This window comes from Xenopus tropicalis, chromosome 4 (assembly GCF_000004195.4).
Source record: "Xenopus tropicalis strain Nigerian chromosome 4, UCB_Xtro_10.0, whole genome shotgun sequence".
Taxonomy (NCBI): Eukaryota; Metazoa; Chordata; class Amphibia; order Anura; family Pipidae; genus Xenopus; species Xenopus tropicalis.
The window spans coordinates 67,409,539-67,545,759 of NC_030680.2; the positions used below are offsets into that span (position 1 = coordinate 67,409,539).

Here is a 136,221-nt window from a genome sequence, read left to right on the forward strand (position 1 = left end):
CAGTACCTCCAGCTCTCCCATTTTACCAGTCAGACTCCTTGCATTGGTAAACATACATTTAACCCTTTAAGTGCCAGCCGAATTCGTCATTTCGGTTCCCCCCAGTGCCAGACGTTTTTTAAGCATTTTGTACTCATTCACTTTAACAATGTTTTTTGGTAGGAAAACCTCCACGAAACTAGGGAAATTATATATCGTTTTTTTCGTCACTAATTGGGCTTCGACATACATACCAAATTTTATAACTTTTCTGGAGATATGATGTGTATTTTGGGTGAAATATGTAAAAAAAAAATAAAATTATGAAAAATTTCTGTATATTTTGAGGTTTTTTTCCATAGAAAAGTTAATTTTACTCACTTTTTTTTATTGTTTGTAAAAGCCCTGATACTCCCAATTCCAACGATACCAAATATGTGGTGGTACCCCACAGTTCCTGTCCAGAAGTAACCCCCAAACTAAAGCAATACTTAGTACAATATCACACCAGAACAAAGCAGAAAAGCGCTTGTAACAGTTAATGCAGCATAACTTATATGTAAATCTAAAATATCCCCTCATGTTTGGTATCTTTAGAAACTACAGACCTTCAGGTTTCTAGGTGCAATGTAGTTTTCACTCAAAAGCCAAATACCTTTTGTCAGTGCATTGTGAAATTTGGAACTTTTTATGACATTTTTTTTTTTTTCTAAAACGTAAACTTGGACGCATGATCAAATGTGGATTTGACAAAAAAAAATCTCATAAAAATTTTCTAACAAAGGCATATTTGAAAGACAAACTTCTCCTGAATAAAATGATGCCCCATATGTATGGGTGCACATAAAGACATGGGCACCAAACACTCCAAAGCAGGGGCAATGCACAAGGGCAATTACAGCTAAAAATGTGGGGGCTGCGCTCTATGTGCACTTCCTGCAGTTTTTCAGTGTTAACCCCCCCTACCTGTGAAATAACCCCCACAAACTATATATTTCTGAAAAGTGCACACCTTCAGCTATTCAGAGACACCACTCTTCTCTTTCTACATGGAAAATTGTGGCCGCAGTCCCTTGCAGAAGTAAGCGCTTTGGTCAGAAATCAAGGAAAAACCAGATAAAAAACCTAGATTTCTCCCCAAAATCTCCATGGCAACTACCAAAAACTTACTAAACATCGATCTGCAAGTTCCCCTGAATAAAACGATACCCCATATGTATGGGTGCACATAAAGACGTGGCCACCAAATGCCCCAAAACAGGGGCAATGCATAAGGGCAATTTCTGTTGAAATTTTGGGGGCTGCGCTCTATGTGCACTACCTGCAGTTTTTCAGTGTTAACCCCCCCTACCTGTGAGATAACCCCCACAATCTATATATTTCCGAAAAGTGCACACCTTCAGCTATTCAGAGACACCACTCTTCTCTTTCTACATGGAAAATTGTGGCCGCAGTCCCTTGCAGAAGTTAGCGCTTTGGTCAGAAATCAAGGAAAAACTAGATACAAACCTAGATTTCTCCCCAAAATCTCCATGGCAACTACCAAAAACTTACTAACCATCAATCTGCAAGTTCCCCTGAATAAAACGATACCCCATATGTATGGGTGCACATAAAGACGTGGCCACCAAATGCCCCAAAACAGGGGCAATGCATAAGGGCAATTTCAGTTGAAATTTTGGAGGCTGCGCTCTATGTGCACTACCTGCAGTTTTTCAGTGATAACCCCCCCTACCTGTGAGATAACCCCCACAATCTATATATTTACGAAAAGTGCACACCTTCAGCTATTCAGAGACACCATTCTTCTCTTTCTACATGGAAAATTGTGGCCGCAGTCCCTTGCAGAAGTCAGCGCTTTGGTCAGAAATCAAGGAAAAACCAGATACAACCCTAGATTTTGGTCAGAAATCAAGGAAAAACCAGATAAAAACCTAGGATTTCTCCCCAAAATCTCCATGGCAACTACCAAAAACTTACTAAACCTCAATCTGCAAGTTCCCCTGAATAAAACGATACCCCATATGTATGGGTGCACATAAAGACGTGGCCACCAAATGCCCCAAAACAGGGGCAATGCATAAGGGCAATTTCAGTTGAAATTTTGGGGGCTGCGCTCTATGTGCACTACCTGCAGTTTTTCAGTGTTAACCCCCCCTACCTGTGAGATAACCCCCACAATCTATATATTTCCGAAAAGTGCACACCTTCAGCTATTCAGAGACACCACTCTTCTCTTTCTACATGGACAATTGTGGCCGCAGTCCCTTGCAGAAGTTAGCGCTTTGGTCAGAAATCAAGGAAAAACCAGATAAAAACCTAGATTTCTCCCCAAAATCTCCATGGCAACTACCAAAAACTTACTAAACATCAATCTGCAAGTTCTCCTGAATAAAACGATACCCCATATGTATGGGTGCACATAAAGACGTGGCCACCAAATGCCCCAAAACAGGGGCAATGCATAAGGGCAATTTCAGTTGAAATTTTGGGGGCTGCGCTCTATGTGCACTACCTGCAGTTTTTCAGTGTTAACCCCCCCTACCTGTGAGATAACCCCCACAATCTATATATTTACGAAAAGTGCACACCTTCAGCTATTCAGAGACACCACTCTTCTCTTTCTACATGGAAAATTGTGGCCGCAGTCCCTTGCAGAAGTTAGCGCTTTGGTCAGAAATCAAGGAAAAACTAGATACAAACCTAGATTTCTCCCCAAAATCTCCATGGCAACTACCAAAAACTTACTAACCATCAATCTGCAAGTTCCCCTGAATAAAACGATACCCCATATGTATGGGTGCACATAAAGACGTGGCCACCAAATGCCCCAAAACAGGGGCAATGCATAAGGGCAATTTCAGTTGAAATTTTGGAGGCTGCGCTCTATGTGCACTACCTGCAGTTTTTCAGTGATAACCCCCCCTACCTGTGAGATAACCCCCACAATCTATATATTTACGAAAAGTGCACACCTTCAGCTATTCAGAGACACCATTCTTCTCTTTCTACATGGAAAATTGTGGCCGCAGTCCCTTGCAGAAGTCAGCGCTTTGGTCAGAAATCAAGGAAAAACCAGATACAACCCTAGATTTTGGTCAGAAATCAAGGAAAAACCAGATAAAAATCTAGATTTCTCCCCAAAATCTCCATGGCAACTACCAAAAACTTACTAAACCTCAATCTGTAAGTTCCCCTGAATAAAACGATACCCCATATGTATGGGTGCACATAAAGACGTGGCCACCAAATGCCCCAAAACAGGGGCAATGCATAAGGGCAATTTCAGTTGAAATTTTGGGGGCTGCGCTCTATGTGCACTACCTGCAGTTTTTCATTGATAACCCCCCCTACCTGTGAGATAACCCCCACAATCTATATATTTCCGAAAAGTGCACACCTTCAGCTATTCAGAGACACCACTCTTCTCTTTCTACATGGACAATTGTGGCCGCAGTCCCTTGCAGAAGTCAGCGCTTTGGTCAGAAATCAAGGAAAAACCAGATACAAACCTAGATTTCTCCCCAAAATCTCCATGGCAACTACCAAAAACTTACTAAACCTCAATCTGCAAGTTCCCCTGAATAAAACGATACCCCATATGTATGGGTACACATAAAGACGTGGCCACCAAATGCCCCCAAACAGGGGCAATGCATAAGGGGGGGCTGTGCTCTACCTGCAGTTATTTAGTCTAAACACCCCCATACCTGTGAAATAACCCCCACAAACTATATATTTCTGAAAAGTGCACACCTTCAGCTATTCAGAGACGCCACTCTCCTCTTTCTACATGGAAAATTGTGGCCGCAGTGCCTTGCAGAAGGCAGCGCTTTGGTCAGAAATCAAGGAAAAACCAGATACAACCCTAGATTTTGGTCAGAAATCAAGGAAAAACCAGATAAAAACCTAGATTTCTCCCCAAAATCTCCATGGCAACTACCAAAAACTTACTAAACCTCAATCTGCAAGTTCCCCTGAATAAAACGATACCCCATATGTATGGGTACACATAAAGACGTGGCCACCAAATGCCCCCAAACAGGGGCAATGCATAAGGGGGGGCTGTGCTCTATGTGCTCTACCTGCAGTTATTTAGTCTAAACACCCCCATACCTGTGAAATAACCCCCGCAAACTATATATTTCTGAAAAGTGCACACCTTCAGCTATTCAGAGACGCCACTCTCCTCTTTCTACATGGAAAATTGTGGCCGCAGTGCCTTGCAGAAGTCAGCGCTTTAGTCAGAAATCAAGGAAAAACCAGATACAAACCTAGATTTCTCCCCAAAATCTCCATGGCAACTACCAAAAACTTACTAAACCTCAATCTGCAAGTTCCCCTGAATAAAACGATACCCCATATGCATGGGTACACATAAAGACGTGGCCACCAAATGCCCCCAAACCGGGGCAATGCATAAGGGGGGGCTGTGCTCTATGTGCTCTACCTGCAGTTATTTAGTCTAAACACCCCCATACCTGTGAAATAACCCCCGCAAACTATATATTTCTGAAAAGTGCACACCTTCAGCTATTCAGAGACACCACTCTCCTCTTTCTACATGAAAAATTGTGGCCGCAGTCCCTTGCAGAAGTCAGCGCTTTGGTCAGAAATCAAGGAAAAACCAGATAAAAAAACCTAGATTTCTCCCCAAAATCTCCATGGCAACTACCAAAAACTTACTAAACCTCAATTTGCAAGTTCCCCTGAATAAAACGATACCCCATATGTATGGGTGCACGTAAAGACGTGGCCACCAAATGCCCCAAAACAGGGGCAATGCATAAGGGCAATTTCAGTTGAAATTTTGGGGGCTGCGCTCTATGTGCACTACCTGCAGTTTTTCAGTGTTAACCACCCCTACCTGTGAGATAACCCCCACAATCTATATATTTACGAAAAGTGCACACCTTCAGCTATTCAGAGACACCACTCTTCTCTTTCTACATGGAAAATTGTGGCCGCAGTCCCTTGCAGAAGTCAGCGCTTTGGTCAGAAATCAAGGAAAAACCAGATACAACCCTAGATTTTGGTCAGAAATCAAGGAAAAACCAGATAAAAACCTAGATTTCTCCCCAAAATCTCCATGGCAACTACCAAAAACTTACTAAACCTCAATCTGCAAGTTCCCCTGAATAAAACGATACCCCATATGTATGGGTACACATAAAGACGTGGCCACCAAATGCCCCCAAACAGGGGCAATGCATAAGGGGGGGCTGTGCTCTATGTGCTCTACCTGCAGTTATTTAGTCTAAACACCCCCATACCTGTGAAATAACCCCCGCAAACTATATATTTCTGAAAAGTGCACACCTTCAGCTATTCAGAGACGCCACTCTCCTCTTTCTACATGGAAAATTGTGGCCGCAGTCCCTTGCAGAAGTCAGCGCTTTGGTCAGAAATCAAGGAAAAACCAGATACAACCCTAGATTTTGGTCAGAAATCAAGGAAAAACCAGATACAAACCTAGATTTCTCCCCAAAATCTCCATGGCAACTACCAAAAACTTACTAAACCTCAATCTGCAAGTTCCCCTGAATAAAACGATACCCCATATGTATGGGTACACACAAAGACGTGGCCACCAAATGCCCCCAAACCGGGGCAATGCATAAGGGGGGGCTGTGCTCTATCTGCAGTTATTTAGTCTAAACACCCCCATACCTGTGAAATAACCCCCGCAAACTATATATTTCTGAAAAGTGCACACCTTCAGCTATTCAGAGACGCCACTCTCCTCTTTCTACATGAAAAATTGTGGCCCCAGTCCCTTGCAGAAGTCAGCGCTTTGGTCAGAAATCAAGGAAAAACCAGATAAAAAACCTAGATTTCTCCCCAAAATCTCCATGGCAACTACCAAAAACTTACTAAACCTCAATTTGCAAGTTCCCCTGAATAAAACGATACCCCATATGTATGGGTGCACATAAAGACGTGGCCACCAAATGCCCCAAAACAGGGGCAATGCATAAGGGCAATTTCAGTTGAAATTTTGGGGGCTGCGCTCTATGTGCACTACCTGCAGTTTTTCAGTGTTAACCCCCCCTACCTGTGAGATAACCCCCACAATCTATATATTTACGAAAAGTGCACACCTTCAGCTATTCAGAGACACCATTCTTCTCTTTCTACATGGAAAATTGTGGCCGCAGTCCCTTGCAGAAGTCAGCGCTTTGGTCAGAAATCAAGGAAAAACCAGATAAAAAACCTAGATTTCTCCCCAAAATCTCCATGGCAACTACCAAAAACTTACTAACCATCAATCTGCAAGTTCCCCTGAATAAAACGATACCTATGTCTGGTTGCGCATAAGTACATGGCCACCAAACCTGAAAATGCATAATATTGGGGCTGCACTCTATGCACCCCTTTTTTTTTGCCTGCACCCGAATGAATGGAATACGCTCGGGTGCAGGCACATGTAGCCGATATACGCATGAAAACGCGTGAGAATGCAAAGTCTCGCGTTTTCATGCGTATATCGGCTACATGTGCCTGCACCCGAGCGTATCCCATTCATTCGGGTGCAGGCACAAGTAGCAAGCGTAGGGCTGAATTTTCGGCAATCGTTTTTCCACTTGCTGAAAAAATCAGCCCTACGCCATGTGTGGCATCAGCCTAACCCTTGGCAATAGAAACTACCAGAACAATCTTAGCACCTCTGGACCTTTCTAGAACAACTGAAATCAAATGAAGTTAAAATGGAATAAAACCACTAAAAGCAATCAAAGAACAATAGTTGCAATGAAATCGGTGGTCAGAGCCCTGGATCCACCAATGTCACTGCAAAAGCAACCTTTTAGGGGCACTAAACACACAAAGAACAATGCAAAGATAAAACACCATAAAATCAGTAAAATCCAATAAAACCACCTAAACCAACAGAAGAACAATAATTGCAATGAAATCGGTGGTCAGAGCCCTGGATCCACCAACGTCACTGCAAATTCAGCACCCAATAGCAATAAAAAAGTTACAGTGCAATAGAATAATTCAAAAACAGAAATCAATTATGAAAATGCCAAAAAAACACTAAAATGCAACCAAATAAATCAGATAATTATAGAGCAAGATCAGAAATAAAGTTTTAGTAAAAAAAAAGACTGCCAAAGAAAGCAAAGAAAGAAAGAAAAGAAAAGAAAGAAAGAAAAAAAAAAAAAAAAAAAAAAAAAAAGTGTAAGTGTAAGTGTGTGTGTAAGTGTCTGTGTGTGCTTGGGAAAGTTGTAAATAAGTGTGTATGTGTACAAAAGTGTAATAATGACAAAGATAGAAGAAAAAATTGAAAAAAAAAAAAAAAAAATTTTTAGACAGTTGAGATAGAAATAAGCAAAATAAACAGTGGTAGAGAGTTGTAGTTCAGCTTACCCAAGGCAGGCAGGCGATCAGAGGCGATCAGGGTCGATAAATCCAGCAGGCAGGCAGCAGGGGAGCTCCATCCGGTCCAACGTGCGCAGCAGGAGTGAGGGAGCCGACAGTAGGCGGCGCTATTTAAAGGGACAGCAGTGGACACGTCATCAATGCGTGTCCACTGCTGTCATTGGCTGGAGCGACGATCGGTGCGGCTGGGCGACCGGATCGGTGAGTATGTCCTTATTCGCTCGTTGCCTAGGGGGTTGTGAAGGCTTTACAAGCGCTGCGCTGCTTTAAAAGCGAGCGCAGCGCTTGTAAACCCGACAGTGCCATTGGACGTAGATTCTACGTCCCATGGCACTTTGGTCCCTTGGTACCTGGGACGTAGAATCTACGTCCCTTGGCACTTAAAGGGTTAATACTGGTACCAGCGTGAGAATGACGTGTAAACAACTTATGGGCCTCCCTGCCATTATCAGTATACCGAAGCAAGTCTCCTCCCCCATTTTCCCTTACTATGCCCACAACCTCATCTATCCTGTCTACCACAGAATTTCCTGCTGCTCCCCCCCCCCCCCCCCCCACTCCTAGTTTAAAATCTCCTCCAACCCTCTAGCCATCTTTCCCCCCAAAGCAGCTGCCCCATCATCATTGAGGTGCAGCCCATCCCTGGCAAAGAGCCTGTAGCCAATTGAGAAATCAGCCCAGTTCTCGAGAAACCCAAAGCCCTCCTCCCTGCACCAATCTCTCAGCCATGCATTAATCTCCCTAAGCTCCCGCTGCCTTCTTAACGTTGCTTGTGGCACTATTTAAATTAGCACCCACTGTCCAATAAAGTTATCAATTTGGTTTCCAAGAAAATTGGACTATAACACTAAAGCAAGAGCCCACCAGGTTAAAAGAGTTGCATTTAATGTGTGCTCTACTGGGTTGCAGGGAGTTGCAGCTTGCCCATCCAAGTTCCAGGTAATCCATCTGGGTTAACTCAGGTTTTAAGGTACCCCATTTCCTAAATAGTGTTACATGTATGTATGTATATCTTTATTTATAAAGCGCTACTTATGTACACAGCAATGTACAGTAGATATACTGTACAATGAAAATAAAGTGCAGATTTAACATTTATTTTTACATCAGTGGTACATCAATACACACACTATTGTGGCAATTCCCAGAGTACAATATTTACATGCTTATCACATAACTTTAGATGTATTTGCCTGAAATTCACTAGGCGGGCTGATGCTTTGCTGTTGTGCATTGCCCGTCATTATCCTTTTGTAAGGAACCATGTCTCTCGTTTTAATGATGTTTTAGCTCGTTTGCCAGCAGGTGGCAGCCACAAACTTTAAAAAAAAAATCATTTATAGCCATAACAACAAAGCTACAGTCTTCCTGTAAACACAGCATTAGTAATCCTGTAACTTTAGAGAAATTGGTTTGTGGGAAAAACAAGGATTTAAAAATAGGCAAAGTCAAATATGTTATTTCCCTGTAGAGCAAGTTGGAGAATGAAAGTGACCTTTTGCTTTGAGAAATATACTGTGTGCATGGGTATGCTTGTAATGCATAAAAATAAATGTTCATTACCAAGTTTATGAGAAACCTAGAAGAAAATACATATTTTACATTTTTTCTCATTTTTAAATGGATGTGGCCAATTAAAAAGGACTGAGATTAAAGCCAAAAGTTTGAATTTTTTAAGAGATCATTATAGATCATATGTTTTTTTTAAGTGTCAACCATATTGCATTAGCTGATTCAGTGGGTTTGTTCATGCGTACACAACAAAAAGCTATTAGTCAGAGGGGGCTTCAGTGCTGGTGTAGCCCTGCTTGACATATGGTATATACCAATCATGTTTTATTTAATGTACTTTATATATGTAACCATGTATAATATATTCCAGTAAGTGACCATATGCCCAATATGAACATATATATTTAATCGGAAAATTGCAGACAAACTGTCATGCAAAATATTAGGACACCTACATTTAATACATTTGTGTTTCTGCCAAAAATGTATTATTGCCACATGTGCCTTGCATAAGGTGCATTACTGCAGGCACAATGCAGCTGTGTCCATAACTACTGCCTTAGGATATGTGGTTAATACAGAGCCCCACTGCATTTTGTGCCCCCTCAGTGCAAGTTTGGAGGTCAAATAGTGGACATCTACATGCCACCACTGTAATACATGTTGCAGGTAGCTCTGTATTTATTGGAGAGGCCAGTGTCGGACTGGGATGCCAGGGGCCAACCAAAAAACCTTAGACCATAGGCCCACTGTCCAAACTTTTCATCCGCTTCTTACTCAGCCTCTGTTTTTCCTAGTTTTTTTATCTTTACATACTATAATCTATTCTTCTATATAGCTAGTTGCTTTGTTCCCATAGAAAAATAAGTAATGACCATGAATTAGGCCAAATGGATAGAAGCAGGAGGCCCCACTGACACCTGGGTCCACAGGGAATTTTCCTGGTATCCCTGTGGGCCAGTCCAACACTAGGAGAGGCTCAGGTTTTTTTGCTCAAGGTGCCAAAAATATAGTGGGTTGCACCTGTTTTTTGCACTTTGCACCGTTTGCTGTGCTTTGTTAATGAGACCTAATTTTTTAGAAAATGTATTTTAATTTTGACATTTCATAAAAGGAAGCACATATTTATCATATTCATGATATACTGTACACAGTAGCTAGAACCAGCCTCCCGCACTGGCTCTTCAGAAGTGGTTTCAAAGGACCGCACACAACCCTCACTCTTCACTTACCTGGAGTACTAACCTAAATAGCATGAATAAATATAAATAGTGATGGGCGAAATGTTTCGCCATTGGCGGATTGATTCGCTAAACGGATGGAAACATTTGCCGCGGAAAAATTAAAAGAATAGCCGCGCGACGAAATGATAGCCACAGGCGACAAAAGAATAGCTGCGGGCGACAATTTTTTTTGCCGCAGAACATTTTCGCCATTTCACAAATTTTTTGCCATTTCGCGGATCTTTTGAAAGATTCGCGAATTTTTCGGCGAAGCGAAACGTAACAGATTCGCTCATCACTAAATATAAATAAATAAGGACAGCAAAGAGTACTCTCTTTATGTCTTTCCCTGAGCAATCCATGCAATTCATTTTTTTTCTGTCAAAGAAAAACACTCCATAATATGATCAACATTAAGGGGGTGATTTATCAACGGTTAAGTTTGATTTTTTTTTTCGCGATATTAAAGATATTTTTTATTCAAATGAGTTTTCCTTATTAATAAATAAGCGACCATTCAGTATGTGAGCTTATTGGATTTAGAATAACAAATTCGAAAACTGATAAATAAGTCTATAGTTATAAACTGTTTGTTTTAACAGATGAAAACTTTTACAGTTTTTGCAGCTGTGTTTGACTTTTACTTTATACATCCTGGTTATTTGAATACTGGTTTTTATGTATGAATATATGCATGATACACATTTGCCCAGAGGCTAATAACTCAAAAGAATCACTTGCTATCATTCTATACTTAATCTTGATAATTTAGTATGAATGATTCAGTTTTTATCATATCCATCACTCATGTGACTCCTTGCATTAATATTAGGGGTTCATGTTTGACTTCATTTTGACTAGTGGTTGTTGCGCCCCACTTAAGGGCCCAACTTTTGGCCAGGGGCCCCCTTAAAGCTCCAGTCTTTGGTCAGGGCCCACCTTAGCTCCTACATTATACTGTATACATATATAGGGAAATATCAGTGTATCAGTCATAGTTTCAAGAATATCTAGTACAGCATATACATATTCACTCAAATAGCACCCTAACCTTCACGTTGCGTTTTCAGGTGTATCTAGGAGAGGAAATAGCCATTCTTTCCATTTTTCACCCTAATTGGCCTTCAGGATGATATGCCTCCCACTACTACATTGTCATATTCTAGAGTAAACTCTGCAGTTTTCCTCTTTTTGAGGTTAAATGCTTATTGTTTCTTACCCTAGCCATATATTGTTAGCATGCTTGGCTTGATAGCTATTACACAGGGGAATATATATTATGTTACTCTGCATCAAGTGGGGCTTTACTGGCTCTTCTTCTATTTCTATGTAAAATCTGTGATTATCTGATTGTGTCGATTGGATTGTGCTGATTTTCAGGCCTAAAAATATCAGGTCTCACTTAAATATTTTCCTGGTCTTGCACTGAAAAGATTTGCCGTGGATCCCAGTAGCTTTAAATGGCAGAGATGTTTTGGGCAGTAGAAAGAGGTATCAGGCAAAAGAGAGACAAATTTTACAAATTACAGTGGAACCCCACTTTTACATACCCACTTAGTATGTTTTCTTGGACATGATGTCTTTGAGGTCCATACTTCCTTTATTTTACATTTCCTGGGTTTCCCAGGAAAATGTCAATGCGGGGTTCCACTGTATCTTATCTTATTAATAGAGCTAAGAGAATTAAAAAAATACTAATGAGAGATCAATAAGGCACATGCATAGGCAAAGTCAGCCTGTTTATATTATTCATTCATTTTGTGAGGACTATTTGATTTTCATATGAGATGTGACCATTTGTCAAGTTTTTCAATTATATTTCATCATGTCAGTTTCCCTGAGGGAGATTGTAGTGTGCTACAGTGTTGAGTAGTTATTTTCCCAAAGAAGAATTTGAAATGCCTACCAAGTATAGGATCTATTCTCCATAGGGTTGCCACCTTTTTCTTTCAATAATACTGGCCTTTAGGTTGTGGGCAGGATGCGATGTTATTTTGGGGCAGGGCTACGGTATAAAGGGTGGGGAAATGGGCAGGCTGGGTGGGATGAGGGAATCTCATATACATTAATATTTATAAAGCTACTTATTAATGAAACTGCATGTGTTTAAACCAAGTCAACTTGCTGCCCTGACTCACAGAGGTATAAAAGACATTGAACCCATCCCAAGCTTCTGTTCCACCCCAGGCAGATGATGTTTAAGAAAGCATATGGCCTGATGTCTAATGCTCCGCAATCTGATATTCGATAAATCCACCTGGCTTATTTTCCCTTCAAAAAAGCTCAGACAAAGGACTGCATTTTGTACTACCATCTGGCTAATTCCCCCACACCTCATTTAACTGGGATTCACTAAATCCCATGATTACCTTATATCCCCTGTAGTTTCTTGATAGATTCTCTTTTCTGTTTAACAGGGGCAGTGACCATAAAAATACAGCATGGGCTTTATGAAGGGATGAAGCTTCTTCCAAAGTCAGAAAGGTTTGAGTCATGAGGGCTTCATGTAAAAACAATGCACTGAACTTTCAGGAGGTTCTGAATAAACACTGTATGTATAAAAATTATACTTATGATGAAGCAGTCATGGCCACCTGTCCTATTCACTGAACTACAACTCTCACCATCGCCGGTAGTCTTTCCATACTGGCAGAAGATGAAATTGTATTTAAACAACAGCTGGAGGTTTGCAGGTGTCCCTTGGCAAGTACAATATATAGAACACATGGTATATTTTATATTACAGTTGTCTTTTATCAGGCACTAAAAAAAATCAACTTAATGAACAGTGCAAGTGATCTAAGTGGCTGCAGATCGGTCACATTCCAAATGCCCAGCTATATTAGGAAAGAGAAACCAGCCCTGTGGCTTGGCACAGACCCTCTAAGTAGATGCTGCAAATTCTTGTTCTGTGCATACATTTCTAAATAATGAATTTTCCCTCAAAAACAGAGTGCAATGAGGTATAGGCATTATGCAATACATATATTTTTCTTCATTTGCATCAATCTCTGTTGTAATTTGGATAATAATCTAATTTCTTATGATGCACATACACATAAAGACCAGTTTAATAAGGAGGCAACTAACCTGCTTATACTGTACATGCTTGGGGTATGTTAGTTAAACCAATTAACCACAAAAAAAAGTTACTCTACATGAATACCTCCTTGGTAGAAACTGAACACAGGTCCCCAGAACAGCAAGGCACCTTGCTTATCTGACATTTTTATTTATGGTGTAACAAAACTCAATTATACAGTTTCTGGTGTTTTGATTTCAGTGGAGCTATTGATCATGACAAATGAAAGACCTACATTTGTGATTTGTCTTTAGATATATGCCACCTGCAGAGATGTATTTATATATAGGTACTTGAGGGCCTGTGCGTAGGGTGGCAGCTTTAAAGGGGTGGTCCTTTGAGAAACTCCAAAAATAAAATTCCCTCATGCACTGCAAAGATTTCTCTACTGTGCAAGCTTTGATTGCCAAACAGGGATGCCCTTCTGGGTCAGGTGACTAAAGCCGCATGGACTGAAGATATAGCCCTGGCTGCTTACCGTCAGCATTTTCATTTATACATGTTATTATATGTTAATATGACATATGAGTGATGGATGATATTCCTGCAGTGAGCACCAATTATTTGTTTTTTTGCTGCACTACCACAATTAATGTGGGTATGGTCTTATAAGTTCTTTTGATAACTGTTTAGTTTGAAGTAGGTGTGGTTTAAAAAGGGGAGTGGTCAAAACTTCCCAAAACTTTCCATTATCGGCCCTCCATCACATAGGTCAGAAAAATATATGCCCTCTGTACCACAGAAGTTGCACAGCACTGCCTTAACAGAAGTGCGGTGCCATGGTTAGCACTGCTAGGAGAGTTATGCATATTATAAGATGTATCAGAAGTGACATGTACCAATACTATTATATCATGCTTATTTCCATATTGTATAAACAGACTGCAGACTGTCTACAGACAACAGACTGCAAAACCGTACTTTCTCTATGCATATAAATAGTTCCTTTTTATAATGTCTTTAAATCCTTTTAAAGTCACCTTATTAAAGGAGAAGGAAAGGCTAAATCACTGAGGGGTACCAAAATGTTAGGCTTCCCCCAGTGATTGTAAACGCCTACCTGTTAGGAAAAAACGGCACCGCCTAGGGTGTATGCGAGCTAGAGATCCTTCTTCCAGCTTCGCTTTTCTCACACCTGCAGAAGAGTGAAAAGCTGGCTTTTCGGTCAACTGCGTATTTGTTGGCCCGGGATTCCGAAGAAAGAAGATATAAGGAAGAGGAATGTTTGCATATACCCCAGGCCAGTGCAGTTTTCTCCTTACAGGAGCACTGGTTAGGGGTATTAGGTAAGTGATTACAATCACTGGGGGGGTGCCTAAGATTTGGCACCCCCCAGTGATTTAGCCTTTCCTTCTCCTTTAAAAACAGCTTATGAAACATACCCTGTTCTACCGAATACACCACATCAATAATATTCAATCACAAACTATGAAATAGCCATTGATATCTCAACAGAGCTAATGTATTACAAGTCTTTCAAAAATATGAAGAATAAAAAGAAAAATATTAGTCCTTATTGCAACAATATACATTCTCTGAATAAGTATGCATGTAAATACAGATGCATAAACCAATATTTGTTCTTCATTTAACCAGTGTTTAAAGAATGGCATTTATGGGTTAATGATCATTACATTAGCACAAGCTTGCTAACCGAGTTTTACACTAGATCTTACATTGCTCCCTTTAATTGAATCTACTATCCTGAGCTGTCTTGCTGTTGTAAGACTGTCTGCACGGATACACACTGCTAGCCACAAGAAGGCCTGTACTGTTTATGTGTGTTTGTGTCTGTTTATGGACCCAAAACAAGATTGAATACAATTAGATTTGTGTGCAATGGATAACAAGGGGCCAATTGATTATTGCTTGAGCAATGTTAAAGGATACCCCTCATGACTTAAGGAACTCATGTAGATTTTTGATGGAAAAAAACCTGTCAGGATCAGACAGAACTCAAACACTGGCTCATGTGCATCTACCTCCTGAGCCACTGGAGGTTTTTTTGGGCTAGCCCTGACCAGTTCTCCTGTCACTCTCCTTGTATTCTCTCTGTTCCCTTTCCTCCGCCCACCTCGTTATCCTCATGTGTTTCCCATCTCGTAATCATGACCCTTTATAAGTCAGTCCCTGATCATTGCACCTTGCTCAGTCATTAGGTTTATTCCTGTGATCTTGCCTCTGTATCCTGTCCCGGTCCTGGTCCCTGCCTTCCAAGGTTCTGTTCCGTGACCCCAGCCTTGTTCCTTTGCTCCTGGTCCCTCCTTGTCCTGTTCTTTGGATTCCCCGGTACTGACCCATGGCCTGTCCACGACTTCTTTTATTGCTTCCAGCCCCGACTTTTGGCCTGATTCTGGATTGTGTCTCTGCCTGCCGATTTCTACTATTCTAAGTTGTATTTCAGTTATGTGCACCAATCACTTTGTTAAATTAAATTAAAGTTCTCTTTCATTGATTATCATGGCCTCTGACATCAGTTCCGTGGTATATGGTTACACTCCGGGTTACCCAGTTTACCACTTTACCAAAGGCAGGAAAAGGCTGCCCCTTGTAACTTTTCGTGTATAGAGTGCAATTGGGCTGGCAAATGTCAGGTGGCAGCAGATCTAAATGTGCCCTTGTAAAATGCATGAAAGTGATCCTGTAGTGATGTAAGAAAAATGTTTTGCAGTCAGATGAGACCAAGACTGAGCTTTTTGGCCAAAGTTCAAACTCATAAGGATGGCATTCACCTACATTATAAAAACATGATTCAGCACCTACAGTGATGTAAAGCAGTTGTAGCATCATGTTGTAGGGCTTTGTTTCAGCAGCAGGGGTAGGCCATTTTGTTGAAACAGAAGGAGGAATTGATGATATAAAATTCAGGGAAATACAGGTAGGGGATCCATTATCCAGAAACCTCTGAATTACGGAAAAGCAGTCTCTCATAGACCCGTTTAAATCAAATAATTGTGATTTTTTTTTTTTAATGATTTCTTTCTCTATAATACTTTTATTTAATGTAACAGAGCCTATATCTGTACTGCAAAATAACCTGTTTAGTGTGCCACAAACTGAAGCTTTATCATTTTAAGTTATGTTATTCGACTAGAACAGGGGTGTCAAACTCAATTGCACAGGGGGCCGAAATTCAAAACACACTTTAGGTCGCGGGCCGAACATGTACCTGTGCCAGAAGCCATATTATTGCCCCATGTACCTGTGCCAGCAGCCATATTATTGCCCCATGTACCTGTGCCAGCAGCCATATTATTGCCCCATGTACCTGTGCCAGCGGCCATATTATTGCCCCATGTACCTGTGCCAGCAGCCATATTATTGCCCCATGTACCTGTGCCAGCAGCCATATTGCCCCATGTACCTGTGCCAGCAGCCATATTATTGCCCCATGTACCTGTGCCAGCAGCCATATTGCCCCGTGTACCTGTGCCAGCAGCCATATTATTGCCCTGTGTACCTGTGCCAGCAGCCATATTATTACCCCGTGTACCTGTGCCAGTAGCCATATTATTGCCCCATGTACCTGTGCCTGCAGCCATATTATTGCCCCGTGTACCTGTGCCAGCAGCCATATTGCCCCGTGTACCTGTGCCAGCAGCCATATTGCCCCGTGTACCTGTGCCAGCAGCCATATTGCCCCGTGTACCTGTGCCAGCAGCCATCATATTGCCCCCATGTACCTGTGCCAGCAGCCATCATATTGCCCCATGTACCTGTGCCAGCAGCCATCATATTGCCCCATGTACCTGTGCCAGCAGCCATATTGCCCCGTGTACCTGTGCCAGCAGCCATCATATTGCCCCATGTACCTGTGCCAGCAGCCATCATATTGCCCCTATGTACCTGTGCCAGCAGCCATATTGCCCCGTGTACCTGTGTCAGCCAAAATATCAAGCAAGCGCCAGAACTCCGTGCCGCGCCAGTTTCTCCCGCCAGCTCTCTCTGTCCGTGAAGGCGAATGCGTGTGCCAACCCTACGCGCATGTGTCACAGCGGGCCGGATACAATTACATGTACGTTACGGATGTGGCCCGCGGGCCACCAGCTTGACACATATGGACTAGAAAATTAATGTACGCAATAGTCTGCCAAGTAAATCTGCCTGGAATTACAGGCCAAAATAACTCACAGACAGTAAGCAAAGCTATTAAATACGTATCCAAAAGATATAAAGCTTTTATTGCTGCCAAGGGGAACTCTACAAAATATTAAAGTTAGGGAATTCATTAATTATGCAAACATTTATAATTTTTTTCCTAACATAAAAACATATCACATTAACAAAAGGCAATGTAGGAAAAGTTACAGGGCACTATTATTTAGGCAAAATAACATGTTCCTGTTAACACCTTGAATGTTCCACTATGCCTTTAATCGAGTCTCTGAATAATTTTGCAAGGCGCTCTATAATTTTGCACTAATGGCCACAGCAAAGAGTATTCCACCCCAGTATGTAATATTTACCTTTAGCCAGCCTGTTTTCTCCACAGCACTTCAGTTTAGTTTGCCAATCACATGATCAGGACTTACTTATTCACAGATCTATCAGCCAGTGAAATAAAACTAGATATTAGACATTATACTTTGCAGAATGTGACTATAGAGCAGTGACCCCCCCAACATGTTGTCACCAACCCCTTGGATGTTGCTCCCAGTGGCCTCAAAACGGGTGCTTATTTTTGAATTCCGGGCTTCGTGGAAAGTTTTGGTTGCATAAAAACCAGGTATGCTGACATACAGAGCCTTCTGTAGGCCTACCAATTATCCAATTACAGCTTTTATTATGCAACCCCCAGGAACTTTTTTCGAGCTTGCTTTGCTCTCCTATTTTTTTCACAGTGCTTGTGACTCATAGGTAAAAGGTTTGGGGATCCCTCTCTATATAGGAAGCAGACCTTGCTACCTTGGGGGGCAGAAATTATAATGTGTCCAGTGTGGTACTGACTGGCAGTTTCAGTATCTATTTATAAAAAATGTATTTACAAAGTTTAGAGAGGCTCTAAAATTAAAAAACAAAATGCTATGGGATCTAGAAAGATTTTGCTATATCTCCATCATTATCATAGGCATCATAGCTACTCACACACAAGGCCAAATTTCATCCACTTGAAGGGTTATGTGCAGGAAAGTTCACACTAAAAGACAAATGTAATATTCTTGCTTTCAATGTAAACCAATGAGCCACTGGATCACCATTTTTTCAACTGACCTATGTGGTCATATTTGAGTTTCATTGGATAAAAATTACTTGTAAGGCGCCCAAAAATGGGGTACTGATATTTGGCCAGTTCAATAAAAAATGACTGAATTTGGCTAATCTGTTGCTCCGCATGTGTGACACAAACCATGTTTGTCTTAAAATTGCAACATGAGTCAAAGGTTTGTTTGCTTACACAGTTTGCCTTTACAATGACGAGAAACAAAGATTCTAACTTCAAATTTCTCTTATAAATTTACATCTCAATGGCTGAAATCACTGAGCTGTAATTGGACAAACTACTACCTTTAGGTTTTCTCATAACCCTGTTGCGCATATCCATAAAACCAACCATGATAGCATAATTCCTGGCAACAAGCATGAAGGATGGTAAATACAACTTTTGTCAAATAGTATAACATGTAAGAACTGCTGGACTTGTCCATTTGTGTGTGACGTGTATGTTTAGAGAGCCTCATTCAGCCCCCGTGCCCTGCATGCCGTCTGTTTAATGTTTAACCAGGCAGGTGAAATGGCTGAATGTTCTGCCCAGAACAAACTCAAATGTGTCCTCTGTGAGCAGCTGTTAACTCTTTGAATTCCTATACAGCAAAGTCTACAGGACTGTTAAAAGCAGCATTCTCCTAGTACAACCCATTCTTTTCTTTTTTTCCCCCACTTCTGCACAATAAACTCACTATTTAAAGTATTTGTTCTTAGCCTGACACTTTCCAGGTTCCGTTACTACTGTACTTTGTTCAATCCTTTATCTAAGACTTATAATGGAGATCCTTATCCAACAGAAATTATGCAATTCACCTTCACATTTTTTTCTGTATGCATAACTGCAATTTACACAAGACACTAGAACTAGCTGGTTTGTTTGGCGGAAGATAAATATTTAGAAAGAAGATAAGAAACATATACACATAATTATTTTTATTAAAGCACTGTTGTTTTAACCAAAGTGGTAGCAATGAATAATGCAAAATCAAGAAAAAGACTAGAAATATGTAGTTGGTACAATTCACCGTATGTAAGTACACTATACCAAAGCTATGTGCTTGAAAAACAATGTAATCCTGTAAATTCTTCTTTGCAGTTAAAATAAAATAAAAATATGCCACTTAAGAGCTCTCTTGATACAATCTCTTCTGCCAGGGCCAATAAGTATCAATATTGAATAAAAGGAAAATATGGTTAAAATAAGCAGACAGAGTAGAATCAATTGTACAGGTTGTGCAAGCAAAGCAATGAGTAATTTATAAGTCTGCGAGTGTCTGGCAAGACCCCAAACCAGACTAAACACAGACAATTTTGAAAAGATGGTGTTGGATAATGAAAGACTGCAGACAGAGGAGGCAGACCCCACCAGCAACTATCGAGTTAATCAAGATGTTTTAGCCATGTAGCTGGCTGCTACATTCTTTCTTTTTTTTTTGCTTTTAAGACCAGACAAAACATTTAAGGTGATGAGTAATAGGCACTGGTTAATGGTATAGATACCACAACAGCAGGCTGGTTATCCTTCTAACCTGTTCTTTTTATACCAGATGTCTTCTGAGGAAAGGCGAGAGTTAATGCTCAAATGTAAACGTGCTGGGATACCAGGCCAGAGACATTAACTTCAGATGTACAGAATACACGTTCAAGATTTGCTTGAACCTTAACAGTATGAATATTAAACTTTTATATTTTTGCCACAAACTAGAGAGATAACGCAGGATCATCTTATATAAAAGAAAAAAAAGCCAGTGACTGATGGAAAATTAATGGAGAAATGTACACTTAGATATGAGTTATTATTCTGCTATAGAAATTACATGATGTGCTACTAGTCTGCTCTAAAAGCAACAAGCACTTATGTCATGAAAACAATTCCTACATTATTATACTGTTCTTTTTAGCTTTTATATTTAAAAAGGAAAATATAATGAAGGCCAAAGTGAATATTCTATGAGGTCTAGAAGAAAATTAGTGGTTGATTATCAACTACACACAAGGGTGGGCCAGGTTGGGCAGACCTGATGATTTGGCCCTTTGGATATCCCCAGTCAGAGAGGAGGTTAGCTGAGCACCAGATACACACAGATATGATAATTAACAAGATTTTCTGCCAGACCTGATTGATTTCTGATCAGCTTTGTACAGGTATCTAAAGAGAAACTGCCATGGTAAGCCAGTTTGCTTGCAAGGGAAATTAGCTGGCCGCATCTCACTGTGCACGAGCGTATTCAGCATGAAGCTTCTGACATGGGTAATTACAAAGATAAACTAGTTGAAGAAGTTCAAAGTTTTAGGCAATATAGCTGAATGTTTGCGGTGGGAGCGGTCCGGCAAAAAGAGCAGGGAGAACAATAAGCCTCCAGCTACAAAACTTTGTAGTGCACAGTAACGGATTTAGTCTACTTTTATCATTGGTGGTGTGCTGCTTATTGCTTGAAATCAGCAGTGATTTTTGCCACATTTCCTCTTTTGGTGTGTTAGCCATTGTTGTGCTGTAAGGTGACGCCATTTAGCTTTTTGCCTCAGGAAGTAGAAGCAGTTAGTGCTGATCCCTGGAAAACAGGAGAACGTGTATGACTGAGCATTACAGCCTGCACTTTCATCAGTTCTTCTACTGCCAGTTAAATTATAGACATACATTTATATGAGTGTTATAAACAGCTCCCTTTAACACATACGGAATTAACTACACTACAAGCAGGCCTAAAGTTATTTGCCCTGTTACTGGTATAGATTTAAAGGAACAGTAACACCAAAGAATGAAAGTTTTTTAAAAGTGTTTTAAAGTAATTTAAATATAATGTATTGTTGCCTTGCACTGGTAAAAGTTGTATGTTTACTATCGAAACACTACTATAGTTTACATAACAAAGCTGCTGTGTAGCCAGAGGGGTAGCCATTCAAAGTGTAATAAGGCTAACTGGCACAGGTTACATAGCAGATACTAGATAAGCTCTGTAGAATACCATTGTATTTTACAGGTTATCGGTTTTCTATGTAACTTGTCTGATTTCTATAGTAGTGTTTCTGAAGGAAACACACCACCTTTACCAGTGCAGGGCAACAGTACATTATATTTTAATTACTTTAAAATACTTAATTTTGTTGGGAGCCTTTTGTAAAATCCATATGATAGTAAGATTCTTTTGAACACAACCTAATACAGAATGACTACGGAACTGTGACTTAAAGTCAAAATGTATTTAACCATTTGACCCATTGGACTACCACTGCCCTGACCTATCATAGTCTTGTGTTATCACCACTCCCCCCCAACACACAAATGTTTATGCTATTTGTAATAATGCATAGGGTCCACTCTTCTCCACAAAGAAAGAAATAACCGTATTCTTTTGGGGCAAACCTCTGAATTATTGCTGTGAAACCGAAATGGTTCATATGCCTCTGGCTAAATTGAATCCAAACCCTTAAAATCATGTGACTTTTTGTCACATAAACACAGAAGTTGAAAACTTTTCGGCCAGATCCTAAAATAGTGGATCCATCGCATCCCCATAATCAACTATTTTTTTTGTCTGCAAACCCACGCACACAGATTTTGTAAGAATATCCATATTTTCTGCTATATCCATGTCATTTGTTACATTTTAAAGAATGTATATATAGCTATTACAACAGAATACGCCCTGTTTAGTGTGCACTGTTTTCAGATAGCAAGTTTGCATAAATCAACAGTCTGGTGCAATAGTTGCCTTTGCTACTCCTGAGTGCAACTGCAAGAGCAGTCCTAGGTAAAGGCACAGAGGACATATGCCCTGGGCACCCATCCTAAATGGGGTCCAACAAGACAAAAAAAATAACACATTGTTTTTATGCCAGGGGTGTGTAGTGCTGCACAATCTCTTGGTATGTTCCTACATGTGCCTGTGCTGTACACATTCTCATGGCATAGCTGCACTGGGCAGTGTTCCTACATACTCTTGTGGTGCACACTCTCACGGCATGGCAGTCCTGGGTAATGTTCCTGCATGCCACACATCTAGCTGTTCTGGGTCCCTGGGAGTGCACTTTGCATAATGGCAATGCTTTGCCTTCCTGTCTGTATGCAATTAATTTACATGTGGTCATTAGGCAGTTTTTGTCCTAGTTGCCACTGTACATTGCCATCCCCAGAATGATCCCCAGCACAGATCTTCACTGATAAAGGGCTGTGTTGGCCTTGTGTTTGTACAGAAGCCCAAAACATAATGTTTAGAATTTCTAGCCTAATCCTTGTTGACCTTAAGGTCACACTGTGCATTTTCTCCACTGGCATAAATACATCAGTAGAGCAAATGTGATCTGCTGCCTTCTGCTGTCTTTACCAATGCACAGCATCTACCTCTCAGTGCACACACACAGGCAGTGGCATAACTACTATGCAGCAGATCGCTCTATCTGTTTCCAGTGCTTAATGATAATGTCTAAAAAGTTGTTTTTAGGCCTTACAATAGTCCTGCCAGGTTTTCTTTCTAACTGTACAGTAAAGCTGGGCATGCTCACTCCTCTGTAATCTCAAAGTGTTTGGCTTCCTCTTCTCTGTGTGTTCTTTTACAGAGGTTTTAGTTCTTCCTGTATGCTTTACGTGCCATTCATCTGTGCTCTCCCTGAACACTCATGAGTACAAATCCGTCTGTGCCAATGTTCTTTTTTTCATTTTGCCCATTTACATTCCTACATGCCCTGTGATTTGTGTCCACTTTAGTCACACACATGGTGGGTCTAATTTGATTGTTTGATTTCTACGCAGTCTTGTTGTGAGAGAACAGCACCAATGGGAACAATAGTTCCTCTTCATTTTCTGACAGATTTTCTGCTTTGGGCCCTCAGGTTACATGCTTTATAGGCCTGTATGCCATATGCTCAGTTTTCTCTGAGTGCCTGTTTGTCATGTGGGCCCATTCTGTACACTCTCATAGGTGTACTCCCCTCTCACTTCCTGCTTGCCTCACATAGCTGCTTACCTACCCAGGGTACTCTTCTGCACACTACTACTTACTGTAGCGCCTTAGGGTTTTACTGCTTACGGCCTGCCCTGTTCTGCACTCTGTATCTCCACCTCAGATCCTGTCTGTGTTTTCATTCTGTCCATCCTCAATGCCTATATCGATCCTGTGTTCTCACTCTGTTCTTAAGGTCCCCATACACGGTCCGATAGTAGCTGCCGATATCAGTCCCTTGGACCGATTCGGCAGTTTATCGGCCTGTGTAAAGGCAGAAACGAGGGGCCTGCCCGACCGATATCTGGCCTAAAATTGGGCAGATATCAATCGACCAGGTTAGAAAATTCAGTCAGATCGGGGACCGCATCGGCTCGTTGATGCGGTCCCCAAACTGACTGCCCCATTGCTGCCAATATAATTCAGTCATTTGGCCCCAGGGCCTACACGCTCCCCGATTGGGTGAATATCTGCTTGCTTGGCGATCTCGCCAAGGGAGCGAATCTCAACGTGTATGCACCTCATGCTCAGAGCTCAGTCTGCACACCAAACAATGCCTGACCAGCTTCTAAGCTCTGTACTATAATTTTCTGGCGTCATAAGAGCTCAATCTAAGAGACTGACTGTTCCCCACTGTTTCTGCCTACTCGTCTACCTTGTCTGCTCCTTGTACAACCTTATTGCCTGTTTGCTGTATTTTCCTACTCTGCACTCTCTTAAGGACCTGCCTCTCTTCCCCCTCAGTTCCTGCCTGTATTATTGCTCTGAGCACTCTCACTGCCTGGCTGCCCCTGCGGACTGTCCCTTTCTCAGTGCCTAGCTGCCCCTGTACAGGACTCAGTCTGACTTGGTTACAATCATTGTTTGGCTGCAGCATTAACCACATTCCTCACTGCCCTAGCACGCTTGTCTCCTTCCGCACATTCCTTGCCCGTGCAGCGAGAAAAAAAAAAACGCAAAAAAAAAAAAGCACAGAAAAGAGTCCCTCCCTCCTTGCTTTCTTCTTCCCTCCCCGTTCCCATCTGGTCTGTCTCTCCGCCTGTTCTCTCGTCAGACCCACCTACCCCCTCTGCTTGGCGGGTCCTCTTTATGTCTCCTCAGTCCTGTTTCAGGAACCCTCATGCATTTTGTTTCATAAAACAAGAAAGAAAAGAGACAGAGAGGGGGACGAGAGACCGGGAAATTCCTCCGCGCAGCATGCCATTGACTCAAGCACATCAACTTAGTTAAGGCTCAACTGACATAAGGGATTTTTTTTTTTATTTCCCGGGCTCATTTCCCTGACTTCCCCTTCTGCTGGAAGCACAAGAAGAAGAAGAAGCCGTGTGCTAGGTATGTAAAGCTTCCAAACGTTTTCCTTCCACAATAACTTGCACTAAATTCTAATCCTGTTCCAGCTGCTGGTAAACTATTACTATCATAATAAATGCTGGAAATTGTAGTTCAGCAATAGCTTGATTGGGGCAGGTTGCCTGTACTAGTGTGTAAGCTGAATTAAGTCTTTGAAGGATTAGATTGTTTTCCTCAATAGTGTGTTTATGTGTGTTTGCATCCTATTTGTGTTTACCTTTTTGTAATTGTTTGTTCCAGTGGAGGAAGAGGAGGCAGGACATGGAGAAGTACGATGAGGACATTGCACTGCAGGCTAGCAAGTTCCTGGAGGATCTGTCTCTGTATGATGGGCACAGGCTGTATGGGCAGGTTGGCGACATGCTGCTCTCCAATGATCACATTCTGGTGGCAGATCACAGAGGAAGAAGGCTAAATGGCAGCCTGACACAGTATCTGCCTCACTCCTCCTCAGACAAAGTTTACCCACCGGGTTCTTCCCAGTTGAGATCTATGAACGGCACCAGAGGAGATGGATACATGGATGAGGGCATTTACAAGTCTGATGTGGCCTTGCCATGCTACAGTGGCATCTCCGAGAAGAACAAGAGATACTCTGCAGAGCTGTATAGACACAGCTGTGGAAACTCATTTGAGGGTGTTCCCATCAGTGCCAAACAGGGTGGCATTACTGCATTATACTCAGGGGGCAAGATGAGTAACTCATGCATGTCAGGACAAGACTTGAAGCTCAGTGCAACCAGCCCAAGGTCTAGTATGGCATCCACAGCCTCCTCCTCTCAGGAGCACAGCAAGTATTCCAGTCCCAGATCCAGCATCAGTTCCAATGCCCTTTCACTAGACAAATTCTCCAGTCCCAGGTGCAGCTTGGTTGTGCCAGGGCAGCAGGAGAAATACACAAGTCCCAGATCTAGTTTGGGGCAATATGAGGGTGGGGTGTTAAGTCCAAGGTCTAGCTATGCTAGCACCACTAGTGATACTAGCAAACACTCAAGTCCCAGAGCAAGTTTGACTAGTTATGACTGTGGAAGTAAGCCCAGCAGCAACCGCACTAGCGGTATCAGTATGGGCTACGATCAAAGGCACATCAGTCCTAGGTCCAGCACGGCAAGTCAGTATTCATGCACCACTAGTCCGAGGTCTAGCTACTCGGACTCACGGTATATGCCATCTGGCAACCCTGATTTAGATGGTGTAGGAGGTCATGGGAGTCTGGTAAGCCCCAGGTCTAGTTTGTGCCTACAGGAAGGTAGATCTGCCACCTTGGGCAGCTGCAACCCTTCTGTGGTTAGCCCTAGGTCCAGTATTTCAAGCCATAGCTCTCGCAGCTCCAGAAGCTCCAGGGGATCTATGGGGGCATATGCTGATCTTACAGTACCCTCCCCCAGGTCCTCAATGCTAGGAACAAGTCTACAAGAGGAGACCCTTGTACAGGATGTTGGTGAGGCATGTCACTACAAAGTTCTAACTCAGTCACCTCCAAGACAGGAGCAACAGCAACATCAAACCATCACCTCTAGTCATGATCCCAATTCTGGAGCTGTTGCATCTTACAACTTCAGCTCTGCCAAAGGATCTGCTACAGTGCATCGGTTCAAACTACCTTATCAAGTTACCCCATCCAGGGAGAGTGGACCTAGCCAGGCTGAGAGAAGGCTGGAAGCTCTGACCTTGGAACTAGAGAAAGAGCTCGAATTGCACATGAAAAAAGAATATTTTGGTGAGTAAAAAAAATTTTTAAGTATTGATTTCCCTTGTTTGACTTTGAATTGAATGAATATCTATATCCTCAGAAAATTAGTGCTTACGTTGATCTTTGTACTTTACTTGTACTATTTACATTAGTTTTAGGCGTAGTGGTATTTTGGCATATATTATCATACATGTTAATGTGGTAAATTAAATTTGTGACTGTAAACATAATTTTTTTGCCGCTCTTCAGAAAGAAATTGTAATTTATTATTATTTTTCCCCCAAATGTTTCTTTCTGATTAGTACCTCAAGTTGCGGAGCGTTGACCAGTGACCTGGAATGTGGCCTGAATGTTAGGAATCCTACTGTATGCTAAACAAAATTAGTGTAATTAATCTTTCCCAGCAGTAGGAGGCAAACCATCTAATAATTTTCTTTCACTGTTGGTTCATTTCCTGTAGAATGTTCCATTAACAAGTGACGACTTTCCCTGGAATGTGCTTGACCATAGCGATAAGAGTATATGCTACCGACTTGATAAGGCCCCTGCATGTTTTACTAAATTACAAGCGTAAACGTTTAGCTCAGTGTTTGCTGATGTTAGAACTCTGTTGGGTAGACCTTGCATACACAGTGTTCACTGCCATGAGGCTTGAAATGCCAAGTAAAGTACAGCAGGCCCTTTAGCAACAAAAAGGTTAAATATAAGTCGATAAGTAATGAAGCCACATTGCATATTGTAGCCTTGATTAGGACAATGCTTTCATTCATTTGTTAACCCTTTGACTTGCAGAAGTGCTCAGGGTAAAGTTTTATGATAGTAAAACTCACTGAAAGGAATTATTTCAGTGTGGTTCAGGTTGTGTTTAATATACATGTCAGGTAAATGATGAAGGTTGCGTGCTTAATATTGTTTATAATTTATCGCATCAAGGGCTCTGCGATCCTTGTAACATGTTGAGATGAGAATTCATGGTACCTTACCTAATGGTCACATTTTAAATATAAGTCATGGATAAAACAAAACAAAAGAAATCAATGGTTCCAAATATTATAATATAATACCAAGTTGTAGAAAAATAGTAAAAATGGGGAAAGTGTATTGTAAGCTCTATTGAAGAGGGCCCTCTTTATCTTTTATGTTGCCCAATATTGTATGTTATGTTCATGTGCAGTGGATAAACCCATCTATTGCACAGCACTGTGGAATATATTGATGCTTTATAGATATGTTTAATTGGTGGTGGAACGCAACTGAGGGTGAGTGAGCTTGTAATCAACGTCATTAAATTTTGTCACAAGAAGCACAAGTTGTACTCTGCAATCTTAAGCAGTAAAGCAAAGCACCTTACTGACAACTGTACATTACAGGAGGCAGAATTGACTTTTGTGCATTGGCTAACTCTAGTAGCTCAGTAGCACCAATGTCAGGTATATCTTGACTAAATGTGCCAATGAGTGAACATGACAAGATTATGTTTCAGTATGCATTGTATTTGAAAATTGGATCTTTCCTTTTATTTGTTATGTAGTTTTAGCTCAAAGTAGCCCTGGTTTGGATGGGTGTAATAGGACTAAATTTTTAAATTAAATTCCAACATTAACATCTTGTGACCGGCCTGTACCGGCCTAGAAAGTAATATGGCAAGGTAAAACACTGGCATGATTGTTTTTTATTTAATGTTTTCCGAATGTGATTTTGTACAGGTATAGGACCCATTATCCAGAATGCTTTGGACCAAGGGTATTCCGGATAAAGGGTCTTTCCATAATTTGGATCTCCATACGTTAAGTCTACTAAAAAGTCAATCAAACATTAATTAAACCCAATAGGATTGTTTTGCATCCATTAAGGATTATTTATATCTTAGTTAGGATCAAGTACAAGTTACTGTTTTATTACTATAGAGAAAAAGGAAATCAGTTTTTAAATTCTGAATTATTTGATTAAAATGGGGTCTATGGGAGACAGGCTTTTCGTAATTCGAAGCTTTCTGGATAATGGGTTTTCCGGATAAAGGATACCATACCTGTATTTATGCTTCATGGATATGCTGGTAGAAATGTATATGATTATCTTTATACTATAGACCTTGTTACAGGGCCAGCAGTTGTTTCCTTGTAGAAGACATGTTTTATCAAGGGATCAGAAGGGGAGGAGTTTGCATGCTAATTGCTATAAAGTTAAAAAGTGGGCTGAAGTAGGAAGTGGTGTTGAGATAGTGTTGAAAGTTTACATAACTCTTATACTTATCTGAACAGGACGTTCCATATATGTCTGTGTGATTGCAATATATATTTTTAAATGAAGAAAAAAAATTATTTGAACTAGATGGGACAACATTCTCAACAGAAAGCTTTTCTGTAGAATAGTTTCTGTGTAAGTGCATGTCTTCAAAGACCAACCTTCTGACTAAGCAACTTGAAAAATTTGTTGCAACCTAAATATTTTTTTTACTAGCACAAGGATCAAATTGAGAAAAAAAATAACAGCCACAAATACAAACAGCTTTTTATTTACTTTGGATGCGGTTTCATTTGTGTGGCTTGTTCAATAGCAAGATCTTTTTCTGAGAATGCTTGTCGGACAGAGTACTTAATGAAGTGCCACATAGATGGAATACTTTAGCTAAAGCCAAATCTAATCCTGAGATTTCAGGAGGTTGTTTTCTTTCTGGTGCTCGGACCTGGTAGATTTTTTTTTCCCAAAGCTTCTCATTCCTTTCACTCATTGAACGGTTTGAGGTCATAAGATGAGATGCCATCAACAATGGGGGAAATCCAACACGCACACAGCACAAAGGACACGTTCAGTCGGGTTTGAAGCAAACACAATGACTGTGGATTTTCTTTTACGTCTTAAAACCTCGGCTAGTGCATTCCTCCTTGCAGTGGCCAGTGTATTAACCTTTTCCTAGCCTTCTAGTAAGAAAAAAAAAGTTGGATTCTAGCATGTTGTTTCTGTGCCCAGACAAGTGAAATGTAATCATGTATTTACTAATACATGTCAGAGAACAGGAACTTGGGGCTCACCATTTGGATCTGTCATTGGAGGCAACATACAGTTTTGAATTCTTAACCTGTAAGGATAATGTTTGACTCACAAGAATGCTGTCTAATGTTGCCTTGTGTCTCTTAGCAGTGTCAGAAATAGCACCTGTCATCACTGTGCAATATTACTCAAGAACACATTATGGACAAAATCCACCCTGTGTATGCAGTGGCAGGCAGATGCCACTCACATTACTGCTAAGAGACATGGGACGTTATTGGGTGATATTTGCGTGACATGAGCATAAAGAGCACTTTAAAGTTGGGATGTTGCATGCTTCCATGGAGATAAGCTTGCAGAAATCTGACATCCACGTTCTTGATAGTGACTGTATCCTGGAGGTTTTGGGGCTGTAACCCCCCAAAAATAGTTTTTTTTTAACTTCAAAAACCATCCTTGTAATATCAGATACAGGTACTGTATTAAACATTTATGGTTTGTAAAAATAACTAGTTTTTAGTTTTACTTTTGAAGTAAAGCAAGGGTATCTTTAATACTGAGATGATGTTTCCAAAAGTTATTATATTAAAAAGCTAAGAAAATTCCCAACCCCCCCCAACAGAATCTTATGTCTGTTGGGTGATGCTTTCTTGCAGTCTTGCTGTCTTTATGCAAATAGAAGCCAGAGGTTTGGGTCCAGCTGCACAATAAATTGGTTAATATGGGTTTAAAGTGTATCGACTCAAATTTGTGGCATTGGTGAAATTATTGTGCAAGTTATTCATTCTATGAATTTGAGCTTCCATATCAGGGATGTTTGTGTTGCCGTAAAGAGAAGCATTGGTAAAATATGTCCGTATAAAGCACAAGAGCCATATATATATATTATAAATTATATGCTTTAGTGATGTCATCGTTGTAATTGGTGCTTAGTGATGTCATTTCTGTGTACGTGGATATTAAGTCACCTTGGAGTTCCAAGACCTGTATAAAGCCTTATATATTATATGGTCATGGAACACCTCTGTGACTTATAATATCTTTATAATTTACAGGGGGTGCATTATTCTCTATATAATATACCTTGGTGTTCCATGACATGCCATACCTATACATGGTTTTAGGAGTCCTTGGTACATTCTAACATCCTTACACTCTATTTTATAGTAGTGAGTATGTAGTTTCCTATGTTCCTATATTTGGCCCTGGGGCCAAATGATCGAATTATAATGGCGGGTATAGGAAAAGTTGGTCCGGGGACCGCATCAACGAGCCGATTTTCTAACCTGCCCGACGAGATCTGCCCATTTTCAGACCAGATATCGGTCGGGCAGGCCCGTCGGGAGTGACCATACACGGGCCGATTAGCTGCCGAATCGGTCCAAGGGACAGATATCGGCAACTACTATCGGCCCGTCTATGGGGACCTTTAGTCTTTGAACAAACAAGATATGTGTTGGATTTTGTGCCTCATATACTAAATCTGTAACTAAGGTGAGGTGTTTTTAACAAGAGGGATGAAACAGCGTAGGTTTTCACACAGTTTCCCTATTGTGTTTAGTAAATACTAGGAAAAAGTAAAAGAATTACCTTTAATAAACCTGATCACACAAAGTTTTGCTGGGAAACACTAATTTTACACATGCTATGGTATTATTAGGCTCTTATCAATAATATATAATTCTAAGTTCCTACACTATCCTTGTGGGCTTTGGCAAAGAATCTGTATTTCTGTATAGATGTAATATGTGTGTTTAGAGTTAATGTTCCATGAAAAAAATAATAAAGAGGCAGAAAAATATATAGTTCCCACAAAAAACTGAAACCCATAGTGGGTTACATATCTTGCATCCCCTAAGTTCCCAACTTATAGGTCACAAAGGTTCAAAGACTACCTGAACTTCCCCTTGGACACCATAGCAAATGTCCCATCTTAGCTCCATGTGTTGGTATTTTCCTAGCAATAAAGATTTGCTGCCCAGCTTTGTCTCAGTAGGAGGCATATTACTGGGTAATGAATCTCTGCAACACCAGGGGCTGTCTCAGATGTTACCTGCACCAGTGGTGCCAAGTATTTTAACTGGCTATTTTGCAGTGTTTAAACACCATGAGAAAATCACCTGTCTGCCCCAGCCTGAATATTTTTTTGCATAATCTGTCTGTTAAATATAGAGTAAAGATAACCTTACAGTTAGAGAAGGCCAAGGACAAAATGGCATCTGTTGATATATAAACTGGGTAGGGTGTTTGTTGCATGGAGGCCCCCAGCAGAGGAGAAAATATTTAGTCGCAAGCCACAATGCATTTATGTTAGAGGCATTTAGTTCCCACATACAGGAATGACGGACTGAATTCACCTTTGGCCTTATAATTGTTGATATTTTCTTTGCTGAAACACCTGTGGCATTAACACAGTAACAAAAGAATTCCTAGAATTTGTATTAAGATGACAGGGTGGCCAGGTTCCCAACTAAATAGCGCTCATGTTGTACTTCTCAGCAAAAAGAATTTATAGTACAGACATGAAAACAATGCCAGTGGCTCAGTTACTATGTGAAAAATATTAAAATATTCTACTCCTATACTATAGAACACTAAGAAAGTTTCTCTATTGTAATAATGTATTAAAGGACATATAAACCTTACTTTTTCCTACCAGGTATATAAGCTGGGCACATCTCCACCACCCATTTGTATTGCATATATCCCCTCCATTTGCCAGCAGCATCCCATTTTCCTAAAACAAACTGTAGCTTTCACATTACATTACATTAGAGGGGATTATAGGCAGATAGGGATGTTTGTTTTTATGGGAAAAAAAGATCAGCGCACCAGAGGTCACCCCTTTAGATTAGAGCAGTGATCCCCAACCAGTGGCTCGGGAGCAACACGTTGCCCCCAAAGCAGGTAGTTATTTTTGAATTCCTGACTTGGTGGCAAGTTTTGGTTGAAAACAAGATTTACTACCAAATAAAGCCTCCTGTAAGTGTGCATAGAGGCTACCTAAAAGCCGATCTTAACCCTTATTTTTATGATGTTTGTGTTGCTCTCTAAGTCTTTTTACATTTGATTGTGGCTCACAAGTAAGAAAGGTTGGGGATTCCTGCATTAGAGGAATGGAACTTCATAGTGATGTTGTGATGGCAGATTCTGTTAATGCCTTTAGAGGGGCCTGGATGAATTCTTGAACAAGCAGAGTATCCAAGACTATTGTGATACTAAAATCTACAGTTAGTATTTGTGTTGGTATATATAGTTTATGTATGTGAGTGTATAGATAGGTCAGTATATATTTGCTGGGTTGAACTTGATAGACTCTGGTCTTTTTTCAACCCTATGTAAACAGGTGGCCATTTTCTTTTTGACACATCTGCATTGACATTTACATGTGCACTGTAAAGTTCATGCAATCAAGAATTCAGGCTTACACAAGCAGAACTTGCGATAATAAAAAAAAGTCTGCTTGGATTGTGCCCTGTAACAGTTAAACTGAGCTCAGGACATGAGGTTAGGAGAAAATATTTTCTCCGGCAGAGTTTCTGTGGAAACCAGCATTGCCATCTCTTCATTGGATGCTAGACTGGAGGGTGTATTTGAAAAGAACTGTGCATGCTGAGTAGCCATGAGCCAAAGTCGGTTCCTAAGGGAGGGGGCTAAGTGGGTTAGAAGAGGAAAAGGAATCCTAAGTGATTAAGGGGATGCTGCAACCTTACTATTAACCTTTGAGCAACAGGAGTGGCAGGTATTTATTTAAATCTTTCTTTATTGAACTTTTGCTTAAAGGAAGACAGATGAAGTGGGGAAAAAGCAAAGATGGAAACATTGTATTGACAATATAAAGCATAGATATTAACAATAGTATACATTCTCATATTATCATTACAGCGCACTATTTCCTAGGGATGGGTGGGAGTTGTTAGAAAGGGTTAGGGTGAGGGGTAAAGGAAGAAGTGGGGTCCTGGCACCCCCTTTTTTTAGCATATGAGGAATTCCCAGTCTTATTTTTGGATTCCCTATAAGTTTTTGAACAGCAGCGTTTCTAGCCCTAATGCCGCCTGAGGAGGCTTTCCCAATGCTTGGCCCCCTGCACTAACCATTACTGCGCTGGAGGGAGTCTAGGGGGGTCCCGTCGTTAGAAGAGCTGTATTACTGTTTTAAAAAAAAAAATGGAAATTTGGCTTTTACAGTTACCAGGAATGGCTTTTTGCCTCCCCTCTTAACTTCCTTGCGGGATGCTGTGGCCTTGTGGCAGCAGTGTCCCTGGTGGTGAATAAAAGTGAGTTGGAGCTGCTGCCCCTCTCACTATCAGATGCAAATGTCCCATACATGCACCGAGAAGCTAACACAGAATTACTACATTTTTTGTCTAGAAAAGCAGTTTCTTTAAAGGGTATGCCTTGCGATGTTTTGGCAGGACATTCCTAATATCACCTTAGAATCTACTGTCCTGAATGAAAGCCTGAGGCTACATGCTAATGGTTTTTACTCCTGTTACTAACACAATCCTTTTTCATTTGTCAAGCATTGCAACTCTTGCTAGAAAAGGGAATAACTCACCCCTTAGAGTTTGATGACATGTATAACTTCTCAGTGATCTATAAGACACTGGAACTATGAATAGTTAAGAACATATCTTATAACTTAATTTACATTGGAAGTAAACTAGAAGTTACATGACCTGTGTAAAAGCCCCTAGTTTGAGGCTTTGTGTTTTTTTATGATCAAGAAACTTGGTGACTTTTTTTATTCTACTATTTACAACATGGGGTATATTATTTTGTAAAATAAAAGATAATGGAGCAAAAAGATACCCTTGCAAATTTCTTTTACTGATGCAAAATTTGGTGTTTTACTTTGTGACTACATGTAATGTATAGAAGGACTTTATTTGTAGGGATGAAAGGGGGATGATACATGATGATCGTGTATTGCAGTAGAAGTACAATTCTCTGGATGTTCCAGACATGAAATGTGGATATGCACGGTTTTGTGCCTCCAGAATCATAACATATATTTATGAAATGCATCACAGAAGCCAATGGTGACTTTTTGTCACTTTGTCATATTTAATCAGAGACATAATTTTTATGTATGCAGTTCATATGCTTCTATGGATGCTTGTGTGGCACTCTATTTAATAGGCAAACTGTTTCCCTGAGGGGGTTGGTGGTACACCCACTACTTCTTGCAATTGTATGCAGGGAAAATGTTTTGCGCTTTAGCACAGCCCCATTACATTCATTAATGAGTTGTAGCATTTTAACATATTACCATATGCTAAGCATGTTTCATACTGTATAAGTTTTTTACATTGTCATAAATGGGCATGCGGCCACGGGCAGGTGACTTATTATTATCATTATTATATTATCATTCTTAGTGGTAGGGTGTACATTTAGTTTTATGCTATGGCATTGTTACGCAATGATTCTTTCTGATAATATCCATTAAACACTGTTGATGAATATACTTATACAGATTATTTGTGGCTCTTGTGTATGTACCTTTGAAACATTTTTTTTGAAACTTGTCAGAAAGAACTGTATCTCCAAGGCAAATGTCACTAAGACTAGTTTAGATTCTCACTAAGTACTTTCCTCCGTTGTACCCTGAGGCAAAAGTACTGTGTATCCATGGAAGAATCGGGGAGAATTTTGTACATACTAAATGTTCACCAAGTGAGTATTTTTCCATTCCTGCCTCGTATGGCAATCAAATGTGGGAAATTGAACAACAACAGAAAACCCTAAAAATGGGCCTTCTGGAATGGGAAGATATAATGTATCAATGCAAAGTTGGCAGTAACTAATCAATCAGTGATTAGCTTTTTTTCAGCCAGGTAGGACAAAAAAAGCAAATGTTTAATTGGTTGCCATGGGTTACTGGTCAGGTACAGATATGCACAGTTTTGGCAGATGGTGGCTGGTAGTGGTTGATATGGCCAGCTGGTCAGAGGGAGTAGATGATGTTTGTGTGGATTGTGGGACCAGGTTGTGTAGGGGGGGTCCTCTAAGTAAAGATGGCCACACACATGGCGATTTTCAATCTTTCGTGCGACCATTGGTCGCACGAAAGATTGTTCCCACCCTCCAATAGGATTTCTACCTCCTTCTGCCAATTCAGCCCTGAAGGTAGATTTTGCTCAGGCGCCTTCAATGGCACCCGATCAAAATCTTTTAACCCGCCCGATCAGCGAGTCGTCCGATATCTGCAGCTATCTGCGAAATCGGTCACCTTGCCGAATTGCCATATACGCACCGAATATCCTACGAAACGAGGTGAGATCTTGTTTGCTTGCCTGGAGATGCTACTGTAATGCCTATGAGCCTGCTTGAAATGTAGCATGCTCCTTACAAGAGCAAGCTGTATCAAATACAATTAATACTTACTTTTACACAGTTTTTTTTCTGTGGGCTTACAGTATCTCCAGCATGAGGAATTATACTTATAGTTAAATAGATTGATGCAGGTGCATGTAGTGCTAATATCATAGCTGATTATTATTCTGTTTCTGGCACAACTAGCAAAATTGTGATTCTGTATATTATTATTATCACATATTTTATCACCAACAAATTCTGCAGCACTATATATATATATATATATATATATATATATATAATATGTGTGTGTGTGTTCTCCTTTCCACTAAAAAGTGCTAAATTTTGCATTTGACATTCTACACTTGATTTATCAATTGGTTTATGACCAAATTTCATTTTTTTGTGTTTGTGTTGCAGTCTTTTTATCATGGACTTCATACCCTTGATGTCAAATTGTGAAGTAAAGGCAAATTCCTGTGGGTTTAATATAGGCTTGAAATGGAAATGAAAGGGACACAAGTAGCTTGCCAAGAGGTCACATATAGGAAGTCCCTCTCTTAAAAGACAGGCAGTGAGCTAGACTGTATCTATGCTTAGGCTGTAATTAGCATTACTGTGCTTGAGTGTAAATAAAGTAGTGGTTTGCTCAGAAGTCACCATGGACAGCACATGAAGCCACATGCCCTGGCTCCATGGGTAGCGTCACAGTTCCTTTGTATGCTCAGTACGTCTATAATTCATAAGCCACAGTGCCTTATTTATACATCAGAAAGAAGTCATTATGTCTCACATCTGGAGTCACAAGACTGAAATTAGATTGATTTTACTTAGAATAAAATACAGTCAAGCATAGAACTACTGTATGTTAAGCTTGTATCAAGACATTACAAGATTTAAAGGCATGGCATCACCAAAAACAAGCATAGCTTTTCATTTAGCTTTACATAATATAGCTTACTGGTATAGTCTGTTTATAAATGAATGAACTATTTAGTATTTAGTTGTACTCTTCTCTTGAACCATGTTTTCAAAAGAGGAGGTGCTCTCCAAATGAAAACATTTTTTATATGATGAAATGAAAAGTAAATTTAAAACAACTTTCCAGTATAAAAAGGTTATAAAATAGTTTAAAAGTTATTTGTAATTATTATTAGTGCCTTGACAACTAAGATATAATGAATTGTTATTGGAGGCCTATTGGTTTAATTAACGGTTTAGACTCAGACTCGATGCATCAATCCTTAGAGACACACTGCTCAGTGTTCCAATACATTTATAAACACAGAGGAGAGCACCTTCATGCAGAATATCTGCTAAAAATACTTTTATTTCAAACCACTGCACACAACATATTTCGGGCTGTATAACGCCCTTGCTCACCAACCCCTTGGATGTTGCTCTCAGTGTCCCCAAACCAGTTAGTTATTTTTGAATTGCTGACTTGGTGACAAGTTTTGGTTGAATAAAAACAACATTTACTACCAAATAAAGCCTCCTGTAAGCTGATAGTGTGCATAGAGGCTACCTAATAGCCAATCTTAGCCCTTATTTGGCACCTCAATTAACTTTTATGATGCTTGTTTTGCTCCCCAAGTCTTTTTACATGTGACTGTGACTTATCTGGAATACCTTATCTGGCTTATCTGCTTATCTGGAATACCCTAGGTCACAAGCATTCTGGATGACAGGTCCTGTACTTGTAGTATTTATAAAGCACTGACATATTCTCCAATGGTGTACAATAAATGGGTTTATATACTGAACATACAGAATTGCATGCAAAGCAACCAATAAATGATACAAGAGGTGAAGAGGGCCCTGCTTAAAGTAGCAAATGAGCAAAAAGTTGCTATTAACAGCAGTATTATTTTATTAATTTCTGTTCTCTAGTTCTGAATGTTATTTGAAATTGTACTGTTGACAGAAGTAGCTCTATTACATGCCTGCATCTATGGTTTTGCCTTCGGAAACAATGTAGCAGGAGTCACTTTTCCAAATGTTAATCATCTTGCTCCTGCTACCTTGTTTAAGGAATCAGAACCATATGGGGGCCACAAAAGGGGGGGGGGGGCACGAGTTGGGACAGCACTGATCTAAAAAATCCTCAAACAAGAAGAGCGCAATGTGCAATGCAGTGTCTCAGTTGAAACAATTAACACTGTTAGTTGGTTTATGCAAAAGGGATCTATGGCTCTTTGTTAGTATGTTTAAAGATAATACATTTCATTCATATTATGGGGTTTTTTTTTGTTTCCTACAGGAAACTGATGTCAGAGGCATAAGGAAGGGTGGGGATAGTGTTAGTGTTTGAAAGCAGAAGAACAGTGCATCATTAGATCCAGCTGCAGAAAAATCAGCCTACCTGTCTGAACCCAGTATGGTTACCATTTCACCCCTTTAAAATAGGATAATTTTTGAATACACATGCTGTTTATTGGATGCGTGGATAAAGGATTTGTGCGCAGTCATGCATCAATAAATATTTTTTTTTAAAGGGGTGAGATGGTAACCGTACTAGGGTGCTTGACGGTTGACCTGTTGCAGAATTCCTTGCCACAGTTTTGTCATTGATGGGTTGGGGGCTGAAAAAGAGCTAATAAACATTGATAAAACTGTTGGAATAAATGGAATAATTCATGATGCTCTGTGGCTAACTTCAGTTGGGTGACTTTTATATTGATCATTCCAGATCAATAGTTGTTACTGTGAGACTGATTAATATTAGCGGATCGGGAGGGTGATGTCTACAGGCAAGCTCCTTGTGGCTGGTCATGACTTGTCACATTAAATCACTCAAGTGCATCCAAGTCTCAGCAGGACAGATCCCTATTTATGCAGTTGTATTTGTTTGCTTTCAGCCTGTTTGTGGGAAGGGAAATCTTAGGGGCAGATATATCAAATTGCAAGTTTACCTAAAAACTCACACATGTTCTATTCTTTCCTATGGAATTTTTAGAATGGTGTGTTCTAACTTTTACCCATTGATAAATATGCTTCTAAAAATCCCATAGGAATGAATAGAATATAGGAAAGTTCTTGTTTAATAAGCTGTAATCTCAAATCTTGATAAATATGTCTCTTTGGCTTTTTATGATTGTTTTATAACTTACTCTAAATTTGTAGTTACACTTGCTGCTCTTACCCTAATGCTCTTTATTAATGATATTTTCTCTGTCTTTCTCCTTTTCATTTTATAACATTGCATTGAGTTCTGATTGTATGCATTCCTCCCTATAAATGGCTGATGTTTCATTGTAATAGAGTGACTGTAGCAGATTTTTATGGTTTGTTTTTAGTCATATCAGTCCCCTGTGATGTTCAGGAAACAAGCAGATCTTAAGCTGTCTTCTTTTAAAGAGCTCTGCCTCTTAAATAAAAAGCTGCAATAGAGGAAGTTGTGAACTTAAGACAGCGCTCAGCATTAGGCCCAAACATCACTCTGGAAAGACTGTGGAAGAACAGAAAGTAACTGTTTGCTTTTTTAATTCTCTTGTGTTTTTGTTCCTGACAAGGAACAATGGCATTCCAATGTGCACAGCTAGGCATGATTACTAATAGAACATTATATACTGGCGGCTTCAGAAAAAAAATTAACCTCTTACAGTGCAGAATTGAATGGTTTTCAGAATGATACAGACGACATGCTAAAAGTCATACTTATTTTGAGATGATTTGTTAACGTGTGTTTTTGGGAGGAAATTTAAAGAAAAATTCTAAAAATTTTTGTAGACTGTCTTATTTAATGTGAAGTGTGACTGTAACCAAATCCATATTATTAAAAAACAAACAAAGATTTTGTAACCTGTCTTTAAACTCTGGAAACTGCAGCAAGGGACTCATACACAACACTACCTATGTCAGCCAGGGAGGAGCAGAATACCTGCTGTTAAAGGAACAGTAATACCAAAAAATGAAAGTGTTCTAAAGTAATTGAAATATAATGTACGTTGCCCTGCAATGGTAAAACTGGGTTTGCTTCAGGAACACTACTTTAGTTTATATAAACAAAGCTGCTATGTAGCCATGGGGGCAGCCATTCAAGCTGGAAAAAAGGAGAAAAGGCACAGGTTACACAGCAGATAACAGATAAGACAACATTGTATTCTACAGGGTTTATCTGTTAGCTGCTATATAACCTGTGCCTTTTCTTATTTTAAATGGCTGCCCCGATGGCTACACAGCAGGGTTTATATAAACTCTAGTAATGTTTCTGAAGCAAACACACAACTTTTACCAGTGCAGGGCACCAGTACATTATAGTTTAATTTCTTTAAAATATATACATTTTTTGGTGTTACTGTTCCTTTAAGGTATATAGCTCTATTTTGGGTCTATATTGTGTCTTTGAAGAGATAGGCCTGGTCCACACTGTGTATTCTTTTGTGTTGCATGAACCTCTCCGTACCTCCCTAGAAGTTCAACAGAGGGAAGGTTTAATTGGGGAGGGGATAATGGAGAGGTCTGCTACAATTTTCTTTTGTGGAATTTTTTGAGTTTATAGTGAGAGTGCCAGCATGCTGTAAAGACATCCTGCACAGGCTACCCCAATCACTCCTTTAGACTCCCAAAATACACCCCCTCTTCCCCATACTTTCATCTGATACATAGACTTACACAATGTGGTTAGTGCCCATGTTTGGCTGCATCACATAACTGGCGGAGCTTCCTGTGAAAGCCTTCCTGGTCATTGTTTTACATTCACATGCCCCGGGTCAGTGCTTATAGCCTTGGATGTGATGGGGTCAAACAAGGTAGCCTCTACACCGCTGTGCATTTCAGAGCAGTAGGAGCACATTTTTGGAGTTTGACGGAGCATTTGAGGAGTGTGGATTGTGCTCTGCACATATGTATAACAGGAGTTACTTCCCCTTTAAATTAGAAGTTACTTCAGGGTAACCTTTGTAATAGAAATAGGATAACTGTACTCTCCCCTCTCTCTATTAGAAAAACATTAATGGAAAATGAAAAATCAAGTTATACTGTAGTTGTCTCGCTGATAGTTACTTGGATGCAGAAGCACAACAGTAGTTGCATTATAATTCATTATATTCTTGCCCAAGGCACGTATGATGAGGAGAGATGCCTCTTCCAGCACAGTTGTCATTTTATTGTAACATTTGTCTATCTCACATGTAACAACTTTGCTGACCTGCTGCCCATTGTCTGTGCTATAATGAGCAAGTCAGATTCTGTACTCATTCAGCCAAGTGCCCCAGGAAAAGATGTTAGTGCAAACTGAATGCTATAGTAATTCAGATGGAATAGAGAAATGATCTCTCCTGCAACATTTACTTGCAGAGCACATTTATTTACACTGTTTGGTCCCAGTTTGAAGATATCTGTAATAATATATATGTGTATATAGGTGTTTATAATGTAAAATCATAATTTGCAACAACTTATTTTCATACAAACTATATAAAAAATGAAAGTTGATGTTACTGGATTATAGCTTTCTAAGAAGTGTTTTCTGACGGGGGCTTTACAGAATACGCTGCAGCTGTACTGGACTCCAACTCTCCAAGTAGTACAGTAAAACAATTACAGAGTCACAGGCATTTGTACTACAACAGGGGATATGTATAAAAATACAGAGGAATATATAAATGTTAAGAATTACATGTCTTGCTTGAAATAATGTATATGCATGTGTTTCGATTCTGTTTTGTTAAGGGGCAGCATATCCTCTTGTCCAACATTAGTACAATGAATAGGGCTTGTGCTGAACATACTTTTACTTTTTGTCTAATTTATTAAACAAAAAAACTGTATGGTTTTTGCAATTTCTTTGTCTAAACAAGGCAAACAGAGAAATTAAAGCAGCTCCGTGTTCAGTAATTAGGTTACCGGTGCACAGATAACCCCCTTCTGGTAAACACACATAATAAACTCCTGCTAACAAAACAGTCACAAGAAAGAGACAGGGGAGGAGGTTGTATACTGGCTTATTATCTACCATGCAAGTACCAAACATCAAGTAGCCTCAGAAGGCTTTAGGGCTCTCGCGAGTCTTTTTTGGTGATTTCCTGAAATCGCCCCGCCGCGTCTGCCTGTTCGCCGGTGGGATGGCAGGGGTAGGCAACTCGGGGAGATTAGTCGCCCGCGAACAGGGAGTTTTGCCGCGGGCGACTAATCTCCCCGTGTGCCAGAGCCCTAAAGGAACAGTAACATCAAAAAATTAAAGTGTTTTAAAGTAATTAAAATATAATGTGCTGTTGCTCTGCAAAAAACTGGTGTTTTTGCTACAGAAAAGTTACTATATGAATAAGCTGCTATGTTGCCATGGGGGCAGCCATTCAAGCTGGAAAAAAGGAGAAAAGGCACAGGTTACATAGCAGATAACTAGTAGATAAGCCCCATATAATGGGGGTTTATCTGTTATCTGCTAAGTAACCTGTGCCTTTTCTCCTTTGAATGGCTGCCCCCATGGCTACACAGCAGCTTACTTTTATAAACTATAGTAGTCTTTCTGAGGCAAACACACCAGTTGTAGCAATGCAGGGCAACAGTACATTATATTGTAATTACTTTTATACACTTTCATTTTTTGGTGTTACTGTTCCTTTAAACTCTGTTGGACAAGTGTGCTCCTGCCCCTTTAAGTCATATATGTTTAACCCTAGCACTCCAGCAATTAAAAAACAAAATGTGTCACAAGCTGCTATTTGGCAGCCTTGTTCAATTACTTAAAAAAATCAACCCAAAGCGGCACTATGTATTACCTGAACCTTTGCTATAATGCTGATGGAAAGTTCTACAAAGATCTTACCTTGCTATGGTGTCTGCTCTAGATAAAGTAGCACTTATTTAGCCTTGGTTATTACTAGCAGGATAAAATTACCAGCCAAGGCTATTTCTTTATATGAATTTTAAACTACAAACTGCTAAAATGACTTTCTGTACTAGGCAGGAGAAAGACATGCAAAGTGAGCCAAGTGTGTATATATATATATATATATATATACCAAAAAAATGCACTTGAACAAAGACAGCACTACTAGGATTTAAAAAATTGTGAGCAAAATGTAAAAATAGAAAGGTTTAATACTCAACATTTTGGTCTCACACAGAAACCTTCATCTGGAGTGAAAAGTTGAGTGTTTTTCTTTTTCACTCCAGATGAAGGTTTCTGTGTGAGACCGAAATGTCAAGTAATAAACCTTTCTACTACAGTCATATACAGTACATCCTTCGTAGACGGCACCCACCATTCCAACATCAAATGCTGGGTGCTCCCCATAGAATATTTATATGCAAAACACTACTCGCTACTAATACTTCTCGATCTCTCTGCTGCTTTTGACACTTTTGACACTAATTGGCCTTCCCCTCCAAAGACTGTCCCCTCTCCAGTCCATAATGAATACTGCTGCCAGGCTCATACACCTCTCCAACCGCTCCTTCTCTGCCGTGCCACTCTGCCAATCCCTGCACAGGCTTCCCCTACCATCCAGGATAAAATTCAAACTAATGACTCTCACATTTAAAGCAGTTCATAACTCTGCCCCACCCTACATCTCTGAACTCATCTCTAGGTACCATCCAAGCCGCTTGTTATGCTCCTCTACTGACCTGCTCCTCAACTCCTCTCTCATTCCCTCCTCACACGCTCGCATTCAAGACTTTGCAAGGGCTGCCCCTCTTCTCTGGAATTCGCTCCCACAAACTATCACACTTTCTCCTAATCTCTCTGCCTTCAAGAGATCTCTAAAAACACATTTATTTAGAGAAGCTTACCCTAATCTAGTTTAGCAATACACTGTGCCACACCTCTCACAACTTTGGTCATGCCCATTCCCACACCTTGTGTCTCAACCCTTTCTCCTTGTAGATTGTAAGCTCTTTTGGGCAGGGCCCTCTTCACCTCTTGTATCGGTTATTGATTGCTTTATATGTTACTCTGTATGTCCAATGTATAAAACCCACTAATTGTACAGCTCTACGGAATATGTTGGCGCTTTATAAATAAATGTTAATAATAATAATAATAATAATAATAATAATGCAAAGTTGAGAGCACTCACAGCTAGAGTAAATGTGTTGTTGCACACTCATAGCTACATGTTTCGATCCACCAGGGATCGTCGTCAGGATGGTAACAGGAAGTGCTCCTAGTGTTTAAATATTGAGAACAACCAAACATTCAATGTGACCAATATAAAATGGTAATTAATGTGTTCCAGCATATCCCTTCTCCATGTAAGGGCAATATAGAATCAAATTTACACAACAAATTCTTATTAAATCTCAGTAATAATTAGTTTACTGCATTTGTAGTATTTTTGCCAGTTCAGGTTTCTTGCCCTTGGCTTGCAGATTCTGCATGTACCAACTGGAAGCCCCCATTAAAGTGTATGTTATATGTGTCCAGGGCCGCCATCAGGGGGGCACAGGGGGTACAGTTGTCCCGGGCCTGGGCGTTTAAAGGGGGCCCGGCCGGACTCTGTTACCGTTATCGCTGGTGTCCGCTGTTATGTCCCGAACTCCCCGCTGCATGTGCGCTTTTATAAGGTTGCACCCTGTGCGTACTGACATCACACGCACGGGCGTAAACCTATAAAAGCGCACATGCAGCGGGGAGTTCGGGACATAACAGCGGACACCAGCGATAACAGTAACACAGCTCGGCCGGGCCCCCTTTAAACGCCTGGGCCCGGGACAACTGACAGAGTTGATGCAGGGGGGTGGGGGGGGCCTGGGACAAGGTGGGGGATGCTTGGGGGGGGCCTGGGGCAAGGTGGGGGATGCTTGGGGGGGGCCTGGGGCAAGGTGGGGGATGCTTGGGGGGGGGCTGGGGCAAGGTGGGGGATGCTTGGGGGCAGGCCATTGTATGGGGACACTGGGGGAGGACCACCAATGTTTTAGGGGGCCCTGGGCTGGCTAGCAATGTTTTAGTGGGTCCCTGCCCTGGCACCAATGCAAAACGTAACCCTTGGCCACAAATGTTTTAGGGGGGCCCTGGCTACCAATGTTTTAGGGGGCCCTTGCTACCAATGCCTGTGTGTCCCTTGTATTGATGGGAGGGGTCATTGGGGGCGTGGGAGGGTGGGGCCCAGAAAATTTTGTTGTGAGGGGCCCCGCAATTTCTGATGGCGGCCCTGTATGTGTCGGTCGCCTTTTCAAGCCTCCATACACACACTGAATATCGTAGGAAACAAGGTTTTGTACGATAATATCGGTGCGTGTATGGCCGTCTTAAGAATTTGCAGGCATGGGACTCGAATAAGTAAATTAATTAGGCCTTATCACAAAGTCTAGCCTACTGTGCAAAATATGGCAACAATATTATTTTTAAGTAGATTAAGTGATACAAAACTATGTGTTTCATGTATATTAGCAGAGTAATAATCACTTTTGGCATGGCTGGTATATTTAAAGTTCTTGTCTCAACTTTCCCACATTAAAACTTTGATGAGATGAGATAAGTCAGCATTTTACCAGTAATGATCCAAGGGAAAACAGATGGCCACATTAGTTACATGTACTGTAGAAGAAGGGCTTTATATAGCTCAGATATTAATGCCAAATATAAGCACAGTCCTGTAGTAACATATTATATCAAGAGAAAAAGTAAATCTGTGGCCTTTTACAGTGTACAGTTATCTTTCATTTCAGGTGGCAATCAGACTTGGGAGCATATTCTCAGTTAACTCACTAATATTTCATCAACCATTTTGGATAAATCCACTCTGATAGATGTTATTTGTACTACAGATTAAAACTCTTGGGAGTTAGTGATTATAATAATAATGTGCCACTCAAAATTATTTTTTGTTTGTTTGGTTTCAACAGATTATTCACTTTCTCATACTGATTTTACACTATAACTTAATATATTTGGTCTACTTACCAGTTTGCTCAGAAAACTATAATCCACTCTTTCTCTTGGCAAAGTTGAGTTGTACTGAGGCTAGAGTGCTGCTGCTCTCCAAAGAACATAACATAAACATGATCGCGTAAAAACCAACAAAAACATACATATTTTTTGTTTTTTTTAGGCACCTGCGTTTTTTTTATTCTCAAACTCTAGCTTATCTAAGAATCACAATGGTTTGTTCATTTTCAATGAGGCTGAAAATGTCAAATGTTTTAATAAACTGGAAAAATAAATAAAGTTGTATGAGACAATTTCCATTGACTTCTATAGAAACTCAACAGCTTTAAAGGGATACTGTCGTGATTTTTATGGTGTACTTTTTATTTCTAAATTACACTGTTTACATAGCAAATAATTCACTCCACACCATTTACAATTTTATTCTTGAAACAGCAAATGCATTTTTATTTTTAGCTGTAATATTGGTGTGTAGGCAGCCATCTCAGTGCATTGTGCCGGATTCTGAGCTTTCAGAAGGAGCCAGTGCTGCACATTAGAACTGCTTTCAGGCAACTTATTGTCACTCCTACTCCCATGTAACTGAAGGAGTCCCAAGCCAGGCTTGGGTTTCTTACTATTGAGTGCTATTCTCATATCTACTGGGAGCTGCTATCTTGCTCCCTTCCCATTGTTCTGCTGATCACTGCTGGGAGGGGGGTGATATCACTCCAACTTGCAGCTCAGCAGTAAAGTGTGACTGAAGTTTATCAGAGCACAGGTCACATGGCCATGGCACCCTGGGAATGAAGAATATGGCTAGCCCCATGTGATATTTTAAAATTAAATATAAATCCGATTTCAATGCAGGATTCTGTTGGAGAAGCTCTATTAACCGATGCGTGAAAACGTGTTTTCCCCTTTTTTCCTTTAACTTGCTGAGTTTTTTCATGCAACTTCTTTGTTTTTATTTCTAATGTAAATTGTGGCTATTCAAGGTTTAATACAATATTCTTGTGTATATTCGAATACACTTTTTTCAGCACTGTCTTGCAAATTGACTAAATAAACCACAAACTCAAGTTTTGATAAATCTGTCTCTTAGCGGTTATTGATCAACGTTCGTATTTTCCTTAATTTATAAAGGGAAAAAATGTGGAAAAACTCATGCAAAACTTTTGGCATCTGAAAGAAGTCTCCTAGGTAATATTTTAACTATATAGTCAATTTAAGCTTTTCAGATTTCCGTTAAAAAAAAAAAAAAAAGACGCAAAAAATACACATTTAAGGAAGTTTTTTTTTATTTCGAAGTTATTTCAAATTATGTAAAATACAAAAATTACACAAATACGAATTTTGATAAATCTATCTCTTTAAAGTGTGAAATTGGAGTGCTTGAGTTTTTCGGGGGTTAGCTCTAATTCACAATTTGATAAATCTGCCCCTTAGTGTTTGCTTTTAGTCAACTACTTTCTCCGCATAATACAGTTTGTACTGTGTTCAATTAATTGTGCTTTTATGCCTAAAATAAGGCAGACTTGGGGCAGGGCATCTCTCAAAGGGCATACATTCAGCACTCGGAGGAAGTCGTGATTTTAGGTTGCTATGCTTTTCAGGGATGTTTCCAGAAATTGCTGGTAATTGGGTTGTACTGTTGTATGCATTACCTGAGGAAGGAAATATTTTCTTGTCTTTGCTTGATCCAGTTCAAAATATTACAAAAACATGATTTTTCCCATAGGTGTAATATTACTTTATACTTCCCAAAAAATGACATTGCTGCTATTAATCCAGATCAACCTGTCGCACATCTTTACATTTTGGCAGAACAACAATGAGGGGAAATAAGGCCATTTCTAATTCCGCTTATCAGTGTTTAAAGCATACTTATTATGTAAATCTTTGTTTATTTAGAGCTCAAAATGCAGGAAATATGAAAATGATGGTGTAGAGATTGGATATGGATATTGAATAAAATATGCATTATTAACACTCATCACTGTTTGATTAAAGCCAAAGCAAATGCATATGGGAACTCAGTAAATAGGCAGTAGGAAAATGGGAAATGCAACAAGCTGATTGCTTTACCCCTACAATCTTTTTGTATGCATTCATGTTGATCAATAGAAGCTACTACATTCTTGCCCTATTGGACAGGTGAAGCTGAGGATAAGTGGACACCAGACAAGGTCACATGAATTTAGTATGTATTCTGGGACCCTCAATAGCTTTTACTGTAAACTTGAGCCAATTCAATTTATTAGTAGTATCCGTGATTTAGACTGCTTATGGTCACTAAAGGATTTTGGCAGAAAATGCTTGTTAATGCCCTCATACTTTGCTGCTTCATACTTACTGGTTTCTCTTCTAAATAGGAGGGGTTGTGCTTTTGGTAAAACACTGTTGTATTGCGCAAAGGGGGCTGACAGCTGTAAAGTACAAGTGCAGTAGGTGCTGGAACCTTGGGTGTGTTGAGCCCATAGATAAATATCCTTATAAAGGCAAGCAGTTTAGTAAGATATGTTTTAGATTTATGAATGATTTTGTTTAAATGCCTTTGAGTTGAACAAATAATTGAATATATCCTATCCACGTCATTCTTCATACCTTTTCAGTTGCTTATTTGTATTTGAGTTTTTGGCTGCTTGTGTGTTCAGGGTTAGAACCAGAACAGCAGAATGTTAACAATTCAAATGTCAGCTGTCCACTTCAGCAGGAACCACCAGGAACAATAATACAGGGTGTGAAAGGAGTCTGTATTTGAAACCAGGTGCATACATCCTGCTTGTTGTATTTATTTTATGTTGAGCACATTGTATGCCCTGCACTTCTGCTTTTAGAGATATAGATAAACAGTATGGCCCACAAAGAGATCTAGATGGCAGTAGGCAATATATAGTGTCATATACTAATAGTTAGCAGTTTACACAAGTGTATTACATGCATGGGTTCAGTTATCCAGAAATCTCTAAATTATGGGAAGGCCATCTCCCATAGGCTCCATTATAAGCAAATAATTCACATTTTTTTTTTTTTTTTTTTTTTTTAAATAATAAAACAGTACCTTGTACTTGATCCCAACTAAGATACAATGAATCCTTATTGCAGGCAAAACAATCCTATTGGGTTTATTTAATGTTTAAATTATATTTTAGTAGACTTAAAGGGGTGGTTCACCTTTAAGTTAACATTTAGTATCTTATAAGATGGCCTATTACTAGCAGTTTTACAATTGGTCTTCATTATTTATTGTTTATCGTTTTTGAGTTATTTGCCTTATTCTACTCCTTTTCAGCTTTCAAATGGTGGTCACTATACCCAGCAGGCAAAAACTATTGCTCTTTGAGGCTACAATTTTATTCAACAGTAGAAAGAATCTTCGGCACACCACTTACTTACTTCCGTAGGGTGCTTTAATTCCTCGGCTGCTCCCAAGCCATTCCATATACCTCTATGAAGGGAAGAAGCACACCAATATACTGGCAATGCCTTTTACACATTTATTGCAGAAAAAAGTGGCACAAGCTTTCAGGGGATATCCCCTTCTTCAGATTATTTATCTACCTATTCAGTCGCTCTTATAATACTTATTCCAGTCCCTTATTCAAACTACTGCCTGGTTGCTAGGGAAAATAAGACCTTAGCAAGCAGATTGCTGAAAAACCATACTGAAGTGCTGCTGAACAAAAAGCTAAATACCTGAAAAACCATTAAAAATGAAGACCAAATGCAAATTGTGTCAGAATATCACTGTCTACATCATACTAAAAGTAACATGTAAAGCGGAACAACCCCTTAAGGTATGGTCCAAATTACAGAAAGATCCCTTATCTGAAAAACCCCAGGTCCTGAGCATTCTGGATAATAGATCCAATACTTGTATTAGTGTGACAAGCATTTTATAATATGTGTTAAGTTATAAATGACGGCACTCCTGGCTGCCCCAGGCATATTTCTAAAATGCATATCAATCCTTGGAATATTATTTGGTCTCCCTTTGAGAACCAAAAATACATTTAATTAGTTTTTTTTGGAAATGGCATTAAAAGCTTGTCATTTAACAGCTTCAATCATATCTAAATATATTCATACACATTTAAAAAAGGGTGTGGAAGTGCAAAAATAACAATATTTTATGTGAGCTGGGACACTTGATATCGTAATAATCTACTGGTGTCATCAGATACATGTAATAGAGACTGGAATGCTATAATTATTATTACTTAGTGGACCCTAGTGGGAATAGATTCCAGTTTACAAGGGTCATATGCTGAATCGACACCAAACAGCCAATTATTTGCAGTATAGAAGGAAGGCAACTAGCCGCTTACTGAAAAAGTAGGTAAGGTAATAATGTTACCTCCAATAGGTTTTGTCATTTTCACTAACCCTTCTTTAGTGAAAATAATGCAGTGATGTGTTTTCCTTAGGTGTATGGTGACATTCCAGTTATAGAGACCACACACATCTGCAGTCCAGATGGGTAGCTTACCCTGTTTTTCTATTAGGAAAAACAGAAAAGTCTATTTTTCGTGGGGAATATTCTCTACCTTCATAAAAAGGGGAACAAAAGACTAAAAATTGTTTACCGCTGTTGGACTGGGGTACTTGTGGCTGAACCTGACTTTAAAGACCACACTGGTCACCACTGCCTACCCCCACGCGGGGCCCACCAAGTTATTCCCTGGTACCTGGTGGGTCACTCCAACCTGGCCATTTGGGAATCGCCTACTAGTATCTTAGTCTAAACAGCAACATAAACTCGTAAATTGCAAATGTGGTTGTGCTAAAATTGATATAGATGTTAGACAAATTGACTGAATGTATGTGTTTGCACTGATCAATATTGAATCCCTGTTGCCTCAAGCGCCTGGTAATACCGCCACCCTGAATTTGGCCAGTAGTTCCAGGGTTCCCACAGCAGAATAGACACACATGATTTGTGTCAAAAGAATCACACACACTTTAACTCCACAAGCCAGAAATGATATAATCCTACACTCTAAAGATGTTAGCAGCAACTAGTGACTGATTGTTTAGTTGGTGGCTAGAAGTGAAAGATCTGTGATATACTGGCACAGTAAAAGAACTTGTGAATGGACTTGTGTATATAGAGAATATCTGAATAGTGGTAAATCCTGACCAGTTTTTAATGCAGAAATTCTCACTGAAGCAATACATTTACAGAGTTCATTATACCCGGGATGGAGAAAGCTTTCCAACCACTAAGCTGTAACCTTATCCTATATATGATACATGATACCTTTAATGTTGTGTAGTGCTGATGTGTATGTATGCAGTACACTTCCTGTCCTGCTCAGCCCAAACAAATGCTTCTTTAGAAAAACATTTTGCTCATATATAGCTTTGCTCTGTGACGTTTTGCACCATATTCAGAATATGCCAAATACCATTTACTCCTCTGAGTCTGCGTATTATTTTTAGCACTTAGCACCACAGCCTTGTACAGTAAAATGGTTGTATACATTTATCATACAGGAAAGCATACAAAAATAACCAGTAACCAAGACAAGCCCTGCCCAAAAGTATCTTCCATGTGTGGTGCTAGCTCACACAGAGCCATGTCTGCTCAGAACAGGCTGTGTAGTGCTTGGCTATAAATCTGCCAGAAATCTCTGCTGCTTCTGAGGGGTACTATACAGTACAGCCACAGCTGCAGTGCACATTCTTGGTGGGCACTCAAAGCTGTTATAGAGCTTGTTCTTTAGATATGCATTTGTGTGGCATTGTTAAAAATTCTACACCAAAATAAATCTTCCACACAAAATGTTTTCTAAATTCAAATCTTAATTAAAACAATGCACTACAAATGAAACACATATTTATATATGAAAGTTTCTGCTTTTAATGGATTTTTTTATTTTTTTTTTAAAAAGGGAAGCCTTCACTGCACCTTTACCATCTGCCTTAAAGAGATACTGACACCTGAAATTAAACTGGTTTTTAAATATCTTATGCAAAGACAATGTTATAAACTTTATAATTTTGGCATAAAAGTATTACATGATGTTCTGATCCCCTATGTTCCTCTGTGAGGAGGCTGCCATGTTTGTGCAGCAGGAGTCTGTTAGCATTAGAAGCTATAACTGTCAGGATGAGAAGGGACAGTCAGGTTGGCAAAGCAGTCAGGTTTAGGAACTTCGAGTAACAATTACTTACACAAGCAGCACTATCTACAAAAAACCATCAACATGACCTATAGGCAACTTTTAATGTACATTCATATTTGGAAAGTAGTTTTTTGTGTCACTTTACGAACAGGAACAAATCAGCAATTGCTTTTGAATATTCTAGTTGAATTTAAAAAAATGCCTGGTTACTGTTGGCAACTTGCTGCTTTTGCATGTTAACCCCTCTGTTTGTAGATGGGACCTAACTAATAAAGTGCTGGAATATGAAAAGTCTAAAAGTGGCCATACACAAGCTGGTAAAAGGTGCACAGTAGTAATGTGTGGCTCAGAAAAAACCTGCAAAATGCTGCCATAGTAGGACCCGTCTTTCTGCTCTGTACGCTGCTACTACTATGTGAGCCTTAGGTTCCAAGACAGGGAAACATTGGAAGCGGAGGAAGAGTGTGCTTCCCCAGTCTAACTTGCACCCAACCCCAACCATCAGTGTTTGCCCAAGTTTCAACCCTAACCAGTTTGACCTAAGGGTAAGCCCATGGTCCCAGGTCTACCTGCACATCACTAGTGCACAGTTTAATGGCCCATGTATGGTTCCAGCTGAGGGACCTATCTGGGGGAAAATCCGGCAGTTATCCATCAGGCAGATAAGATTTTCCCATTGGATTGAGGCCTACATCTGCATGCTGATTCAGTTCTTGTCCCAGCAGCCTGCATGATCCTACCGTTGGACCAGGAGCCAAACAATCAGGTTGCCAATATTTGTGGGCATATAGGCGACCTCACCAAATGAGGGGATCTTTACATGTATAACCTACTTGATACAGAGGAGTGTACGGTGAAGTGTATTTGTTGATAGTATTGTAAATGAATCTATAAACTATAACTATAAATCTACAATTTTACCTATGTTTTTAAAGGAGTAAGAAAGGGTCATTTTTGCCTTCAGTATTGTATTATGAGAGGGGCTTTGACTGTTAAAAGTTGCTGTAAGACATAGACTGGCCTCTTTTTTTGTGCTGACTTTTGTTTGTAAGCTCTTGTGGGCAGGGCCATACAATCCTTTTCTTGTTTGTTATATCATTGTAAGTTCTAAACTTTAGAACACCCTGCATAACATACTGGCCTGATTTAAATAAAATATGGTGATGCTAATAATTGGGTTGGGGTAATGTTTAATCTTAATCTACACCTTATGAACTGTATGAAAAATGTTATGCTACTGCCTGTGGTTACAGCTACATAACCAGGAAGTACATTGATCGTGTTTGTGCGCTGGAATTCTGTATTGCTTGTGGTTTTTTAGCATTTTTTGATCAGCTGACATGACTGCTATATATAGAGGAAGCGTTGCTTTCTTTGTTTTCAAGTAGTTCGAGTTCTCTTGTGCACACCAAGGGACTATGAATTTTGATAGCCTAGACTTGCAGATACAGTACCAAAACAACGCTTATCAGTTTGTCTCAAATAATGGACTTATGGGGTTATGTTAAAGATACATTTGTCCAGGTGCAGTTAACAATGACATCCAATCAGCATTTGACATTTACTGTGACCTGTTTAATGGATTGCTATGGGTTACTGAACCTGGGCAAACTTTTATTACTTATGGGGGATGTGTTCTGGACAAGCTGATAAATGTATGCATTGAGATGGTTCCTATGCCTATTTTTAGGGTTAAATTCAGTCCAGCCAAAGCTATTTTCCCAAACAATCTCACCCTATCAGTACCCTCCTCCCCCTGCCTCTCCCACATTTTTCCATAATCACATTCCAAGACAAGCAAATACACATCTAAAGATTGTGGTTTTTATTGCTTCACAAGGCTTTTTAAAGTATGTCATTTTTCACAGGAGGAACAAAACGCATTATTTACTATAACCCATTATTCTGTCTTCATGCCTTAATGAAAACAGGACTCTAGATTGACACAGTTCGTCTATGTGGGAGAACTAATATCTTAACCCCTTTGCTGCCAGGGGACAGTGTTTTATGGTATGCAGTGATGATTCTGGCCTCTTTAAGCTTGAATGGGTTCAACAGTATAACCAGCGTTTATAGTAGTTATGTTTTATCTGTTGGACTAAATTCTTAGGTGGTGGCAAATGGTTGGTCATTCTAATGTGCTGAATTCATACAGCTGTCTACAGTGCCGAAACAATGAAAGAATTAAAGACAAACTGTATTACATTTGATTAGCGTTAATGTAATACATATACTAAATAAATAAAAGTAAATGATTAGTGACAAAGATTAAAGGTGGCCACACACGTGACGGTTCAGGGCTGAATCATCTGATATGGAGGTAGAAACAATAGGATTTCTACCTCTTTCTGCCGATTTAGCCCTGAAGGTAGATTTTGCTCAGGCGCCTTCAATGGCGCCCGATCAAAATCTTTGAACCTGCCCGATCGGCGAGTCGACCGATATTCGCCGCCTTCTACAATATCGGTCCCTTGCCGAGTTGCCATACACGCACCGAATATTGTACGAAACGAGGTTGTGTGTATGGCCAGCTTAAGGGGCAGATTTCTGATTGCTCAGGACATTTAGCTGGAGCAATCATGAAGGAAAGCACAGGTTTCGGGGGGGGCAAACAGAACCTTGTTAGTTGAGGTATTTTTCCCTGAGCAGGCTTTCTTAAATAAGAAAAAGTTTGGCAGCGTTTTGACAATGAACTTTTTCTGATTTAATTAGGCCTGTTAGAGGAAAAACACTTTACAAGGTTCCCCCCCCCCCGATGTGTGTTGCAGGAGAAAAGAGGTCCCTTGCCCCATAGAGCTTGCAGTCTTGTGCAGTGGATGTTGGATCTGGAACATAAGACAAGCAGACTGGTAGTCCAATCTATTGACCACCTTTTTATATGCAGTCCTTGCCCTTCCGGGTATCTGAATAATGTCAGCCTATTCAGTATGCAGCAGTTGTTGACTGACTAAACCTCCTTGAGGCGTACTTGTTACATTACAGAAATTGATGGACCTGAAGGATTCAGGAAAATCCAAGACCAAATTAGATTCAGCTTCTAACAGGATTTGTATAAAGCATATAAATCTGAAGCGGTTACCCGTAATTAATCTTCATTGCTGCAGTCTTTTTAAACCATATCCTGTGTACAGATGATTGTCAGCACTTATCTTATATATACACTGGATATATCCATTGATTCTTTAGCACATGGTCATATTCTCCAGCCCTTTGCTGAGAGCACAATTCTGCTGTGTGGGCAGCGTGCCCTGACTCATTTTACCCTGGCTTTATTTTTCCAGGGCTAATGAGCATTCCTCTAGGAGAAACATATTGAATAAGCTTTCCCAGCATGGAAGCAAGGTGCTGACAGGAAGGTATAAACAATCGACAAAATGAATCCAAACAAATTGTGTTGCAGGAGGAAATTTCTTAGGATAAATCAGCAACATGAAGAAAACTGCAAAAAATAAAAATGTTTTCTGTACATGCTACAAAGTCATATTAAAGACTGGTCCAGAGTTTCAGTGATTTTAGATACAATGATCACAGTAAATAACATCTGATACAATGATCATAGTAAATAACATCTTGCTGTAGGATTTATTTATCAAAATTAGAAAATGTGGGAAGGCACCTCCTTCCTTCTAACATGCACCACTTGATCTTTGTTGTACTACAATTGGCTGGAGTTTGTTGTGACTTGGTACTGGGCCCCACAATAATTGTTCTTTAGCTGTAAGAGCTATGGCACTTGCTCATGCTACCATTTCTAAACAGAGGTCTAGCTGGCAGTCCTATGTGTAAAGAAAGGGATGTTTTGACCACTTCAGTGTTCTGCTGATTAGTGGCACCCAAATTGCCTAGTGTGCCATTGCCTTGAAGGAAAACTATACCCCAAACAATATAGGTCTCTGTAAAATATATATATAGCACAAAACAGCTCATATGTAAAACTATGCTGCATCTAAATAAACCATTTTCCTAAAAATGTATTAGTATGTGCCGTTTGGTACCCCCTGGGATCATGTGATTCACAACACACGTGGTGCACACAAACCAGGGCATACATAGATGTTAGGTCACATCAGCCAGCTTAAGGAGAACTAAAGCTTAAAGGAATACTGTCAAAAAGCATCAGTTAATATAGTTTCTCCAGCAGAATCCTGCATTGAAATCTGTTTTTTAAAAACAAACATTTCATTTTGAAATGTCACATGGGGCTAGCCATATTCTCCATTTCCCAGGGTGCTCTAATAAACTTCAGTCACACTTTACTGCTGAGCTGCAAGTTTGAGTGATATCACCCCCCTCCCCCCCAGCAGCCAATCAGCAGACCAGTGGGAAGGTAGCAAGATAGCAGCTCCCTGTAGGTATCAGAATAGCACTCAATAGTAAAAGTCCCCATATACGGGCCGATTGTAGCTGCCGATATCGGTCCCTTGGACAGATTCGGCAGCTTATCGGCCCATGTAGGGGCAGAAACGAGGGGCCTGTCTGACCGATATCTGGCCTGAAATTGTCCAGATATCGATCGGCCAGGTTAAAAGATTCAGTCGGATCAGGGACCGCATCGGCTCATTGGTGCGGTCCCCAAATCGACTGCCCCATTGCCGCCAATATAATTTGATCGTTTGGCCCCAGGTCCAAACGATCTAATTTAGCCTACACATTCCCCGATATCACCCACCCGTAGGTGGGGATATTGGGTAAAGATCTGCTCGCGTGGCGATCTCGCCAAACGAGCGAATCATAACGTGTATGGGGGACCTTTAGAAATCCAGGTTTGGCTTGGGACTCCTTCAGTTACATGGGAGTAGGAGAAACAATAGGTTGCCTGAAAGCAGTTCTAATGTGCAGCACTGGCTCCTCCTGAAAGCTCAGACTCAGGCACAATGCACTGAGATGGCACCTACACACCAATATTTCAACTAAAAAAAATACATTTGTTGGTTCAAGAATAAAATTTTAAATAGTAGAGTGAGTTATTTGCTATGTAAACAGTTTCATCTAGAAACAAAAAGTATAACATAAAAATAATGACAGTAACCCGTTAACTATAGTAATAGGCTAGAAATGTTGTACATTATGGGGCTGATTTACTTACCCACGAACGGGTCGAAATGAGTCCGATTGCGTTTTTTTCGTAATGATCGGTATTTTGCGATTTTTTCGTATGTTTTGCGATTTTTTCGGATTCTCTAAGAATTTTTCGTTACCAATACGATTTTTGCGTAAAAACGCGAGTTTTTCGTATCCATTACGAAAGTTGCGTAAAAAGTTGCGATTTTTCGTAGCGTTAAAACTCACGCGAAAAGTTGCGCATTTTTCGTAGCGTTAAAACTTAAAAGGTGCAAAGTTTCGCGTAAGTTTTAACGCTACGAAAAAAGCGCAACTTTTTGCGCAAGTTTTAACGCTACGAAAAATCGCCAGATTTTACGCAACTTTCGTAATGGATACGAAAAACTCGCGTTTTTACGCAAAAATCGTATTGGTAACGAAAAATTCGTAAAGAATCCGAAAAAATCGCAAAACATACGAAAAAGTCGCAAAATGTTCGTTTTCAAGTCGGAACTTTTCCAATTCGGGTCGGATTCGTGGGTTAGTAAATCAGCCCCTATGTGTTGGGCTTCTGTACCAGCCCAAGGTAACCACAGCCCTTTAGCAGGGAAGATCTGTGCCTCAAAATATTCCCCCAGTGTGATTCACTTCATGCTCTGTGCTGCTTTTAGTTACTGAGCTTAAAGACCAGACATAATATACTGCATATACAGAATACAAATGTAGCAGTATAAGGCTGACTAGTAATTCATTCAGATTCACATTACATGGCAGATTTGAAACCAGTGCAGTTAGCGTCAGATTGTAATAATTAGTCCTGTGGCATGAGTTTAAATGACAGGCCAAGCCAGCCTCATTTTCTGCCTGATAATTTTCCCTAAGCTTAGCTTCTCAGCAGCTACTGAGCATGTGCACTGTCCTGGACAGTTCTAACAGAATCCAAGATGAGGAACTCCTGTGACCCATTTATATTCATTTTAACAGTTTAGATCTCCTTTAATGGACAAAGCTCTCTCTTTTACTCTCACAATTCTTCCTGTTTCAGTTAGAGCTCCATTATTTCTGGTCACGTGATCTCTGAGGGAGCACACAGCCCATCACAAAATATTGGGTCAAGGAAAAAGATGTAAAAGGACAATATTTACTGATATTTATATATTTTAGTTTGGTACTGTTCTTTAATAGGCCACTTAATATGATATAAACGGTTCTTTCTGAGGATATAGTTTTCCTTTAGGGATTTCCTTTATGAATTTCAGCACAATGTGAAATAATAATCACTAACCATATGCCCGTATTGTTCTAAAAAGCTCTCTTTGCAGGGCCCTCTTTGCCTTTTCTATTGGTTATTGGTTGTATTTTTATATGTAATATGTGTATGTTTAGTGTACAGCACAGCAGAATATTTTAGTGCTTTATAGTCGTGTAAATGATGATAGAAAAAGTATTAACAAAGAGAAACAAATTTGAGTATATAACTACATTTGTTATAGGGCATAGGAGCTGTGACTGCAACTTTAGATTATGGCACAATTCTGACTGCTCCCATCAGTGTTTACATACAGATTTCTAAATGATTTCATAGCAGTAATAGTGAAGGCGAAGGCTGCAATTTAATGTAGTCCAGTTGTAAACAGAGTTTTTAGATCAGTGCCCAATTATTTTTCTACTTATTGCTGCAATACTTGAATGTGCAGTAGGTAGACCTCCCAACCTGAATATGATATAGACTGCCTTTGAATTCAGCACTGCATGTGTTTTCTGCCCTGAGGGAAACCTAACCAGCCAGTGTTGCCAATATAACAATCATAGACCTTCTTATATGTTACTAGAATAGGAAAAACACATATGTTAATAATATGGTATTGCTTTTGGATAATTGTATATAATTTTTTTTTTTTTTTTTACATATTATATTAAATGAGGACAGTGCATGTAATACATGGCTTAAAATTAAAATTATATAAATAATACATCTTCACTCTGTAGGGAAACTACAGTGGTAGACTGAATGTATGTGTTTGCTTGTCCTTTTTTATTATAAGAACTATGGCCTATAAGGTGTTCTCTGTATCCTGGATTGCTGGCATGTTCATCATATCTAAAGAATGCATTTGCTTAGATAAGGGCAAATAACCAATATCAAATGTCAAGGGAAATAGGCTTTAACATAGGATATGTTTTTACATCAAAGTTTTTAATGGGTTTAGTGTAAAATATATTTTAGCTGGCACATGCACGTTTTTCTGTGTGTATATTTGAATTGCTGAGTTTTATGCTATATGTAACTGTTATTATACTGGATGTAGTAAGCCTCCATTGTCTGAAGTTTACCTTTGCTTGAGTAAGGGCTACATCTTACTGAAGAGTCCACTTACTGCTGTTGAATGTAACGAACATGTAACATAGTTAAGCTGGCCATACACGTGGCGATCCGACGATGTTTCGTACGACCATCGGTCGCACGAAACATCGTCAGATCCGCCACACACCATTCAGGGCTGAATCGGCAGGTAAGGAGGTAGAAACAATAGGATTTCTACCTCCTTCTGCCGATTCAGCTCTGAAGGGAGAATTTTGGTCAGGCGCCTTCTATGGCGCCCGATCAAAATTTTCTAACCTGGCCGATCGACGAGCCGACCGATTTCAGCAGCTTCCTGCGACATCGGTCGGCTCGCTGACATACCATACACGCACCGATTATCGTACGAAACGAGGTTTCGTACGATAATATCGGTGCGTGTATGGCCACCTTTAGCCATTACAGCCAAATGTCTCTAGATGAAGTGCTTTCCTTGAGCAGGCCTGAAATAGCAACATGAATTGTCTCCCCTATTTTTACACAAACTTTCAAAGCTATTTCCCAAACTTTAAGTCCTAGAATCCACCCCTTTACAATGAAACAAGTTGAGGGAGAGGTTCTATTACAGTGTGAGCCAAAAGGGGGGGTTGTGAAATGGCAAAAAAGATTATCATAGTTTCTTTTTAACTTCTGACATGAAAAATGTATTTATTTTTGGAGCTTCGGATAGTATTTATTCAAACTTTTGTTATCTTATGTATATGTTTTGCATATTCTTTACACTATCACTAACCATTTACATTTACAGTACACAGCGTCTTGATTGAATTTGATGGTGTATGAGACCTGCAGTTTTATGCCATACAGTATAGTGGCAGATAAGGACAGAAGTGGCCACAGAGTATGTACAGTGGTGTGAAAAACTATTTGCCCCCTTCCTGATTTCTTATTCTTTTGCATGTTTGTCACACTTAAATATTTCTGCTCATCAAAAACCGTTAACTATTAGTCAAAGATAACATAATTGAACACAAAATGCAGTTTTTAAATGAAGGTTTACGTTATTAAGGGAGAAAAAAAACTCCAAATCTACATGGCCCTGTGTGAAAAAGTGATTGCCCCCCTTGTTAAAAAATAACTTAACTGTGGTTTATCACACCTGAGTTCAATTTCTGTAGTCACCCCCAGGCCTGATTACTGTTTCAATCAAGAAATCACTTAAATAGGAGCTACCTGACACAGAGAAGTAGACCAAAAGCACCTCAAAAGCTAGACATCATGCCAAGATCCAAAGAAATTCAGGAACAAATGAGAACAAAAGTAATTGAGATCTATCAGTCTGGTAAAGGTTATAAAGCCATTTCTAAAGCTTTGGGACTCCAGCGAACCACAGTGAGAGCCATTATCCACAAATGGCAAAAACATGGAACAGTGTCTGAACCTTCCCAGGAGTGGCCAGCCGACCAAAATTACCCCAAGAGCGCAGAGACAACTCATCCGAGAGGCCACAAAAGACCCCAGGACAACATCTAAAGAACTGCAGGCCTCACTTGCCTCAATTAAGGTCAGTGTTCACGACTCCACCATAAGAAAGAGACTGGGCAAAAATGGCCTGCATGGCAGATTTCCAAGGCGCAAACCACTTTTAAGCAAAAAGAACATTATGGCTCGTCTCAATTTTGCTAAAAAAACATCTCAATGATTGCCAAGACTTTTGGGAAAATACCTTGTGGACCGACGAGACAAAAGTTGAACTTTTTGGAAGGTGCGTGTCCCGTTACATCTGGCGTAAAAGTAACACAGCATTTCAGAAAAAGAACATCATACCAACAGTAAAATATGGTGGTGGTAGTGTGATGATCTGGGGTTGTTTTGCTGCTTCAGGACCTGGAAGGCTTGCTGTGATAGATGGAGCCATGAATTCTACTGTCTACCAAAAAATCCTGAAGGAGAATGTCCGGCCATCTGTTTGTCAACTCAAGCGATCTTGGGTGCTGCAGCAGGACAATGACCCAAAATACACCAGCAAATCCACCTCTGAATGGCTGAAGAAAAACAAAATGAAGACTTTGGAGTGGCCTAGTCAAAGTCCTGACCTGAATCCTATTGAGATGTTGTGGCATGACCTTAAAAAGGCGGTTCATGCTAGAAAACCCTCAAATAAAGCTGAATTACAGCAATTCTGCAAAGATGAGTGGGCCAAAATTCCTCCAGAGCGCTGTAAAAGACTCGTTGCAAGTTATCGCAAACGTTTGATTGCAGTTATTGCTGCTAAGGGTGGCCCAACCAGTTATTAGGTTCAGGGGGCAATTACTTTTTCACACAGGGCCATGTAGGTTTGGATTTTTTTTCTCCCTAAATAATAAAAACCCTCATTTAAAAACTGCATTTTGTGTTTACTTGTGTTATCTTTGACTAATAGTTAAATGTGTTTGATGATCAGAAACATTTTGTGTGACAAACATGCAAAAGAATAAGAAATCAGGAAGGGGGCAAATAGTTTTTCACACCACTGTATGTAGTCTCTTGCCTTAGGATAGCAGACTGCTCATGCTCCTACAGCTTAAGCAGCACATGCTACCCTCTTTTACTAACAGCAGAAATGTTGGGTACAGATGGCCAGTGATGATGCAAGAAAACATTCTGTCTATCCCTGCATCCACTGAATAGGAATGTGGAAAATAGGATGTTATGGATTTATCTGCACATAGAAATATGTGGCACAAGCTCACTGTCATACTTCTGTGTTAGCAGTTTTAAGATTGAGTTTTTATCTTTTTTTGTATACTGTTCTGGCTTATCTAGCAGCAGGAAGTATAATGGTCCAATAAACCCAGCAGGTTTGGTATACATAACTCTCTGCTATGAGTGAGAATAAGAATTGAAATATAAAGAATTAAAATATAGAAAGATTATTATCAACATGAATCTTCATATTTATTTTTATGGTATGGTATGTCATAGCGAAATGTTTATCGTAAAAGGATAATCTAAAATCCCTACAAAAGATATTCTAGGGAAAGCCAAGGAAAGCTTGGCACCCAAAGCAATATGGGCTTTCAAACAGAACAGAACCTAACCCTTTGTGTGTTAGACCACTTGTGACTATCCAGTTCCCAGTGTTTTTGTGCAGCTTATACATTAAGTATTATTATTATGGCCCTGACATATTCTGCAGTACTATGGAGATTATATATCATTCACTTCAGTCCCTTCCACGGTGGACCTAACAGTCCCTATCACATACATATCACACACTAGGGTCAGATTTATCTTTAAATTAACCTGCCTGTATGTTTTGAAGTGTAGGTGAAACCAGAGAACCTGGAGGAAACCCACACAGGCATGGCAGAGAACATATAAACTAGTAGTATCCTAGCTGGAATTAAATCTAGCACCCAAGTGCTGCAAGGCAGCAGTTATAAAATTAAATGGGCTTTCTTATGAAACATCATAGAAACTGGTTTGAAAGTTTTGTCAAACTCTCAAATAGGGAAGGTTTATATATATATAATATATAGAGAGAGAATATACCTGTATTATACCTGATCATCCATTTTGCCACTTACTTTTGAAGTTGGCTTCTAAATTTTAGATTTTTAGAGATATTCATTAAGCCCCTCCCACTGGTTTTTGAAGGTCAAATTTTGCAGCAAGAGGCATATATTTACTTCCTGGCTGTGCCTTGTGTAAATTCCTGGGCCCCTTTGAAGTCTAAAAAGGTGGTGGTGTACATTAGAATTGCAAAATCTGTTATACAAGACATGTAAAGGAGAGGCAAAAATGTGGGTTGACATTCCTGCAGTGCCTTTTCCACCTGGGTATCCGAATGTTTTTATTCTGTGTTTTTCTTTGTTTTATCACTTGTTAAATGCCACTGGCATGTCTGTGCTTGAAGTAAAAGGTGTACTTATATTGTGAGATAATGCTATGTATATAATAAAGGGAAATCCTTATAGATTGGACCCTCTTACCTTTTGTATCAGTTATTGGTTGCTTTGTTTGTAATTCTGTATGTCCAGTGTATAAACTCACTAAATTATTGTCACTGTGCAGATCAGTGAAATCTGTGTTATGCTGTGTTTAAAGCACTTGCAAGAGAAGAAATATAGGAGTTGATCTGTTGTAAGTGAATGATTTCTGTCTTACCAGGCATCCAAGGAGTATATAACACCACTAAACTGAGAGAGATATGTGCTGGAAGCAGTCACTTACAAATGCTAACCAAGTAACTATATAATATTTTTATAACAATTTGGCCAGCAAAGGCTCCTGTTTTACTGTAGTTCATATTATACATTTATACATTTATATTTTTATTTGTGCTCTCACAAAGTGCAGTAAAACATCTCTTTTTGTGAATAAAAAATATGTGGATTAATTAGTATTCTTGTGCTGAATAAGCTTTACTAATATTTTTTTAATTTTAAATTAATGATCCCCAACCAGTGGCGCATGAGCAACATGTTGCTCACTAACCCAAGATGTTGCTTTCAGTGGTGCTGGTGCTTATTTTTGAATTCCTGACTTGGAGGCAAGGTGTACTGCCAAACAGGGCCTCCTGTAGGCTGCCAGTCAACATGGGGGCTATCAAATAGCCAATCCCAGCCAGGGCCGGGACTACAGGTAGGCAGAAGAGGCACCTTCCTAGGGCGCAACAGTTGGTGGGCGCCAGGCTGGTACATCATTTTTCAATTATCTTAATAACCCCCTGTGTGTATGTGTGTATTAATGTATTCTACTGTACAGCGCTGCGTACATAAGTAGCGCTTTATAAAAAAAGATATACATACATACATACTATTTCTGTGGCATTTTCCCCAACCGCACACAGTGGCTCCTGTGTGCGTGCTTGCTTTTGCATGCAAATACAACCACGTGAGAGGGGCGGGCCAAGCTGGCTGGGTTGCCTAGGGTGCCCAGTCAACTTGACCCGGCACTTATCACAGCCCTTATTTGGCAACCCCAGGAACTTTTCTGCATGCTTGTATTGGTCCCCAACTCTTTTTCCATTTGAATGTGGCTCACCTGGCTTAAAAAGGTTGGGGACCTCTGTTTTATATGATATACAAATCTAAAAGCTACTCCTAAATGAGTTATATTTTCTGTTATGGCTACCATAGTGTTGCAAACTAAGTAAGCTTTATCAGAAAGGTCTATTTAAATACAGCCATAAGCACTCACAGAAATGCTGCACTGAGTTCTCAGTCAAAAGATTTGTTGTGTCTGTTTTCCTCTGTCAGAGACACGCAGCTCTCTCCTCTCTCCCCTCTCCTGCTCCCCCCTCCCTCAAGAATGCTAAGAACTCACTCCCCCCTTAGGAATGTGGATCTGAGCCAATCAGCAGGAAGCTGACTAATGTCTAACTAACTGAGCATGTACACTGGTCTGGATCTTTGTGCAGGAGCGAGGCATTATGGGAACTTTCTTTACACAGCTCAGTGTTTTTTTCTTCCTGTTTGGCTTCTGATCATCTGAACAGGTGAAATATGGGGAGACTTAAGGGCACTATTGAGAGAACTGAATGTATGCCTACAGCTTGAGATTAACTCTTTACTAGCCTTTCCTTCTCCTTTTAAGAGATTAAAATATGGCCTAATGTAATACCAGGTCCCAAGTTTTCTCCAGGTGTACTCGCCATTCCTAACCAATCAGACTTAGCTTTTATTGGTTTGCTGACAATTTTTGTGTTTAACAGTTTTGATTTGTTTAATGTTTTGGCTAGAGGAGTATTTGTTTTGATGGTCTGATGCTCCCCTTTATCTACTGCTGACAACTTTTTATTTTTTTGTCTCCATAGGTATTTGTATAAAATGTGGTAAAGGTGTTTATGGAGCAAGTCAGGCCTGTCAGGCCATGGGAAATCTCTATCATACAAACTGCTTCACATGCTGCTCTTGTGGTAAGTCATTTTAGATTTTCTCCTATGTTCCAATGCATCTTTGTTGCTTTATAGAAGAAAATGTATTCTAGATTACTGTAGTATGTAGGAGATATAGCTTCCTGTGTCCCTAGCCACATCTGCCTGCCATATGCACAAATCTTTGGAAATAAGGTGAGCAGCATGTATGTTGCATTCTCTCTGCAGCTGGGCCAATCAGAGAAGAGCACATATGTTGCGTAAGAATGACATCATTGCTGGATGCATGATTATCACACGTTGCAGAGAGCAGACGTTGTGGCAACTGCCTGGTTGGATTTCAAGGGGTATGCAGATAGGACAGACAGATGCAGCTGAGGGCACTGGAACTATAACTTCTACATGGTACAAAAATATGTATATTAACAGAATACCCTAACTTTCTGGGAAGTCTCCTTTAAGAAATCAGTTTTCCTGGCTTTTTTTTTTTTGCTGTTGTTAGTGTGGGACAGGATATCACATGAACTGAGAAGCCAAAGGTCTCTATGAGAATTTCTCTTGAAATGTTTATTTATACATGTTGGAGAAGAATAAAAATAAAGACATACCATTTTGTGGTGGTTGGTTAAAGGCAGGCAGAAAATGTTTGATCCATAACTACAGATATTTTTTTTTTTGTTACTCTCTTTATGCCTAAAAGTTCCTTCTGACACTATCCGCCCATAAACGGGCAGGTTTAAACTGCCCAGTGGACCTGCCTGGCTGATACCTGGATGATCGGTCAGATATCAACCTGGCAGGTTTCAAAATCACATCAATGAGTGAATCATCACATTGATGCAGTCCTCTTCTGATGAGTCTCTGTAGGCCCCAATGGATGATCTGATTGGCCAACAATATGATTTGGCCCAGATTGTGGGTCATTCCCAGATCCTTCCATGTATGGCCATCTTAGGGCAGTGCTGTACTTTTTCTATTCATTAGGCACATTACTTGATACAGAAGATTATATCCTGACATAATTTTCTATTGGTCCTTTACTTATTTCCCTTTTTATGAATTAAATTGCAGGACTGCCCAGCAATCACAAATCAGGTTTATTCTATTCTGAGGCTAGATTATCATTGCTAATTCTTTATTTTTTACTTATATTTTTGTTCATACTGTATCCCAGTGGGGATGTAGTTCTTTGTATGCAATGTTCTGCTTAATATCTGCTGAAGATCAGCTGACACATCACATCTACCTTGGGGTATCTTGCTTAGGCCTGTATTTCTGTCCAATTCCACTCTAGGCAAAAAAGTGAAAAGGGGATGCAAATTTTTGCCCATGAAAAAATTTTACGTTGACATTTTATTCTCTTTGGTAAATATATCTAACCCTAAAATCTATTCTGAACATCCTCTTTAATACCATAGGTTAGGACTTTGCATTAAATACAGTGGCGAATCAAAAATTATTATGGTGTGTGCCACATTATGGTATGTGAGAGCACACATGCAGTTATAATTTTAAGAGGTGGCTGCTTAAATATTTGTGTGGTCATGTCTATGGGAAGAGATCAAGGTGCGGTCAATAGCATTTACTTGGCACTTTGTTATTGGTCATTTGAACTGGCAGAATACTTGCTCAGAATTGCTGACTGCAGCATTTTTGAGCGACATGTATGACCTGTCAGTTCAGGCCATTTAAATGGACAGAGAGTTCTTACAAGCAGTTTGTTGTCACTTACTCGGCAAGATAGAAAATGCCCTGCGCGCCATTGCTTTATGAGCGGGATTAAAATCTGGAGCTGATGTATGATGAAAGAGATAAGGAGCAAGGATAAATAGTGAGGGAGTCTGACCAACCTGGAGGGAAGCAGAATAATGAGAATAAAGTATGCAGTTGGAGATAACAGAGGCATTTCTGCCAGCCCTGGTAGCTTGCTGCAAGGTTTTCATGTTGTCTCATGATAGGAGTGGCACTGGAAGAGAAGGCAGTGATGATAAGAGAGAAAGGTCAACTATCCTCTGCATTTCTTTTTGTGTGCATGTTTGTTTCTTATGCTTAAAAGGGGTATGGGAATGGATTTTGATCATAGCCTCTTTGCTGACCTTATGAAGCTTGTCCTATTTATCCAATTTACGTATGTGCAATCACCCCCTCCAGAGAGAATGGCAGTGCAGCTGTAGTTCATTTAACAGACAGAATCCTTATCATAAGCAGTCAGCAGTGCATGTTAAACTGCAGATATATTATTTATAAGACTTGGTTTGTGATTTCTTAATGCACTGGAAAATAAAATATCCTTACTTACCTCAGATTCTGTTTTGCTGCATCTGCTATTAGCATTAATATTCAAACACTATTCATTTATCTTTCATCCTCTCCAGATTTCATATATTTTGATGGATAGCTATGCAGAGGAAACATTTTATGAATATGTAAACAAGATACAGGTCCAGTACATAGTATACACACATCAGCAGTGGTCAATATATGTTGTTGGTGCTACTATAAGCAGTAGTTGCACCATGTATTTTAAGAAAAATGCCTCTTAGATTCAATCCGCATTCGAGGGCAACATTATTAATCACAGTGACAGCTTCAAAGGGGTTGCAATGTCATAACCTCAGGTTCCTCATTTATAAAATTATTCTTCAATTGAAATGGAGGGATAAGACCAGGTTGTTCCATATGAGGTCCATAAGAGAGACTGCTTCTCCTTTTAGCTGTTATATTCCCATTCTTCTACCTTTTACCTTTAGCAGTAACACAACAGTAGTTACGTTTCTTAATGTCCTTCCAGTGCCAACTTTGATCTTAAAGGAGACATATCATATACAAATTAAGACTGAACCAATGAATATAGAAGGATTGTGTTTAAAAAAAAGTTGTGTTTCAGACTGATTTATTGAGAAATTCCACTAGTCCCCCCCCCCATCTGTTCCACTTCTTGCTTGCTGAATTCTCTGGATGTGCAGAGGAGCCGGCGGCTCTCGGTACACTGCATTGTAGGATAGAAACCAATCAGCAGCTAGGCTGACCTGATAGGGAACTGAAGCCTGTCTTTGCTTGTGTGACTGCAAGGCTGTGATTGGCTCTCCCCCTCCTACTGTGCTTCTGGCAGGGACCGTTAGGACATGCCCACCCTTCATTTGAAACTCTGACAGAGAACAGATAGGATCTATAGGGAGCTCCAATTTTTAAGCCCAAGGGGAAACCAGCACCATATATTATTCTTAATTGCCTGCAAAATTAGTTTTTTTTCCATTTATCCAATACGTCTCCTTTAACCACTATATATGTCTCATATTCATTTATCTTTAAACAAAGGTGGGAATTCAAACTGCTTACCCTGCAATTGGGATTACTAACACTGGCCTAGATTACACAATAATTTGCTTTGGCTAGAATGCTGGAATACAAGGAATTGTAAGAATATGTGTGCAATATTATTTTGTATCCTGGGCTTACACCAAAGCAATATAAACAATTGGTATAGATTGAATCTAGATGTATGGTGGACTTTATATTTATTATTAATCCCATCATAACAGGGATTCTTAGCCACTGTAGCTGCTTTTGGCCATTATTATTATGACTATATAAATTTATGTAATGCAACATATTGTGAAGAACTTTAAAGTAGGGGTGCACTCAATACATTTTTGGGGGATTTGGCCAATTTTGGCAATTCTCAATCTCTCACAGGATGTAGCTGAATCTTGGACCAAATCCTAATTTACATATGCAAATTAGGGCAAGGAAATTGGGGGGGAATAAGATCATGTAGTTCTCGGGAAAAGATTTTGCAGTGTTCAATTTTATGAGGAGCCAATATTCCTTCCTGTATGATTTTGAAGTAAGGGAGGGACCCCCTTGCAAGGAAAGAGGGAACCTACATTTCCCTGCATATAGTGCCAGACTGGCATTTAACCTAGGACCTTAGCTCTCAGCTTGAGCATGATCACAAGTATGATCTCTTTGCCTTATGTTCACTAATATTCACTAATACATTAGTATTCTTAGACAATTTGCAGTTAGTCATTTATATGCTTTTGTGTGAATCCTGAATCTTCTTTTTAGCTCTGCAACCCTCAAGCTTTGAATTCCAGTGGCTGGTTGCTTATAGAAATTGTAAGAATTAAATAAATTATGGTATGGGATTTATCTGGAAACCCATTATCCAGAAAGGCCATGTCCCATAGAGATTTGTGGGTGAATCAATCCTATTGGGTTTATTTAATATTTTAAATTATTTTTTAGTAGACTTAAGTTACGGAGATCCAAATTTCAGAAAAATCCCTTACTCAGAAAACCCCAGGTCCTGAGCATTCCGAATAAAATTGTTTGCCCCACTGGAGCTGTGGGCTAGTACAGGTGTCCCTGATCCTGCAGAATGAGCGAGCCACTACACTCGCTTATGTGCATGGGTGTTCACTGGAAGCTCCCTCACATATTATTTAGGGATGCACAGAATTTTTGGATCCGGCCAAACCCTTTGTGAACTATTCGCTGAATATACACATATGCAAATTAGGATACGAAAGAGCTAAAGAGAACCGTGTCCAGTACACGCAGCATAATAATATCAACTTCTGTGTTTATGTGACAAAAAGTTACGTGATTTTAAGGATTCAGATTTGGGAGCATGGATTTGGCCAAATTCAAATCCTGCTGAAAAAGGCGAATCTTGGTTGAATCCTGAACTGAATCCTGGATTCAGTGCACCAAATCCACTATTATGAGATTCGGCCCAACCCTGAATCTTTTGTGAAAGATTTGGCCGGATACCGAGCTAAATGCATCCTAATTTGCATATGTAAATCAAGCTGGCAAAAGGGTTAAAAAGTAGCGCAAAAAATGTCCAACTACCATGTTTGTGTGGCAAAAAGTCCCATTTTTGAATTAGGTTTGGCCAGGACCATGGATTCAGCCATATCCTGCTGAAAATGCAGAATCTTGGCTGAATCTCGAACCAAATCCTGGATTTGTGCATCCCTGGATTTTCTAGAGCAGTGCTGTCCAACTGGCGGCCCTCAACCCCCTTTGTGTGGCCCCCCAGCTGTCTGGCTGCTTTGATGGCTTAACTTTGTGTTAGCTTTAAATGGTATCAGTACTGAGATTAACTGGCCCCCTGCATGGTTATCACCTCAGATTCAGGCTGTAATCCCTCTGTATTGTTTAAAAATGTAATTCCCTGTGTTGTTCACACCTTTTAATCTCTGCATTGTTCACCCCCTGCAGTGTTCACACCTCAGACTCAGGCTGTAATCACCCACATTCTTTACCTCTTCACACCTCAGACATTGTATGTACTGCCTGGCCTATGCTGCCTGTGTATAGGCAGCATAGGGTAGGCAGAGTATGGCACATAGGCAGCATAGGGCAGGGAGGGTATGGCACCCACAGGCAGCATAGGACAGGAAGAGATTGGCACACACAGGCAGCAAAGGGCTGCAGAGTATGGCACCCACAGGCAGCATAGGACAGGCAGAGTATGGCACACACAGGCAGCATAGGACAGGCAGAGTGCTGCCTGTGTGTGCCATACTCTGCCTACCCTATGCTGCCTGTGGGAGGTAAACCTGGCAGGGGTTTGTTCTGAGAGTTTGTTAGCAGTTTTACTCCCTAAGGTGAGTAAATATATGCTGGGGGTTGCTGTGCTATCCACAGGGGAGGAGGAGGCATATGGATTTAAGGGTGTGTCTTAATATGACATAATATAATTCTTTAACATATGAATGATGGTTTATATACCTGTAGTGACCATTGAGATAAAATGGGTGTGGTTTGAAGTGGGTGTGGTTTAAAATGGGGGAGTGGCCAGAACTGGCTTCCATAAGCGGCCCTCCACCATGTATGCAAGAGAAATTCCGGCCCTCGGCACCACAGAAGTTGGACAGCACTGTTCTAGAGTGATGGAGTTCAGCTGAGAAATGTCTGGGGTTACCTTCCCTATTGATGGTCAATCTAGCAAGATAGACAGTTTTAGTTATGTATCGCTAATTGCACGTGCAAATATGGTGTTTGCCATAGCCCATATCTATTTTGTATGCATAAATTATATTTTGGGTGCAAAATATAGCTATTATGTTTACTTTTTTTTTTTTTTTTTAAATATTTGAAATGGATTTGACTGATTGGTGAAATAAAGGTGCAGCCTGTGAGTCATCATTTAAACACATGTTCACTTATCTTATTTTTTTTATTACAATTTAAAAACTGTGCATGATTCCTGTGGCGTGGCGAATCCTTGTCAATGTCTCATTGTAGGAACTGTAAAGAACCCAAGTAATTTAGATTTAGGATGGCCATTATACTTTGTGGAAAGTAATGTAACTTTTGAATTCCTGCACAGAATAATGGCCTTATTCATTCATGTAGAATGGAATAGGAGATTTACTCCCCTGACTAATTCTAGACATTACCACCACCCCATTAAGGTCAGGAGGAGAGTCAGCCTAATGTATTTTCTTAAAGCATTAGGCCTTTGAGTGTGTGTGTGATTTAACTCTTTTGTGCTAGCACACATCAATGCATTTTTAGACAGCATTCTCAGAGGACTTCCAAATGATGAGTTGATATGTTGTTATTGTAGGCTGCATCCATGATCTGTCTGTTATATCCCATAGTCTAAGGGGACCTTAACTTATTCATTTACTGTACAGGAATGGGATCAGTTATCTGGAAACCCATTATCCAGAAAGCGCCGAAATAAGGGAAGGCCATCTCCAATAGACTTCATTTTAAAATAATGACTTCCTTTTTCTCTGTATAATATATTAATAAAACAGAACCATGTACTTGATATCAAACTAAGATATAATAAATCCATATTGGAGGTATGGAGATCCAAATTATAGAAGGACTCCTTATTTGGAAAACTCCAGGTCCTGAGCATTCTGGATAAGAGGTCCCATACCTGTATTATTATTGGTATATCTCTGAAGGTTTGCTTTTACATGTAAATGATTAGTGTTATTATAAAGGAGTCACAGGAAAGCAAAGAAGACTGAAGAAGTATGGAACAAAATGCAGGAAAAAAAGAATCTATAACTACCACCACAATTAGTTCTGCCACAAGTGCTCTAATAGTGGAGGCTTCCATGCAGAACTGTAGGGCTCACTCTCCATCGCTGAAAACTGCGTACAGTTAAGGGACAGTATAAACCCCCCTGTGATCAACATACTTTTTACCTATGGTTTTCACTTTAGCCCTTCCTGCGGCTTCTGATAAAGGAGCTGAAAAAAAACCAATTACCAGTCCACTTAGAACCCCCTGATAATCAACTGCTCAAAGGATGCTGCTTAGTGAAGGGAGGGGTTTGTTCAAAGGTAGATCTTGAACACATTTCCCTGTTTATAAAAGGCAGGAGGGGGATTAAGTTCAGCGAAAATAGCCCATCTTTCAAAGTACTGCATTATAATAGCAAAAAAAAATAGTAAAATATGGAATCCCTTTAATTAAAACAAAAGGTAAAATGTAATTTCAACACAAGGTCTATTCATTGTGTTAGTTTTTTGAAAAGGTGTTTTAAGATGATTATGTTGAAGGTTGATATGTTGGGTTTTTAAAATCTTTAAGCTCCAGTCTCCCTAATACAGGTTTTCACTGGCAAATTGTGTGGAATTAAGACAATGTGATAATTTAAAATACCTGTTTTTTTTACACTGCCCCATTGTGCTCTGGCTTAAAGTTAATTGAACTGGGTAAATGATTTTGGTTTGTGTGGTGAGGAAATGCTTTTAGTGCAGCAGAGACATGCTTAAGTAAAGCCAATAAAGTGCATGCAGAGCAAACAGACATGTGCATACGTAGGAGTACATTAGCTATGCTTACAGACTGTCTACTCATAGGCTGTAAAGAGAGAGAGATATAAAGGCGGTGCTCTCCTGTACTACACACCTCAGCAGCTTGCCAAACCTGAGATCCCACACAAAAGGTTTGAATTCTAAAATAAATTCTCACAATTCTTTCCAGAGAAGGAATGGGCCCCGCTCCTCCTTACATGTCAATCCTACTGCCGGGCTTTAATGAATAGGAGTAGTTGCTGACCTCAGACTCCAGGAATGTTGCTTATCTACACAGTACTTTTTATTTTAGCAACATGCTTTCTTTCCCTGCCTTTCTGTTTGGAATGCTAAGATCCATTAGCTCTCTGCCAGCTCTCACATTTGCATATATCCGTGTGTGCAATAATGGAACAGCAAAATAGAATATGAAGGCAAATTGACATCACTATTTGTTCCTTCATTGACAACATACTGTATTCTACAGTGAATGATGTCAAACTGAGAGATGAATAATGCAAAAGATTTTTTAGTCAAGTGCACAACATTTTCTGCCTTCTGCAAAACTCTGTTTCCCACTATCACAGCCACTCAGCAGAACAATGCAGAGTTTATTGCAACTTGTGCCTTTGCTGTAGCACGTATAATATCTAATATAATTATACGTTGCTATGGGGTGCTGTATGGGCTTGATGCAAAGAGATTGATGTGAAGGGTGTTATTGTGCACTGTTAGACACCCTTCAACATATAACTGGTTATATTCTTAAAGAATAACTCGGTCCTCAATTAAAGGGGTTGTTCTTCTTTAACTTTTAGTATGACATTGATATTCTCACACAATTTGCAGTTGTTTTTCAGTTATTTAGCTTTTTGTTCCGCAGCTCTTACGTTAGCAGTCAGGCAGTGGTTTGAGTGAATATGGAATACAAAGTAAGGATGTAAGGGATGCAGCGAATTCAGGATTCAGCCAAGGTTCTGCCTTTTCAGCAGAATTTGGATTCAGCCGAATCCACACTCCTGGCCAAACCAAATCGGAATCCTTAAAATCATGGGACACATAAACATAAATATTTCGCCATGTACTGTGCGGGCAATTCTCTTTAGCTCTTTCTTATCCTAATTTGCATATGCAATTTAGGATTCTGTTCGGTATTTGCCCAAATCTTTCACAAAGGATTCGGGGTTCAGCCGAATTTGAAAATAGTGAATTCGGTGCATCCCTAAAATAAATAAACACAGAGCAATAGTTTTTTGGCTGCTGGGGTTTCACCACTTGAAAGTGGGAAAGATATGCAAATAATGCAAAAACTATAAAAAAATAAATAATGAAGACCAAATGCAAAGTTGTTAGGTATAGGATATACTTTAGCATACTAAAATTGTCTAGTTTGTTGTATCTGATTTATTTTTACTAATGTGCTTTTAGTACTGCCTGATGGATTCTCCCTCTTTTACATAAAGAGCAATCCCCTCAACTTGCTGTATTATCTTCTAACAGGCAAGAGCAGCCCAAACCCCAAAGAATACACAAAATTTTTATGGGTTGCATAGAATGTTGCGTGATCATAGTAAGACTTAACGAGAGCTTTGCATATACAGACCCCTGCAATTTGTCTAGAAGTGATATTAAAAGTAGGCAATGGACCTCTGATCTCTTAATATGCCAGGGGCTTGCTTTAGTCTGGGAAGAGTCTCTCCTCATTTATTATACTGTATGCACTTAAGTTTATTTCTTAGGGATGGGGGGGGGAGGTGCCTCACTTTACTGTTCAGCAGATGTAATTATTTCTCAGACTGGATTGGCATCCCAAAATACAAGCATTTTAGAGTGATTAATAACCGCTAAAAACATTTTCTTGAAGCATGATAATGTCCATGCAGAAATACAGCATGGGACTATTATGTAAATCAGATGCATCTTAAACTACCCATGCAAAGAGGTTCCATGTGTACTAAATGTTTATTGATTGCTCCTTCAGAAAGGGTAACAATAGGTTCATGTAACTGTTCTTTGTAGTCAGTGATCAGGGCTGAAATCCAGCAGCACTACAGTAGGTTGCATGAAAAGAACCCTATATATATATATAATCTTTCATTTTTGTGTAACAGCATCCTCTTCCTCATCCTTTTTGCCTCAATATTGCTCTTATATAATTTGCCATGTATAAAACATGTTGTTTTTTTCTTTTTATTAGGGAGAAGACTAAGAGGTAAAGCTTTCTACAATGTCAATGGGAAGGTGTATTGTGAGGAAGATTTCTTGGTAAGTCAAAGCCACTGGACCCAATAGTATAATTGCTCTGATGTTTCATAACTATTAAGAAGGAAACTTGAAACCTTGTTGACCTAGAGCAGTGATCCCCAACCAGTCGTTCGTGAGTGACATGTTGCTCTCCAACGCCTTGGATGTTGCTCGCAGTGGCCTCAAAGTAGCTGCTCATTTTTTAATTTCTGGCTTGGGGGCAAGTTTTGGTTGCATAAAACCCAGTGTAAAGCCAAACAGAGCCTTCTGTAGGCTGCCAGTCCACATAGCCAATTATAGCTCTTATTTGCACCCCCAGGAACTTTTTCCATGCTTGTGTTGCTCCCCAACACTTTTTCCATTTGAATGTGGCTCATGGGTATAAAGGTTGGGGATCTCTGACCTAGAGCAACTGTAAAGGTGCAGCCAAAGCAAAACAAAACTGGCTCAGACTAAATAGTGCTTATTTCATGCACACCACTGCCACCACATCCATATTTGTCTTGGTCTTTTGGTAATTAACAGCTTTTCAAGAAATGTTGCACTTGATTTTGTCTTATATGGTGGCCGGTTCTGCTTTATATAGTTTTATCTAGTGTATGCTAAATTTGAAGCGACATACATTCAGCTAAGGAAATAAGATGAACACATGCTGTGGATCAGACAGGGACAGTAGATGCAGTAGAACAGATGGGCAAACTTCCACTTTAACACATGCAAAAATGGGTATATCTAGGCACGGGCAGGGCAGCTATCAGAAATCATGGATCATCTTCCTTCTTAGCAGGGACCTCCTCCCCTGGTGGCCCTGGTTATTAGCACATGCCTCTTGGTCAATGGGCCCTACCAACTAAGTAGACTTGGGCCACCGTATGGTCAAAAATATTCACAATCTAGCTGATTTATCAGCTACATCTCTCCAGGCCCCTAATGTGACAGGGTTCCTGCCAGGGCAGCCCTGTTCACTATCTTAAGCCAGTATTCTGTAATGCTACTATATTCAGCATTAAGAGCCCTGGACAGGATAGTGTACTAAAAACAAATTATGTTGATATGTCTAAGGATCCTGCTTTTGTTATTGATGGCAAAATTTAGTTGTGGAGCTCTGTCAGCATTGCTTCTCTTAATGTTCTGGGGCATGTGAGGTCTTTTCTTTCCCTAAGCTGCCTTGTGTTAGTGCTGTATATCAAAAGGTTTTCTGTTAGGTTAATCCTCAGACTAAGGAAAAAGGTGCCAACCTGCTTTTAAATGAGCCATCGCACCTGCCTCCGCTGTCAGTTTAGGCTACAAATCACTGTGCTCTAAAGAGTTACAGACAAAGTTTGCCCTTTGTATTGGTGTATGTGACACCGGAATTCAGAGTGTAATTTTGGAGAGTAAACATTGGGGCCATTGAAAGGCAGAAGCTTGAATTTCAGCTTGAAAGCTGGCAAGGCCAGTGTCTCCCCCACATCTGGGTATAGCGCTACTAAGAAGCAATACTGGTTTGTCTGCAGTGTGTCATCAGGGCATACAATGGTGCTTTGTTAAGTAGCGGAGCTCTGTCACAACTGTGCATTGTAGGCTCAGTGGATCTGCTGTCTCCCGCCGACGGAAAGGGAGCTAGCATTTGCATCATTTTAAACAAATGTCTCTCAGCTTTCAGGGGAAGGAGGAGGAAAAAAGCCCTCTGTTCATAAACACTAGGGAGGTTAATGAAACATTATTTTGAAATCGTTTGGTTTGGGCAGAATGACTTAATTATTTGTGTGTGTAGAGGATAGGAGCTGCTTTGATTCTGCTGGGGGATTTTCCTTGTGCAAAACAATAATGACATTAAGAACAGGTCCTGTACTGTCACTAAATAATATCTGTTTTGTGGTCTTTTTACAGGAGATGGACCTCCGTGTTTTTGGCTCTTTCTAATTCTTTATATGGCCATTTACTATTATTGGAAGTAATTTGTAAATATTTCTGAAGAAATATTTATATTATTCAACATTCCATATGGCCATTAGTCAAGGTGCATGTTTAAATGGTGTCAGTATCTTTGTAAAAGCCAATTTTTTTTTTTACCTATTTGCTTTTGAATTGATTTAGTAAGGATAAGTTAATTACGAAATAATTCTGTCTCCTTAGGAAATAATGTGTATGTGTGTGTGAAATGTGCTTAAGGAATGAGACAGTGTATAAAGATTTCTGTAATACCTCAGCAGTTCCGTTCTATGCCCTGTCATGTTTTAGCCATCTGCACAGAATGAAATATGTTTCCTCTCTTTATAGGATAGGAGCTTATGTTTGTTTGCTTTTCTTAAACCAACACTTTTTGATATAAGCCAGTGGAACATATTAGCACCTGATTTAAAAGCAGTGGGGCTCATTTATTATTATGAGACAAATTTGCACCTGGGCAGTAACCCATGGCTACTATTTCATTGGTCAACCTGCTGCTGACTGGAGAAAGCCAAATTGGCTGCTATGGGTTACTACCCAGTAATCCATGGCAACCATTTAATTGGTTAACCTGCTTCTGATTGAAGAAAGCCAAATTGGTTGCAATGGGTTACTACCCATGTCCAAATGTGTCCAGTGTTTATAAGTGAGCCCTTATTACATGCGTTTTAGGATAGTATAGTTTAGGTAGAGTATGTTCACTTGGTATCTAGTAATTTTGTATAGGTTTCAGACTATTAGCATTCCTTTTCTGCCTCATTCTGGCCTACAGTTAATGGAAAAATGCTGTATTTGTTATTTTATTATTTGTTTCAGTACGAATCCTTAACTTCCATTCTTATCGCTCAACCTTTGATTGCTAGAGTAATTAAGTGCTAGCAACTAGATAGCTTATATAAAATAAAGGCCGCTTCCAAAGTGCCTTAGAATACTGTCTATATTATACTAAAAATATGCTGCTTTCATTTATAGTGGATGGTTCATTTATATCAGTGATCCCCAACCAGTGGCTCGTGAGCAACATGTTGCTCCCCAACCCCTTGGATGTTGCTCCCAGTGGCCTCAAAGCAGCTGCTTATTTTTGAATTTTTGGTAAGGAGGCAAGTTTTGGTGCCATAAAAACCAAGTATAATGCCAAACAGATCCTTCTATAGGCTGCCAGTCCACATAGGGGCTATTAAGTAGACAATTTTAGCTCTTATTTGCACCCCCGTGAATCTTTTTCATGCTTGTGTTGCTCCCCAACACTTTTTCCATTTGAATGTGGCTCACGGGTATAAAAGGTTGGGGATCCCTGATTTATATGATTCACTGGATCTGATTTAACCTGTACATTTTAAGGCAGATTTATGACTAGAGGAACACGTAGCTAACATATTTAGCCAGATCTAAGTGTGCATTGATTCAGTAAGGTATTTGGGTTCATACTTTGTGCCAGTGTGCCACTTCAGCTTGCTCTGGTCAAGTACATGCAAGTACATTTACTGATGCAAGGGAACCCTGTGACTATTAACAGCCTGAACCTGCGATAATTTCAGCCCATAGCGCATTACATCATTAACCACAAGTGACTTGCACCAAGTGAGTTGAGTTCTAATGTCATTATTAATGCCACACATTAGAAGTTATGCCATCCAAACACAAATCCAGAGGGAAGAACCCATGTACTGCAGCCTTAGCACAATGTACTGAAACAGATAGCAATTTGTGGCCATGTTGGTGCATATTATGTTGCAGTAACTTAGCAACTGCCCGCAATTAAGCTAAAACTCTGCTCTGTGGGTAAAAAATCTGGCAATTTTTGTCCAAATTTGCACATTACACTGTGTTTGGAAATAAGCCTTTTAAGTTTTTGTTTAAAACCTTAATCCCTCACAATTATAATATAGGTAATAATTGTTCTTTCTGTTATGTATTATTTGTTTTATGTGAATATGAATTCACATTTTCAATTAATCCTTTTTTTTCTGTGAGGTCATCGGTTCATAAACTCATTCATGTGACCCATTTTTATGAGGTGTGAACTAGAGGTTTCATTGCAAATCATTAAATGTGGAATTCCTGTAGGAGATTAAGATAGCCCAGATTCCTTGAAAGAACGAGGTCACTTATTTTTAGCCTGCCGTGTGCTATTAACAGCATAGTCCTAAAAGCACATCAGTCCTGCCTCTGCACTGCGGTCTAAAGGCAGCCGCACTCTCGCTGTGTTCTTGAGGATGCAGTAAATTAAGAGCATTCAGGGCCCAGTAACAGCTGCAAAACTTGCTCGCTCCAAAACATCTTTCCTTGTTTCTTATTTAAGTACTCCATATATTTAGGCAGCTAGACGAATTGCATATGGGTTCTCAGCATCAAACTGGTGGATAGATACTGTTCATCAAGTCACCAAGCATTCCAGTGTGCTTGCTTCTGTATCACCAGCCAGGAGCCTGGGAGCAATGTAAAGCTCTACATTTGGAGACCAGGTACAAGGCCATTCCTTCTCTTTTTGCCAGTTGGGTTGATACGACTGAATAGTAGGCAAATAGGCTTCTGCAGGGAGCCAAAGTAAAAAAAAATGAAAGTTCAGCCCCCCCCCCTTTAAACATAAACAAAATTGTTCTTGGGTAAAGTTCCCCCTAGAATTCCACTAGAATTCCAACCAAAACCGATTTGTTACATAGTGAAACATTTAATCCTAAGCAACTTTCCACTATACATTAATTCAGCATTTTCAGTAGTTTTAAAGTTAGGTATAAATGTAATTGCTATGGAAAGCAGTACCTGAAATAATGTAGCAGAAGTCAACTGATTAAGGGACCTGAAGGAGAAATGACTGCAACGTTTGTTTTGTGTGATATCCTTGACTGTCTCACAAGGCTTGGCTGCAGACTTACTTCCCTTTGGCCTGTCTCTTATAGCAATCATTTTTCTAAACCTATGCTGAGTTTGTTCTGGGGGTTCCCTGGAGCCATATGTTCACGATCTGTAGGAATAAACCAAAATTACAAATGACATAAGATTTACTTAGCTGTTGTTTCAAGGTATTCATAAAAGCCTCTGTAAGTGTACTGACAGCTCAACATTTTTGGCATGGTACTAACTACATCAGTAATAACAAACATTTACAAATATAAACAAAATGATCCAATAATAGGCTCATTGGAAAATACTAGTGTTGATAGTGCAGTATGTTTTGTTTATAAATAAAGCACATATTTCTTTTAAAAAAAAGTTGCATTTAAATGGATTACATCTTTATTAAGGGAACAGTAACATCAAAAAATAAGTGTTTTAAATTAATTAAAATATGTAGTGTTGCCATGCAGTAGTAAAACTGGTGTGTTTACTTCAGACTGCTATAGTTTATGTAAATAAGCTGCTGTGTAGCCACATGCAGCCATTCAAGCTGCAAAAAAGAAAAGAGATACACAGCAGATAAGCTCTGTAGAATAAGCACTGTTGCAGTCTCGGTTAGTTGTGCAGAAAACCCATTGAGAATGTGCATCCTGCACGCCCATGTAGTTTTACTGCTTGCTGTGGTACCTCTTTTGCCACTAATTCTATAACATGGTCAATGACCCACAAGTGTCATCCCCAAAACTGGTCAACATAGTGCAACATACTGGGCCATATGCAGCCTCATATCACCCATAAACGTATACATTCACCAAGGGTAAAGGATTTAGTCATGACTGAGGTGAATGCAACACCTGTAAATGACGAAGAGGATTAGGACGGCTTAGAGTCCTCCCCACTAACCATGTCTAATGCCTCACAGAAATTTCAGGCTAAAGCAGTCAAAGCAGACAAGTTCCATCATCTAGAGATCTCATAGGAAACCAAACGACTTAAACCCTTGGATAAGCTCTTTGGCCAATTTTAACAAGCAGTTATGCTTCCCAGTTCATTTAAAGGTTGAAGAGCAGAAAATCCTGACAGAAGTTTATCTAAAGAGAAGGAAATAGACACCCTTCTTTGTTTTGATGGCTCCCATAAAGTGAAGTGGGAATTAATGGAGAAATAAACCTTAAAAATGAATATGGCTAGAAATGCCATATTTTATATGCTGCACCAGCCTAAAGGTTCAGCGTCTTTATAGCAGTAATGATCCAGGCCTTTGAACTTGTAACAGGAGAGCACACCTTGGATTCTGAGAAGCTAAGCTCAGGCCCGGATTAGTGGCGAGACCACAAAGGCCCGGGCCTAGGGTGGCACAAATTTAGGGGCGGCCCAAGCCGCACTGCTCACATATGGAGCAATGGGGACCTCCCCACGAATGGGGGCCAAATGTTGGGATGAATACTTTTAAAGTTAAGTTTAGTTATCCTTTTAGTGTGGTAAGCTTAGAGAAAAAGCATAACCAAGTCCTTAAAGGGCAGAATCTCATTAGGGAGCTAACCGGAAAGGGTAAATTGTAGTATAATAAAATATATATATATGTAGGGTGATTAGAAGTGAGCCTGCTGTGTATGTGACATTCTTCCCTCTTCTCACAAGGCCTGACTGGGGAGAAGGAGATTCATCTAGCATTGATAACCAAGGGTTCACAGGCAAAGTCATGTAAACAGTACAATGTGCAAGACCCTCTTAACTAACGGAAGCTTTTTCCACCTAAACCAGGGGTCGGGAACCTTTTTGGCTGAGAGAGCCATAAACATCACATATTTTAAAATATAATTCCGTGAGAGCCATACAATATGTTTGGCCGCAGATGCTGTGGGACTAGGTAGGGTGGGTCCCAAGGATGCTGGATGCGATGCAGAGGAGGGCGTGGCCTGTGCTCAGCGGATAGAAGACATGTTCTAAGGCTTAGAACACGTCTTCTATCCTCCGAGCGCAGGGGCAAGGTAGGGTGGGTCCCAAGGATGCCGGATGAGATGCGGAGAAGGGCGTGGCCTGCGCTCAGCGGATAGAAGATGTGTTTTAAGGCTTAGAACACGTCTTCTATCTGCCGAGCGCAGGCCAGGCCCGCCGTTATTTTTTTTTATTAAAGATTTGCCAGTGAGCCAGATGCAGCCATCAAAAGAGCCACATCTGGCTCCCGAGCCATAGGTTCCCTACCCCTGACCTAAACTAAACCCTAAAAATGAATATGGCTAGACATGCTATATTTTATATAATGAACTTATAGAACCAGCATAAAGGTTCAACATCTCTTTAGTAGTAATGATCCAGTTCTTTAAAGTTGTCACAGGGGTTGACCATAATGGACACTTCTGTTAGAAGTGTCTGCGACACTCACATGCTCAGTGCACTTTGAGCAGCTGTTGAGCTTAGGGGTCATCGCAAATTATCAAGCAAAGCTTAGGGGACGTCCCAATTATCAAGCAAAGAAAATTATGTTTGTCTGTCATATAAGATGATCCTAATGGGCTGATGATTAAAGTCTGATGCTAATAGCACTGGTTGCAGAGCTGCCATGCAATAATCATCTGTGTTAATTACTAATCAGCCTTATATTGTGACATTTATATCCTATATATACAGTATATTGCAAGTCGGTCCCTAAACTTAGTATCTGACAGCAGCATAGAGCAGAGAGAATCGGCAGAAAAGAAGATGGGGAGCTACTGGGCATCTTTGGAGGCATCGATCTATCCTGCTAAAGGGCTGTGGTTGGCTTTGGCTGGTACAGAAGCCCAAAACATAATGTACAACATTTCTAGCCTACGTTTTAATTAGGCTTTAGTTCTCCTTTAAGACTCTTATTGTTTTTCTATTCACAGTTACTGTATTAAGCATTTCTTCTAAATCACAGCTCCATCCTCTCTGTGTGTTTAGCTGTGAAATGGTTTACGATTCAGTCTACAATTCATTGTTAATCAATAACTGGCAGGATCGACTGTCACATTCCTTATCAAATGACAGCCATATGGCTGGATTTACAATCACTCTGAAAAGATTTCTGAGTCACCCGAGCCACTGCTATTGTCTGTCTGCCACTGCCTGCTGGCCACTGAGCTCCCCACCTGTGTACAGATGCCCCTCGGGTCAACCTCAGGAAATTTTGGCCAGATGGTCATATAGATAGGACATTTATAGAAAAGGCTTCTTTTGGGATTTGGGATTAGAATATTAATGGAAAACAATTTAATCTGTGTCTTCCAAAAAAATAACAGCAGTGGATTGACTGTAATGTGATCATGGATATTTCTGCTAATCAACCCATCGCAATAGATGCAGTAGATTATATTGTGTGTGTGTATATATATATATATATATATATATATATATATATATATATATATATATATATATAATGCAAAGTTCATAGGAAAGGCACTCACAATAACGGAGAGTCGAAATATGCCTGGGTGCAGTCTTCACATAATGTGAATATGAAGAATAAGATAATTTATTTAGAAACTATAACAAGTCCTTGTTATAGTCTGCAAATAAATTATCTTATTCTTCAGAAGTCCTGTGTGGAGCGGCCTGTTCTTACAAAGTTCTATATATATATATATACATATGTATACAAGTATCTGATCCCTTATCCGGAAACCCATTATCCAGAAAGCTCAGAATTTTGAAAAGCCCGCATCCCATAGACTCCATTTTAATCAAATAATACAGAATTTTAAAACTTATTTCCTTTTCTCTGTAGTAATAAAACAGTACCTTGTAATTGATCCCAACTAAGGTTTAAATAATCCTTATTGGAGCAAAACAATCCTATTGGGTTTAATTAATGTTTTATTGATTTTTTAGTAGACTGAGCATTCTGGATAACGGGTCCTATACCTGTACTATATTTAACTGTAATATGTATATATATATATGCACACACAGGGACTTTGCAAAAAAATCACTTTTAATGAGAAAAAAACAAGTCCATATATATATATATATATATATAGACACACACACACACACACACTATTTTTCTGCTTTTTTCTGTATAAAAGAAGGAGCTAGTATCTTGCTTCTCTCCACGAAAAATGTAAATTAATCCCATCATTAGTACTGTACTATGTTAAAGGAGCAGTAACACACTAAATAATAAAAGCTATTTTTTAGTCCAGTCAATCCACCTTTTTTATTTGTGCATGAAATCTTACTGAATCCAATTTCTGGTATTACCCCAAATCTTTTCACAAAGAATTTAGGCCAATCCTGAACCTAATCCAAACGTCGGTATGGAATCAAGGTAAAAATTCACACACAAATTTTGTTACCCAAGTCACATGATATTTAAGGTTCAGATTTGGTTCAGTCAGGCACTTGGATTCAGCCAAATTTAAATCCTGAAGAATCCCAAACCAAATCCCTCATCTGCATAAATCTTTATTTGTTGCCTAAATAAACATCCAGTAGTTCAGTGGCAGATTCATATTGATGACAACAAAGTGAAAGGAAGGTGTTTTATTAATTGAAAAATATATGTTCTCTTTTATGATAGGGCAGGCAAAATGTATATTCTGCGCATATTTTAAAGGTGTACAGGTTTGTGTAAAATAAATGGTGTATTTGCAAAGCACTGTTGTGGTACTCTGGAGTTAATGCTGCACATTCCTATCAGGGACACAGACCATTGCTAGGAGCTAATCAGCATATCCATAAAGTAACCACAACACTAGTTTCATTACTGCTTTTTTAAAGCTATTACTTCTTTTTACCCCACAATTTACCATTAATCCATTTATTCACATAAAATCTTTACACCGTTTATAAATATATCTTAATAATAATGTGACATTAAAGTGGTGATATAGACTATATTCTGACATCGTAAAATGATTCCCCTGTGTTTAAATGTAGTGGGGCTTTTTATTTTTCACTGCTGCTGTACCTTTAGTAGTGGCAGGCAGGATACATTTCTGCTGTATACATACTAGTGATAGTATTCACAGAACTGCAAATAAAACCTGCTCGCCTCTTCATACAGTGGATTAATTCTGTGCGTCACCCTCAGTGGCCCAGAGGCTGAGCTTCTTCCACTGCTTGGTGGTAAAATCTGTGTAAGAGCACTGTTGACTCCCCATTAGAAAATAGCTTCCTTCTGGCTGGGCACAGGATTCTTCAGGTCATTTATTAACACTGGGCAAATTTCCACCTGGGCAGTAACCCATAGCAACAAATCCAACTTCTGCTTTTATTGTTCTACTTAAAGCTGATTGAAAAACACTTATTATTGGTTGCTATGGGTTACTGCCCAGGTGCGAATATATCCATTATTGGTAAATGACCCCTTGTGTGTTCTCTTGTTAAAAATGGAATGTTCTTTATTTCAGCCACATGCCCAGCAGTGCTATCTTCAAGCATCCCTGGATATAGGGAAGTTAATATAAGCTTATATACCTCTGTTGACTGCTTTCATACCATATGTACAACCTTGTTTCATGGTGGCTGACCGCTAAAGCTAATATTAATATAAACAAAATAGACTTTGATGGCATACAAATATTTTTTAGTCTTTGCTGTACATCTTTTGTGAGCCACTTGTTGACTTCTTATATTGGGAATGATGCACAAATTAAGGGCTGTGAATGTGACGTATTGGTTCTTTGTTTTTTAAATACAGTTTTAATCATGACAACCAGCTGGTTATATTGCTTTTGGATCAAGGGTCTATATATTCCAATTCTTATTAGGTCTGCAATAAACCTGCAGTAAGGCCTACCTATCCCTAAACAATGCAATGAACTACAGTATACATACAGGTCATTTTTTGGGCTAAGATACTTTTAGCGTATCTATCTTCTAAAACCAGTGGCATAACAATGTACTGTATGTAGAACACAGCATATACAGCTGTTACAAGACAAAAATCTTTTCCATTTCAGGTACCAGGGGCAGTCTGGTGGTGTGTGGAGCCCTCTTCATCCCCTCCACGCTTAACTTTTCAGCGTTGGAGGGGTATGAGGAGGGGCCACATTTCTAGCTGAGAGACTGCATTTGCACTAGAAGAGCCGATATTGCAGTTTCAAAAATCAAAATTTTGGCTCTTAAAATGATCAGAAGTGGCTTTTAGCAGCCCCTGGTAACACACTGGGCACTGCTGACTTAGGCAGGATTCTCGACTTGTGTTGGCACCTCTGTGAGGGACCTTTTGATAGAAAGCGAAATTTTTCTTGAAAAATATTTACTATGCGATTGTTCCATTTATTCCTCAAGCCTTCGCTGAAAAGTGAATTGTCTAATGTCTGCAGAGCATTGCCAGCAGAAGTATTGTGTGCTCCTTATCTGTGCTAATTTGGTTGTTCAATCTTGGATACTGTTTTTCCAACCATAACTTATTGCTGTTCAGTAGTGCCAAGATTATTAGAGCACTCTTTTCTCTCTTATAATAATTTTGGTAATTAATTAAGATAAAAAGAGAAATCTGGGCAAGACTAGGCTTATTGAATGAATGAATACATTTCTTTAGTCCCTTGGATGGGTGCGACTGTAGCAACAAACCTTAGAGTTACAACTAAATAGATTCTAGAACTTCCATTGTGTCTTCTACCTTTTGCTGATTATTGAGGTGGCATCATTTAATCAGAGGTCTTATAATAACATTACAAATAAGGGTTACAGAATACAAATAAGATGGGGAGTACCCTGCTCACAAGAGCTTACTATCCTGGGCACAGTCTTCATAAATATTTATCATTCTAATGCACCTTGCAAAACAGAAGAGTGCAGTCGTATATATTTCAATCATTTGTTTTATAGAGAATGCAGCCCCTGATTTGTCCTTTTATATTCTGTTTGTTACAGTATTCTGGCTTTCAGCAGACAGCAGACAAGTGTTTTGTTTGTGGCCATCTGATAATGGAAATGGTAAGTATGATTTCTTGCTATTCTATCTACATTGTTGTTTTACTGCTTGCAAATGCATTTTAGTACTGTTTCCAGATATATTTGTTAAGTAGAAATAATGTTCTTGAAGAGCAGTGAATCTTTTCACTGAACCACTGATTCTCTAAGGGCAAAAACCTTGTCTGTAGGTTGGAGCATACTGTCCTGGCTGTGCTTTAAAACCCATTGGATGGGATTTAGCTATGGGGTATTCCATGTAAATTTATGTAAACTATTATATATAAATTTTCATATTAGCACTTTTAGCACTTTTAGCACTTTTAGATTTCTAATAGCAGGCAGTCGGCTCAGCAGCTCTCTTTTTGAATGTGTGGGCTGTGTATAGCCAGTTAGAGTTACTGGCACTGATTGAAAGAGCGTTGCTGATCTGAAAGCCTTGCATTAGCAATCTTATGCTGCCAATGCCTCAGAATTAATACAGACTGCAAAAGCACCCAAATTAATTTGCATTCATTTTCAGTTTGGATTTCGATCCCCTTTAACCAAACAGGCATGCAGGTTAAAGGTGCGTCTCTCTCACACAAAGCCTAGGGTTTCTTTCCAACTGTTCCCAAGTTTCATTTTGCATTAAAGTTGATCGTAAGATTATCGTAATTGGTACGTGAATGGCCACCTTTAAGCTACCAGAACTCTATAATGTAAGCTCCCCACCATCACAACCTGTTTTATTATCTAGACATCTATCTTTAAGCTTCTTTCCCCATCAGATATATATATATATATATATATATACACAACTTTACTAAACTAGATTCAGAATCCTTAGTCCATGCAAGTCATTTTGAAGGAAATGAAGGAAGTCTTTTTGGCATTTTACTGCCAATAGATTTCCCACATAGTGCCACCTAGAACAATATATGTATTCTGCAGAAACCATTTCCATACCTGAGTAAACAGCTTTTGCAGCTTTCTCCATTTGCTTAAGATAGCAGCTGCCATTTTTAGTAGCTTCCTTCCTGCAGCTCTAGCCGTTATAGCTCAGATAACACATTCCTAAGGGAGGTGGGAGCAGGAGAGAGGAGAGAACTGCGCAGACTCTGGCCAAAGGAATTAACGATGTTTCTTAGAGAGGAAGTCAGACATTGGAACATCATGTTTCCAAAAAAGAGACAAGAAATCCTGTGTTTTTTTTTGATAGAGGAGCTTTTATGGGAGTGCTTATTGCCGTATTTAAATAGACATTTCTGATAAAGCTTACTTAGTTTTTACCTTTCCTTCTCCTTTAAAAAGTTGCTTATGCCTCTTATAACTCACCAACTAGAAACAATTTGGCCATCTTGTGCTTCCTAGTTGTTTAAAATGTTTGCACAGTTTCTTGAGTTTTTCACATGATCCTGCAAGTATTTATAAAGGATAATGCGTTGGAACTGTACAGTGATGAATGATAGAAATGGATCATTAGCCCACTCCAGACATAACAGGGTTTAGTAGCAATTTCTTATGGACTGACACAGTTGATGTATTCATTAATAAAGCGTTCATTTCAATAAAATAGATGCCAGTAAATGATACCAGAGCAGACACTGACAAGTCAAATGCTACAAGGCATGGTGTTGACAAAACCGCTTGCTTCTATTGCTGAAAATGCCTCTGTTCAGGCATGCAAAAAATATTTGATCCAGCATGTTAATCTTTGGTCTACAGGGAGTTCCTGTCTGAAAGCGTCATGTTTGCATTATGTTTCAAAAAAAGCTTTGTGTTAAATACCTTGAATGTATGGCAACATTTGTAGTGCATTAACTGCTTGACTACCATAGATCAGAATGTACGAACTTGGGGAAAAAAAGGTTTAACCTGCTGTAGATCGTAAATTTACCACGTTTTGTTCCCTCCAGTGGTGAAACGCTGGATCGGCTCTTAAAGGTGAGGGCAAGCAGCATATAGTACACTTCTCTCCAGCAGATCTGCTCCTATACGCTTCTGTGTGTAGCTGCAGTGTCAGCCTGAGTGCAGCTAGTGATGATCTGTCCACAAAAACATAAAAGCATGTATTTTTTGGACAACCAGTACAGTGCAATTAGTGCACTAAATGTTTTGATTTTGCAGCAGTTGACTTGATTGTTCATATGCGCTAATTTAATTTTGGGGCCCGTAACATACTAAACCTATGCACATTGGGCATCAAACTGTTCAGAAGATCCCTTCATATTTAGAGTGATTTCTGGATTTTATGTTTGTACCTTATGATACATGGAAAATAATGTTCTGCAAATTGCAAGCTGTGCAGTGATTTTTTTTTAAATTTTATTAGAAAGACATATGCCTATTTTGGATTTGTCAAAATGTGCACTTCATGTGCACTTCACAAAAATGTATGGTTTCCTGAGGTAACCATACTGATAGTGAAATCTAAAGTATGCTGCTTTCTGGGACAGTGCATTGGAAATTTAATAGTGTACTGCTAGAAGTCAAGAAATCTCCATAAAACTAATTTAATAGCCTTCTACGAGGAGGTGAATTTAAGGAATATTGACCTGGAACAAATAATTTGTAATTGGATAGAGAACTGACTGAAGGATAGATTAGAGTGGTAATCTGGTAAATGTAACTGTTTCTAATTGGGCCAGTTGTTAGTGGAGTACTGCAGGGGTCAGTCCATGAACTCTGTTTTTCCTCTGTTTTTAACTTGTTTTGTCTATGAACCTCTGTTTTTAACTTGTTTTGCTGTTTTGCTGACAATACTAAATTGCGCAAAACTAGAAGTTCCATGCAGGATGCTGCCACTTTGCAAAGCGATTTGACAAAATTGAAAAACTGGGCAGCATAATGGAAAATGAGGTTCGATACTGATTAGCGCAAGGTTGGGAGCATTGGTAGAAATAATATAAATGCAAATTATACGCTAAGTGGGATTTTTGTAGATAACAAGTTGTCTTTTTCCAGACAGTGTCATTCTGTGGCTAATAAAGCAAATAAAATGCTGTCTTGTATAAAAAGGTAGTAGCCCAATCAAAATTTTCATTCCTGCCGGATCGACGAAACAGTCGATATCAAAGGCTTTTGCCAATATTGCTTGCCATGTCTCCAATCATGCACGCACTGATTATTGTAGTAAACTTTGTTTTCATATGATAATATTGGTGCCTGTATGGCCACCTTAAAAGGTAACTTTGTGCATTTTATAATAGTATCCCTTCATATTACCACCACAGGCTGTTGTTTGTAGAGTGATAAGTGCTAGTGTTTTGGTTCAGGACAAGTAATAATGCTTTATTTTCTGCAAGTCACACTGCTAGATGCTGTAAATAAATAGGCATATAAGTACAATAGCATTCATTGTGTTTATTTGTTAGCACTGATCTAAGTAAACATTTATATTAGTGTTAATATACTTTCATCTGATCATGATAAGCCAATTAAATAATATCCTGTACTGTTCTGTTTTTATTGTTTTTCTGTTTGTGGGACATTACAGGTTCCTGAATTCAGAAACATGTGGTATTAGGGTTTATGAAAAGTCAGGGCCATGGCTGGACTACAGACTCTGGACTGGTCAGAGGGTAGTTAAAAATGTTCCAATTACTTCCCCACAATTCTGCATTAGTTTATATTGTGTACCCTTCCTGCCAATACTAATAGGTTTGTTTGTCTTAAGATCTTACAGGCCCTGGGGAAGTCTTACCATCCAGGCTGCTTTCGCTGTGTGGTTTGTAACGAATGTTTGGATGGAGTTCCTTTTACCGTTGATGTGGAAAACAATATTTACTGCGTCAAAGATTACCATACGTAAGTATTACATCTTTTATTTTCCTAAATGCATGTGTATATTGTGCCAATTTTTTCTTCTTCGCTAGTATTTTCCTGCTGTTTGGTAGTTAGCATGAAACCTAACATGTACCCAGTGATGGTAGAACACTTTGGTACCAATGATAAAGTTAGAGAAAGCAGGGGAGGCTTCAACAATGATTTCTAAAAAAAATAGTTGAAAAAATGAAGGGAAGAACTTCTGCGTACATTTACTTACGCCTCATGCTGTACTAGGGTGACAGAGATTAATAACTGTGTAAAAAATTAATTTATGGATAGGGAGTCTTTGAGTTTTTACAGATGTGGGTTAATCTTTCTAATGGCTACTGGCTTGTTGGGTGATTTGGGGTGCAGAATTGAGAATATATACTTTTTTGCACTGAAATTCTCCCCATGTGTGCAGTGGCTGATGTCATGTCTGTTAGCACACACAGAACAAGGCACAGAAGAAAGTAAAGCTGCCTTTTCTTCACCTTTGCTTTTAATGCAGGCAGAGAAAACTAGCATGCCACTAGTCTAAAGCTGGCAATGCACTTTATGGATAAAATCATACCAGTTTGGGCTCAGAATTATCTTCCCCATAATTTTCATACCGTGTCATTTAATGGGTTTGGAAATTTTGGTTGGATAAAGATCTGTGCATGTGGACGATATCCCTGAACGTATATGGCCACCTTAAGCCTGCAAGATTGCTAAATGTAAATACTAACAGCTATCAAAATTGTGTGAAACATATGTTCAGTAATACAAAAAGAAGATAGGTGATCTTGTATTTATGGCATTTGTTGGCCAACACAATGTTACTGGTACTAGTAAAACATAGAGATATATGACTGAAGGGTATGTCTGTATGTTAAGCATGATTTGAAATTGAAACCCAGTATTAAAGAATAATCTATAGCAAAAATGAGTGCTACAGCCATGAGCACAATTGCACCAGCCAGTCAGATCAATGCCCAGCACAGAAACTGGAAATGAAGGGGTGAGCCAAATTAGTAATAATTGCCTGTGACCCCAGTCTGGTGTTCTGACGTCGGATTACTGTGGGAGGTCGGCTAAAGGCCACCTGGCTGGCGCAGTAGCAGGATCTAAACAACCTTATCAGGAAGAAAACTTTTCCAGGTAGATATCTTAAAAACAGTGAACATCCGCTTTTAATATTTCTTTTCCTTGTTACATACAAGACAGTTTTACAGGACTCACACTGTGGTAGTACAGAAGGTTTAGCTCAAATAAACTGTCAGTGTCTGACACAGGGCATTTAGGCAAAGCTAATATATTCATGAGTAGAGTAGGAGGTTATTTCAGCTAAGCCAGGTGATTATTTCTCATTTTCTCATGCTCCTTTTTATGGTATGGTACTAATAAACTGGTAGAAAGCTAATGTCATTTCAATATTTAAATCTGGTTTATGGTCTAAACCTGGCAATTGTAAGTCTGTAAGTTATACATTAGTAGTGGGAAAGTTATTTGAATATTTGTTTAATAATCACATTTAATATTTCAATAGATTGACTTTTTATGATGTTGCAAGAAGCATGTTGGATTGTAGTATTGCACTGTGGTCTATGTAGGTTTTGCAAAGGCTTTGATTAAGTGCCACATGAACAGTTGTTCTTTAAAATGAGGTCTGTTGGTCTAGGTAGTACTATTCATACCTAAATAAAAGGGGCAGACAACAGAGAGTAGCTATGAAAATCATAATCTGTTAATGAAATACGGTTTTAAATGGTATGCTGCAGGTTTTGTATCGAGTTCACTTTTATTTAATCTGTTTATGAATTAAGGTGGGCATACACGGGCAGATTTAAGCTGCTGATTTGAGGCCTTTAGACCATGAGACTTGTAGCTAGCAACAGGAAGGGATATATATATATATATATATATATATATATATATATATATAGTCTTGCAAAGAATCAGCACTCACCAGTATCGGGCACAGGCTGGGTGCTGACAAAAACAATACATCAAACTCAACAGTAGAAAGCACTCACAGCTACAGCATCAATCAGGTCAGTGATTTATTTCAGCATACCATCTACGCGTTTCGATCACCACAGGATCGTCATCAGGATCGTCATCATCCTGATGACGATCCTGTGGTGATCGAAACGCGTAGATGGTATGCTGAAATAAATCACTGACCTGATTGATGCTGTAGCTGTGAGTGCTTTCTACTGTTGAGTTTGATATATATATATATATATATATATAATAAAACAGTCCACACGACAGCACCACACCCAAAATCTGCATTTAAAGGTGTATAGATTCACCAAATCAGAGGGTACAGGGATATGGCTCCAGCATCCAGTATAGTTTTGGACTTCTGTACTCAGAAGGAAGTTTTGTGAAGCTGATAAAGGCTATAGAAGATCTCAATTTTGTTAAAAGGCTGGTCAGGTTTATATTGTTTACACTCAAACCGAAGTGACATTCGAACAAGGAGACATATCATCAATTTTCCATTTAGTGGTTTTACTGGCAAAAATGTTAGTTTCACAAAAGGGTCCATTTTTAGCAAGCCAGTATACATGAGCATACTGGTATAAATACGCTTAGGGGCATTTTATTATAGTGTGTAAGGCAACATCACTGGTGATGTTGCCCATAGCAACAAGCTAGAAAACTAAATCAAAGATCTGAAAGGTAGCTAGCTGTATATAAAATAATAAGTTTGTTCAAAAGTTTGAACTTAACCTCAACTGTTATTTGTCAAGTGCAGTGCATGGGAAATGCCATCTGCAATCCCACTTTGATATATTCACATAGTATTCAGCTAGTTCACAGTATTCACCCTGTCAGATCATGCTTGTACAGTCCCAGTATTTTGCAGTGTAAAAGTCTTTCTTCTGGAAGTTATTATGAATTTGCAGATTTAAAGGGCAATTATCCTCATAAACAAGGTCTGGTCCTTTGAGAGCCATGTAAGAGATTTTCCCGAGGTCTCAATATAGTGTGCAGCTGTTTGCACAGGCCGCGCGCCATATACAGGAGTAAATGTCCTCCAGTGAAATCTGCAGCATTTAACTAAGAACTAAATTGGACATTGAAACTCTTGCCTGTGACTGCAGTTTTTAGTAGCAGGGGGCTCATTTGTTATATGTATTCCTGAAAGAAGCTAAACAAAACAGCTTCTCATATATTGTTAGTATCCTCTCTATAATGTATAGATTACATTTTGAATTAAAAATCCATCTAATTGCCATAGTAAGAAAGTAGCTATTCTCTACTTTCTTCAACATAATTGGTATGATATTCAGTATACTTTTACTTATTATATTTTAAAGTTTTGTGTGTGTGTGTACTGGGGAAAAGTAGTTTCCTGATTCCATTGAACGGATTTTTTTTTTTTTTTTTTTTTTATAGAGTTTTTGCACCCAAATGTGCCTCTTGCAACCAGCCAATTTTACCAGCACAGGTAAGGTTTCAATGCATTAACTCAATGAATGTTGTTCAGAAACTCTTTGAATTTATGTAGTGTATGAGTTACTGAGAAAAGCAACTCCAAAACATGAAGCTGAGCATAGCATTGGATCTGTTACTGCAAAGTAGTGTTTATTGGAATTGCCTTGAAGTAAGTATGTGATCCCCACCTGCATACTAACCACTTCTGTTTAGAGAGAGGGAATGTCTCTGGAGGTGTATTCAAACATCTCCAGTGTTCTTATACTACTTTTCAGATTTGGAAGCATTAAATGTCATTTGCTTTGGGAAACCGGTTGTTCCGCAAAAGGTCATATCCTATATCTCTCATACTCTGCTTATTAGATCAGGACAGGATAAAGGCAAAAGTGCCGCTTGGATTGTTCCTTTGAATTAAGAATTGGAAATGCAATACTAAGCTCTATGTGGGACTTGGCTGTTGGTTACAATGATGCTTAAGAGAGCCCAGTTGTGCACTCCTGATCCCCTCATGTTTGTATGTGGAATGAATTCCTAGTCCTCCATGTGTGACTCTCATTCCATAGTAAGACACCTGCCACAGGTCAAAAAGTAAAAATGTTAGATGTGTTCCCATAGGGCATGGAGGCGGCGGCTTGTTATCTGTAGATCCCAGTATTGAAGGATGTGCAGTGCAGGCAGTTAACAGAATGGGCTAAATGGCCAGTTTAAAATCATATAGTGTTATGTGTTATTGTACATTTTTTCTCATACTGCGGATATCAAACTTTAAAGGGGATCTTCACCTTTGAATTAACTTTTAGTATGACATAGCTTTAATATTCTGAGACAATTTGCAATTGGTTTTTATTTGTTATTCCAGTTTTTTTTCGCTCTTTGTTCAGCGGCTCTTTAGTTTGGAATTTTAGCTGCTATCTGGTTACTAGGGTCTTGTTTACCTCGGCAACCAGGCAGTGGTTTGAACAAAGACTGGAATATAAATAGGAGAGGGACTGAATATAAAGAATAAAAAGTAACAATAATAAAAAAATTGGAAGCTTGCAAATGTGTTTCGTCTGCCAGGGTCAGTCACCCCTAAGTGAAAGCTGTAGCAGAGGAAAGCAAATCGTTGAAAAACTGTAAAAAAAAAAATAAATAATGAAGACCAGTTGCAAAGTTGCTAGAATTAGGACATTCTATAACATACTGAGGTCACTGGTAGACAAGGGAATCAGTTGCCCCCAATAAATGTCTTCTACCATGGGTGATTAATCTCCTGCAAATGCTTTCCCACTGGCAATAATGTAAATCGCTGGTGAAAAACATACGCAATGCAGCTATATTGCTAAATTTTGTTCCCTACAGTAGCCAAGATTTTTCGCAGGGAATAAAACTTTCTGTGGGTCATTGCCCTAAAGGTTAACTTAAAGGTGAACAACCCCTTTAAATAAAGTATAGGCTTAATACTTGGGTACTAAAGGCTGGAGTGAAAATAAGGTAGCAATTTGTGTTAGAAAATCTGTTAGACTATTACCTCCATCGTTTAGCAGTTTCTTTGCATTATCTTAATACTCCACAACCTAATTTTTTTTTTGCATACAGTGCTGTCGTCAGACATTGCATGTGCATGTTTATGTTGGATGTAGCGCAGTCCTCTAAAAATAAAATCCCCACTTTCCCATGTGCCTTTTTTCCTCAAGCAGGCATTTTATTTCAAAGTCCCAGAACGTCAAGGCTGGCTCAGTTATATGCTTAAACAAATCCAGCACCCCATGGGACAATGTGAATATATTCATTCCATGGCAGGAATTTGTCTCTTTCATTCAATCTGTTTGCTCTCAATCAGGTCATATCTCCAATCCCAAAGACTGTTAAGGATTTATGATAATTAACTCATTTGGTGCCAGTGTAGACCAATAGGTTTATTTAGGGGGAAAATCAGAAAGCGGCAGTGTCTTCTTGCTGCTAAAAGAGACAAAAATAGGTAAAAATATGATATGTTTAATTTATGTTCTCACGTTATCATTTTTTAAAATCTGTTTTTCCAGCTTTCTAACATGTTTAAACCCCACACTGCCCAGGGCTTCAAGAGAAGCTTCAGAGTTGTTTAAATAGGATGTGTTTATTTATAAAGTTAACTACTGTTATACATTTCCCTTATCTACACAGAGGAGAGAATATATTTGTGTGGGTTTTATACACAAGACCTAGGGGAGTTTAACAGTATTCCAACATGTTTTCTTCTACTTCTTATATTTCCATAAGGGATCAGAAGAAACTATCCGAGTAGTATCAATGGACAAAGATTACCATGTGGAGTGTTATCACTGTGAGGTGAGTATAGCTATGGGCCTTTTGCATGGGAAATATTGACTGGTTAGTGTCATATAAGGTGACTTTCCTGCTGTACTTATATATAGAAAGACTAGTCAGTTCAGCTTATAATTACCATTTAGTAAGCTGTCAGTAGGTGTTTTAAGACAGTTTAGTGTCAGTCTTCAATGTTTTCACTTACTGTAGCAACAATAATGTGGTATAAATGCAAGGTTGGAGAGACACAAAAAAGCCAGAAAATGCACATCTGGCAAAACATGCTGTGTCCCACTTGCTTAAAGGAAAAGTAACACTAACAATTTTTAACTAAAAAATCTATTCTACCCTCCCCCAATAATTGCCCTATCCTGAAAACCATTTGTTATTGTGAATGCTTTAGAAGAAAATACCTGTTAAACTTGGCTTCCGGTCATTTGAACAAAGGCGATACGGCGATGCAGGGAAAGTATCAGGGGAAGCATCAACTATGCGGCGATCGATTGAGCCTAGCCTGACTCCTTCCTATACAGAAGGAAGGCTAGACTTGATCAAACGATCGCCGCATGGTGGACGCATCCCCTGAATCTTTCCCTGCATCGCCGTATCGCCTTTGTTCAAATGACCGGAAGGCAAGTTTTTTACAGGTATTTTCTTCTAAAGCATTCAAAATAACAAATGGTTTTCAGGATAGGGCAATTATTGGGGGAGGGTAGAATAGATTTTTTAGTTAAACATTTTTAGTGTTACTTTTCCTTTAAGTCTAGGCATCTTTGTGCCAAAGTCTCTTCCTGTTTAACCTCTGATGCATTTGCTGAATCCGAAAAGCCAGAAAGTTTTATCTTAAATGATTTTATCTAAAAGGGACAGGAAAGGTTTTATGTCACCTCTCGGCAAATCTGGAAGTCAATCATACTTTTTCTAATAAGATTTGATTTCAAGTTTAAGTGTTTCATTTTTTTGACTGGCATATTCCATTAAAGAGGAAGCAGGATTTCCCCAACTAATAAATGTGCTTTGGATAGGCATAGTCTGTCTGTTTTGCCCTGAGGCACCCTAAAACCTTTACCACATCATTAGCACTTCTCCCAGGTCAGTATGTAAGAACTGTGTCTGAATTATTTCTGCCTGACTGCTGTATATGTTCATTTAACTGTACTGCTTGTATGAATAACAATTTAAGTGTTGTGAGCAAAGCTTTTAGCAACAAATCAAGAAGCGTTCTGTCACTCTGGCCCATGCCTCCTGTCCATTCCATGCCAAAGATATGAACCCTTTTGGCTCTTGGTCAGTGTCGGCCATGTCTGAACATTTCTTTATTCTAGCAGTTGTGTCCCGTGCTTTTTAGCAATTCCATCCCTCCCATCTGGGCCACGCATAACCCTGCTAGGGGGGCCTGTAACTTCTAGTTACTCCACTCATTCTAACCAACTGGTTTCTAACTACTCACTTGCACATGTATTAAACATTACATCTGTGTAAGAATATTTTATGTAGTTCATCTTAACTGGGTATTAAACATTTCATTACTGGGCTTTGTTGGAATATTTATTTGGAAAGCAAGGTATTCATACAGCCTTAGTACATTTGAAATAAATGACTTTTCCTTGAGGAGGAATATAAGTTACTTAACCCCTTTTATGGTTGCAGTCTGAGGATGTTAAGGCTAAGAGAGATAAGTGGAGGGCACACATCTCATCATTAGATCATCAGAGTGTAATTTCTCAGCCTCAGGTACTTTTCTAAAAGCCAGCAATGTGATAGACAGTTTGGCCAGTAATTGCCTGGCTCAAGCTGATACTGTTATGTCTAATTCACAGGTAGTTTGGTTTTCAGACGTCTCTTGAACAATTTTAGTGCCAGTTATGTACACTGTCATCCAAACTTTCATTACATTTTAACTGTAAGCTTGCAGGGAACAATATGATATGAGTTTGTGTTATATGAGCTGTATAAAAGGGAATACATAGCTGCTAGATGTAAATGAATATCAGTCACATCATTGTAGAAGATATATGTGGATAAGTCAGACAAATGCAAGTTAAAAACAAACCAAAAGAAGAGTGGTCCTTTAAGGCACTTAACTGCACAATTAATACAGTCTTTTAAATTCAGAAATCCTGATTGTTGCTATATTTAATGTTTATATAGGACTGTCAGCTACAGCTGAATGACGAAGAAGGCCGCCGATGCTACCCATTGGAAGGGCACCTGCTGTGCCACAGCTGCCACATCAGGCGTATAAGTGTTAATGTCCCTCCACACCAACCTCCCAGCTACCCAATGCATGTTACAGAACTCTAGGAACAAAACCCAAGATATTGGGAGATGCCCGTGTTGACTGTGGAAGAGAGGAGAAAGACTTCAGTCATCCTGTCCTGTAACACTTCTGGTACAATACGTACATGACGGTTCCTTAACCTACATTGACACCAGTGGTGGGTTTTTGATCATTCTAATGGTAAAGGATTGAGCAAATAGTTGTCCCCAGAAAAGAAGTTTTTGTTTTTTTTTAAAAAAAAGTGCCATTTACTGCTGCTTTTGTGAAACCTCTGGTATTACTTTTTACAAACTTTTGTGCACTTCTCAAGAACTAAGAGATGGTAAGAGTAGTACTTTTAGCAGCAAATGAATAATCAGACATTGTACTTTATTATTTATTGTCCCCTCAAATGTCCCTGGATACTATATGACAGTAGTGAGCACCTATCCATCAGCCGTAGTCGTCTGGGATCTCCTTAACATTAGCACTTATTAGAACTATTTTAATGGCATACATTTCTGTTTGAACTAGATGGGTCTGGCATTGTGCCTATTTTATTGAAGCATCAAAAAAGAGTTGTCTGCTACAACCAAACTACTGCAGGACCAATAATCTTATTACACATGTGTTGTCTTATGCAGTGCAAGAGCTTTCCTAGCTGCCATAGTGTTAACTCTGTTTGAGATCCATAACCATTTCTGTACATTGTAAACAACATTGTATAAAATATGTGTTATCATTTGTTTCCTTCTTCAAAAGCTTACGCTCTGTTTTTTTATTGTCCAAAGTCACCAAAACAGGACTTTCAGGCTGACTTTCTTTCTATGAAGTATTAGATTTGGGGTTTACAGTATCTAGTAATGGTAAGTCTAAAGCACTGGCACCTACCAAGTAATCTTGAAGGTGTCTCACCACTCTTCCGAGCGGCTTCAGTTCAGTCTCGTTAAATAATACTTAGATTACTTAGTACTTCCAGTTGCTCCAGAATTACCATTACTGGACGCTGGGTATCAAGACCTGGGTGAATGAAAGCCTTCGGGTATATACAATTGTCATAAAATATACAATTCATTTACAGATATTGACATTGTCAGCAGTAAAGTGTATTTACACTTGTCACACAGAAAATGCTACGTTGAAGGCAAACTACTGGAGATCTATGCCTTACAGCATCCGTGGGGCTGGCCCCCATAATGTGTCTCCAACAGTGGCTGCTAAAGGATAATTCAAATAAATTCTTATTTGGTGTCCTGGAAATGGTTTAAAATGATAGTAGGGTGACTGATACCATGAATCTTTTACATATCTGTAACATTATTATTAGTTAAGGGGCTCCTTACCAAATTTTTAGCCAGCAAGGGGCTTTTAAGGGTACCTGTCACCCTGAAATTGTTCCCCACATCAGAGGTGTGGGCTAGAGCCTGCCTTCTAGTTGGGGAAGACAATGTTGGGTTTTTGTTGTTTTTTTTTTTTTTTTTTTTTTTTTTAAAGGGGAACTTCAACCAAACACAACATGCTTTTTGTAGCATAATTTCAAGCAACTTTGCAATATACATACATTATAAAAAATATGCAGCCTTTTCATGATTTTTTATGTAATAATATGGTTTGGAACAGTTACCTAAGCCTAGCTCCCTGTCCTCCTGTTGATCTGGCTCACTACTTCAAGACGCAAAATGTAACTGTAGTCCACTGTCCTCAGTCTGCCTTTAGCCTGCATCCTCCAAATCCCACAATTCCCTGCACACAGGATGCCAATAAAGAAAGGAACAATGCAATGCATTGGGGGTTATGTAGTTCCTGCATGCTGTCTGTAAGCTATGGAAAATTTGTTACAATTTGTAACATCAATATTTTAGTCCCTCCTCCCCTGCTAGGTTTTTAAATGATGCAGAAAGAGAAGAACTGGTTTGTAGAATATAAATATGGTATTTATTCAACAGATTATAGTGATGGGTATATTAGGGGTTTCTGTGTTGTATGGGGCTCTTTAACAAATTTTGGTTTGGAAGCCAGAGTTCCCCTTTAAAAAAAAAAAAAAAGAAGTGCTAGGCAACCTGCATCGGGAGGGAACTCCTGGTATGGACAGCCAGGTTGTATAGTGAACATGTACTAATAAGTAAGAGGCCCACACTAGGGAAACAATTTCAGGGTGACTGGTGTCCTTTAAGTCAAAAATTTCAAAAACCTTTGTTTCAAAGGAGTTCCAAAAATGCTCAAAATAAATGACCCTGTGCAGGAAATTTTAGTATTAACGTGTGTAACGTAAAGCGACAGCGTTCACATCACTGTGTTTGAAATCATTAATCCAAGACATAGTCTAAAAAAGGCTTTTATTTGCAGCACCTTCTGCCTCAGTGTGTTGTCACTGAGCAAAGCAGTTACATGGACAAGTTAAAAAGGAGTGTCCACCATACACCTTAATATTAAAAGGGTAATGTTTTATGGCAAAATATGCTATATTTATAAGTAGTGTCTCTTATTTGTTTGCTCTGCTGTGTAAAGAGCCATTCTCTAACCCTTCCGTTTTGTTCAATTGTAACTGTTCTTTGTCTAAAGAAAATAGTTATGGTTAACATCATTATTTCCCTCTCAGTTGTGTTTCCATGAATGTTGGGCTAGCTCTGCTTGCAGTTCCAGCCATGCCTATATATTTATATGTGGGGTTGTCTGGCCAAACTACTATTGCCTTCTGTAGGAAAATCTCACTGTGTTAAAGGGGATCATGGCACCCGAAACATCACAGGGACCCATTTTTGGGACCCATCATAAAAGTTAAGGGTCTCTAGTCTAGATGAGCAGGTCTGTTATTGTCAGGTAATGCGGATGTGCAGAATTCAGAAACAAAGGCAGTTTCCTATTAGCATGCACGCAAATTTAAAAAAAAACAAGTTTTGAACACATGGATTTGTAATTAAAAGCCCAGCAAGGAACTGCTGTCAGATTGATATACCACAGTAAAGCCTGCCCATATTCATGAAAGAGCTCTGAAGTTGTGCGGCAGTGTTAGAGGGAATTCAGCTACTGAGAGCAGACAAATTTTATCCATTTCAAAGAAAATATGGCACTTCATTTGCTTTCAATAATTCAGAAGCCGGAATAAAGAAACATTTCATACATCACTTGCTTTTGCATTTAGATTATTGTCACGTTTTTGGGCACATGGGCTATAAAATAGAAGCCAGAGAGCTCACATTACCCTCCCCTCATTGCTTTGCAAGTACAGTCATTTCTAATCTCTGAATTGTTTGAGTACTGGATATTTTATATATAGGCACAAGATATTTTATTCACCCCCAGATAAACGGGATGTATGCAACTGTGGCTAGCCAAACACAAATATACATTTCAAATGCATCTAAATACATAAAACAAGATGGCAATATTATAAATTCTTCCAGTCATCTTTGTTCATAAGCTTTTCTGTTCTGCTTCAGAGCGGGACTAACAGGTAATACTTGTAGCCCTGGGGTGCAGCTATAACAGATTTGTACCCTGTAATCTATTGGGTTCTTTCCACTTCTGTATGTTAAATTTACTGAGATAAAAGGGCCAGTAACACCATAACTTCTACATTTAAGTTTTATATCTGTCAATCCAGCACGTACAAATGAAATATATCTTGGCTGCAACAGTCCTGTTTTATATGAGCAATTTTTTATTGAGGGCCATGACCGTGGATGATCATTACTTACGCACTAAACCCAGTGTATTCTAAACTGTTTACCTGTTCTCTTTTGTGCAAGCTGATTTGAAGCCCCCCCCCCCTTGTGTGTATATATATAATAAGCAAACACTGTTTTTACTGTATTAGAGCATTATATTGAAAGGCATAGAAAACACTTTCATTTTTTTTTTTTTTTTTGCTGTTACTGACCTTTTATTAAGTTATTGTATCCTATGCATCTCAATGGGATCACAGGGAAATGCCAGGGATACACACTGATGTGTTTTGTACCACTTCTATGTTTGTAGATGATTTTTTCTCCTATAACAAATTGCACTGGCTAAATCACATGGAAGATTCACTGCAAATTCGTTTTTATTTTTTACTGTCCAGTATGTCCTGTAAGCTTTTGTGTGAACTCGGTCCAAGATACTTGGCAGCGCAAGTAGAGAGCAAATAATACAGTCCTATTAAAACACTTTGCAGCCATAAACAGGATATCCAATCTATTATTTATTTGAGATAATATCTGGAGGATACAAATTGGAGGCCCCTGGAGGCAGGTATATGCTTTTCATCTGAAGCTGTATGGCTCATGCTGTCCCTCCACCCATTTGCTAGATTGTTCTGTCAGCTCCTATTAGGAAGGGAAAATTATAGCACAATACAAGAACATTCTGAAGCAAATATGTGACAATGTTTTCATGCCAGATGAAGTTTGCTAGAAGCAGTTGGATGTGAAGAGAAACAAAATCAACAGTCAAAAGTTAATTTAATGAAAATTTACCTGTAGTTACCTGACCTGTAGTTTTAGCAGTTAACCCTATACAGTAGCTTTCAAACTGTATTTGGGGGTGGCAGTGAAACCCCAGTTTGTGGAATAGAGATTTTCTGCTTCTTACTTGGCTGAAGTCTTCACATACACAGACCTAAACCCATCCAGTCGCACAGCCATTGTATTTTCATGACATGACATTGAAACCACTTTCATTTTACACTTGCTCTTAAAGGAACAGGAACACCAAAAACTTAAAGAGTTTTAAAGTAAATGAAATATAATGTACTGTTGCCCTGCACTGGTAAAAGTTGTGTGTTTGCTACAGTAACACTACTATAGTTTATATATAATAGGCTGCTGTTTAGCCATGGGGGCAGCCATTCAAGCTGGAAAAAAGGAGAAAAGGCACAGGTTACATAGCAGATAACTAATAAGCTCTGTAGAATACAATAGTGTTTTATCTGTTATCTGCTAAGTGCCTGTGCCTTTTCTCCTTTGAATGGCTGCCACCATGGCTACACAGCTGCATTCTTTATATAAACCATAGTAGTGTTCTGAGGCAAACACCCCAGTTGTAACAGTGCAGGGCAACTGTACATTATATTGGAATTTCTTTCATTCACTTTTTTGGTGTTACTGTGCCTTTAAGAGCAATCATGGGAGGAGGAGAAGGCTTTTGCCCCCCAGCATTATGAGCTCCTCCTTGTCTGTGTGCCTTTCATATGGGCAGGGGGTTTGCTGATAGCATTTCTTTAGAAAACTCCCATAATTCTAGATCTGGAATGGAAATGTAAGCAAACAAACCTATTTATACTTAAAAAAACAATTTTAATGAATAGGCAAAAAACATTTTCAATGTAATTGAAATTTTTGGCCCTTGAGGAATTAAGTTATTCATCACTGTCTTACATTGTTATAATTTGAAGATATTTGCAATATATGTACATATACATATTCTTATGTTGTTGTTACTACTTAAGGGAACTTTATTCTCACAATATCCCTGTTTCTTTTTGTCATTGACAAACTTAAGTGGTCACATGCATTTAAGGTAGGAGTTATTTAAAGCTTGCTTAATTGCCAGTAGAAAGACAACAACTTAGACAGTGTTAATTCTTAATAGAAACTAAAGGATAGTTGCACACTAGGCAGTTTGTAGCATTTTTTTGCCAGTGTTTTCTAACTCCAAAGCAGGGCAACATGCTAAGAATCACCCACCATTTAAATTGAATGGGAATCACCACTAAGCTGGGTTCTATCTAGTGGCAGTTGTGTATTGTGCAAAAGTTAATAGCAACCTTTGATAAATATGCCCTTAAGAGTTTTGGTTAGAATATGCACACATGTGGGGCCAAAAATGTATTTTTTTAGCTCCGTTATAGATTTAAAATAAAGGTTTGGAATTAGATTATTGCTGAGGCAAACTGCAGGTCTGAGTCCTGGGAATTTTGAAGAAAGAGTTACATACAGATTAGTATTTAACATTAATGAGTACAAACATGAAATGGTGCCACACATTTACTCTGTAGGATATTGCTAAATTGCCTGTTGTGCAATTGGTCACACACACAGAGAGTGCCAAATGAATTATAGTAAATTCATTACTACACTATTCTGAATCATTTGCCAGTAGAAGTAATTTGATCACCATTGTGGATGATCAACCATTAATCTGTTCAAAACCCTTATGCAAGAGACCCATAAAATAAATTAACTTGCAAATGGCCATACTAGACTCCAAGGTGTGTCCTTGTGTATCCATTATTTCTGCATTCCCCCCTGGTCTTGGTTGTCCAACCCTTAGAACTCTCCAGCCATTGAGGTGCACTGCATCTCTGTAACATTTTATATGCACTTGGGGCTGTGCTTTTAGGGTCAAATCCTTGGGATAAATCCTTTAACTTTCAAATTGTGTTTCAAGGCTGAATAAAAAGATTTGTGTATACTAAAGAAAGAAAGTTCAAAGTCATAAGTGACATTATTAAAATAGCTACTGATGGTCCCTATCCCATTAGGGCTGCTGCCATGGCTGTTATGTTTATATTGTTCTTTACTACTGAAGACACCTGTTTCTCTTATTTACACACAGTTCATTTGACTCCATTTCTCTGCTCTGCCTGGCTCTGTAAAGCTATTTTTCTAGGCAACCACATAGAGATTGTATTGTAGTACTCAAGGCAACAGGGGGGGGGGTAATCAGAAAAATAGAAATTGTTCTGTTTGAGATCCTTGTTTGGAGCTCACTGAATAGTTCTTTGGTTCTGCGCCTTCTATGAATACAAACAGGGTTTTTTTGTGGTATTTGGAATAAAATCCAGTGATTGAGGCAGAAGATAAGACATGTTAAAAAAAATGAAAATGTGCAAATTCTCCTTGGAAGCTCCCACGGCATACAAATTGTAGCCATTATAACCATTTCTGCCATCTTACGGGTTATAGGCTCATTGCATTCACATTCATGCCATGTTTTAAGATTTGTGTAAAGAAGTAAGACAATTACCCCCATATGTAATAAAAGGCACTAAGTTTGCCCAGGAGCAGTAACCCATAGTATCCAATAAGATGTTTGCTTTTAAACAGATGACCAGAACATTCTACCTGCTGATTGGTTGCTATGGGTTATTGCTCCTGAGCAAACTTAGTGCCTTTTATTACTTAAGCCCTTTAGTTAGCAGTGAGGTGTGAGTCCTACATATGGACAATGAGCTTTTAAATGAACCCCCAGATACACTAGTGTTCAAATGTTTGGAATCACCCAGAAATGTTGATGGTTTGATGATAAATATCTGGTTAATACATTGTTTTGATTTGCTATGACTGTTATTGATCAGCTTTACAGACCTTTGGAATTATCTTTGAGGATATTCAGGGGCAATTTCAACCAATACCTTCTGTAGCTCTTTCTAGAGGTGCAATTGGCTTGGTTTTCTCTAACCTTATGGTGAAGCTCCTCCTACAACAGCTCAGCATGGTTGATGCCATTCCACCAAAGCCAGTAGCCCTGCTGCATGTTTATTCCCCCTTATATAGCCTAGAAGTATGTTTTAATGATCATTGGCTGCTGCTTGATGAAATTTGCACTAGTCAAGCGATGGCCTCAGTGGGGGATAGCACAATGTTGTAAAAAAACATACAAAGGTCTGAGTGATTCCAAACTTTGGAACTCTAATGTATTTGTTGATTGGCCATCAAAAAATATGTATTGATAAATGCCACTCATTGATATGAATTATCAAAACCTGGGCCAAAACTTTGGTTCAAGGGTGTAAAGTCCAAATAAAGACCCTGTGTACACTAGCCTACCATAAAAGTGCCTAATAAAGTAAAAAAGTCGAGGCAACCTAGCAATGACAAGCTGAGTGCCTCACTTCCTGCTCTTTGGCTTTTAACATCCCATTGATATGAGTCCTGTAAATAAGAGCCACTCTGAGAAAAAAGTGGGGCTCTGTGTATTTTTGCACTACATCAGCCTGCAAATATGTAAATGTGCCTACTGCTAGGAACATTGCCAAGTTCCAACACACCTTAAAATCTATTGTCAAATGCCAAACATTCAGGTTCCTTCATTCTTCCACTGCAAAGCCAACAAACATGCAGGGGCAGCACTAGGAGCATAGTCATTCTGGGAAAATTCCTATTGCTGTGTCACAAACTTATTTTCCAGAAGATTCTTTCAAAATAGAATCATTATGTTATTGCGTCTGGTAAGAAAAGAAAAAAAAAAGTATTATCTCTTCGTTCCAAGAAGACAGCATAGGAAAAGCCACACCAAACACATTCCAGTGTCTACAACACACGGGCTGCTTCAAGACCTGTTCTATTGTAACTAATGTTGTAACTGTAGTATATAATTTGACTTAAATTAAGTTTTTCTTTAAGAGATATATTTTCATTTTCTTTGAAAGAATATAGTTTTCTTCCAAGAATTTGGACCAACTTTGTAGAAGATATGTAAACTGCCCAGTTTGTATATCATGTAACTAGTTCAACTTGTGCAAATATGGATTAGTTTAACTATTTTTGTATAAATGCTTGTAAAACTCTAATTGTGTTTTTTTTCTGTTATTTAGTACTTTAGAATGATTTTTTTTTTCCATGTTTGATTCTCTTTGATTGTTAAAGAATTAAAACTTTGGGAAAATGTAGATTTATTTATCGGAACAAGAAGCAATCTGCGATCATCTTAAGTTATTTAATGTTAAAAGCCAGAAGTGTCATTTAAACTTAGATGTTATAATCTGCTTTTTACAATAAAGTCTTTTGTAGTTATGTTGGGACGTGTGGTCTCTCTTATTCTTGCTTCCACTCTTTGTGGCTGCTGATTTCAATGTTAAAATCGGCATATATCTTTATAAGACAACCACTAAAAATGTATTTTTTCCCCAATTAATGTTAGTAATGATGTATATTACACATACATCTACCAGCTTTGTCACTGATCTCACTATAGCTGGGGCTGATGACAAATCTTCTCCACCCTGGCGCCCCCACTGATTCCAGTATATATATAGAGCTCCATACTTCAGGTCTGTGCATGCTTATACTTTCATTTCCCCCTCAGGTCCCAGCATACATTTATTTATGCTCTGTACTTAACTTTGCATATTTATATTGTGGTTCTGGTCCCCTCCCAAACAGCAGATGTGTAAGTATGTTGTATGACAGGTATAGAATGCAGAAATTTGCGGTGTTGTCGTGACCATCAAGAATTTTGTCCTAACATCAGGACATTATTTAATAACTCTGTTAAAATAAAAACCCGCCAGAGGACTTTTAGGATTCCCCACTAAAGTTTTGGTAAATCTTGTTGCCCATAGCAACCAATCCGATCTTTGCTTTGTTTTCTAACTTATAGGTGGCAGTTAAAATCTAATTGCTGATTGGTTGCTATGGGGAGCATTACTGGTGATGTTTTGTCTCCAGTGTTAATAAATATGCAATAAGCAGGTGAAATTATTCAGTGTAGGTAACACTGTTACATCTCATTATCCATTTTATCTTTGCCTGGAAAGGTTTGTATTCACACTGTCTGCCACCCAAGAGGAAGGTGATTTCATGCAGGCAACCATTTTCATAAAAATATACATTTTTTAGCAGTATGTGCCATTGGGTAATCCTAAATAGAAAATTGCCATTTTAAAAATTAAGGGCTGCCTCCTGGGATCATAGAAATTACGGTGCACACAAACAAGCCAAGGCACACATACATGTTAGGCCACGTCAGCCAATTAATGGATAAAGTTCAGTCATGGCTCTCACACTTTTTCCTGTTGGTTATGTGTTTACTCTGGGGGTATAGCTTTCCTTTAAAATAATTATAAAAGAGACCTATAGCATAACTGAAAGTCCCCCCCCCACCCCAATCTTGTAGGCAATAATGAATAATATATGGTGCTGCTTTCACTCTAGGTTAAAAAGTATAATTTACTTTAAAAAATGGCAACTTCATTGGAGCTCCCTATAGACCTGCTATGCTCCCTGTCTGTGTTTTAAATGAGGGGTGGGCATGTTCTAAAGGTCCCTGCCAGATGCTCTGTAGGACGGGGATAGCCAATCACAGCCCGGCAGTCACACAAGCAAAGACAGGCTTCAGTTTTCTATCAGGTACCAAGCTGCTGATTGGTTCCTATCCTACAGTGCAGTGTGCTGAGTGCCGCTGCCTCCCTTGCATAGCCTGGGAAAAGAGAAAGCAGAAAGTGGAACAGATGGGTGGGATTTGTAGGGTTTTTCAAGAAGTTTTTAATAAATCATCCCAAAACACAACTTTTCTCAACACATTCCTTCTATATCAAAGACCGTATAATGCACTGGCACATTCTTGTTTTTTATACATTATACATATAATTGTAACTGAGAGGAAAATTTTATGTCCATTTGTACTACTTTATTCGACTCTTGAAACAATGTAGCACAAACCAGCTTTAATCCAGTCGAGACTCCCTTTCCCACAATGCCTTGCATGCTTCTTCGCAGGTCTGTCAATAAGCTGCCTTCTGCTACATTGCCTCATATTAGAAAAGGGGCAGATACTGATTTCAATAGAAGTTAAAACTACTAGTTGATAATGTAATGAAATTAATTAGAACTGCAAATTCTTTTTAGGCAAAAATATATTTTTAGGGTTAACATCCCATTTGACTATTTAGTTAGCTGTCTACTATCCTGCGGCTGGCTTGTTTTTTTAAGGGACTAAACTCCTCTGCAAATGCACTGTCTAGAAGAAACCATGATCTAATTGGTAGTGTAGCATGTTCATGTTTAGATGTGCTTAGCCATGACAGATTCATGTGACACATTAAAACAGAATAACTGCTACTTAGGTGGAGTCTGTACTTAATAACATAAGGACAGATATTTGGAATGAACAATCAAAATAATTTCTTTGTGCCTTTGGCAAAGTAAATGCAAACTGGGGTGTATCTGAATTGCACTTTCATTTGTTTAATTTTCCTCATTATAAAGCCCTTCCCTGATTGGATAGGGCCTAACTGCTGTCTGCAGTGCCAACATTTACTTCCTCCCTCATTTACTCCATGTCCTCTCATAAAACTTGGGGATGCCAAGTAATGTTTGGCCCAACCCAGTCAGAGTGCATGGGTTTTATATGGTGGCCCTACAAGTATGAAATATAATAATGAAAGGTACCAAGCACTTCTCTCTTGGGATAATTCTCACTTATTCCCCTGTTCATATAAAGATGAGCTTCCACAGAATAATAGCAACTGGAGGGGGGTTTCTATACTAGATATAAAGCTCTGCAGTCCCCCATCCTTTTTCATAGAGACAGAAGGTCTCTAGTTACTGCCATTGTTTCTGATAATCCTGATGCAGTAATTATCAGTGAATATGTGCTACTAAATTCTAAATAGGCCATACATCTCTTATAATTATACCCTATGCCGCACGTCAGATAATACCGGAGAGAATTAAAAATGTTTATAAAATGTTGGCGTGCCTAAGAAAATCAGGCAATAGACACAGTACTTTATATCTATCCATGGAAATAGAAAATAAATAGGATGAGTTTAGGGCGACCTAAACTGTGCCTGCCTTATTTAAAAGACTTTTGCTAATGAACTAAACTGAATACTGCCTGGCAATGTATTTAATGCAGCCTGACAGCAGATATAAATATAACTATAGTTAGATGCCTGGTCACCTTATTTAAAGGGAAAGTGTTCATGGTACCCAAGTAGATTCAGCAGATCAATGAAGGGAAGATTTGCAAATGGCAGGGACTCCAATACTGATGTCACAAAATGCCCATATGAATTTAATGGACTCAGATTCTTGAAGTTGTAGTTCAAGCAAAGTTGGCACGGCAGGTTGGACATCTGTGCCTTGCGTTGAGCAAATTTGCCAAAGGTCTACATCACCCAGTATCAAGCTCCGGCCTGTTCCTTCCGTTAAAGTAGCTGGAGGGGATTACTCATGCTGCCAACATAGACCTGCGCAGTAACCTTGTCCTACACAGAGACCGCTTGCTTACGGCTCTTGTTTATTCACTGAAACAGCCTGCAGGTTTTACTCATATCCTTATTGCACATACCAAAGTAATTAGACAGTGCTTATTTAGTTTTACCTATGGAGCCTTGAGCATAGCTGTATGCATATTTACAGAGAGAAGAATCAGGCTTAGTTTTATTCCAGTACCTAGAAACCAAGCAACTCTTACTTTGCTACAGAAGGGCATCAAGATATGATTTATGTTTTTGTGCCATGCAGTATTCTAAGCATCCCTGCAATTATATTCATGTACTATGACTCCCAGTAAAATAGGAACAAAGATGATCAAACCACAAGGGAGCCTTCCACAATTTTTACTAAAGCTACAAAATACTGTGTTCAGTCTTGTAATACTGTTCTGCTCAGTACTTATATATGGGCCTCTATTCAAAAATAAAAAAAATGCCAGTTTACTTCCACATTTGTTAACTGGTATAATGAATTAGATCAGTCTTTCACACCTGTAACATACATTGGTCCCTTTGTGTCGTCAAATCGCACTTGAAATTTTGCATGAAGAATTTTAGTAGGGTCTTAGTAGCCCTATTTTTGTGAAGCCTCACTTTAATTCAACTAGACTCTGCACCACTGAGCACCATCAGTTATCATAGCCCTATTAATCTACCTATAGCCTAGTTACCATTTCACCCCATAAACACATTACTGGTGTTGTTTCTGGGCCTAAATCACCATTAGCCATTACAATGATTGGATTATTAATTTGGATTATTAATATTTTTTTTTAAATTCCTATTCCGGCTGCAGCAATTTAGTAGCAAAGACAGGACACCAGAAGCTGAGTGAGCAACTGGAGCCCAGGCAATGGTGACACTTTGTAAAGGGCCACTATACTTAAATGTTTTAATTCCCTTTGCATTTGTGTAATCAAAATATTAACAGGCAAATGCATAGGGGTTTTTTTTTTTTTATCAATCTCTGGCCTTCATTCCATATTCCTTAGCACCAGTCATAGTCCTCCTTCTATTGAGTTACAATCTCAAAGCTATTAAGGGGGTCATGGCCTAGCAGCCTGGAGGTCATGGTTATCCTAAAAGAGTCACTAATGGTTTTCTGTATGTATAGCTGCAGCAGGGAGAATGTTTTCTCATTTTCTATTACCTATGTCTGTGCATACTGTATAGTGCCTATATTAAGTCAGCAGGATATTTTTCAGGTATAATGGCTCTAAGTAGTGGGCTCTTTGCATAGACTAAAAGAAGGAGTTGCTGACGGAGGAGGAGTTTCTTTTTTAAATAGGGCTTTACGAAGGGGAAACTGTGCCATGGTGGAGATGCCTGTAGCACAGTTAAAGTAGTGGTTTTCCTTCCATAGACTGTGGATAACTATGCATTTGTTACAACCAAAGACCCCTGCCTGCATTACAAATCACTGTAAAACTCCTTCAAAGCTTGTTCCCATAGGGACTAAATACTCGCCTTACAGTTTACCTAATTACAAGAATCTTGTTCTTAGGGCTTTTGGCTTGCACAGATGACACATTTAAACAGCAGAAGGCTTTTATGCCTTTCCAGAAGAAAATGTTCTATATCCACATATTAAAACATCTAATTAAATGTTTTTAAGATTTGCACCATACTTACACATTTAACTCACTCATTTATAATTCTCAGAACATATTTTGCTAGCTCGACATATTTTTGCCAAAGTATTTATGTGATTATTATCAGATAATAATTATTGATTTGCAGAGCAATTATATGGTAAATATTAGATCATTTTCCACTCTCTTTACATGTTATTTTTGTATCTCCTATTTTCAGGCATAGGTGTTGCCTTACAAAGTTAACTTGCTTAAATGAATGCTGACTGATGAAAAAAGTAACTAAAACTGCATGAAGCACATAAGAAACCAGTAAGAAGTGGAATATGAATTAATCCCATACACTGTATTTATTATTATTAACATTTATTTATAAAGCGCCAACATATTCCGCAGCGTTGTACAATAAGTGACTGTGTGGCAAGGGATCCCCAACCTTTCTTACGTGTGAACCACAGTCAAATGTGAAAAGACTCAGAGAGCAACACAAGTACCATAAAAGTTCATGGAGGTGCCAAATAAGGGTTAAGATTGGCTATTAGGTAGCCTCTATGCACACTATCAGCTTACAGAAGGCTTTATTTGGTAGTAAATCTTGTTTTTATTCAACCAAAACTTGCCACCAAGTCAGGAATTCAAAATTAATTACCTGGTTACACACCACCCTGAAACATTGTTGTAAAAATAGGTGTCATGCTAAACTACATGAAATAAATACATGCGTTTTGATTTGCAAGTGGATACACGCATTCTTATTCTACCACCGAGACACTGCAATCCTATGTGCGGGGACATCACCACTCCATTAACAGTGGACAGTGGGTAAAATATCTATATACAATTATTTGTATTTGCTGGTTTTAGCTTGAGAAATCTAGTGATAATTATGACATTATCTCACAAACCATTATGTGACTGGAACTCAAATTTCTTGAATATAACTTACGTGGCATGGCTCTTGCTGTATTATGTTGGTCACACCTGTGGCCAGTATATTGGAAACTGACCTTGTTAAAATCTACCCAGTTCTAATAAATACCATTTTTATTGGATTAGACAGAAAAAAAAATACTGCCGACCAAGCTGAGCTAGACTAATGTATCAACTGATATTTCCTTACTAGAGAGACTTGAAAAGGATAGAACTGACAGTTTCCAAAGGGTAGCCTTTGTGGGAAAAGAGATAAATTGTTTGGAATTCAGTCAGGAAGTTGAACACAAATAATCCAGCTTCCAGCTTTGTGAGAACATGTCCCAGCCAAAAATGTGCTGATAAACTGATTGAAGTGCTTAGTCTCCTCTAACCAAGCATTTTTTTCTGTGCTCAGATAAACCCCGCAGGCTTTTAAGCTACCACGCAAAATATTATTGGGCTGAGGTGCGACTGAGATGCTATTCATACTTTTTAGCTAGCACAGAGCATTTATCATACAGGCTCAGCAAGAACAGACAGGAGTGATCAGGGCCTGGTTTAGGGTAGGGCAGAGAAGATGCTTGCCCTGGGCCCCCTGCACCACAGCAGCCACCATGAGGGAAAATAAAAGTGTAGCAAGATGTACTTATAATAAATAAGTATTGCAATTGTGCTACAAATACTGCATTACATTATACTTACATCAGTGACAAAAGGCATATTTCTATGGGATTTGTCTCCACTTTGTCAACTGAGGGAGGAAATGCTGTTTAAAGGGGTAGTTCACCTTATTTTTAGTATGTTTTAGAATGGCTAATTCTTAGCAACTTTTCCATTGGTCTTCATTTTTTAATTTTGATAGTTTTTTTCATTCTTTGCTTTTCTGACTCTTTCCAATTTTCAAATTGGGGTCACCGACCCTGCCAGCCAAAACACTATTGCTCTGTAACTCTACATTTTAATTTTTATTGTTACTTTTTATTACTTATCTATTTAGGCCCTCCTCTATATTTATACCCTAGCAACCCAATAGCTGCTAGAGTTCCAAACTGGAGAGTTGCTGAACGGTAAATAATTCAAAAACTACAAATAATAAAAAATTAAGGCCAGTCGCAAAATGTCTCAGAATAATGCTTATTATTATCGCTTGTGTGTGGACAAATATTGATAGATGTGATAGAAATAGATGATAGATGGCTAGGTAGATAGCTAATTGGACATCTTTTAGGAATATATAACTTGCTACCCTTGTAAACCACAAGCTGCCCATAATGTCAGATTAATCTCAACTTAGATACTCAATCAACACATCAAGCAAAGCTTCTAGTGGTGGTTTGGTGATTATAATAAAACAAAATTCTTTATTTCTGATAAAAAAGAACACGTCGGGCACTCCGGCAGCTGTTACTTTGCCTCCATAGAACGAGACAAATTAACAGCTGCCGGAGTGCCAGACGTGTGTCTGGTAGCAGTTTATGCTGCATGCATTTAACAGACAATACATTAGTAAATGCAGTTACAGGTGTGGGACCTGTTATCCAGAATGCTTAGGACCTGGAGTTTTCCAGATAGGGGATCTTTCTGCAATTTGGACATTTAAACATTAAATATAGCCAATAGTATTGTTTGGATAAGGATTCATTATAACTTACTTAGGATCAAGTACAAGATACTGTACTTACAAAGAAAAAGGAAATTTGTAAAAATGTGAATTATTTGTTTAAAAAGTCTATGGGATATGGTCATCCTGTAATTTGGAGCTTTCTGGATAAACGGTTTCTGTATAACAGATCCCATACCTGTAATGCCAGTACTGCACCTATGATACAGCTTGGGAAGCAGCCTTACAAATATCTTTTTTTTCTTGTTTTACATTTTTCACTTTAGTTTTCTAATGGAAAATGAAAAAGTTTTGCGAGAAAGTTGATCAGCACAGAGCAGTGGGTGTAAAAGAGAACATTTCCCATCTTAATAGAAAGAGCCGACTGTTATGAAACATAATGTCAATCACCCTCCCCCCCCCCACACACATACACATACACACACATACACACATACACATATTATCTGCTCTAGTCATTTGGAGCTCCCAAGCTTTTGTGTGGTCCCCTACTGGTATCAGTGAGCAATCTCTGATGAAAGAAAGACCCGGCAGGAGATCTGAGTTTGCAACCAGTTAAAAAATAAGTATTATATTCTATCTCTGAGCTATTTTTTTTGCATTTTTTTTTATATTACAATGCTCTTAATGCCCACCCACCAAAACAACCCACACATATGTGCAGCAAGCACAAGTCAGAAGAGGTTTCCCATTTTGTCATGTCATCTAAGGTAACAATACATTGAGACATAAGAAAGGTTTTGTTCCATATTGTTACTGTGCTGTAAATGCCTTATAATCTACAAAAACAGGGAAGGGAAGTTTGCCTTTACACAATATATTGTTTTCAAACAGTATAGCAATGATATTTCAGCTGCTATTTCTATTTTGTCCTGTTTTTCTAAAATTTCCTAAAATCAGTCTCATTTTCACTTTTATGTTTCCCAGTAGCAGCTCAGTAAACCTACTTGCCAACCCTCTAAGAACTAAACTTGATGGGAGATTTTATAGGATTGTGTTGGACTGACATTTCTTACCGTTGGATATAGTTTCATGGGTTCAAATATAGACTGATAGTCTGATAGACAAACGGACTTGTAAACTACACGGAAGCTTTGCCATGTGATGCAACACGCCTCTGGGTAGGGAACGCTGCATCTGCATCCAACAAGATAAAATCTGATGGTGTCTGACAGACTTCTTCTCATTCATTAACGGATGTAGGTTAATACATTACAGCACTGCATTACAGCAGTGGAGATCAGATTTCAGATGACATGCTGGTATACTTAACTGCTACTGGGAAACATGAAAAGGGAAAAAATTCAAATTGTCAAACAAAAACTTTACTGCCCTCCCATGCATAAGCATGGAATCACCATTACCTTAAACTGTTACATATTAATTGCAGCCACAGTGCAGCAGCAGCTTAGAAATGCCGGCAACTAATGTATCTAACTGCAATAGCTGTTGTTGTAGACTCATATCAGGGAAAAAGCTCAGTAGGGACAACAATGGCAAAAAATGATATACAGGTCTAGAATGCTTGGGACCTAGGGTTTTCGAGGGAAGTTTTTTTCCCCATAATATGAATCCCCATAACTTTAGTCTACTAACATTTAAACATTAAATAAACCCAATAGGGTTGTTTTGCCACCAATATTGATTCATGCAGCTTAGTTACCATTAAGTATAAGGTACTGTTTTCTTATTACAGAGAGAAAGGAAATCATTTTTAAAAATTATAATTATTTGCTTAAGGTGGCCATACACGGGCCGACTATAGCTGCCGATATCGGTCCCTTGGACCGATTCGGCAGCTAATCGGCCCGTGTATGGGGAGAGCAGAGCGGCCTGGCCGACCAATATCTGACTGCCCCATTGCCCATTGCCGCCCACATAATCCGATCGTCTGGCCCCAGGGCCAAACGATCGGATTATTATTTTTTTTACCTAAATGGTCCCCGATATCGCCCACCCGTAGGTGGGGATATCGGGGGAAGATCCGCTCGCTTTGCGACATCGCCAAACGAGCGGATCTGCTCGTGTATGGCCACCTTTACAGTGAATTCTATGGGAGATGGCCCATAAATCTAAGCTTTATGGAAATAAGGTTTCTAGATATGAGCCCCCTACCCGTAGCAATCTGAAACAGTTTCAAGAGTTAGGTACCTGGCATACTGAGCTGCTACTGGGAAACATAAAAGGTGGAGGAAATAATTATTAAATAATTATTAAATATACATTTTAGAAAAAAAAAACAAAAGTTTCTAGGCCTAAACACACAAATTGCAGTTTAAATATCACATATTAACCAATCAGATGTTTGGATTCGAACAAATGCTCATAAAATGATTTCGCTGATAATCGCTTTGAAATAAAGTATTTGCACAGAATTCTTAGGTCAAAACTACTTTGGTCAAAATATTTCCTAATGAGCTGAAAGCTGCCTGCTTTTGGCTAAACAGTGGCTAATAGAGAAAAACCAAGCTTGAAATATTTATTTACTCCTAAATAACATTTAAAAACAATATAATTTTATGAGCTGTCAACCCCAAAATCCATATTCACCTTTCTAGCCTTATCCGAGTGTTAGAAATGACTGCACCTTGTCCAGTCATCTTATCAAATATTCACTCTCAGCAACACTGACATGAACTCTCATATCCAGCTTCACTAGAACAGCTCAGCTGGTAGCACCTCAGCACCCTGCCCCGCACCCCTCATGGCTGTGTCCTGCATGGCAGACCGCGGAATGTCTCATTTGAGAAAAAAACAAAGCTGCTAACAAAGCGCAGTTTATCCAATGGATTATCCAAATCATAAATGCAAAAGAAATAGCAATGCAATGCGCAGCAGTCTTTCAATGGAGTTCCCAACCCACCATGAACTGAGCAGCCATTGTAGGGTACACAAAGAACAGCTTCACTGAGACTAGTTCTTCCAAGGGACCCTAAAAGTAAGATTAAGTATTGTTCATGGGTACAGGATGCCACAATTGTAAAGGGTTTACACGCATGCGTAATAACATCACTTGGGGGCAAAATTAAAATTTAAGGCACTTACTGAGAGAAACCCTTTGCCCAAGTTGGCTCTGTGATTACAGTTTCTGCACAAGTATTGTTATAGTTCTGATCCCCTGGTTTTAACCCCTGGCTTTTTAACTCTCTGCCTGGCTTCTCGCCTTGATGGCACTCAGCCTGTCCTGACTTCTTGCCTGATCTTGACTATGATTTTCATTACCCACGCCTGTACCATGTATTTGATCTTACTTCTGATTGTAAATGAGCCCTGTAAAATGAAACATATGTGGTCATCCAGTCACCTGCTGCTTACATCATATACTACAGAACTGTGTATTTTCCTTTTTTTTTTTTTTTTGACCAGCCAAATGTAAAATACCCAGTGGGACCTGTTAGTATTTGTAGATATGTAATAAAACTTTAAGATAAAGAGTTAATACAAAGGGGAGTTCCCATATTTCTACTACAGAACTGTGTATTTTCCTTTTTTTTTTTTTTTGACCAGCCAAATGTAAAATACCCAGTGGGACCTGTTAGTATTTGTAGATATGTAATAAAACTTTAAGATAAAGAGTTAATACAAAGGGGAGTTCCCATATTTCTACTTCAGTGTAATAATATTCCCACACGTCATCCTCTTGTTGAAAATCATATTATCAGTCCCTTTTCAGAGGCAGGTGCAGTCTATGGTGAAAACTCACTAAATGGACCCATATGTGATCCATTAATTTCCTCCCAGGATGCTTTTTAGTGAGAAAAAGCTACTGCCAAGAGAAATGTTTGGGGACACATCATCTAATATCCCTCAATTTGCTGCTGGTAACTGTCCATTTCTCTTACATAACAAGCTCTTTAAAGCAGGACCATTACATACACATGCCAAAGAAGCATTTGCCCTGTGCCCAACAGGATAGGGGCACATTAACAGCAATTCAATAACTTTTGAATAAAGAATTTTTCAGAAATAATTGATTCCTGCTTTTAAAAAAATGGAATAACTCTGTATATACATATATCAAGGGCCAAAGACCACGTCAGCTTGATGGATGGGGGAATCCCACAAGTTGGGTCACTGTCTGGCAAACACTTGCATGTGTGGGGGTGTGTTCCTTTTAACCAGGAGTTTGCTTCTCTTCCCATTTCTTTTTATAATACAGCTGTTTAGTCATGGTTTATGGCTGAGATTCCAGAGGTATTATCCCAGATGATAGCTTTGCTAGTAGAGGTTGAGGAAAGAAATCCCAGATCCTATACCCTTTGGTAAAGGGCCTGCTGAAAACACTATGATGTAATACAAAGTTATTAAGGCATTCATCCTTAGAGACAGATTCGATAGATAGATAGATAGATAGATAGATGATAGATAGATGCTCTGTGATTATCTAGTATTTTCAAAAGGGTTCTTGTTTGTATTACCCGCTCTCGACGTCCTTTTCCATCAACACCCTCTTATGCTCTGTTTAGCACATTTCTCAGTGAGGCAGAGGGTAAGTGTCCGGAAGTGTTACTGCAGAAACATAAAGCAATTTTTGCTCCAACATATTGAGAGTAGGAATGCCAAACTAATGAGATTTCACTTGTCACTAACAAGTTAAGACTTTCTGATTTATACCACTGACATGTTGCTACTTTTAGTCTAAAAAGGAACCTATGTCTGAGCTTGTATCTTTACAGGCATTGTGGGTCCTAAATTCTAATAGTGTTTATATTCTCCTGAGCATTTGCCGTGCTCTGAATACCGACAGTATAGATAGCTAATGAAAGACAAAGTTTAGTTTAGTGATTAGTTGTCATTTTGAATTAACTCATTATGGCATAATAGATAACAACAAATACAAAAGCAAGCACACCACTGCATGTGAAGTGTCAGTGTTTGTATTAAATGCAGATCACATATTTTAACTGAGGTTTGGCCTTCTACAATCGTGGTACCCCAGCACCTGCAGGGCCTGCCATATCTTGAATATTTTTTTTATTATACTTATATATCCCAGGGCTTACATTGCAATGTGGAGAAGAATCATGCTTGTTGTATGCATTGTGCTATCAACTTGTTAGAAGAAACAGAACAGTGAATGTTCTATTTGGAGATGTTTGGAAAATTACTGAACATTGAGGTCACCCTTTACACAGGGTGGCCAGACATTAGCAGTATGGCACCTAGTGTACCAGACCACGACTCTCCAAAGGTTCCAGAATGGAGGCCCAAAATATATAAAAATCTGGAATCCAAATCTCCTTATTCCTGGAGACAAGGTGCCAATTGTGCACCAAACCTGTAAGACTAATGTCCCACGGAGAGATTAGTCTCTGCGATTTTTAAAAAGCGTGTTCCAGCGACTAGTTGCCTGTCTTTTCCATCTTTTTCCCACAAATCCAGGTGTCATATTCCCCGCCCCATTAGAAATTTAATTCAGTGCAACGGGGAAATCACAGCGACTTCCCGCTCAATGGGTTTTACTTTAATGATTCCAATAGTTTTGAATGACAATACTTTCTTTGTAAAATCGCTCGAAAAAGGGTCTCATAGTGATTCGGAGCGATAAGCAATTTGAAGTAGTATCGTCGGTTTAGGTTTATATTCTTCTCTATGTAGAGACAAAACCAGCAACTTGTCACTGGAACTCACTTTTTAAAAATCACAGTAACAAATCTCTCCGTGGGACATTAGCCTAAGGCTAAAGAAGTTAAGGAAGTGATGTTGTTTATTTTTTAGGATTTCAATCTTTTTATTTACCATCAATTACAGGAGGATAACAGATAAAGATTTTCCAACCAGTATATGGTAAGTGAATTTTCTAACTATCCCGTATGTTGAGAAGTTGGATGTACAGTATACAGTACTGTATGAATTCCACTATCTGTCCAGTTTTGCAATCATACTTTACTCTACTAAATACCATAAAGTATACTAAATACCATAAAGGAAGCCTGTTGTTGGGAAAATCTCTAGGTATTAAAATATTCAACATCCCTTTGGGGAAGATTTAACAAAATTTGAAAAGTCTCAATTTCTCTTTCCATTACAAACACTAAAGTGCTAATTTGTTTGAACAGATTTTAGCAAGTTTCTTATGCACACACAAAAAAATGTATAAATACGTAAGAATCAAATTATCTTTGATAAAAGGTATTAGAAAGTGAGTTTTCTTTGAGAGTGAGCTTAACTGACTAATAATTAACCTTTGATAAATTGGCCCCTGCACCATGCACTAAGGACTCTTAGGGTAAACATATGAAGTCCATTTAGAAACAAATAACATACTATAGAAATAATAACTCAAGACCAAGGGCAGAATAAAGAAACTGGTTGCAGGTACATGATTTGCAGTAAATCTTCAGGTTCTATAATGAATAATTATGTCAACTTCTTGTTTAAAAAAAAGTATAAAAGCAATTTGCCCTAAGCTTTTTTGCCAATGTAGACATGAAAGGGGAAATGTAATAAAAGCCATAAACAAATGACTAAACTAAATTAAATACATAAAATAAATTAAATACATAAATAAATGAACAAATGACTAAACTACATGCTTATAAATCCCAATTAATCCTAATAAATCCCATGGCAAAATCGAATAAATCCCATGGAAAAATTGTGAGCATTATTCATATTTGTTTTCAACAGTTATTTTATTACATTTACCCAAAAAGGCAACAGGATAAAAATTCTCATTCATTGCCACCCCAGCGTGAGCCCCTGACACAACAGCCTGAGGGTCACAGGTTGGACCTGTCTAATTTGCATTCTATCCCACCTAGATGGGCCCCATCGTTCCTTGGTTATACCTTGAGTGGTTTAGCAACAAGATACATTATTCAGATTCTGAGACTTTTAAATCACTGGAAAGGCAAAATAATAAAACATAAAAAAAAACACTCGTGCCAGAATTTCTGGGCCTGGAGGCAAAACAAGAACTTCATGATAAGAGGTGGAATTTATCATTCTTTACCTCCCACCTGTAAAAGCTTTGATGATTTTCTTTTAGGACTGCAAAAATGTACTTACGCGGAACTTGAGAATGCTAAATACTGACCCACGGGGCACAAGTTTGTGGGCTGCTGAAAAACACTAAAGCAACAAGCAAGGCCAATGTTTCAGAAATGGCCAATTTGTCCGAGAATATAGACTGCATGCCTGCCTGTGTTCTGACCAGAAACATTAGCTCTAAGGCTTACACACTGACAGTGTCGCTCTGGGACCTCAGGGGCCCACCAGAAAACCTTCTCAAAACTGTTTTTCCTCCTTTGCTCGTCCAACCTCTTTATTCTGCTGGTCTCTTTTATTTACATGCTAGCATCTATTCTTCCATCTATTTCTCCTCTTTGTTCCCATTCAGAAATAGGGAATGATAATGAAACAGGTCAAATGGTCAGGAGCAGGAGGGCCCACTGACACCTGGGCCCACCGGGAGTTTTCCTGGTATCCTGGTAGGCCAGTCCGACACTGCACACTGATCCTAAGTACAGAAAGCTCAATGGTCTGGAGCAGAGATTCAAACAGCAAATATAGAGAAAGACAGGTGAGTGAGGATTCATTCATTCATACAGCACATTCACCATAAGGAGAGGGCATTAAATATCTAATACAGTTTACTGTATTTTTTAATAAGTAAAGTTCCCCTAAAGTTCTGCTAAAGGGAGTCTGCTGTCAGTGAGAGCTGAAACGTGCAGCCTGGCTCACTAGGTGCCACAAAGCCCCCCATATATAATACATATGCATACATTTAGTTACATACAGTACAAACATTGATGTGGTGGAAAAAATAATTCAACACATGATAAAAAAGTGAAGTAATCCTTGTCAGAAAGTGGAATTCTTTCACAGAAGGATATTTATAATGTGTTGAATTATTTTTTCCACCACATCAATGTTTGTACTGTATGTAATTAAAAGTATGCATATGTATTAAAGTGAGCCAGGCTGCATGTTTCAGCTCTCACTGATAGCAGAACAGCTTAAAGGGGAACTTTACCTATTAAAAAATACAGTAAACTGTATTGGATATTTAATGAACCATTCACAAGTGGTCTATTTTTTAGAACACCTTAACAGTGTATTTATGAGTTCCTCACTCTAAAATGTTTTTTACTGGCTGCAAACAACACACTCATTAACCACAAAAAAAAGAAATGACTTAATTTATTGAAATAGCGTCAGGAAGCTACATACATTGCTGCCACAGGATTTTTACAATAATAACAGTCTGTGAACACAGAAACTTTAAATATGATTTATGCCTGTGTCAATGAGAAGACCTTTTTAACCCTGTAAGTTCAGTAGGCATGTTTTTTTTATCTCCCAGCAGGTTGTACAGGGTAAAGTCAAATATTCTGCTGAAGTGAGGTTGCTGTGAGTTGTAGCCTTGGAACAGTTTGGGTTCTTCCCTGTATCCCTGTGCAGGAAGCCCTCCCATATTGTAACTTATCTGTCACTGAAGCACCAACGTGCACTAAACATGTATAAATAAATATATATACCTTAAACTAAGACCCTTTTTTAATTACAAAAAAACATTTAATTAGTCAAAACTCTTGAAATAATTACAATGAGACGTGGTAATCCACCTTTAAACAGTGGCCAGGGGCATAACTAGAGACAAAGCAAACCCTGGCACTGCTGGGGGCCCACTAGGACACTGACTGATAACTGTTTATGAAACAAGTAAAGTTTTAGGGGTTCTAAAAATATTTCACCATGGGACCCAGCAGGCCCAGATCTGTGGAGAGGCCACAAAGGCTCGGGCCTAGGACGGCACAAATTTGGGGGTGGCATGCTTCCCCGACACGCCAAGATTTTGAAATGTAGCTCCCATACGGGGATAACTTTCATGCATGCAAGTGTTGGGGGGGAGGTTGTGGCGACAAGCGGGGGGTGGCCTTGGGGCGCTCGCTTATGAAATCCGGCGCTGGGACCTAAAAAATTCTAGTTACAGCACTGCTGATGGGATTGTTCATATATACAGATTGTGTACATAGGAAACCTGCTAATTGTCTTTCCATTCATTTGAAGGCCAAGTTATTTAGACCTTTTGACCTTGGAGGACTAATGTTCCAGTCTGACATGCTTTGAAGAAGCTCTGCATGTTGTGTCATATTTCTAGTGGCTCAACATTCACTATAATGTACAAGTCAGACCTTCTTCTATAAATCTTTAAAGATATATTGGCTTTCCTACTCTACATCTGTCTGGACTAAGGGTGCTAGAAACAAGATACACACAACTGAAAACTATACTGGTTGGGTGCCTGCAAGCACTTGACCTGTGAACTCATTAAACACATTAGGTCTATTACCGTCTCTATTATTTCAGTGCCTTTCAAAATCTACAACTAAATGACAAGAGCCTTTAACAGACGTTGTTATTTTAAAATGTTTGTGTGACAAAATGCATTCTGTCCTAAGGCTATGCAGGTATGTCCCACACCTGTATAGCAAATATTTTAAAATAACTGCATCTGTTAAAGGCTCTTGTTATCCAGAATGCTTGGGACCAGGTGAATTCCGGATAAGGGATCTTTCCGTAATTTGGATTTCTACTGAAAAAATAATTTATACATGAATTAAACACCATTAGGATTATCTTTATTCTTATTACTCTTAGTAGACTTTTAGTTCCAACCACTACCTGGGTACTAGGATTTTTGTAACCCTATCAACTAAATAACAGCTTAGAATTTAGATGGCTGAGACATGGAGATGAACATATAAAAGTAAATACTAACCCCAGAACATCGTCCTCCACAGCTTACTAAAGGTTCATTTTGAGGTAAATATTCCTTTCAAAAATAATGAAAGGGAGACTCGCTCATTATGTGCATGTTTGCTTTACAACATGGTAGCTCCCTGCCTAGCCCTCATGTGAGCTATTTTTACTTTTAAAAACAATTGTTTCCCCCAACCGGAGTTCAGCCAGCATCTCTGGTGGAGGAAACAATTTAGGGGTGACAGGTACCCTGTATATTCTCATTGACAAGATGAGATTTTTAGTTTTCATTATAACTAGCAATGTTAGTGCCCACTGGGTAGTCTATAGAAAAGCACAGTACCGCACTCAACGGGAATACTTGTGAAAAATCTAAATTAATTTCACTTATAAAGTGCTACAAGGATACACAGCACTGTACAATCTTACAATATACACAATTACACAAATTGAAATACAATATATAAGTATAAATACACAGAGAAAAGTGCCCTGTGGTTTGAGACACAGTAGGATGGAGGTCCCTGGCGTAGAGCTTGCAATCTAAGTACTAGATTTGTGGTACTATGTTTTATATATATACTGTATATATATATATATATATATATACAGTGGTGTGAAAAACTATTTGCCCCCTTCCTGATTTCTTATTCTTTTGCATGTTTGTCACACTTAAATGTTTCTGCTCATCAAAAACCGTTAACTATTAGTCAAAGATAACATAATTGAACACAAAATGCAGTTTTTAAATGAAGGTTTACGTTATTAAGGGAGAAGAAAAACTCCAAATCTACATGGCCCTGTGTGAAAAAGTGATTGCCCCCCTTGTTAAAAAATTACTTAACTGTGGTTTATCACACCTGAGTTCAATTTCTGTAGTCACCCCCAGGCCTGATTACTGCCACACCTGTTTCAATCAAGAAATCACTTAAATAGGAGCTATCTGACACAGAGAAGTAGACCAAAAGCACCTCAAAAGCTAGACATCATGCCAAGATCCAAAGAAATTAAGGAACAAATGAGAACAAAAGTAATTGAGATCTATCAGGCTGGTAAAGGTTATAAAGCCATTTCTAAAGCTTTGGGACTCCAGCGAACCACAGTGAGAGCCATTATCCACAAATGGCAAAAACATGGAACAGTGGTGAACCTTCCCAGGAGTGGCCGGCCGACCAAAATTACCCCAAGAGCGCAGAGACAACTCATCCAAGAGGCCACAAAAGACCCCAGGACAACATCTAAAGAACTGCAGGCCTCACTTGCCTCAATTAAGGTCAGTGTTCACGACTCCACCATAAGAAAGAGACTGGGCAAAAATGGCCTGCATGGCAGATTTCCAAGGCGCAAACCACTTTTAAGCAAAAAGAACATTAAGGCTCGTCTCAATTTTGCTAAAAAACATCTCAATGATTGGGAAAATACCTTGTGGACCGACGAGACAAAAGTTGAACTTTTTGGAAGGTGCGTGTCCCGTTACATCTGGCGTAAAAGTAACACAGCATTTCAGAAAAAGAACATCATACCAACAGTAAAATATGGTGGTGGTAGTGTGATGGTCTGGGGTTGTTTTGCTGCTTCAGGACCTGGAAGGCTTGCTGTGATAGATGGAACCATGCATTCTACTGTCTACCAAAAAATCCTGAAGGAGAATGTCCGGCCATCTGTTCGTCAACTCAAGCTGAAGCGATCTTGGGTGCTGCAGCAGGACAATGACCCAAAACACACCAGCAAATCCACCTCTGAATGGCTGAAGAAAAACAAAATGAAGACTTTGGAGTGGCCTAGTCAAAGTCCTGACCTGAATCCTATTGAGATGTTGTGGCATGACCTTAAAAAGGCGGTTCATGCTAGAAAACCCTCAAATAAAGCTGAATTACAACAATTCTGCAAAGATGAGTGGGCCAAAATTCCTCCAGAGCGCTGTAAAAGACTCGTTGCAAGTTATCGCAAACGCTTGATTGCAGTTATTGCTGCTAAGGGTGGCCCAACCAGTTATTAGGTTCAGGGGGCAATTACTTTTTCACACAGGGCCATGTAGGTTTGGATTTTTTTCCTCCCTAAATAATAAAAACCCTCATTTAAAAACTGCATTTTGTGTTTACTTATGTTATCTTTGACTAATAGTTAACGGTTTTTGATGAGCAGAAACATTTAAGTGTGACAAACATGCAAAAGAATAAGAAATCAGGAAGGGGGCAAATAGTTTTTCACACCACTGTATATACCTATAAGAAGGATGAGCACACCAGGTCACATCAATATCTTCTTTTTATTTAACATGCAACCAACGTTTTGGACCCTCTTGGGACCTTTATATATATATGTGTCTATGTCCTATCAATCCATGACTGAGGAACCTTCCAAGAAGATTAAACCATTACATGTATCAAATGAGCCTCCAAAAGTTGAACTTGAATACTTAAAAACCATAAAGATGGATGTGTTGTTATCTTCTTGTAGACTGCCACTTAACCAAAAACATTTATATAGGCTGTATAACTTATAATCACAGGTAGGATCACATCATCAGACTTACAGGGTACAGTAGAATACAGGGTGTTGGGTGTGTTTTCTCTTGGTGTGTATAGTATGCATATGGAATATCTGGGGCATATTTATCAGACTTATAGGGTTGTGTAAGAAAAGGCACTAAGTTTGGGCAGGAGCAGTAAATAATAGAAACCAATCAGCAGGTAGAATTTACTGGTCACCTGATTAAAAGCAAACCTCTAATTGGTTGCTATGGGTTATAGCTACTGGGCAAATTTAGTGCCTTTTATTACATATGGGTGATAGTAATATAGAGGTACATGAATAAGGGTTATTGTTTCTTTACAGTGGTCAATTCTGGCAATCAGCTTTTGACAGTGGACAATCAGCTTTTTCTAAAATCAGCTGACAGTGGTCAATCACTAATGTGTATTGTGGGCTTCTAGATATATGTTATTTTAAGTGGTCAAGACTTGTTAACCTAGTAAATACATTTATAGAAAAAAAGAAAACCCTATAACAGGGTTATTATGCAATCATCATTTTCATTACGATATTATATAAAAAGTGTTTAATATTCATATGGAAAGGAAAGCAAAATACAGCTATGGGCATGGGATCCCTTATCTGGAATCATAGGCACCAGACACTTGTTGAATAGGGTTTTTATTTTTCTTCCCATGCTTTCTCTTTTCCTTTCTGGTCCCTAAAATTTCAATGATTGTGTCCCTTTTTACATTGCATGCTCTCTAGGAACATGGTAGTCACCTAATGTAAGTTTGGACACTTGGCTCTGGGTGGGTTAAAGATGAACAGTTCACATTATAGAGGCAGCTTACAATGAAATGTAACACATTTGCAGATAAGGCTGACAGAGTAATCCTATGGTAAATTCTGTTTATTTAGGCAAATGCCTTCCCACAGTGGAAACATTAGGTCCCTAGGAATACTTATCCACTTTTGTTTTTAGAAGCAGTGCATCTGCTATGCGCTGTAGGTTTTGATTCTCACTGCCATGTCATTAGAGCTTGTCAGAAGTAGCAATAAAAGAAAATGTTTTAGAAGCCTGAAGTCAACCAATGACATAAAAGGTTACCTTGCACATAAAAACCCCATTGTTTGCTCCCTCCTGTCTCCACATCTGCCTAGAGACTAAAGAAAAATCCTTTTAACTGAATTGTACAATTTCCATGAAGGCACTGCATTGAAATCACATTTCCATTTCAGGCTTAAAGATATTTAATACATTGTATGCTTGCATTCAAGTAAATATTTGCTCCATCAAGCTGTTCCTCACCAGGTTTTCTGTGTGTAGAGGCAGCCAGGCGAATGTATGATAATAGCCTTTCTCGTGCAATGGAAGAGCTGTTGAAGGCAGAGCAAAAGTTTGCTGATAACCCTAGGGAGGCACACCAGGTTCAAGTAACAGAAATGCAGAGAAATGTAGCCCTGATTTACACTTGAACATGTAAAGGTAAACATAGTCCAGGACCGGATGGGATTCATCCCAGTGTATTAAATTAGCTTAGCGCTGTGATTGCCAAACCTCTTCACTTCACTTCATTAATTTTAAAATTTTAATGCTGTGAGTTTGTGCCAGCATGGGTTTATGTGAAACAGATTTTGCCAGACTAATTTAATTGCCTTTCATCAGGAGGTGAGCAGGAAGCTTGACTCTTGGATGGCAGTGGATGTCATTTAACTGGTCTTTGCAAAAGCATTTGATACAGTACCGCACAGAAAGTTAATAATAAAATTGAGAATATTGGCCTAGAACATAATATTTGTAGATAGATAGAGAACTGGCTGAAGGATAGATTACAAACAGTGGTGGTAAATGGAACATTTTCTAATTGGACCAGTGTGGTTAGTGGAGTACCGCAGGGGTCAGTTCTTGGTCCTTTGCTTTTTAACTTGTTTATTAATGACCTGGGGGTGGGTATTGAAAGTACTGTTTCTATTTTTGCAAATGATACTAAATTGTGCAAAACTATAAGTTCCATACAGGATGCTGCCGCTTTGCAGAGTGACAACATTGGAAAACAGGGCAGCAAAATGAAAAATGAGGTTCAATGTTGAAAAGTGTAAAGCTATGCATTTTGGTAGAAATAATATAAATGCAAGTTATACACTAAATGGTAGTGTGTTAGGTGTATCCTTAATTGAGAAGAATCTGGAGATTTTTATAACATGTTTGTCTAATTCCAGTCAGTGTCATTCTGTGGCTACTAAAGCAAATAAAGTGCTGTCTTGTATAAAAAAAGAGCATTAACTCAAGGGATGAAAACATAATTTTGCCCCTTTATAGGTCCCTGGTAAGGCCTCACCTTGAGTATGCAGTGCAGTTTTGGGCTCCAGTCCTTAAGAAGGATATTAATGAGCTGGAGAGAGTGCAGAGACGTGCAACTAAACTGGTTAAGGGGATGGAAGATTTAAGCTATGAGGTTAGACTGTCGAGGTTTGGGTTGTTCTCACGGGAAAAGAGGCGCTTGCGAGGGGACATGATTACTCTGTACAAGTACATTAGAGGGGATTATAGGCAGATAGGGGATGTTCCCTACCATAAGTGAGTATATATATAATATCACCCCAACCATCCACCTCTGAAGGGGCACTAGGCAGGGTTGCTCGCTTTCTCCTATTTGTTCTCGCTCTTTGTTCTAGCTATTGAGCCTCTTGATATTAATATAAGAGCAGATCAGGCCATAGAATGTCTGCATATAGGGGAGATATGTGAAAAAGTCTTGCTGTATGCATATGATATGTTTTTATATCTAGCGAATCCAGATGCCCCCTACAGGCTCTCATAAGAATACTCAAATGGTTCGGGATGTTCTCAGGGCTCTGGGTGAATTATAGCAAATTGTTGATTTTCCCCATTGATCCCTTGTCACGGGACAACACTACTGCTATCCACCAGCTGCAAGTTGTGTCCACATTTAAATATCTGGGAATAGTAGTCCACAGGGATCTCAGTAACTATGCGTCTCTCAATCCCCGGTACTAACCAGCCTAAAAGGGGTTGTTCACCTTTAAGTTAACTTTTAGTATGATGTAGAGAGTTATATTCTGAGACAATTTGCAATTGGTCTTCATTTTTTAATATTTGTAGGTTTTTAGTTATTTCATTTTCAAATCAGGAGCTTTCTGGTGTGGCATTTCAGCAGTTATTTGGTTTCTAGGATCTAAGTTACCTTAGCAACCAGGGAGTGGTTTGTTGAGAGACTGGTATATGCATAGGAGAGGGACTGAATAGAAAAGAAAAGACAAGGGACACTCCTTTGAAAACAGCAATGTCCAAATTTTGGACAAAGAAGACCGCTGGTTTGAAAGAGGTGTAAAAGAGGCCATTCATGTCAAAGTGGAGAAACCATCCCTTAACAGAGGCGGGGGACTTAGACACCATCTGTCTGCTACATATAATGCTGTTCTAACATCTGTACCACGGCAGTTTCAGAACTCTTCACACATCCATTCATGCAACTCTAACAAGTAACACCTGTTTGAAGAGTTGCATGATACTTGGGTAATCCTTTCAAAGTAACTCCTCAGCATTCACACCTCTGTGAGTTTCAGATGTCACCTTTCTGAAGAGTTACATAGTGCCATTGTGATTGGATTAGTGGAAGAGTATATATGCTGAGGACTTCCCATACCAGTCAGTTGAACTGAAGAAGCTGCTCGGATGAGTAGTGAAACGTCTTCAATGATTACTAAACAAGTACAGTTGCTTCAAATTTATTTATACTAGATATACCATGACCTGGATGAATGAAAATCTTCATAGACAATAGAAAAGAAAGTTACAAAAAGTAACAATAACAATAAAACTGTAGCCTCACAGAGCAATAGTTCTTGGCTGCTTGAGTCAGTGACCCCCATTTGAAAGCTGCAAAGAGTTAGAAGATGAAGGCAAATAATTAAAAAACTATAACAAATAAATAATGAAGACCAATTTAAAAGTTGCTTAGTATTGGCCATTCTATAACATACTAAGATTTAACTTAAAGGTGAAACATCCCTTTAAGGTACGAGTTTCAGTATGGCAGGGACATCATCTGTCTCTCCCTGGTAGAATAAATATCCTAAAAATGGTATAATCTCCCCCAAAAAATGTATCTTTCCACTATTCTCTAGTAACTCCCCCTGTGACTCTTTTAAAAACATTAGAATCAGTGTTAAGGGGATTTCCATGTTATGGGGAGCGGCCAAAGCTAAGCCTTTCAATGCTACAGGCCCCTGCTTAGCTCTGCCCTATTTTCTGATCTACTTCCTCGCCAGCCAATTGGTTTTTGCACACTGGCGGATGTCCCGTTATATAACTAGATTCTGGTGCTCGAGGCCACTACAGCAGGTTCCCTCTAAGCAATAACCCGTCTGCCTTATAGCGATAAATCTCCCTACCACATAGAGTTATATCTCCCTACACTCAAGCTTAGAGATCTCTTTAATGTGATAACAGACACTATTCTGCTTCCAAAATGGTTTTACGAGGCACACGTTGTGCTGATACCAAAAGAAGGGAAACCACCCCACAGGTGTGAGTCTTACAAAGCAATATCACTCCAAAATTGCAAAATGAAAATATTTTGCCCACCAGGCTGTGCAAACTTTGGTGTACATAGCACATGGATTCCCTGAAGAATCTGAAGGGGCTTGGGACCCCTGACTGGAACACCACACTCCAAGTCTTGCGTTAGTTGGCAGATATTTGCTGCGTGTGCCTGGATGGATTCAGTGCATCTGTGCTAGAAGTATTTTTAAGCGTAGGGGCGGATTGTCGTCCTGTGCTTATCTGCAGGCTGACAATCTGCCCTGTGTGACCTTACTCTTAAATCAAACTGGGTGGGGGGGGGGGGGGGGAGTGCCCCAAAGGAATAGCTGAGACAGTTATAAATGTTTGTGTTTCTATACAGAAATAAAACAGCAAAAATACTTTTTTAACCAAGGTCATATGAGAGATTTTCCTACATTGCCTAAGGGCAGCTGTCTTTCCCTATGGCTAGAGTTGTGCTGAGAAACACTTAGCAGAGTAAGGTACGGTGGCACCTCCAAAATGGCTCTCTAGTCCTTAACATCAAACATATCAGTACCTAAGACATGTCAATGTATATCTTCCTGCAACATCAGTCATGCAAAGTTCCTCCGTGCTTCCCACAAAATAGTGACTCTCTATGGCATTTTACAGCAGCCAATTGACAGGCCTGGCAAGAACCAACTGCTGTAGCAACGGGGTACATCAGACAGAGCTACGACAGGCAACCATTAGGCATATTTATTAGCACTGGAAACAAACATCAATGGTGATGATGCCCATAGCAACCAGTCATATCTTTGCTTTTGTTTTCTTACTTGTTGACTGCGCAAATCTAATTGCCTATTGGTTGCTGTAGGCTACATCACCGTTTTTCAACCGCTGTTCCGCGGCACACTAGAGATGTTGCCTGGTGTGCCGTAGGCAGGGCCGCAATTTTTACTTTAAAAAAAAAATCCGGGCCCTTTCATTGGTTGCGCCCCGTGTGTACGGGTGACGTCAGTACGCACGGGGCGCAACGTTATAAAAGGGCCTGTGTGCGGTCGCGTGTAGGCAGAAGTGCAGAGGCGGCGCGCGTGAGGGGAAGATGCTGCTGAAGCCGCCGAAGAGTAAAATGCTGCTGGGCACCAATGTATTAGGGGGGGCCACGGGGCACACTGACTTATGGGGGCACTGCTGCTGGGCATGTACTAGGGGGGCTGGCTCTTGGCACCAATTGGCACCAATGTACTAGGGGGGCACTGCTGCTGGGCACCAATGTACTAGGGGGGCACTGCTCTTGGCACCAATGTACTAGGGGGGCACTGCTGCTGGGCACCAATGTACTAGGGGGGCTGTCTCTTGGCACCAATGTACTGGGGGGCACTGCTGCTGGGCACCAATGTACTAGGGGGGCACTGCTCTTGGCACCAATGTACTAGGGGGCACTGCTGCTGGGCACCAATGTACTAGGGGGGCACTGCTCTTGGCACCAATGTACTAGGGGGGCACTGCTGCTGGGCACCAATGTACTAGGGGGGCACTGCTGCTGGGCACAGAGTTAAATTTTTTTAACACTTTCTAATGGTGGTGTGCCTCGTGATTTTTTTCATGAAACAAGTGTGCCTTTGCCCAAAAAAGGTTGAAAAACACTGGGCTACATAACTGGTTATTTTTGTCTCCAATGTTAATAAATATGCCCCTTAGTGTACCTAACTATAAAGGGTCCCTTTTAAGGGCATTTGCCTGCAGCATTACCAGTGACTGTCACAAACGACTCTTTGTGAAGTATTGTGTACAACTGGACAGCTGAAAATAATGTTCATTTTATAGTGCATTCAATTATTGTGGGGTTCTTTTGTAGGTTACTTTCTTCCATACCCTTTCACCCTCTGTATGTATGCACCCTGCCCATGCAAGCTACATCACATGATACACACTGGGCCAACATAAAAGAATAGAATAGCAAAGGCCAAGAAATAGCACAGTTGTCAAAACAGAAAATATACAGTGCAAAGCATTTATATATATATACAGTGGCTTGCAAAAGTATTCGGCCCCCTTGAACTTTTCCACATTTTGTCACATTACAGCCACAAACATGAATCAATTTTATTGGAATTCCACGTGAAAGACCAATACAAAGTGGTGTACACGTGAGAAGTGGAACGAAAATCATACATGATTCCAAACATTTTACAAATAAATAACTGCAAAGTGGGGTGACTTGTGACGGAGGTTCACCTTTCAGCAGGACAACGACCCTAAACATAAAGCCAGGGCAACAATGGAATGGTTTAAAACAAAACATATCCATGTGTTAGAATGGCCCAGTTAAAGTCCAGATCTAAATCCAATCGAGAATCTGTGGCAAGATCTGAAAACAGCTGTTCACAAACGCTGTCCATCTAATCTGACTGAGCTGGAGCTGTTTTGCAAAGAAGAATGGGCAAGGATTTCAGTCTCTAGATGTGCAAAGCTGGTAGAGACATACCCTAAAAGACTGGCAGCTGTAATTGCAGCAAAAGGTGGTTCTACAAAGTATTGACTCAGGGGGCTGAATAATTACGCACACCCCACTTTGCTGTTATTTATTTGTAAAAAATGTTTGGAATCATGTATGATTTTCCTTCCACTTCTCACGTGTACACCACTTTGTATTGGTCTTTCACGTGGAATTCCAATAAAATTGATTCATGTTTGTGGCTGTAATGTGACAAAATGTGGAAAAGTTCAAGGGAACCGAATACTTTTGCAAGCCACTGTATATATAGGGCCATCAAACATGTGCGATCTTCCTCACCCTCAGCATTCACAGACAGGTAAAAGCTTTGGGGAGATGCTGCCAATTGGAGTTTGAGAGGGTTTGCCAGGCACAGCAGCTACAGTAACCTTGAAGTACCCATAAAAAATATTCTTTTTAAACCAACAGGTCAGTATTGCTAATTTGTGGGAAGGGTTCCCTTGTATAAGTATTCACCTGTTTTCTGTAATGTACCATAGTGAAGAACACCTGCATGTGCTATACACATATTACTTGTGTCTAGGGTTTCCACCTGGCCAGTAAATTACCAGCAAAGACCAGTGCCAGCATTGCAAATTTACTGGCAACGTATTTGCTGTTAAAGTTGACCTGTCACCCAAACATAAAAAGCTGTATAATAAAAGCCCTTTTCAAATTAAACATGAAACCCAAAGTCTTTTTTATTAACACATCTATACCCATTATATAAGCATTTAAAAATCCCAGCTGTCAATCAAATATTGCCTGACCCACCTCTATGCCTTAGGCATAGAGGTGTTTTCAAAAAATTTCTATAGTGTAATTGAAGTTTATTTTGCTTGACAAACACAATAGAAAACAATTTGTTATTATTTATTAGGGTGACAGGTCCCCTTTAAATCTATTATAACTAGTCCTTTCACTCATGGCATACCTTTGCTGAAATGAAATAATTATGGGGTGTGCCAAGAATACTCACATTAGTGGTGAGTGGATTGTCGTAAAACCTAAGGTAGCAAGCGGATCGTAGGCCTTACTTAATAGGGCCCTTCCCTCTGTCATACTCTGCCACATATTCCCATGCCTCAATGACATAAAAAAAAACCCAAAAACTACCCATATCCTGCCCATTGGAGGTGGCAAGACAGGTGCCAGGCTTTAAATCGGTCCCATTTAGGCAGGGTTGGGATTGGGCTGGTTAGAGTCAGTACAGGTTGGGAATATCCCAATCCACACATCACTTTTCTACATTCCATCCATGTGCTGCATCTCTCAGTGCATCACTGGAAGGTGTGGCTTAAGCTGCATACACAGACATGTCACTCATGGAGCACAAAGATTTGCACCTGTGGGCAGCATTACAACTTGGGGGTGGCAAGGTGCACCTGCATTTTTTTTTGCACTTTGCATCTGTCCATCTTTCATTTTAAGGGCTCTTACGGACAAGTGTTTCTTCATGCAGTCCCTTGTGGTGGAGCTTTCATGTGTTCTACCAAAAGGAACTACATGAAGAAACGCAGCATTTTCTTTTCAATGAGTTTATACTCACTCTGCTGCTCAACCATCAGACACAGTTGAAACAGAATGAATACAAACTCAAAGAAATGATTCCCCTACCATGGAACACATAAGAAAAATCCACCACAGGGGAATGCAGGAAAACATTTTGTAGGAGTACTCAATCAGCCCATGACTCTCAAAATAAAAACTTTATCATTTTTTTTCTTTTTAAATAAAGAAATTTCATTGTACACAAACAATATATATATATATGGGCAAACCCATTTTCAAAAAATGTTTAAATTTTTGCTTCAGGTTTTGAAGTTCATCTCCTGCCCAAGCAACCAGGCAACAGTTTGAAGTCAGAATGGAGGATCAGTAGGAGATGAACAGATAAGAAATACAGTATAAGGAGTAAGTATAACAAGCAAACTGAATCCTCAAGTCGATCTGTTTTATTTTCTGCGGTCAGTGACCCTAACAATCACCATTTTTAGTTGTATACTGGAAATAGACAAAGAAAAGCTAAAAAACAATACAAATTAAATAACGAAGACAAAATAAATAACGAATACATAATAAAAACTTACCTCTGCTTGATTGTATTACAATCTGTGGATTTTTTTATAAGGGAGAGATCTCCAGGACCAATACCCAATAAAGGGAAGGGTTAACGGTACTATAATCATATGGAAGTTTGGCCTACAGTGTGTACTAACACTTGTGAGAATGACAGAAAGGCTATCCGAATCTAAAATCTATGCGGGAGTGCCATTAGTTTTTATATTTTGTAGGAAATGCACATTTATACATCACAATAAACTCTTGACTAAAATGTAAAAGGCTATTGAAAAGTCACGTCATGTGGCAATGCACATAGTGATGATAGGTTTGTTTACCTGTGATCTACCCACACTGTACCAAGCCAGCCTTGCGCCCTAGGCAACCCAGCTGGTCACCCATTATCATTTAAGTGTTAACGCATGCGGTTGCACGTAAATTAACGCATGTGATACGCGAAAAAGCGTGCAATAAAAATTAACGCACTTTAGTGAATCTGCCCTATGATGCCTATTTTTTCACTTTGCACCCTATCCTGCAGGGCTGGAACTAGGAGCAGGCAGAAGAGACACCTACCTAGGGTGCAGCAATACTCCTTCCTTTACTTCTCTGGTTTAGCTAG

General features: G+C 39.2%; 1 protein-coding gene across 1 annotated transcript; it reads left to right on the top strand.

Annotated features, from left to right (window-relative positions):
- Positions 1 to 24,133: 24,133 nt before the first annotated feature.
- wtip (WT1 interacting protein) lies at positions 24,134 to 99,781 on the top strand. The gene is made up of 9 exons (XM_002935787.5): positions 24,134 to 24,656; positions 24,915 to 26,394; positions 64,769 to 64,870; positions 74,805 to 74,872; positions 86,471 to 86,533; positions 90,168 to 90,298; positions 93,692 to 93,743; positions 95,972 to 96,040; positions 98,168 to 99,781. Exons 2-9 carry the CDS (start codon positions 24,936 to 24,938, stop codon positions 98,318 to 98,320), a joined length of 2,097 nt encoding a protein of 698 aa, XP_002935833.2. The 5' UTR covers positions 24,134 to 24,656; positions 24,915 to 24,935; the 3' UTR covers positions 98,321 to 99,781.
- The last annotated feature ends 36,440 nt before the right edge of the window (positions 99,782 to 136,221 follow it).

Coding starts and splice junctions, on each gene's coding strand:
- wtip (XM_002935787.5), top strand. CDS start 24,936: ATGGAGAAGTACGATGAGGACATTGCACTGCAGGCTAGCAAGTTCCTG. Junction 86,534..90,167: donor GCCATCTGATAATGGAAATG/GTAAGTATGATT, acceptor GTTTGTCTTAAG/ATCTTACAGGCCCTGGGGAA. Junction 96,041..98,167: donor TGGAGTGTTATCACTGTGAG/GTGAGTATAGCT, acceptor ATGTTTATATAG/GACTGTCAGCTACAGCTGAA.